The sequence below is a fragment of the Natrix helvetica genome (assembly GCF_964273705.1).
Source record: "Natrix helvetica genome assembly, chromosome: 10".
NCBI classification, from domain to species: Eukaryota; Metazoa; Chordata; class Lepidosauria; order Squamata; family Natricidae; genus Natrix; species Natrix helvetica.
Window position 1 is genome coordinate 22,398,472 of NC_138561.1, and position 113,983 is coordinate 22,512,454.

General features: G+C 52.7%; 5 protein-coding genes and 1 long non-coding RNA gene across 10 annotated transcripts; 2 read left to right on the top strand and 4 right to left on the bottom strand.

Annotated features, from left to right (window-relative positions):
• Positions 1-8,811: 8,811 nt before the first annotated feature.
• APRT (adenine phosphoribosyltransferase) lies at positions 8,812-12,102 on the bottom strand. Its single transcript, XM_081963547.1, has 5 exons — positions 11,885-12,102; positions 11,108-11,211; positions 10,524-10,657; positions 10,225-10,303; positions 8,812-9,610 (listed from the first exon to the last, which is right to left on the bottom strand). Exons 1-5 carry the CDS (start codon positions 12,085-12,087, stop codon positions 9,468-9,470), a joined length of 663 nt encoding a protein of 220 aa, XP_081819673.1. The 5' UTR covers positions 12,088-12,102; the 3' UTR covers positions 8,812-9,467.
• Positions 12,103-12,219: 117 nt separating this feature from the next.
• Positions 12,220-12,705, top strand: LOC309397493. Its single transcript, XR_014176273.1, has 2 exons — positions 12,220-12,467; positions 12,551-12,705. It is a non-coding gene; the product is annotated as an uncharacterized lncRNA (long non-coding RNA).
• Positions 12,618-35,433, bottom strand: GALNS (galactosamine (N-acetyl)-6-sulfatase). The gene is made up of 14 exons (XM_081963546.1): positions 35,138-35,433; positions 33,176-33,299; positions 32,640-32,714; positions 31,425-31,527; positions 29,644-29,787; positions 28,627-28,693; positions 28,410-28,537; positions 26,547-26,686; positions 26,209-26,312; positions 23,824-23,960; positions 22,517-22,619; positions 17,300-17,421; positions 14,779-14,896; positions 12,618-13,210 (listed from the first exon to the last, which is right to left on the bottom strand). The coding sequence occupies exons 1-14, from the start codon at positions 35,270-35,272 to the stop codon at positions 13,124-13,126; spliced, it is 1,587 nt and encodes a 528-aa protein (XP_081819672.1). The 5' UTR covers positions 35,273-35,433; the 3' UTR covers positions 12,618-13,123.
• An 88-nt stretch (positions 35,434-35,521) lies between these two features.
• Positions 35,522-37,711, top strand: TRAPPC2L (trafficking protein particle complex subunit 2L). 2 transcript variants are annotated; one of them, XM_081963549.1, is made up of 5 exons: positions 35,522-35,772; positions 35,868-36,040; positions 36,568-36,658; positions 36,747-36,826; positions 37,554-37,711. In XM_081963549.1, exons 1-5 carry the CDS (start codon positions 35,740-35,742, stop codon positions 37,597-37,599), a joined length of 423 nt encoding a protein of 140 aa, XP_081819675.1. In that variant the 5' UTR covers positions 35,522-35,739; the 3' UTR covers positions 37,600-37,711. The 2 variants fall into 2 exon arrangements, with proteins under 2 accessions (XP_081819675.1, XP_081819676.1); XM_081963550.1 differs by having other exon boundaries at positions 35,528-35,772; positions 36,571-36,658.
• An 880-nt stretch (positions 37,712-38,591) lies between these two features.
• Positions 38,592-44,529, bottom strand: PABPN1L (PABPN1 like, cytoplasmic). Its single transcript, XM_081963548.1, has 8 exons — positions 44,381-44,529; positions 42,770-42,941; positions 42,425-42,530; positions 42,117-42,184; positions 41,602-41,708; positions 41,276-41,363; positions 40,525-40,670; positions 38,592-40,069 (listed from the first exon to the last, which is right to left on the bottom strand). Exons 1-8 carry the CDS (start codon positions 44,398-44,400, stop codon positions 40,030-40,032), a joined length of 747 nt encoding a protein of 248 aa, XP_081819674.1. The 5' UTR covers positions 44,401-44,529; the 3' UTR covers positions 38,592-40,029.
• A 603-nt stretch (positions 44,530-45,132) lies between these two features.
• CBFA2T3 (CBFA2/RUNX1 partner transcriptional co-repressor 3) lies at positions 45,133-102,294 on the bottom strand. Of its 4 annotated transcripts, none has more exons than XM_081963536.1 (12): positions 101,853-102,293; positions 67,425-67,571; positions 63,101-63,178; positions 59,755-59,996; positions 58,442-58,531; positions 56,182-56,363; positions 55,120-55,370; positions 54,369-54,454; positions 53,104-53,299; positions 52,095-52,163; positions 50,925-51,115; positions 45,133-50,636 (listed from the first exon to the last, which is right to left on the bottom strand). In XM_081963536.1, the coding sequence occupies exons 1-12, from the start codon at positions 101,923-101,925 to the stop codon at positions 50,307-50,309; spliced, it is 1,935 nt and encodes a 644-aa protein (XP_081819662.1). In that variant the 5' UTR covers positions 101,926-102,293; the 3' UTR covers positions 45,133-50,306. The 4 variants fall into 4 exon arrangements, with proteins under 4 accessions (XP_081819662.1, XP_081819665.1, XP_081819664.1 ...); XM_081963539.1 differs by lacking the exon at positions 101,853-102,293 and adding an exon at positions 85,164-85,495; XM_081963538.1 differs by lacking the exon at positions 67,425-67,571 and having other exon boundaries at positions 101,853-102,294.
• Positions 102,295-113,983: the final 11,689 nt, after the last annotated feature.

Here is a 113,983-nt window from a genome sequence, read left to right on the forward strand (position 1 = left end):
GAAGTGGAGTTCAGGGCTAAATGCAAAGGACAGCGCAGCAATGGCAGAAGCATGGTGCCAGACCTCCATCGGCAGGGCTCTCCAGATCCCATCGCTCTGTCTCCTGCCTCTCCGGTGCCCGAGGCCACAGCCATCCACCGAGAAGGCAGAGGCCGATCCCTCGGCACAGGGATTGACTTGGCCTTTAATTGTCCTGCAATGCCAATTGGGCAGAAGTAAGTTTCCCTGGGGGAATTGGCCGTGATCACGTAGCAGGGAGGAAGGAAAGTTGACCAGTGGCGAGGGGACAAGGGCGAATACAGGGCCAGCTGAGAAAGAATGCCCAGGATAGCTCAGGCTAACATGGGCATGAAAATGTAACTGCAAGCAATTGTCCGTGTGGGGCCTTCTCAAGTTCCTAGAACCATCGCCATGGCCAAATTACGCCAGGCAAGGAAACTATAATATTTATTTCTCTGTCCGGTTCTAAGAACCATCGCCATGGCCAAATTACGCCAGGCAAGGAAACTATAATATTTATTTCTCTGTCCGGTTCCAAGAACCATCGCCATGGCCAAATTACGCCAGGCAAGGAAACTATAATATTTATTTCTCTGTCCGGTTCTAAGAACCATCGCCATGGCCAAATTACGCCAGGCAAGGAAACTATAATATTTATTTCTCTGTCCGGTTCTAAGAACCATCACCATGGCCAAATTACGCCAGGCAAGGAAACTATAATATCTATTTCTCTGTCCGGTTCCAAGAACCATCGCCATGGCCAAATTACGCCAGGCAAGGAAACTATAATATTTATTTCTCTGTCCGGTTCTAAGAACCATCGCCATGGCCAAATTACGCCAGGCAAGGAAACTATAATATTTATTTCTCTGTCCGGTTCTAAGAACCATGGCCATGGCCAAATTACGCCAGGCAAGGAAACTATAATATTTATTTCTCTGTCCGGTTCTAAGAACCATGGCCATGGCCAAATTACGCCAGGCAAGGAAACTATAATATCTATTTCTCTGTCCGGTTCTCTGTCGTTGTCATGGTCTCTGGAAGCCGCTGAGAAGAGGGAGAAGCTGCGGGTCAAGTCGATGAAGAAGCGGAGACAAAGGGTCAGCTGTCGCAAGCCTTGATCTAGGTTGGGCCTCAGGAGGATGTAGGAGTTGGCAGAAAGCTTGTGGAACACGAAAGCCTTCCCATCCAAACCTGAGGAAGAAAGAAGGGAAAGAAGACCATCAAAAGGTGGGCTTTCAGCTCACAAAGGTATTCAGACACACCTTGCGTGAATCCATGGTGCTGGGAAGGAGAGGTGAAAGTTCTACCATGGCATGAAGTCTTACCTGTGTTGGTCAAGGTTGCTGAGATGCAGAAGATCACAAGAAGGACTGTATGAAGCAACGGGCGCCTCTTCGTCATCGTTTCACCCAGCATCGCCACCGGTTTCTGGAGTCTGTTGCTTGAAGGGCCGCCAGAGATGTCCTTTGAGGCCGTTGAGGCTTTCTGTCTGGTTCTAAGAACCAATCGCCATGGCCAAATTATGCCAGGCAAGGAAATTATAATATCTATTTCTCTGTCCGGTTCTAAGAACCATCGCCATGGCCAAATTACGCCAGGCAAGGAAATTATAAAATCTATAATCCTTCAACAGCCACATCTAGCATTAAAATAGGCCGTTGAGGTTTTCTGTCTGGTTCTTAGAACCATTGCCATGGCCAAATTACGCCAGGCAGGAAAACTATAACCTGTGGAGAAAAGTATAAAATCTGTTATCAATCATAGCACCAACCGAATCAAACTACAATGGGAAAACTCCTTAGTTTCACCACCTGTCAAGACACTCAACCTTATGAAATTTCTAAACGCCTGGCACTCTGACAAGTTAACCGTCAGTAGCCCAAAAGGAATCAAGAGGACCCAAACACCTCCTGAACAGCAAACAACACCTATCAACAAGTAGTCCAATGAAAGAATCTCTAAAGACCATTTTTAACAACACTGAAACCGTAAGCCACTAGAAAGCAAGTTGAGAACAAACCTCACTCTCTCCTAGCACTGATATTCCCTAAACAATATAGCCTCTGCAAAAGAAACTACCAAGCTCGGAGAACACTAAGGACCTCTCAAACTGCAAGCCGCAAATCTTCTCCTTTCTATACCTATTCATCCCTTTCAGCTGTAAGAAGTCTGACTGGTACTGTGGCCTTCTTTCTCAAAATGAGAAGGTGGGAGGGGGGTGATCCAGAAGGATCCCCTTCCAGTCGGAGTACTGAGGGGGTCCTCAGGGACTGGAGGAGGCTTGCGGCTGAACGCCCGTTGACTCCTCCAGGTTGATTCGCCCTCGCTGCTCGCTGAGGACTGAAAGGGTCACCCAGTGGAAATCCCAGTATGAGTCTCTCAGTGTGGGTGTTCAGGGATTGAATGACCTCCACATGGGGGCCATCACCCCTATCCCCACACTGCATTGATATGGGGAATGCTTGGGGGGGGGGGGCTCTGGTTCTACCACAGCCAGTGACTAAAATGATCTCACATCAGAAATTGCTTATATGTTTTACTTTTGTTACATTACTTTGCATTCCCCCCCCCAAAAAAAAAAAACTAAAGCATGCCTTAGGGCGCAACCTCTGCAAAACTATGGTATGCGTGCCTAAAGTGCCATGCGGAGCCATATCACTTGAAATGTGTGGCATCGCCTGTTCCTCTACTGGTTTCCAGCAGGTGCAGGTGCATCAGCCAGCTAGACTTCCGATTACGGGTTTGAGGTCAGCTGACCAGTGTGCATGCTCACGCCGGAAAACGGAACCCCGGCTCTTCCAGTTTCCGGCAGTGCCACACGCACAAAGGCCAGTTGATTGTCATGTGTGCCTGTGCACCAGAAACCCAGGAGGAATGGCCAACACCACACATGCCAGGAGACATGGCTCCGCATGCCGCTTCGCACACGCATGCCGTAGGCTTGCCATCACAGCCTTAGGGTAAGCTTTATAGCAAGCCCCAAAGGTTTTTGCAGTAGTAAACAAACATGTTGCCGATAGTACCTGTCAGGCCTCTTGGTTAAACCCAGCACTGAAAAGTTAATAAACCTCTGACTTAGCTTTGATGTCTTCGACTGCTTGTCTGTGGTGATTCCCTTCCTGTAGAGAGCCTGTGAAATAACAAGAAATAAACATCACCAAATGACCACCTGATGTTCAGAGACTAGAAAACCAATTCACCAATTTTACAAAGCTGCTTTTATGTTCTCTATCCTAAGAGTGAAAGAAGGCAAGATACAATGAATTGGAAGGCTGTGCCCTTGAGAATACCACAAACCACTAGCTTTTACTGTTCCCAAAGACATGACCTCCAGTTCCAGGAGTTTCTCTTACTCTCCAGGAACTGGAAGGCATCCCTAAAAATTGCTTTATGCCCTGAGAGTTTACCTTCCCTGCAAGAAAGTCAAGTCAGTTGCCAGACCTGATGCAATTTTAGGTAACTTTTGCCTTGAAGTAGCTAGTCCTCTACATGTTTTAAGGATTTGAGCCTTGGCTAGAATTATCTCAAGTCTCAAGAATTGACTATTTCTAAGAACAAGGTCAGTTCCTGGACTTGAACTAATTTTAAACTTTTGCCTTTACTTGAAGTAGTCAGTCATCCACAGGCTTAGGTATACTTTATTTGGCCAAGGAATTTAAGAACTTGAGCCTTGACTTAAATTACCCCAGGTCCTAAAAATTCACTTTATTCCTGAAAGCAAGGTCAGCTCCTAAGGTAATTTTTAATTATAATTTCCCTGTGGTGGTTTGGTCCTTTTTAAAAGGACATGGTTGAGATTACCTCGGGTTCCACTAGTATTTTATTCTAAAAAATTAAACTTTTGGCTAAAAATTACCTTAGGCCACAAGATTGGACTATTTCAAGAAAGCAAGGTCAACTCCTGGACCCGAAGTAATTTTAGTTCATTTTTACACCTTTAGTTACTTGAAGTAACTAGTCCTCTGCATGTTTTCTTTTAAGGACTTGAACCTGGGCTAGAATTTCAATTCTCAGGTCCCAAGAGTTTAAATTTATTAAACAAAGTCAGGTCACCTGCAGGGACTGAAGCAATTTTGCCTTTAAGCTAATTTTAACACTTACATTCACCTGTGGTAGTTTAGCCTTTTTAACTGCACCTAGTTAAAATTGCCTCAGCTGTATTCCTCTTTTTAAAGCTACTTTTAACGGTTACTTGTCTGGGGTGAACAGGACACAGCTGAGATTATCTCAGATTCTGCCTAGTTCCACCATTTTAACTCCTAAAAACCCGAGCCTTGGTTTAAATTCTTTTGGACCCAGACGTTTGCCTTATTTCCCTGAGGGAAAGTGAGACCGAGGTAGCTCACCATAGGGGACCTGTGGCGTTGGGAGTCTTTTAAATACCCCCTTGAGGAATTACCCCAGCCACCACTGGCGTTTTACAATACAATAGTAGAGTTGGAAGGGACCTTGGAGGTCTTCTAGTCCAACCCCTTGCCTAGGCAGGGAACCCTATACCGTTACTCCTGAGGATATATACACCCTGGTTTAAATAACCTCAGGCGCTGTCCCTACTCCCTAAAAACAGGCTAAAATTGCTTCAGGCGCCGTCCTTACTCGCTCAGAAAAGGCTAAATTCAATTCAGGCGCCGTCCTTACTCCCTGAGAAGAGGCTAAATTCACCTCGGGCGCCGTCCTTACTCCCCGAGACGAGGCTAAAATTACTTCAGGCGCCGTCCTTACTCCCTGAGAAGAGGCTAAATTCACCTCGGGCGCCGTCCTTACTCCCCGAGACGAGGCTAAAATTACTTCAGGCGCCGTCCTTACTCCCTGAGAAGAGGCTAAATTCACCTCGGGCGCCGTCCTTACTCCCCGAGACGAGGCTAAAATTATTTCAGGCGCCGTCCTTACTCCCTGAGAAGAGGCTAAATTCACCTCGGGCGCCGTCCTTACTCCCCGAGACGAGGCTAAAATTACTTCAGGCGCCGTCCTTATTCCCTGAGAATGGGCTAAATTCACCTCGGGCGCCGTCCTTACTGCCCGTGAATAGGCTATTCCTTAACTCCCCCTCAGCATCCCACCACGTCTAAGAGCCTCAAGCCGGGGTTACCTCCGCGTGCAAGAGGCCACCTCACGGTCTAATCTGCGAAGCCGTAGGGAGAGTGGAGGTTTGCTCTCCCCGCGGCCCGCAGCGTCGTCTCTTTCGAGGGCGGGAAAAAAAGAGACGGGGCGGCTGCGGCACGTATGGCGTTTTCTTTGCCTCAGCCCGAGGAACCCGCCGGTTTTTTAAAGTGCCCCCGCCCCTCGGAGGAGGAGGAGGAGGCGGGGGGAAAGGAGAAAGAGAGGCCGCTCAGCCAATCCGAAGGACGGCTTTCCAAAGCGGCCAATCGCAGCCGAAGTGGACTTTTAGCGGGAAAGGCACGTGGCTCATCAGGTGTGCCACCGCCTCACAGGTGAGGGCGATTGGAGGCAATCACGTGTCTGTGCGCGTGCCTCTTTTTTGGGCCTGCCTTAAAAATGAAATTCTGTTGTCTCCTCTCAGAAGAATATCTAATCTATACATTTTAATCCATCGTGGTTTATAGTTCGATAACACTGTACAATATATATTCCTTGGTATATCTTTCTCTCTGTTTCTAATTATTTAATCTTTCATTCTTTATTTTTTAATCTCTTGCACCTATTATCCAGGCATTTATACAGGCTTGAGGAATAGTCTGTTTCTCTAAAGGATTGTATGAATAATATTGCATAAATGCCTAGATAATGGGTGCAGAGATTAAAAAAAATAATGAAAGAAGAATTAACAAATTAAGTTACATCGTTAGGCACACTCTTATTCTTTTTAATTACCATTTTCTCTGTAGGTGTCCCATCTGTTTGTATAGAGTGATAAAGGTATAGCGTGTTATGGCACAACTATATAAATAATGTACAATATCATGTATTTAAAAGGAGATCATATTATATGATTAATAACGGTTACGATTAGGGTGTATAACACGGTGTGTATATTTCAAAAGGACTTGATACAACAGTATAGCGCTGTTGCAAAATTGAAATTGTGATGTAGAATAAAGGAAAATGTACAATAAAAACATAATAAAAAAAGAATATCTGATCTGTGTAATCTATTTTATCTATTCCATCCATCCATCCATCTATCTATCATCTATTTGTCTATCATTTATCTGTCTTTTATATCATCTCTCTGTCCTGTCTATCTGTCTGTCTGTCTATCTATCTACACACCTCAGACATAAATATAAAGCACTGTCCATTTTATAATACAATAGCAGAGTTGGAAGGGACCTTGGAGGTCTTCTAGTCCAACCCCCTGCCTAGGCAGGAAACCTAGGCAGGAAACAAATGGCTATCCAACATCTTCTTCGAGACTTCCAGTGTTGGGGCATTCACAACTTCTGGAGGCAACTTCTGTTCCACTGATTAATTGTTCTAACTGTCAGGAAATTTCTCCTCAGTTCTAAGTTGCTTCTCTCCTTGATTAGTTTCCACCCATTGCTTCTTGTTCTACCCTCAGGTACCTTGGAGAATAGCTTGACTCCCTCTTCTTTGTGGCAGCCCCTGAGATATTGGAAGACTGCTATCATGTCTCCCCTGGTCCTTCGTTTCATTAAACTAAACATACCCAGTTCCTGCAACCGTTCTTCATATGTTTTAGCCTCCAGTCCCCTAATCATCTTTGTTGCTCTTCTCTGCACCAAGTGTGGCCTTACAGAGGCCTTATAAAGTGGTATTATCACATTATCACAATACATAGTATTCATAGTGTAATGCCTTCTCTAGGTTTCATCCCCTCTGGGAACCCTTTGGACTACAAATCCCATCCGCCGGCCAGCCAGTGCTCACCCCTTTTGCTTCAGAGGTACCTTTAGCTCCCCCCCCCAGCCTTACAATGGTGGCATTGAAAACCATGTTTCACTTAGCAACATAAATTTTGGGCCCAATTGTGGTCGTAGCTCAAGAACTACCTGTGCTGGGAGAAGATGGGATCAATGTGCTATTATTAATCTAAGAGAAATTTACATTGTGTTTGTTGGGAGGAGAGGGGGTACAATATGTGAACGAGTAATTTGCTTTAAGACGGGGGAGGGGAGGGGGCAAAGTATTTGGTATAATATTTGAATGTGAATTTTTGTGGGGGGGGGGTTGGGGGGCATAGCATTTGTATGAGATTTACATTGTATGGCGGGGGTGTGTGAAAAGGGGGAAAATCTGTTTGTATAAAACTCTTTTAATAATAATAAAAAAAGAACTACCTGTGCTGGGGATGCTTTGGATGACAAGTCCCATCAGCCACTTCCAGGGTGGTGGGGGTGGTGGATAGGGATCATCCCTTCTTGCAACAGGTTTCCCCCCACCCCTCAAAATACTCATTGTTTAAAGAAAAATGTGAAAATTTAATAAATAAAATAAAATTATGATTTATTTTTACACACACACACACACACACACCCCATAGGAAATAATTTGGACCAGATCCCATTAACTAGCTTTGCAGGGTGGGGGCTGAGGGGGATTAATGCCCCCACCTAAAATTCAAGCCGCTTTTTCTGTATTTTTATATTTTGCTTGCACCTTTCCCGCCTTGTTACAATCTTGCCAAGCATCCCTTTGTCTCCTGCAAATCTTTGTTATCCCCCCCCCCCCCCCAGCTTTTTAAGACAAAAATAAAATAAAATTCCAGGATTGGTTTGCTTTGCTTTGCTCTCTAAGAATTCTGCTTAAATGTTACAAATGGAGGAAGCTTGGATACATGACGCCTTAGCCTCCTGGTTTTGCCAGCCATGCCATTCACATGACTTAGAATTTGCCACCGTTGGACACCCCTGGTCCAAACCATTTAAAGTTTGAGTGGATCGGTTCCCCTAAACCTGGCACTGCATTAGATTTAGTGCAGCAGAGTTTCCAGAGATTCAGCTGGAGGTTTGATCTGCAGAAGAAATGCTGTCCTGCTGAATTGAGACTTCCTCGTGCGATGCTCCCCCCGGGAAGGGGGTCTAGACCCCCACACCCCCCAGCAATGGCTTCTCTGGTGTTCCTATGTGGCAGGCTTCTTATGTGACCCAGTTCCCCCTTTTCCCCTGCAGGGGAGATGGAGAAACACCTCCGCCTCTTCGCAGAGCTCCTGCCGGATTGGGTGCGCATCCTTGCCATTCGCCAGGAGAATTACCTGAAGCTGGACAAAGCCATGGATCTCAATATCGTAACCGAGAGGCTAACGGCCAGAAAGCAGGAAGAGGAGAAACTCTGATATGGGGGGGGGGGGAGGGAAGGGAGATGGCCAGAAAATGGACTTCCTGGGGGAAGCAGACACCTTTGTTCCAGATGGGAATAGGAGAGTAGATTTTCTCTCCAATGGAAAGCCCACAAGCTTTTTGGCAGAGACACCACAGAGGGCGGGCGGGCATCGTTACATGATTCAACAAACCACTTTTTTAAAGGCACAAAACATTTTTGTCTCTTGGCCAGTTTGGAAAATGCATGGCTGCCTTTCCAGGGAGGGAGGGGGGAGGCTGGAATCCCACATCCTGTCCATGAGTCAAAGAGGAATGCTCTATTTTTTTTTCTTTTAAAGAAAGGCTTGTTCTGTCTTGAAATGTGATTTGCATACGAAACTTGGCATTAAACTCCACTTACTTGAAGCTGGACAAACTCATCTCTATCCCCCCCCCGCCCCCCTTCCTAAGTGCAAACAGAAGCCCAAGGCTGGTTCCGGAGCACAAACGCTTCTAAATCACAGACACCCCTTGAGCAGTTCCACTGAGGCTTTTGGCCCCCTGAACAGACGACCGGTGACCCACAGGGCCAGGTAGAAGAGCAGCGTGTCTTTAATAGGAAATAGTTTTACAGAAGTGTTTCTTCTTTCTACTGATTTCTAGTGTAGCAAAATAAGGAGCCCTCTAGTCACAAAACATAACTCTCCCCTTGCAGGGCTGCCAGGAGAAAACACATCCTTGCCTAGTAAGGAATCCAAACTATGCAGACGGGCACGTTTAGCCTCTACTTCAGTAGAATTGCCAGGAACAGTCATGGGACTGAACTCGATGCCTGGGCAATTAAGAGTGAATTCAAATGGCTTTACAGTTGGGTTGCTTGAGACCCACCCAGCAAACGGGCTTTCTTGGGGCAGTGGGCCCATCTTATTTCCCTCTAGCTTCTGGAAGGGAACATGAACATCAGAGTCCACATCGTCCTTCCTGGGAACAGATCCACACATGCTCCAGCTACATAACCAGTGGGGCTGTATTGCCAAAGACCTTTGGCTGCCCCCTTGGTTCAGGTTTCTAATTGCATTTAAGGTGCTCTGCTTGCTGCTTAAGGGACCACACCAGCACTTTCTGGATTGCTCAAGGTTTGGCCAGCAGGCAGAGAAGTGTCACTCCCCCCCTTGGGAAGTTCAGGATTGGGACTATTGGATGGTGGGTGGAGCCGAGAGTTGCCGGGAAGACTAGCCCAAGGAATCAGTGGTACTGCAAGAGTGAGTAGAGGGGGAAGGGCTTCAGGGCCTCTACACCTTTGAGGAAGGACAGCTCGATGAGCACCAGGCAATCCAGGATGTTGGCCTGCAGCTTTGTCATCAGCTCACAGGCGGCTCGCATGGTACCTGAGAGGGAAGGAGAAGAGCTGTTAGGGTGGCCAAGAGGAGGATGGGAAAATATTACGATATATTTAGGTCTTGCATTTCCTTCAAGAGTGTGAGGTCTCTCCGCCACGCTACCACCCTGGATGCCAACTATGGTGGCCACGTGGCCTCTGGATGAGGTGCCATGCTTCTCTCCCAGTTGTAGGGATGGGACTCGAAGGAATGGATCCTGCCCCACTTGTGGGCTTGCAACAGGTAGAGATGATGGCCATACGGAGCAGGAGGTGTTAGCCTCCCATTTGATCCTTCACAGTTCTTAGCACCAGAAACAATATTGTGGCTTAACACGCTTTGCTAAGAGCAGCTTATTTTCTGCTATAAAAATGAACTTTTCAAAAGGAGGTTGCAATTGCCATGCCAAACCACAGTCTGAATTCATCGCCCCCACCTCTTCTTCCTTTACAATTGAGTTCACTTGTGCCCTCTTGGGAAATCCCCGAATTTCCCCAAGGCCTTCTCCCGCCCCACCACAGGGCACAGCATGTCCTACAGCAGCAGAAGTTGCAAAGTGTCTCGAAACAATTCAGAAGTTGCAAGAATTGTCCTGGTGTCGCAAGAAGCCAGCAGCCGCTTACCTCCCGTTGCCAGCAGATCGTCCACTATGATGACCTTCTGTCCTGGCTCCACTATGTCCTTCTGGACTTCCAATTCCGCCTGCAGGAAGGAGGAGAACAAACGGCCTTCGAATCCCAGAGACTGCCCTTGGCAGGTCAGCCAAAAGCCACTAACAGAGTGGGAAGGGACCTTGGAGGTCTTCTAGTCCAACCCCCTTCACAAGCAAAGGACAAATGGTTGTCTAATCTCTTCTTAAAAACCTCCAGTGTTGCAGTATCCACAACTTTGGTGCCACTTTGCTGGAGCTGCACAGACTCACCTTGCCATACTCCAGTGCGTAGGAGATGGATTCGGTGGCTCCTGGGAGCTTCCCTTTCTTGCGGATGAGCAGGAATCCAACCCCCAACCTCTGGGCCAAAACTGGGCCAAAGAGGAAGCCGCGGGAATCGAGGCCTGGCAGAAGAGAGCAAGGGAGGGTCAGCCCAGAGGGCAAGTCCATCAGGAGGGGCAGGAGGGAGTCCTGACAAGCAGCAGGTAAGGAAACACACCTGTGCTTGAGTGGAGGCGGTCAAGCAAGCCGCCATCTTTCCATTAAAAACTTGGCACAATTGGGAGAAAGCGAAGTTCAGGCTTTCTTTTGGAGCAGACAAGAAAGTTTAGGGATTGGTGAGCTTCTCCAAGGAAGACAGAAACAGGAGAAGGCAATAAAAAGAGCATTATGCCAGCAACTAAGAAGCTCTTAAGACTTTGGGGGAACTAGCTGTCACCAAATTGCAGGAAGAGGGGAGAGTTGCTGGCAGAAGTCCAGATGCTGGGCTCTTTCCAGAGGGCCCTGGACCTTTATCCATTGTGTCCCATCCAAAGCGACACAAGAGGCTACGACCGACCGCTCTCTTGTCTCACCTGCAATGTAGTCGATATCCTTGTGCGAGGCCCTGATGTAGGATTCCAGCAGGTCGATGGCCGCTTTGAACGCCACGGGGTCCTTCAACATAGGGCTGATGTCCCTGGGGGGGGAGGGGGAGAAGTAAAGGATGGGGAGGGCCGCCACAAGGCTGGAAAGGCCCCCTTCTTCAGCACACTTCAAGGGGCGGGGGGGGGGGGGGTCAGGGGGAGACTGCCCAGGAGCCTGGCTTGATCCTGCTTGCCTTTCCAATGTGGGGGGGTGGGGGGCAGAGTTCCCGTTTCTAGGAGTTCCTTTCACATCTCCCACCCCGTTTGGCCTCCCCGAAAATGGGAAGCCAGGCAGCTCTGGACGGGGCCGTGGCAAGAGGCTCGGGGTAGGGCGATCGAGAGACCCATAATCCCCTCCAACGAGCGCCTAATTCCCGCGGCGGCTCCTCAACCCGTCCTGGCTGCTGCTGGGTGCTGGCGCGCGGAAAGAGCTCGGGGCAGCGGCCAGGTAAGGAAGGCAGAGCCGCCGCCGCAGAGCCTGGGGTGGGGGTAGCAAGAGGCCCTGCGGGGGGGGGGGGGTTCCCGGGTCTCTCGGGGAGGCGGCGGGGGAGTCCCGCTTTCGGATCCCGCCCAGGGCGCCTTCCACGAGGCGCACTCTTTCTGCTTGCCTGATTCCCCTCCGGCGGGGCCGGCCGGGCAAAGGGCATTTGGAGCGCTCCGGCGGCTTCTGGGGCGCTGCCCGAAGGCCGCGCAGGAGGGCAGCGAAGGGGGCTCCCGGGCTCTTACCGGAACAAGACGCCGGGCGAGGGGAAGTCCGGGAAATCCCGGATCCGTTGGCGGATCAAGCGCCGCTTCTGCTCGTCCTCGGAGCTCATGGCGAAAAGGGCTGCTCCCTTCTCCGGAGGAGCAACTGGCATGCGCGGGGAGGAACCACTGCGCTGGAGTGGGGGAAGCCAGGGAAGAGAGGCAGGGAAGGGCTCCCGGGCCATGCAGCGGTGCCCGCCGGCTCCTCCCCCTTGCAGGACGGGGTGGGCCGTTCCGGGAAGCCGCCACGCCCCCGCCGGCTGTGCCAAGGTGCGCGCAAGGTCCCAGGTGGGCTCGGTCCTGCTTCTCGCCTTTCCCCCTCCCAGGCGGGGCACAAGAGCGGCTGTCCAAAGGGCCCTTCTGCCTGCCCGCCCTCGTTCAGTTCTTGGATGAGAAGGGAAACGTTTCCAAAGGGGGAAAAAGCATGGAAGTCCAGTTGTCTCTCCAAAGAAACCACCTTTGGGACAGCCCTGACCTGGAGGATGGAGAGCCCCCATGGACCTGCCTTTGCTCCTGTCCCCGAGGGAGCCTTATGGCATGGACATCCAAAGTCCCCGTCTCAAAGGTATAGGGTTTCCTGCCTAGGCAGGGGGTTGGACTAGAAGACCTCCAAGGTCCCTTCCAACTCTACTATTGTATTGTATAAAGGCCTCCTAGCATCCATTGCTTGATTTTGGCAAAGGACCTCCCCAAAAAGGAGACAACCACAGACCGCTCAAATATATAACCAGCCTTCATTTCTTACAAATGCCCAGCCAGCAGTATGAAAAAATTGGCCTCAACAGATATAAAACTGATTCATTTTTTTAAAAAAATCACAGTAGCAGAAGCTCCTTCATGTAAGGATTGGGCTCTTCCCGAAAAGCAGGGGGTTCCCACTGCAGAGCACCTGAGTCTTGAAAAGGCTTTGGCTGATCCCGAGATGCCCCTCCGGACCCAAGAGGGGGCAAATCTCTTCCCCTGCAGCCCCTTCCTCTGAAGGAGACCCTGCGAGAGGATCAAGCGGGGTTTTGTTTTTTCATTTCCGGAGAGGCTCATTTCGGAGAGATGAAAACCGTCCCAGTGCAAAGACAGAAGACCCCTGCGCCAAAGCGACCCCCCCGATATGATTCTTTGGATGATTTCTTCTGAATAAGCAGCAGCAGCAGCAGCCGGAGTCACCTTCTCAGAGGAGGGGGGTGCGCAACAGTTGCTGGACAGTGGATTGCCAAGGCCAGGCCCTCAGTGTGGCCAAAAGCATTTCTTTGGGTCAGGAGGGGGAGCTTTCAAACACTTCCCCAGCTTCTCACAGCCTGGAGGAGCCCAGTTCTGTAAGACAGAGAGACAGAGAGAGAGATGGATCAACCCACTGGATGAGAACAGCCATGTCGGATATCCCTCAGGCATTCAGCACAGGCCAAACTAGAGAGGGTAGAGCTCTAAGGCCTCCCCGTCCCCAGGATGTCAATGAACCAAGAAAGGAGCCCAGCTAAGCCACTGAAAATTCGAAATAGGTTGGGCAGCCATTGGATGGTGTATGACCTCCTACCTCGAGCAGGGGATTGGACTAGAAGACCTCTGAGGCCCCTGCCAGCCTTATGATCCCATGCTCCAAGTTCTGTTGTGTAGCTGGGGTCTTTTGTACAGGGCTCTTCCTTTTTGGCTCGAAGATGCAGCTTTTTGTGTAGCCTGCCCAGCACTCGAGGCCCTTGCCCAATGCTCCGCTATTGTTTTGCACAGACACGTTTGCGGAGCTTCTCCCAGGAACCCCGGAGAAAACGGCAGCCTCGGGAGGCCAGGGGTGAGGCAGATAAGAACATTTGTGCTTTAATGAGCAGTTTGATGGATTAGTCTGGCCGCTGATGGATTAGAAGGCATTTACATAGCGACACTGAAGGCGGGGACCAGCCATGGTCCCCCTGAGGCTTGCTGGAATTGGCTCAAATTGTGCAGAGGAGAGGCAACGTCAGGAGGGAGAGAAGCCTCTTCAGGCTCCCAAGGAGGGAACGTTCCTTCCTGGAGGGGGGCAGGGGGGAGAGGAGAAGGGTCGGGAGAGGGTAGCCAACCGCTGGAGTGATGGGGGTGGGATGCGTGTCCCTTGCGCAAAGGCTAAAAACCATGGAAGTCTTTCCTGCCATTCAGGAGGAGGAAGAGAAGGCTTTGCCCAAGCCAGCTGCCGACCGTGGGCACCAGGAGAAAGGGTGGCACACCATCCCAGCAAAGTCCTTCTGAGTCCTGTCTCTTCCTCTTTCTTCAGCCAAACCCTTTGTGAAGCAGCCCCTTCCCCTTAACACTCATCTGGACAAAGATGCAGAGCCAACTTCCCCCACATCAGCTAATGCAAACCAGCCCCGGACTGCCGGTAAGCCCATCGGCTGTCCCCACTTCTCTGCCAACCTGTGCCATCTTCCTCTTCTCTTTCTTGTGTGCTGGTAAAGGCTCTGAATTCTGCATGGCTGACACCAGGGGGCGATGATGGCCAACCAGAAGAGCAGGAGGCCCTGGGAAGCCTATCCGTCCGTTGTGCCCCCCACCCCGATGGCAACTTAATTTCCAGTGTTAAGGGAGGAAGTGAAGCCGTGGGGCAGAAGGCCTTCTCCTCCCATGAAGCTCAGCCCCTCAAGAGGGTCACAGGGGAGCCCCCTATGCTGCAAAAGGTGCCTCCCTGTTGTCCTAAACCATCCTGTGGTTTTGATTCAGGTTATGTAAAGCAAGCCATTGTGGCTTGTAAACTATGGCTTGTGGCTTAGACCAATGTGAGCCCAGGGAATTGTGGTTTATTTATTAAGACATCATTCCGTAAACCTTGGCTTAGGGCCCTGGCTGAACGGCTGCAAAGGCCTGGTCTCTTTCCATCTCCTAAATGTGGGGCAAGCATCCTCAAACTACAGCCTTACCATGACTGCCTTGTCACAGACGTTCAGCTGAGGTTGCCCCGGGACCAGCGTGGCCTTGTGCTCTTGGACGACAGGAGAGACTCTTTCCAAAACAAACTGGTATTCGGCGCTGGAGAAGCTGAAATGGAACCACACAGCCGTCACACAGCGCCAAAGGCAGGGGCACACCTATGCCTGGCCAGGAACATGTCCTGCTGTTACTCCCAACTGTTTCCCAAGCCATAAGTTGGTTGAGGACACACCAGCCGGTCAGCCCAGCCAACTGAAGCTTTGTAGAATCCCAGAACCGGATGGGTCCATTTGAGCCCATCCAGTCTGACCACTTGTTCAACGCAAGAATCCCAATGAAAGCAACGCCCGCAAGTGACTGTATCATCCCAAACGCATCGAGGGAAGGGGAACTTCCCTCCTCCCTGGGGATCAGGGTATGTGTCCCAGGTTTGCAAGGGTTTTAGAAGTCCAAAGTGTTTCTCATCAATTGCTTCCTGATCCTTTTCAGTTAAGGATCTCAGAGGCTGAAACCGAAGACTTCTGCCTCTAGAGCAGATCCCCTCCCACTACCCGGTCCCTAAGAGAGCAGTGGCTCTTGGGGGTGATCAACAACCCCACCCCCATAGGAGAAAGGTCCCACCACCTGAAGGGAAGGAAACTCCCATTGCAGTAACTGCTCCAGGCAGAGGGAAGAGAGTTAGTTGCTGGGGTTTTCGCCCCTACCTTAAGGAGCAGCCCCTCCCTCCTCTTGGCCCCCTTATTTTTATCAGGATTATAAACATTGGCATGCATTTGTTTGAGTGGATCAATGGCTCCTTTCCTCTGTGGTGTTCTTTCAAGCACATCTTAGGGCTTAGATTCAGCAATCTCATTGTCTGTCTGTCATATTAAAAGTCCCCTAGGGAACAAACAAGGGCAAATCACATTCGGAGACCAAATGGAAACCGTGGCCCACTCAGGCTTCCTTTTCGCTTCCGGTCCGAGCTCACCCTGGTGCCCAACTGTTGGGCTGTAGCCAGCCCACTTCCCCCTCCAAGATCAACCGCACTCACAAGCCTGGGGCGTGTTGTGGCAACCCTTTTCACAAACGCCAATCGCTACCATCCTCTTGGGCAACCCTCCAGTGCCCCAAAGGAAGTGTGTGATGTGTGTCTCATTGCATGCAATCAAGCTGGGGGGGGGGGGAGCTGGGGGGCTGGACCACAACCCTGAGCAAGGAGGAAGGAAGCTGGCAAAGGGAAGCTGCCCGGCTGGTGATCTGATCTTGCTTGCTCAGCTAGGAAGCCAAGCTTTAAGGGATCTACCGCACAGCAGAACAGATCCTGTGCTACGGAGCAGCATACCCTCTGAGGCAGTATTTTTCAATCTTGGCAACTTTCAGAGGCCTGGCCTTCAATCCCCAGAATGCAATAAATTCCCAGCAGGCTAGCTGGGGAATTCTGGGAGTTGAAGTCCAGACCTCTTAAAATCAATCACCAAGGTTGAGAAACCCTGCTGTGCAAGGATAGGCAAAAGCGTCCCAGATGGAGGCAGCTCACCCATCTTTAGGGCCCCGGAATGGCCTGCTTGACTCAGAATCCAGGTTCTCCTGTAGACAGGCCTCGGGCTCCCATCCTCCACTAAGGGGAAGGCAGCAGCACCCATCCACCAGCCCCGGCCACCCCTCTGCACCCAGAGAGATGGATGAGCTTGGCAAGGGCCAGACAAGACCAAAAGTCAAGGGAGCTCAGTTCGAATCCACAATGTTTGTGGTAGCCGTGGAGCTACGCCTGCACAGGTGTCTCGAAGGCCTCTGCCAAGGCCTTCGTGTCCACTCGCTCTGTCCACGGGACGCCCTCAATTTGTACTCCGTCTCTTCAAGCCTCCTCCAGAGCGGCTGGGAATGGCAGCGGAAGAATGAAAGGGAAGAGGGAGCCAGCGCTGGCTGAGCAGGTGGCGCGGAGAGGAGGCTGCCTGCGAGATTCCCCCTGTGCACCGGAATTATTCCAGACTCTGGATGAAGGCACGGAGTGGACTGGAGTCCAGGGTCATTACACTAATTAACACTTTGCCTCCGGGAGGCCCCCAGAGAGCCAATCAGGAATGGAAGGGGAGGCAGGTGGTCCCAGGCACAGGTGTGATGTGTGTTTAGTTCATTTAGCGTAATTGTGCCCCCGCAATCTGTCCTTTCTCCTCCCCCCACTTGCAGCGGATCCGGAGGACGGAGCTCATTGCGTGGTTAACCCTGCTGTGGCCTGCAGCAACATCAGCTCGGAATTGAGAGGAAGGGGGGGGGGCGGGTAGCACACCAGCTTCATCCCACCAGGCAGGTTTCAGGTTCTTTGCCCTCCCTCTCCAGCACGACTGCGAATCCGAGGGAGGGCAACCCTCGGGGCAAGATGGTTTGGGTCACCTGCAAAGGTGGGGTGGGGGCTTCCTCCCTCCTGCTAGAATTGCTCCCCCTGGGAGGCTGACCAAGCTGACGTCCCTGGAACCCCTTTCCCTTCCCTGGATGGGAGGCTCCCCTCGCCCAGGCACCCCTCCCCCTCACCTGATCGGATACTTTTCTCCAGGGTCCTTCCCCAAGTGGAAGATCAGGGGGAGCTTGGAATGGTCCTCTTGCTCATGGGTGGTGACTCTGGAAACATTCTGCCCCGGGCAGAAATCGATGCCCTGCAGCACCAGGAAAGGAGGAGGAAGTCAGTGGGGAGGACAAGGGAGGGGCAAGGGGGCAAAGGAGATGGAGCTGCAGCAGAGGCCCAAATGATTTCCGCCTTCATTGGCATCTCGCTCAACTGCTCCCCATCCGAGCAGAGGACACACCTGGGCCTTTGGTGCATCTAGCTAAGGTGTGGGCTGTTCCTTTGGGGACCAGCTTTCTCCCCTCCTAACTTACTCTCTGCGTTGTACCCTCCACGTGCCCATCCGCTGGCCCTGGGCATCCTCAGTCATCCGGGTCAGGGTTGTCCCAAAGGTGCTTTTCCAAAAGGCAACTGGACTTTCTTGGTTCTTTCCTTGAAGACGTTTCATTCCTCATCCAAGAAGAAGCTTCCTCAGTTCTGTTTACTGAAGAAGCTTCTTGGATGAGAAGCGAAACATTTTCAAGAAAAGAAAACCCCAGAGAAAGTCCAGTTGCCTTTGGGACATCCGTCCACAATGTTAGGAATTGCTCGCAGTCCGCCCTCTGCATTGGCTCACCAACACATGGGCACACAGGAGCATTTCCGGGGCAGCCCAGATGTTGTAGGGACAGCAGTGATTTTCAGCAACCTGCCTGGCTGAAAAAGTTTTAGTGACAGATGAAACCCTTCCCAGCCCTCATGACACCAGCCTTCGCACCCAGGACAGGCTCAGTCCAGATCTACACAGGTGGCAAAAGGAAAGAGGGCAAGCGGGTGAGTCCCAGTTCTCCCCTCTCTCTCGTTTTCTCTTTCCCTGGGCATCATTTCCTAATTCTTCATAGGAAAGTACTGATGGGTAGGAGTGCCAACCCTCTGCCTCCGATGGCATTCTCCATCCTGGCACGTCCAGACTATATTATCTCATTCTTGCCTCCACCTTGGCAGGGAAGGAACACGTGCGCCTCTTCCAGGAACTTCCTCCTCCTTGCCTATCGCTGATGGTCACAGCAGCCCCGCCCAGATTGCCCCCAGTGCCCGCCCCCAAGGCCATCTTTCCAGACGGCTGTTGCTTCCCAGAAGACCAAGGGTGCTATTAAGGGAGGGAGGGAGGGAGGTGGCACAGCTGCACTCTACTTGCACATAAAACAAGCATTCAGCCAAAGGTCTCTTTGCAGACATCGGGGAGGATGTGATTGGCAAACAATTTTCTAAAAATACCCCGTGTGTCTTTAATGGAGAGGCTGGTCAGTGGAGCAGTTAATATTCTGCTTTTCAATAAAGTAAGAAAGGTTAGAAGCTTGTGAAATCCCATTTACCTACACAGAGCTACAGATCCCCGTCTCAGTGGCAGGGAGGGAGGGAGGGAGGGAGGGAGGGAGGGAGGGAAGGAAGGAAGGAAGGAAGGAAGGAAGGAAGGAAGGAAGGAAGGAAGGAAGGAAGGAAGGAAGGGCTTTGATCATCTGCAGCAGGCAACCCTCGAATGGATTTTGAATGGCTACGGAGGCAATTGACCTTTTCACCTTTGGCTGCCTAGAGACCCAGCAAGCTTTGCTTTTCCGCAAAGCCCAAATCTCTTCCTAGAGAGGAAAATAATACAATGACAACGACAACAGCTCACGAATGGCAAAACCAGAACCATTGTCATTGGGATGCACAGCAAAAGGGCCATTTAATTAAGGGCGTGCTCATTCGTATGGGGCGCCTATAGTGCAAATGTGGTTTTTTTGCAGGAGGTAAGAATTTATTCTCTGGGGGCCTTTGCTGCCAATGCTCTTCTGTCTACAGAATCTGCTGCCTTCTCATGTTAACACCCGCTTGGAATTAGGCATTCAACTAATCACCCAGGGTGGGTGGCTTAAAGCCCGTCTGCCGGTCATTAGACACAGATCTCCTCCCTCTGGGTGGCAACGTCACAAGAGTCCACAGGGATTTCCCAGAAAGGAATGCCCAGGGGAGGATTTGTGGCTGGGTGACTGGCCCTCTCTCCAAGCAGGCCTTCCTTGGGTTATTCCCCAGAGAGCCTCAAGTGCTCCTCCTTTCCTGAAGAGGGACACTCTGCTCCCTCCACCTGTTTTCGTACCTTTGCACATCCTTATCTGGTGCCACTCAAACCCGAAGGCTCTCCTCTGTACACCTCGGGCACTGCTTAGAGCAGAATTTCTCAACCTTGGTGACTTGAAGATGTCTGGATTTCAATTTCCAGCTATGCTGGCTGAGGAATTCTGGGAGTTGAAGTCCAGACATCTTCAAGTCACCAAGGATGAGAAATACTGGCTTAGAATGCATCCTCCACCCTCCTCCCCAAAAATATGCCCTACAAACAGCACTCTGCTTTCACTCTCTTATTGATATGCTGATGATGTCCCTGAACCTTCCGGGGTCCATTTCTCAAGTATAAGGCAGAGCCAACCTTCTTCAGGGATCGTCAGGCGTGCCCTGGCCTGCCTCTGGCGCAGAATCCCAACGGTGTGATTTCCTCCCTCTAACACATACCAACCATCACGGTCACCCTGCTCTGGGGTTGCTGTGTTCCTGCATCTGTTTCCCAGCCAACAGCCACAGATGCTCAAGAAATACAAACAAGAAGCTAAGCAGCAGGCAGACACCAGTTGCTTTCCGCAAGTGCACACGTTAACATCCTTTGATTTGGCAACCCATCACCTGGGTACCATCTCCATCCTTCTGCTGTGGGTTCACTATCCGCTCAGCCAACGCTGCCTTCCTGGCAAAGGGGAGTTGAAATGTGCCTTCTGGATTCAGCAGAGAATCACGGCCCTGCTGCGATGCAGGAGGTTTAGAATAAGGTAGGATCAGAGGGGGGAGAGGGAAGAGGGGGAGGCAAGAAGCAGAGGTTGGACCCCCAAATGCTCTACTCCCCAAGGCTGCCTTCACATCTGGGCAAGGCTGCTTTGGACCTGAGAGATGTGAATGGCCAAGAGTGGTGTCTTCATCTGCCCCACTCCAGACCTGGGAAGGGAAAGGGAAGCTGGCAGAGCTCCCCTTATCCTTTAATAGTGACACCCCCCCCCCTCCTCCCCGATAATAAACCACTGAGACAAGCCTGGGGGGGGGGGGGAGTCCTAAAATCTCCAAGGCAACGTGGCATCTGTAGCAAAGCCTCTGCCTCCTTTCAAAACCTTCAAAACTCTTTGGCATCTCTAATTGATTCTCCAGTGCCTCTGAGACGGTAATCTGTCTGCCCAGATTTAAAGAGTTACCTATTATTATGTTCAGGAAAAAAAAATGTTTCCTCCAGAAGTGTTATTTTTCATACCTCAGTTATTTACACCCATCTTCCCTTCTGCTCAACACAACCCATTAATCAAGGGATGGCAACATAAAACTGTGCAAACAAGAACCACTTGTAAATCACAATGGCCCTTTTACAGCTTCTGGATGGCAGCTAAGTAAATATCCTTCCTCGGTCAGTTACAGCTGCAAAGCGACTCTGCCAGCTTCTTCTTAGCCAGGTGGATTTCCTGCTGAGTTGCTTTGAATTTCTTCTTTTAGCATGTTTAGTAAAGCAGGTGCTTTTTGTCAGAATGGCGCCCTCTCTTGAAAAGCCAAGATAAACAGAATTGGGCAAATCCTGGACCAGGTTCCACAACCAGAGCAAACGTCTTGAGCGACTAGGATGACCCAGAAGAACCACCTGTCCCTGAGGAGGAGAATTGCCTGTAGTTGCTGACTCCTATCACTTCTCACAGCAGAGAGAACGACACCCATTGGGTCCCCAGAGACATCCAGAGAAGGGTCTGGTCTACCAAAAGGAGCCCTCACCTCCTCCATTATCCCAGCCTTGAACTGAGGCAGTCCGGCCAGTTCAGGATACTGGTCAGATCCCAAGAAGCCTCTAGGTAAATTTTGCACTGTTCCCTTGGGTCCAGGAGAGCAAAACATCCAATTGAAAAGCCAATTCGTATCCACTGAGGAGGTCTCAGCCACTGCTGGTTGTTGCAATCCCTCTTCTCATGTTCAACATATGTGTTTAATATTCCCTTTTCATAAAGGAACCCACAACCTCAAGTATCTCCCAGCCTCACTATCAATAATATTGATAAAAAAACTGGAGACAGCAAAAAAGGAGATTAAACAGCAATTATACTTTGGGAGTGTTTCAAGTTTCTGCAATCGAAAATGTAATGATATTCAGCATTCTATTTTTTTTATAAAAAAAACCCGACTCTTAGTAGTGTTGTAATTAGTATCGGAGCTCCAGAAGAATAGGGCCAGTTTTAGCCCTGGCACAATCTTCATGTTGTTAATGGGGGTTCTGTCCACTAATTGGGTGCTCCAGTTGTACCCACCCCAACCGCAGACAACACAAGCAGCAGGAAAGCAATGGGTTTTTAATCACCCTATGATGTACAGCATAATTGCTGACTTTTATCAACTAGCAGTTAAACAAAGACTTAGGAAGGAATAAACACGGCTTAATTGTACGTCTGCCACCACTCACAGGAGGGACAACCTTGGAGCCAGCAGCTCCATTATCAAAGCTGTGCTCTTTCTCACAGGCACACCAGGCAGACATGCGTCCAAGGCAAAGACAGGCCTGAGGTGCTTCACTTGACCAGAGAAACAAAGCACGTCTTGAGTGCAACTGGGAAAGGGCCTCCTCCTGCTCTCCCCTATAAGGCCTTACTGAGGCCTTTTAGGACAGCAAACGTTGGGGAGAGATGCAGAAGGCACCTCTAGGGAAAGTTAAACATACCTGAAGGGTTAAGCCAAGCGTTTTTCACACTTGGGAACTTTTAAGAATTCTGGGAGTTGAAGTCCATGCATCTTAAAGTTGCTATGTTTGAAAACACTATGTTAGATTAAATCAGGGGTGTCCAAACTTGGGAACTTTAAGACTTGTGGACTTCAACTCCCAGAATTCCCCAGCCAGCAGAAGTCCACAAGTCTTAAAGTTCCCAAGTTTGGACCCCACCCCCATCTAAGTGTTTTCTTTTTAATACAATACTGATCCTTCCTAAAAGCTTTTTAACACCTTTGTAACCTTCTTAAAACTACATCTTGCACTGAAGTAGATGTTTTGATGGAGCATCACTTCTGAAAATAGCAGGGAAGGAAGGAAGGAAGGAAGGAAGGAAGGAAGGAAGGAAGGAAGGAAGGAAGGAAGGAAGGAAGGAATTTTCAATTACCTGGCTGAACTGCTCCCAGGAATTGCTCCAGGTCCAGTAATGGGCCTTATAAAGCCCAACTCGCACTGCCATCATCTCATTGCCACGGTAATAAAATATTGGTCTGGTTTGAGAGAGGATGGGGAGGGACAAAGAGAGATGTACAGTCACATGAGAAATGTAACATGTCCAAACAACTCGCTTCCCCCCACACCTCCAGGCAGCTACAGAGATAAGGGAGACAAACTCTTTAGCAAAGCCTGGCCGGCAACTCAGCTATCAGTTAGGAGCAGGCGGCCTTCTAATAGCCCTTCTGCAAGGTTTTCAATTAGCATTTTTAAAAGCATCCATCAAAAGGGAGAGCTTGCCTAGCAGAGCCAGAGTGAAGCGTTATACCAATTGTCTTGCCAGGGATCGTTCATCCTTGAACTACCAGGCTGTGAAATTTCACACGGAGGAGTCCGCTGACTTAAAATACTCAAGGGAAAAAGGCACCTGTGTGATGGAGATGCCAAAGATACAGGAGGCCAAATTACCAGCCCCAAAGCCAGGAGAAACTGAGCTTTAGGAAATTTGCTTTGAACGGGAATAGAACGACGTAGATATTTCATGCAATGATTTTTCAAAACAAGAAGATAATGCACCACATTATTTGTACAAACTCAACGTTGTGGAGTTGAGAGGCTGGGGGTAAGTTGCTATTTCCCAGAATTATGTGACTTTTAATTGACTAAATCTAATTAGGGTAAGCAAATGGTAGGTCAGTCTTGATGGTGTCCTGTATTGTATCGTGTCCGTAGCTTGACCTAAAACCTTAGCAACAGAACTGCTGGAAGGGGTGCTTTAGAAAAAGGCCACAGGCCATAACATAATCAGAGCAATTTTGGTGCAAATTAAGGACGCTGAGGTGGAAGTATCATCTATTAAATCTACACATTTAATGCAGGCATGAACAAACATGTGGTCATCCAGGGATGTTAAACTCCAACATCCTGTCATGGCTTAAGACATGGAACGTGGAAACAGCCTGATTCAAGGTCAAGCCTATGCTACCTGGTGCGCGTCTCTATAGTAATTAGGAAGACCTGTGGAACAACAGTGTAAATGCTAAGGCACAGGGAGGGACAAGGCAGACACCGATGTATGTTTCCCGCTCCAGATTCAAGATCCAGAGAAGCTTTAGGAAGCAGGTGCTTCATCCTCACGAACAAATGACAGGAGTAACCCTTCTATAATAGCCACCTATTTCTCCTGCACCTCAATAAGGCTGAGCGTGGGGAGGGGGGACTGGCAGAAAGCTGCAAGAGGAGGGGGTGCCCATAACTCACCTGTCAATTAGTTTGCCTTGCAGGAGGACGGGCAGGAGGTCGATGCCGTCAATCTGCCTGTCACTGGGAGGCTGCAGTCCTGCCAGGGAGAGGCAAGTGGTGAAGAGATCCATCACATTGGCCAGCTGGTAACTCACCTGCAAGCCACAAGACGAGAGCATGTGTGGGAAGGCTTGCCTCAGTGACGCAAGGCTAAAAAACCGATCTCTATCTGGGCCTTCTAGCCCAAACCCAGGGTTTCCAGAGACGTGTCTCGATCGGGGCTCTTCCGTGGGAAAAACGGGCTGCTGCCACTAAGCTGAGCTGCTTCTTCAAGCCGGTTGGCTTTGTTCTGTCCAAACTTAAGTACCCAGGTTCTTAAACATGCTTTTTCAAATGGCAACTGGGCTTCCTTTTCTAAAAAAATTGTTGTGCTTTATTAAAGCCAAGCAAGCCCAGTTGCCTTTTGAAAAAGCACCTTTGGGACCACTGTGACGGGATGACTGAGAATAGACTTTTACTCGGATTCTGGATCTCCCGAGTGACTGAGAGGGATGCTGAGGGCCTCCAAAGCAATCTGGGATGCTGCAGCCACAACCACCAGCAGGGTTCTCCAGAGCACCATTTCCCAACCATGGCCACTTCAAGAGGCCTGGAATTCTGGGAGTTAAAGTCCACACTTCTTCAAGTTGCTAAGGTTGAAAAATGCTTTCTGGACGACTGAAGGTTGTTGGAGGTGCAGAAAAAACAGGACTTTAACTCCACATAAAAATTTTAGGGCTGAGATTACGGGATGCAGCTACAGAGGAAATCCTGACCACCAGCAGCATATTCCCACACCAGAAATGGATTGTCATATCCCTTCGAGTGGAATGTTTGGGTTCCAAGGATCTTATTATTCTTGCCTTGCATGAAAAACTCCACCAGCCCAAGATGGGTGTATGACAATGGCACTAATATCAAACAAATGGTAGAACAAAATCATTTTAAAAAGGTCGCAAAAGGAGGGACAGAATAAAATGTGAATGACAAAAATTAAAATATTTATTTTAAATAATTAAATGGAATTGTTAAATTGTCCCATGTTGGCTGTGGCAAGTTCTCCCATTCCACCCAGGACTGCCAGCAACCTCCTCGCTCTTCCTCCCCATTACTCCACCGAGCCAGATAGCTCATTTTCAACAGCCAATTCTGTCACTAGTCTCCCACCCACTAGTCTCTTAAAAGAAGCTAAATGGCAATGTTACAGCTACTTGGATTTATCTGCAGCACCATATTGGAGAGATAAAATCTGGGGCGGGGGTGGAAACAGGAGGAGGTTACTAGGGGTGGGGGGGTGGGGGGAGGGTATGTTGCCCTCTCCTATTTTCAGAGGGTGAATGTAGCACTTCCTTCTGTGGACAATCTCTTTCCTCCCTTTGCCGCTCCCGTAACAAAATGGGGAGGAGAAGGGAAGAGAACGTTCTGAAGAGTCGTGGCTTGGTGAAAAATAAATAATGAAAGCCAGAGGAGCTAGATCAGATATTTTCCATATCAGCAAACAACAGCCCGTATTACGGTGCGCGAGAAAAGGGGTCTTATATATATTTTATGAACTCTCAGCACATACAGAGCATCTTTAAGAAAATGAAATCCTTTTTGCCGCGGGCCACATCGGGAGGAGAACTAGCCAGCTCTGGCGTTATCAGCACTTTCAAGCTCTAACTCTGAATCAAAGACGACAATTAATAAAGTTGCCCCCGCCAGGAACGGAAAGGAGGAAAGCTAAATATTTGAAACTGGGTGAACAAATGTCAGGGTGTTTTTAAATAAAATCATTTTACATTTATCACAGCAAGCAGACCTGATATCCCTGTCTAATTCAATTTCAATTTGTGCCTTGTGGGAGATAGTGAAGAAAAGGTTGCAGTGCTTTTCTTCGGCTTGATGTTCTTTTCTCCTTCAGGGAGCAGAAGTGGGGGAGGGGGGGAAGGAGGAAAGGGGGGAGGGGCTGGAACAGGCAAAGGACTGAAAGGAGCACAAAAATACAAAGTCCTGCAGCTCTGGATCCTTCGAGAAAGCAGAGGCAGCAGGTGAACTGGGCCAGAAAATTCTGCTTGCAAGCAGTCCTTGAGATACCACTCTAATGGAGCCTGCAGATTATGGTTATAAGTCGCAAATGGATCAGCCACGTGACTGCCCTGGTTTTACTAGCTTTACTGGTGGTTAAGCAAATCCAGTGTTCACTATGGTGCAGGACTGCCAAAAACTGGAAGTGACAGGATATGAAAAGAATTCAAAACCATCTATTTCCTATAACCCAGCAGTGAATGTCATTATTATACCGATAAGATCTGAAGGGTGCCATATAAAACAAAACTACTGTAAGACCTACAGAGAAGATTCCCACCCACCCCAGATTCCCACCTGTCCTGCAGGTATGTGTCCTGGCCACCAGGCGATAGCTGGTTCTCTCATGCCACCTTCAAAAGTCGTTTCCTTGCCACATAGGAAAGGCCCATTGCTGCCTCCTGCATAAAGAGAAAATAATTCCAAACTGTTTCTGGACAGAGAAAGGTAGAATTTGAATTCAGGCTACTGGGCTAACAAGTCATTCAAAAAGACACTGTCGACTTGACAGCCCCCCTCCCCACCCCCCATATAAATACTAATTTGTAGGCAATGCCTTTGGAAGAAAGCAAATTAGCTTCTAATATTCTGTCCCGACTACCAACCCTACCAAGGTCCACTCCAAGAAAACTGACCTTGTTCTGGGGCTGAAATGAGGGCGGCCCCATTGTCAGATGTAAAAAACACAAAGGTATTGTTGCTGATGCCCAGATTTTGAAGGTGCCTAAGAATTTTCCCAATGCTAAAGTCAATTTCCCGCACAGCATCGCCATACCTAAGAGACGGGGAGAAGAAATTACAAAGCAGTCGAGGTGGACATGAAGGTATCTGAGGATATTCAGTGTATATGTACATATGTGTGTACAGACATATATGTATGCGCCATGTGCCATGTGTATGGTGCACAGCATTTGCAAAGTCTTATATACAACCCTATCATTTATGAGTGAACATCCAGAGTACACTGCTCTCAGAGCAGCTTATAATACAAGAATAACACATTATAAAAACCACTATGTTTCTAAAAGGTCCAAATAAATAAAACTTGAAGGCCTAGCCTGTAATAATACGCCTTGTACAAAAAAAATGTTAATACAAATTATTCCTAATTGTATTTGCATTTATAAAACTACATTTATAGAGTGCTCATTCTAACTAGCCAAGCGGGTAGAAGATTTTTTTTGGGGGGGGGGGGGGAGATCAGTTTCCCCAGTAAAATAGCAGTGAAAAGAAGAGGGGTGAGGCTAAGCTGAGGGCATCCCATACTCCGACTGGAAGGGAATCATTTTGGATCACCTCCCTCCCACCTTCTCTTCCTTAGAAAGAATGCCAGTACCAGCCAGACCTCTTGGAACCAAAAGTAAACATATTGATGCACTGTAATATGACGCCGTATAAAAATAAAGATTTGTAGCTCATAGTGGAAAGGAAGGGCCCTTGGTGCTCTTTGAGATTGGTGGTTTTCTTGCAAATTTTTCGTTATCAAACTAGGGAATATTATAAGTGGTATGAGAGAGTTTGGTTGCTCTCAACTTTTTCTAGTGGCTTGTTTCCATGTGGATGGAAATGGTCTTAGAGGCTCTTTGGTTGATCTATTTGTCGTTGTTGCTTGACCAATTGTTGATTTAGTATTGTTCACTTCTTGACTGTTGGTCATATGTTAGCCTTGGAGTTTATGCCTTATAGGTGCTGATAGCTGGTAAGGTTGTCTTTTGGTCCTGTTCGTTTCTTTTGGGCTTCACTGTTTGTTGTGAAGAGAAGGTGGCATTGTTTATGTCTACGTCTAATGACGGCTGATTAGTTAAGAGTTGCCTGGCTTTTGGAAATATCCTAGAGTTCCTTGACTTGGATTGGTCTATGATGGTCACAGTTTCCAAATTGAAACAATGGTTAGGTTTGTCAATATGTTGTGAAATTAAAGAGTTTTCATGTATTCTCATTGCTAGCTGTGCACTGAGGATCATAGATTTTATATCTTTCTTACCAGATTAATTATACTAATGGCGATGGTTCTTAGAACCAGAAAGAAGACCTCAAGGGCCCTGTTTAATGCTAGGTGTGGCTGTTGATGGACTTTAGATTCTAGGTTTTCTAGCCTGGCGTAATTTGTCCTTCAGTGTTGACTGCATTTGTTTCCTCTCTTCTCCTTGATTTTTTCCAAGCTGGCATTGTCTTGTTTTGCAGATCCAAGCCATGGTGTATGGAAAATTAACTATAGGGTTACAGCAGAAACGCCTTTGCTCAGAGCCCAAGAGGCACTATGCTGAAGTGAGAACCGGCAGTGGAATTCTGCAAGTTGAAGTCCACACATCTTAAAGTTGTCAAGTTAGAAAAACACTGATCTCAGTGATGCCTTCCAGCCTCTACAATTCAGTGAAACACACAGTTTAAACCATGCATGGTATCTCCACTGAGTGAGGTTTTAAGGACTGATTTGGGATTCTCTCTTGGGGCAACAGGGAAGGGAAAGGAGAATATGTTGCTCAAAACCAACTTACAATCCTCTTTGGCTTGTGCCTAGGAACTCCCTGGAGGCGTACACAGGCGCATGGGTGGCATCGATGGCCCAATAGAGCAAAAATGGCTGATGGCTGGCTTGCTGGCTGCTTATGAAATCCAGGGCTTCCTGGAAGAGGGAAGCAACTTTCAATGCAATCACCCAGACTACAGAAAGGATCTTTGGGTTTGAAACAAGTGTTTCCAGAATAAAATTACCTGTAAATACATTTGAGTTAGGTTTGCTTCTCCAGACTTATGATCAATTTGTATATCTTCGTAATACCTACAATAGAAAAGACAACCAGAAAAACATTCCTTGCACTTTTAGGTATGCAATAATAAAGGAATAAGGATTTGCTCCTCCTGATGCAGGCTGTTGCTGACAGAGCAACAATGAGCTCAATAAGTCAAACTAATTTGCTCAATTTCTTCTTGTTCTAGCCTTTTCTTCATTCTGACTCATTTCCTCATCATCTTGCTACTTTATAAAGAGCTCTATGAAAAATTGTGTGTACACTTTTCCATCTGAAATGTATGTGTGTTTTTGTAAGCCACCTTCCCTAGTGTGTTTTTGTGTGTGCTTTTCAGTGCGGGTTTTAAAGGTGTGGACCGTGGTTGCATTGGTCAGCTTATGACTGACTTGAGTCTCGATTCAGATACAACTTCAGGAACTGCAAAAGCTAGGAACGTTCATAATTAAAATATGAAATTTCTCTTCCCTCCTAGTAGACAATAATGTGAAGAATGAACTGTATGTCATGTCTGAAGCTTGTTTAATGTGAGCTACCTGGAATGAGTAGAATTAGATGACCTGTAAATGTATTTAAAAAATGAAATAAAGCCTTATGGACAAGAAATAAGTGGGAGGCTAGTCTTTTTCTGATTTCTTAATGATTAATGTATAACCGGGAGTTCACACATAATTTACTACATGTAGTAGTTTCTCAGTGAATGGGTCCAGATCTCTCAATGTGCTTTCAAGGTGATGTTATCATTTTCACTGCAAGTATTTGTATTGTGGCAGAAATTCTGGAAGGTGAGGACTGCCCAGGTATTTGATCCAGAAACTTACAGCCTCAGGGTCTCGAAAGGAAAGGAATGCAACCACTACTCAAACTTGGCCAGAAGAAAAGCAAGAGAACGCAGCCCAAACTGCCCATGATAACAATGCTCAAAACCAGTTGAGCAAAACTAGGAAAGGAACAAAGAAGTGATATAAAAAAGGAAGTTTACCTGCCAATCATTTCCGCATTCCTATAAACAGGAATGTTGGGGGTGCCTTTGTTATCATACGGTCCAAAATGGCAATTGGGAGATCCAAACCAGGTGTCAAAGCCATGCCTCAAGGGATGGAACTGAGGTTGGTGGCCCAGGTGCCTAGAAAAGATTATTAGCCAAAGAGGGGGGAAATTGCATCAGAGACAGCCAACAGCTCCTACCTTCAATACCACCCCCCAAAAAAATCACAATTCAGGAAACTGGAGGATGGAAACTACACCCACAGCCAAGCAGCAAGCATTGGAAGACTTATTTACTTTATGGCACTTCTTCAATCTTTTTAGTTCATTCCTCCCACTTCTCAAACTTCTTTGCTTGGCTCCTTCCTCTCTGTCCTGCCCTGAGAAATGCTATTTATTTTTTTAATTGCTGTGCCATCTTTCAAAACCAGGATTTCCAAAGGTAATTTATAACCCAAACTATTTTCTGATGCTCAAGTACACATGAGCAATGTATTGCTCCTTGCTATTCTCAGCTGCTCAACAGTCCCTCGGGTTCTTTGGCTGGTCTTCAACGGGGCAGAGGAACAATTGCGAAGAAGGATGGAACAAAAAATAAGCTGCTCACAGTGAGGCACAGGAGAAACTGAAACTACAAAGGGCTCACTGGAACTGAACCTGCCTGCCAGGCACAAAATTGCCCTCCAGTGGAGAAAAGTGCAGGAAGAAACGTAGCCGGGTGATTTTTCCTGGGCTTGCACAAGACCTGTGTGATTCCCAGGAAATATGCATTCACTACACGGTCTATCCCTGTGTTTGCTGGAGCCACGTGGCCACTTCAGAGTCAAATAACTGCACGTCCCTCGTTAGAGCTTTGTTTCAGTCAAATCTTCCTTTGAATTTTACTTCCAGGGTTTAAACTAAGAGCCTAAGCAACTAAAACTGCCAGGAGAGCTGCAGATCTTTGGCCCTGGACTGAGCCGGCCCAGGCTGGAAAGGCAGCATTTCAAGGAGCTTCCTCTTCCAGTTAAGCCACCCCTATGCTGCTTGAATCTGTTACCCAACCCGCCTGCAGCCTCTCTGGAGAGCACCTGGCTGGGGAATAATCTGCCATATAGCAATCAGGGACATTAATGAACCAGGTGATAAATAGGGGGAACACTATCACTTCGGTGGGTCTCTCCTATTTTTTGTGGATCAAATAACACATTATTTTTTTGCAGCTGCTGCAAGCTTCTTTTTAACAACCATGATTTATGTGGGCGAATCATTTCCTGGCTGTTTCTGTTCTTAACACCTGCGCCAGCACTACAGAGGTGGGTCATCAATTTAAATGATCCAACTCTTTGCTCATTTAAAGATGCTCCCAGGATGCAGTGCAGGCAGATTGAGGTCAATATTTGCTCCCCAGCTCTCTGTTTACCCTCTGCCCATCTAGATTATGGCCCGACTCTTCAAAGGTGTGCTAACATCATCAATCCTTTTTTCCTGTGGGAATGGTACATTTAACTGGGATCAGAGAGAGGCACTTTCTCCTCTGCGAGGAAAGTGCCACATCTTCATATTCCAAGGGAGTCAAAACTGGAGGAATTGACAACCAGGTACAAGCACTGCAGCATTGTCGGTGGTGATGAAGATAAATGGAAGAAGCACATGGATAGCTCAGAAATCAATCACGGCACACGGTTATCCAGACAGCTTGCCTAGATTTCCGAAGACTCATAGACTGAAATAGAACTCTGATCAGTTCCCCTACAAAAAGCACAGAGATGTAAAGTAGCCAGAAAAAAACTTTACCATTTGCCAACTATCTTATTGGCATAGCCTGCTTTCTTCAGCAATTCTGGAAGGAGCAGCTCAGAATCCGGGATGCCCCCCGTGATGTCCTGGGGCGTGTAGGCTGCACGAAGACAAGAACACTTTAGCTAGACGAACAAGCCACAGGAGTTGGGTTTGTGAGCTGGTGCTCTCCTGAACAGGACTGAGGGTCGTTCAAGGATTAGAGACCTCTAAACCAGACTCCGGCAAACACGCCAAGAATAGATTCCAACAACACTCTCTTGGGATCCGTTCAAGGTATGCATTCACTTCCCATTAATTCTTTACATCAGGAAAAGCAAAAGGCTATGCTGGGTTTTTTAAATTCACAGAATATAAACGGAAAGGGGTAACACACTAATCCAGCAAATTTGTGCGTCTCATAGTGAGCAGCAAATCTGACCCATCTTGCTAAACTGAGAACCTTGTAACTCCCAGCACAGCCATTTAACAGGACTTTTCAATTACCCTAGCTAGCACATCTCTGTTAAGCCATCACCAAGAAAGGCAATGCAGAGGCCCTTAGCCTGTTTTAGATGCTGCACACATTCTTCCATGACTCTCTCGCCCTTGTCGTTCTATGAAAAGCCCTCCTCTTCCAGCAAAGAGAGAAACACCCACACTTGCCAGCATGCAGCATGCATCAATCTGGAGCTGTAAATGCATGCTTCAAAGCATATGGTCTCTCCGGCATCTGCCATTTTGGAACAAACAATTCTAATGCCAGCTAGATTGGCCTCCAATCAGCTCAAGCTGGCATCTCCCCATAAAAATCCTGGAGCAAAGTGCTCATTATGGGCAGCTTAGTGATGCCCTCCAGATGCCCTTGCCGAGTTTAGAGAACATATTTCTGTTAAAAGAGTAAATTTCAAGCAGATTGCTAAACTACAATAACACACAACTCCTTCAATTCCTCTTTTGTCAAATGCTCCTTAACCCATTCGGCAGAGAAGTGAGCACAGACTTAATTCAAATTCTAGAATACAAGCTGCATTAAGACTGCTTGGAAACATTTTGTTAAGACCTCAATGGAGATGCTTGTGGTGGTTTAAATTATCATGCAAAAAAATTCCGAGGTTGCCTGTTCCTCTCTCTTTGCAGGTTAGCCAAATGCACACCTCCCTTAGTCTCCCTTAACATGAAACTCTGAAGCCAGATCTTGCCCTTGGCTTTGCTTGCAGGAAGAGGACCTACCGTTTCTGGCATGGGCGTTGGTGGTATAGAAGCCATTCCTTATAGGGAGGCGGCCTGTCAGGAGTGCTGCCCTGGCTGAAGAGAAGAGAGAAAAGTGAAGACAGCGGATCCACCAAGCCTGACTTTCTTTCAAGCACCCAAAGATGACTACAGTTCTGCTGTTTCAGCATCACTACAGGGAATCCTTGACTTACAACCACATGGGCCTGGGATTACAGTTGTAAGTCACGATGGTCATTAAGTGGTTTACCACGTGACCACACCCAATTTTACCTTTTTTGCAGTGGTAGTTAAGAGAACGACCTTGGTAGTGGGTCCTTGGTGCTCTCTTTTCATTGTTTTCTTGCAGACGTTTCATTACCCAAACTAGGCAATAACATCAGTGCTACCTGCTAATTCCTCTGAGCATCGCCCCCCCCCCCTCAGGGTATAGTTTTGCCTACTGTGTAAGGAATGGTGCAGCTAAGCCTTGGATCACACCCAGCTTTTTACCCACAGGCCCATGGAATTTCGCTCAGATTCTCAAGCCTACTTACACGGTGAACAGAGAGGGTTGGCAGTGTAGAAGCTCGGGAAAAGCATCCCTTCTGCAGCCATCTGGTCTAAGTTAGGGGTTTCTTTGGAAGGATTTCCAAACACACCTAGGTCACCCCAACCCATCTGAGAAAACACCAGCAGGCAAGAAAAAGCTTTTAGATGCAGAAAGTTAGCTTTTAACCTTTATATTTTTCTCATTCAAGTATTATCTGGTTTCCTCTGGGACAATAAGGAAGCCAAGCAACCAAACTAAGAATGTGCCACAAGTGACATCCCTCTGGGGGAGCATTTATATGCCAAGTCTTTGGTCTCCATCCACAGTCACCAAGGGGCCCAGAACAGATCAAACTAGGATAATATTCCTGCTATTATTTTCTTGTGGGAGAGTGGCTGCTTTTGAGCAGAGTTTGGTTTTAAGGTAAAAGTGTGAAAGGCTACTGACTTGCCGGTGACTCTCACAACAGCTCAAGGAAAGTAATTCTGCAAGCAAATTATGTACTCCGTGTTGGCATAAGTCATTTTGTGGTCGTCGTGTGAATTTTCCATTCAGCATTATGAAACTAAAGGAAAATCCAGGGAAACGGTGCCAGGCGAGGGTTTTCTATACTGGCACCTGCAGCTCACACTCAACTTTTTTTAAATGACACACACATATTGAAAAATAATAAAAACAGGAAAAAAATGAGAACTACTTTGTTGTACAGAAAAATAGGCAAAACAACAGGAACTTTCTTTTAAGGAATACACGCGCTCAGGTACCTACCAACAATTTCCAGCAACAAAAACAGCATAAAAATAGCTTACTAAATAAAGAGGCCCATTAGGAAATTCTTTGCAAATAATACAGTCAGCAGAAAAGTGGAATAATTTCCTTAAAATGGTTGATGAATCATAATCACAGGAACAGATCAAGAGCCCAGAGCTGAATCTACGCTGTATATGCTGCTAGGCCTTTTCCTGAAACGGAGGGGGCAGCCATCACGGCAGATTTCAGCCTGTCTAGGGAAAGCCTGTGACCCCCACTTGTTGAGAGGGCCCAGTCCTCCTCCAGACAATCCAGGTGAGGTGCTCAGAAGAGCCTCAATCACACAGAGGCCATTCCATCACCCTGATCGAAACAACTGAAATACTACTCAGAATGCAGGAAATATGCAATGGGAGAAAGTCCCAATTCTCATAATATAACCATTTTTCTACAAAGAGTAACAACTTTTGGCATCCTGGTCAGCCAAAGTAGTGTAAGTGTATAAGTAGTAGAGTCACTTTGGAATGAGATGGGTGGCATATGAATTTAATAAAAACTCAATATTTCTTCAAAAATCTGGTAGTATCCATAGAGATTGACCAGTCCATAAAGACTTTCAAGCTAACAAAAACTTATCTCTGGCAGAAAGAGACAGAAACAGCAAGAAACCTGGAATGCAAGAATTTCAAGACTGCACATCAGACAAAAAAGGCAAAAAGGTTCCCAGACATGCAGTGAAATTCAGGTGTTTTAAGACCCTATAGCACAATTCACCATCCAGAGGTTGGGGGGGGGGGGGACACCTGCTGTTTACAATTCCCAAGAGCTGCATTCGGTGGAAAGTTGTGTGTTTTTTCTTCTCCCTATGAAATGAGCTGCCAATCTGCCCAGGGACTGAAGCAACACAGGAGTGATTTTCAGGCACTTCCAATTGATTTTCCATTCAATGAAATTGGATCAGAGAACTTGGTGGTTTTTGAAAAGGAGACCACCAGGAGATCCCTGGGAAATCGTATATAACCCTCCTGAGACTAGTAATAAAATGAGAGCCTTCCCGCCTGGGCGTTCATATAGGCGCCTGCCCGGCCACCCCCAGGTCCGGGGCTGCCCAGAGTCCAGCTGGACTGAATTGGGGGGGGGGGGCTTTCCCTCCACCCCCTCCAGCCAACTCCGCGCCCACCAAGCCCCTTTCCCGGAATGAGGCGCCTGCGCTCACGTCGTCCATCAGCAGCAGGACCAGGTTGGGCGCCGCCGGGGTCCCGGGGAGGCTGGCGGCCGCCCCCAGGCGCCACACGAGGGCCAGTCCCCAAAGGGCCGCCATCAGCCGCTGCCCCCAGGGCTGCGTCTCCATGGCAACGCTCAGCTTAAGTCGCCCCGCCGAGGGACCGAAAAAGCCTAGCACAAAGAGGAGGGGAGCGGCCAGGCAGCGGGGTCGCCCCTCTTCCGGCTCCCCGTCGAAGGGGAGGGCTAAAGCCAACCAGGGGGAGGAGCTCCTGCGGGGAAAGGCCGCTCCGTTGGGCACGCCTCCTCCTTGCAGGCGCCGGGCCGCTGGCGGGGTTTTAGAGCGCCCGTGAAATGAGTAAATAAAGCCTCGGGCTGCCCCAAGCCCCGCATGGAGCCTTCGAAGAGAAGCCGGAAGTGTAAAGCTGCCGGGAATCGCTTCCTGCTTCTTTCCCTGCGAGCGGGATTTAGGGGGAGGCAGGCACGAGCGGGTCACGTGCTCGAAGCCCGCAGGCGGAGCGCGACGCGGTTGGTGGGTTACAGGCCACGTGGGCGAAAGTGAGGGCAGAGGAAGCTCGCCGCCCGCCCGGAGCCAAGATGGCGGTGTGCATCGCGGTGATCGCCAAGGAGGTGGGCGCGGGAGGGGCGGGGGGAGGGGAAGGGGTCCCAGGCGCTCCGTCCCTCCGGGCTCCCTCTGACCGCCTCGCTCCCCCCCCGCCCCCCAGAACTACCCGCTCTACATCAAGAGCATCCCCACCGAGAACGAGCTGAAGTTCCACTACACGGTGCACACCTCGCTGGACGTGGTGGACGAGAAGGTGTCGGCGCTGGGGAAGGCGCTGGTGGACCAGCGGGAGCTCTACCTCGGCCTCCTCTACCCCACCGAGGACTACAAGGTGTATCCTTGCCCGGTGAGGTTGGCGGGGGGGGGGGGGCGATCCGCCAGCAGAGAGAGATCCTGGAAATGCTCCTTTGAGGCCGCGGTTTGCAAACCGGACAGCTGGCCGATGGGTGGGCTTCGCTGCTGGCTGGGGAATTCTGTGAGCTGAAGTCCACCCATCTGGTTGCCAAGTTGGAGAAACGTGCTTTAAGACGTGGCTTAAGATAGGCTGTGCAAGCAGGAGCCTCCTCTGGGTCCTCCATCTGGTTAGGCTGGGGAGACTCTGGTGGGGATGCTCAGGTTAGGGTCAGAACTGGGCTGCAAAGGCCAAGGGACCCCTGGACCTCAGCCCAGCATGAGGGTCTCCTCTGCCTTTTTTCTGGTCTGTCTAGTAATCCGCTACATATCGGCAGGTCCAGGAGAGCCTGGGTGGCAGATCAAACCCCAGTCTGACCTCAGGCACCTCTGGATAAGCGAGGAAGGGACGCAGGGGCTGGAGATCAGCCTCCCATCCCCCAAAAGCCTGTGTCCCTTAACCAGCCAAGCAGCTACGGCTACGTGACCAATTCCAAGGTCAAGTTTGTGATGGTGGTAGATTCTTCCAACACGGCCCTCCGAGACAACGAAATCCGTAGTGTAAGTCTGAGGCATCTCCCAGAATCCTCTCTGGGAATATATATAAGCCCTTTTGTGATTAAATGTAACGGAAATGCTTTCTTTGCAGATGTTCAGGAAATTGCATAATTCGTATACAGATGTCATGTGCAACCCCTTTTACAATCCTGGAGACCAAATCCAGTCTAGGTGAGTTTCTCAACCTCAACAGCTTGAAAGAGTGGACTTCAACTCCCAGAATCCCCCAGCCAGCCAATTGAATTGGTAGTGAAGCAGAAGCCTGGATAGACGCCCCAAAGGCAGCCGGAGGGTCCTAGGTGCCTGCGAGAGAACCCAAATGCTGACAGTAGGGGGAGCAGGGGAGGAGGGGATAACCCTTTCGCAAACCATGGGATTCATACATTTCACTAGCCCTAGGTTGCTTTCTTAGTAGATTACCACAATGCCTCAATGCAGCCCATGAGGCCTGGCTTGTATCCTAGAACTTACTGCCTAGTGCAAGTGGTACAATTCCACGCTTGTTGTTTCCTAAATTGCAGAGACCGAATGGGCCAGAGCAGGGGCATTAATGAGGGAAATGTTTTGCACACAGAGCTACTGGTTTTGCTTAGTTTGCTCGCAAGCACAGACGTGTTTCAGATGTTTGGGGGCTGCACCAACTGGGGCTGCTTGGCTTTGCGTATGAACCAAAAGAGAAGAATATGGAAAAAGCCAAGGAAAGACGTCAGCTGGGGAGGGAAGGGAAGCTGCTGGGTTCAGCAGGTGGGCTAGTGGGATGGCTGGTGCTGGCACAGCAGAACAGTAACTACAAGGGGAGAACTGCCCTTCTTGTACTCCTAAATTAGCTCATCGGTCCGGTTGGGTTTGGCAGGGTGATCTGGTTCCTGCTTTAAACGGTTTCTCTCTCTTTTTCAAGGGCCTTTGATAACATGGTGATGTCCATGATGGTTCAGGTTTGCTGAAGATCCTGCCTTTGCCACCAGCTCCTCAGGCTGAGAAGACCTATCCTGCACTGAGTTATTTCACGTTTTCTGTCCTTTGCTGCTATATCTTTAAAATAAACTCCTTTGCTCAGTCGGTCTGAAGTGTTTGAAGAGCTACCCGAGGGGCATAATTCCCAGAATAATAGAATGGACCTTAGAGGACTTCTAGTCCAACCCCCCTGCTCAACCTGTACCATTCCACATAAATGGCTCTCCTAGAAGAGATCAAGAAATCCCCATCATAAGACTTTGGAGGAAGCTTATAGTAATGCCTGTTTGGGTTGAACAGCCTGGCTGAGGTTCCATTCCAAGGCCAGCCAAGACATTTTGCTGCAAGAAACAAAGATAGTCTTCCTTTCTCCATTTGAGGGCCAGGATGGGATCCTGTATGCTTTCCCTGTGTTGACTGTGGCCCCTGAATGCCTTTATCTCAGAATAGCAGAGCTGGAAGGGAGCTTGGGGTCTTCTAGTCCAACCCCCTGCTCAGGCAGGAAACCTTACAGGACTATTTCAGACAAATGTCCGAGCTCTTCTTAAAAACCTCCAGTGTTGGAGTACCCACAACCTTTGGAGGCAAGTTGTTTCACTCGTTGTTCTCACTGTCAGGAAATTCCTCCTTAAAATCCTTTTCAATGCCTTTCCACATGGTAAGTTTGGATGTCAGAAAGCTAAGCTAATTCTCCCTCCAGCTTGCTTTTTGCTAAGTCTTATCTTTAATAACAGCAATAAAGGCACATGGCAAAGGCCACCCCCAATTGACACTGAGGAGTGAATGTGCAAATGCTGCTGTTTGCCCAGCTCAGCGCCGAAGATGCCAGAGAGACTCCTGTGGGCAGCCACTGCAGTTGTAAAGCTTAATTTTCACTAGCAGGACCATTTATTTTGTAAAAAAGGTAAACGTCTTACAACACGGAACTTTATCACAAACTACATATCTGTTCATTGATACATTCATTTTAATATAACTCTCCTTTTTCATTTGGCTTATTTCAACTTCTGCCATTTATTATTTATGTAGGGCACAATCCCCAGGAAATTGCCCTGTGTAAGATGCCCTGACTTGTCCACCCTGGCACTTCCAGCTCAGCTTCACAGGGTCTAACCAGGAGACCTCCCCCTTCCCCTGCCTTAAATGCTTTCAGCAGATCAGTCCCAGCTTTCCACTTGCAAAAATGAATATTTTTTTTCTACATGGTAAAACTCGCTTCCGATGTCCCTGGTGCTCAAAGAGAAAACTTTGAGGCACAATTTACAGATCCGAGAACAAATTCTTTTTTTTTCTTGTCTGATGCAAGAAGACTAAGGGGAAAGATCATTTCAATAAAATGTGAACTTGTCTATTTTGACGCAATTAACAAGTTGCTGTGCTGATCTTTCTTTATAAACTCCACAATGCGTTAAAGATAAAAGGTTTTGTTGGGCACCCGAAAGCTCCATCGGCAGCAGTAATTGATGCACCAGGTTGTGCTGGGGTAGAAGGTGTGCAAAACAAGATTGCCTCAGGTGAGCCCTACAGTAAAAATTCCTTTATACTTGTTTTGAAGAAACTTCTTAAATTAATTTAAATTAAATTTAAAATGAGGAGCAGGGCGTATTGGGATACAGTGACCTGCAATAAATCCCTGCAAACCCAAGTCTCACGCCTGTCCTCCCAGCTGCCTGCCTGTTTCTAGCAAGGCTTCACAGCCGCACAAGGGAGGGGCATTTAAAAATGCATGCAAAGACCTTCAGGATGATTGCAAAAAGGCAGGGCAGATGTGCTGTTCCACACCCCTATCGCCAGTCCCTTGTACACACACACACACACACACACACACACACACCCTAAAGGCTGCTTGTATGACTCTGCCTAATGGGATGCAGAGAGACCCCAAATTTGCAAAAGGAGAGAACTGGATGGTTTTGCATCCCCTCTCCCGCAAACCCACCCAGTTTGTAGGGATTTTTTACAAGAGGGCTTTGGAGGTGGAGGCATAGGGGGTTGGATTCTGCAACAGGACATGCTGGCTAACTAGGTTTTGTTGTGGAGTGGGCCCCCTCCCTGGCCGGCCTTCCCATAATGGCCCTAATTAAGGGCTTTAAGCATCCAGGCAAAAGAGAATGGCAGCCTCCCCTCCCCTCCTCTGATATAATAGCATGCAGTTGCTGAAGAATGAAAAGGAATCCAGGCCCTTCCAAGAGAAAATGATGCACCCACACATATACACCCAAGCCAGGCTAGCAAGATTTGGGTACCACTCCTGGCTTCTTTGCCACCTACTGCTTTGAAGGAGAGTGGCTGCTCTCTGGACAAATGGGATGGGCTCCTCACAAATGGTTGACAAGTAACAACAAACACAGATCTCTTCCTCCTCCTCTCTTCCTTCTGAATTCCTCCTGGTGTGTCACTTGAGTTGTCTCCTTCGCCAGCTAGTAAGGTGCGTACCAGGCAGGTATCCTCCCATGGCCCCTGAAGGAGAAGAGGGTGCACCAGTCATCCGTTTCACCATCCCCCCTTTAGTCCGCCTGTGTCTTCATCCCCAGTACAGAAGGATAATTCAGAAGAGGATCTCAGGTCTTCTTGCTTGTGGAGCTAATCACCCAGGGAGGTGGCCCTCCAATCCTCCCTGAGGGTCTGGGGTGGCTTAACTGCCACCCAATGTTGGCAAAAGCAGAAGTACAGTATGGATTTCTGCAAGACTGCAATGGCAACTGTGAAACTAACAAGGTAGAGAAAAGCAAACTAGAGGAGCAGAAGAAAAAATATGCTTGTAGCAGTTTAAAAACTAGAGCTACGCTATAATTTGCGGCCAGATGAGAAGTTTGGGCTTCCTTCAAACACACAGAGTTAATGGAGTCAGGATTCAGCCTCCTTCCCCTCCAGACGGATGGCTTCCCAGAAAGGGTGCCATGTTGCCCACTCACCTGACTACTCTGTCACGGGGCCTGGAACGTTGCCCTCCGCAGAAGCTGGCATGACGAGGTAGGGCTCCCCGCCCTCGGAAGCGTCCCCTGGAACCACCACGGTCTGTGGAGCTGATCCCTGGGAAGTTGGTTCTTTTGGGCATCACCTGGTGCCAAGGAAGCAGACGTGAAAATGTGGAAATAAGGAGGCGGGCAATGAAAAGCAGTCGCACCCCAGCTCATTGGAAGGGGAATTAAGGTCGGTCAGCATATCAGCATCACACGCCCGCTTTCTGTACCAAAGGAGTTTGGGTGGCAGGTGTTGTGGAAACCGAGCCATCTCTTTCACCCATCACACAATTTCTCTGCACAGGGCACACAGTCTGAATCCTGCCACTGTATCGCATCAATCTGAGCTTCTGGGTTAGTGTTACAGTGCTTAAAGTGAAGGCATCTTCTGAAGCCAGCCAATTGAGTTATCAGCCTTGAGCTTATCTGCCCAGCTGGTATTCCAAAATTTCCAGGAAGGGCACTAAGTATTTTAAATGTGTTCTGCAGAAATGCCTTCTAATGAGCCACTCGGGGGAAGAGAAACTGTGGTGATGACAGAAGCTCAACTCAAACGGCACTTGGGTTTTGAGGGGGAGCAACCAAGGTCTCCAGGGAGTTTTCAAGCAGGAATTAGGGGTCAGAGATACCTATCCTCTATCCAGCAACAACTCCTGCTAATGGTAGCCTCCTGCACCAGGACAGAACCCCCCATGGGGCTTACCTTGATGATGCGGCCTCTGAATGTGCCTTCATCCAGTTCCAGGGCTGCTTTGAGAGCGCTCTGCTCAGCGAATTCTATGTAGGCATACCTGCAAGAAGAGAGGATGTTAAATAAAAATAAATCAATAGGCCCCTTATCATATTTTATGTCATCAGCTGCCCAGAGTCATTGGATATGAGATGAGTGGCAAATAAATTTCATAGATAAGATTGATGATAGCCCACCTGCCCTAGGAAACAAAGGCCCTGGACCAACCTGGGCAGGCAGCCCCTTCCTTCCTAACCAACTCTCCCCCCACGCTTTCCCCATAGCCATCGGTCACTTGCCCTTTCGGATGGCCTGAGAACTTGTCACAAAGGATGGTCACTCGGTTGATCTGTCCGCAGCTGTTGAAGTAGGACTCCAGTTCTTCGGCTGTTCCTCCATAATCTACCTGTGAAGATCCCGCTCATGAACTCCGGTGTCCCTTGTTTGAGAGCCCTGTAGCCTTATCAGCACCCAGAACTCCACTTTGTGAAATGATTTATAGACCCATGACATCTGGGAGTAAATTCCCACAGATGCAGGATCTGAAATCTGCTTCCTATCATGGGGAGAAAGTAAAAGCCGAAAGATTTATAGGATCTGAAGAGAAGCCAGAGTGCCAGAAGGGTACACTTAACAAAGCTGGTAAACAGGCTTTGTGACTTACTACTCTGCATTAGCATTGTAGTCTCCTGGCTAATGCAACAACGCCGGACTCTAAATAAAAGTCAGAAGGAAAGGGAGCACCTCTCAGACAGAAGCTCACTCTTCACGACAGATTCTTGCACATACAATTTCACCCCTCGTTCTTTCTTACATTTCCCACATAGATCGAGCGCTGGTCAGCCTCTACTTTCTTCTCGTTTATTCTAGGTAACAGAAGATCTGCACAAGAAAGACAACACTAGTAGTTAGGGAAGGGGGGGGGGGGCTTTGCCAGCCTTTCAGCCCAATGCCCTCCTTTGCCAGCCTTTGAACATGGGGCCTATTGGAGGAGTTGTAATCCCCCTGCTGTTATTTCCGATAGTTTTATTCCTTGAGACTCGGATCTGAGCAGCAGCCCCCACTTGAGGAAGGGCCCAGGGGCAATCCCCTTTGGGCAGCCCTGCTTGACACAAGACATACCTGGGTCTGAGCTCACAAGGAGGGAGGTGGCTTCATTCTGCAGCTCCTGCAACCATTCATCATCCTTCTCCATTGCACGGACTTTTGCTTTGATGGCCTCCAGCTCCTTCACCCCAAGGGAAGCCAAAGTAGAGGTGGAACACGAGAAGCACCCCACTTCCCCAGGCACAGAACTGTCCCTGGAAATGGCCCTTCCCAGCCCTCCCATGGGGTTGGTTTTTCCAATGTTTTTGTCTGGGCAAGAAGTGTAGACCTGCCCCACCCACCCCAATGTAGGCAGAGGAGGTCTAAGCCTTGAGGAGACCTTCCCCTACAAGAGGGTACATGTCTCAAGGTAAGACTCACAGGATCTTCTGCCTGCTGACCCTCTTTGTTGGCCCCTTCCACAGGAATCAAGGGCGAATCTTCTTCCATGTTTTTCTGCCAAGTAGAAATTTCAGCTGCATCCCAGGGAGAGTGGTTGATGTCGGGAGCAGGAGGATCACACCACAAGGACCCAGAATCAAGGAAGGGATGGCTTGGAGAAAGTCACATCACCAAGATTAGGTCCTTTGACTACCTAGGAGGCGTCCTAGTGTATTTCCTCCCTTTCCCTAGCCTTGACAGAGCAGAGTTCTTCCTCTCCCCACCCAGAGACCTTTCTTTGGCTTCTTCCCTCAGTTCCCCACCTTCTCTAGGTGCCCCTCATCTCATGTCCACTTGGGGGTCTGGCATCAGTCACCAAGAGCTGAAGGGAAGCGTCTTGCCCGTTCCCAGACAAAGCCTAGTTCCTATGAAGGACAAGCCTTCCAAAGACGTGTGTGTGTGTGTGTGTTGAGAAGGCTTTATCAGAGGCAACAGATCACAGCTTTTTGCTTTTCCATAACAGTATGAACAAGTAATTTCTCTAAAGGTCTATCAATCTAATCTGTAAAACCCAAAATCAAAGTTTCATTATTTTTCACATCCAGCCTTAGCCTACTGTAACAGAGGGAGTCGGAAGTCATTGCTTCTTTTTCTTTCCCTATCTTTTCCCCCTTCCCCCTCATTGTCCTCTTATTTACTTTTGTACTTGGTATTTTACAATACTTTATAACTTAATAAAACGTGATTACAGAGAAGGCTTTATCAGAGGCCACTCTTCACAAAGCGTGTGGAATCCACACCATCACAACAGCAAATACTACGCAGGGGCTAAATCGGAACTTCCTTTCAAGCCGGCCTGCAGATGAGCCAAGAGACCGTGGGAGACTCTCTCCTTTCCCTGTGACCACTCCTAACCTTGCCTCCCAAAATAGCTTCATGGCTCCCTGCCTGCACATTGCTGGGGAATGGAGTAAGAAGGCCCAGCTTGCCATGTGAGTGGGCCAAAGAGAAAAGCTGGGCTTAAGGACTGTTTGTTTTTGAATGCACGACAACAATGGCTTTGTTGCTAGTTCAGGTGTGGCTTTGGAAGCCTAACGGCCGCGAGGGCCACACTTCATGCTCTCCAGGAAGGTCGGGCTGTGGAGCCTTAACATCCCGTTGAGATGAGCAGGACTCGCTCAGGCAAATACTGAGCTTCATTTTAGAAGCAAACTCAAAACATTTTGCTATTTAAGCCTTACACACAAACACACATCGGTGCAAGATATTCAAGCAGGACCCCTCCTAAGCAGTTCTGTCTGTCTCCAAGAGCAAAAGTCGTTAACTGTGCAATCCATTATTGTTACTCTTTCAGGATATTCCAAGTTGGGAGACATTGGATGAATTCATGATTAGACTAAGCCATGGCTTGTAACCCCTAAACCTTACTTTAGGCCCCAACAGTTACCAAAAGCAACAAGCCGCTATGCTTTCAAAGTGAGCCAACATCCAAACTTCTGGGATTCTACCATGAAGGATCCTCAAAAGACCCCCTTAATTACAAAAATGAAGGCCTTGGAGGGAAGTAATGTTCTTGCAAACAAGGAAGCCAACCCTACAGTCATATCTTACCTTGCCCCAAGTCCAAACATGATAACACACACCCTTTTGGCAGCAAACCCTTGCCCGCTCCCCCGCCTCTCAAGGCCAGGCAAATTTGGAGGAAGCAACAGCTGAGGCAGAACCTCTGGAGCTCCGTTTCATCTCTTTAACAGCCAATCACGCGCAGCATTTCATCCGGGGGGGGGGGGGCGCTAGGCTAGCAGGGGAGGAAGAGCAAACAAACACCCTCCATCTCAACCTGGACACAAGGGCTGCTATTCCTATCCATTCATTGATTTATACCCCGTCTTTCCTTTGAGGAGCGTGGGAGTCTGTGCAAACTGGATTGAAGGGCAGGTGTCCCATAGAACCCGGGAGGGCTGCTGTGAGTCAGTGGAGTCACTCCTGAACTAAGGGGGCAGAGGCCTGGCCCAAAGGCTGCCTCTGCACCTGCCCAACCGTCTCTGAAAGGTGGGTTGAATGGGGGGCAACTGGGGCGTTCCTGCATCTCAGTCAGCCAAATGCAACCAAAGCCTTGATCTCGCACATCCAGGATCTCCTGTCTCCTGTTGGGCTCCAGCGACGAGACTTGTACGGCTGAGCCCTAAGGCGGCTACTTTGGGTTTGGCTTAGCATGCTGGACATGCCTCCCCCCTCCCCGCCTCCTATGCTGGCTCCTTGAAGCCTGTTGGCACTTTCTCAGCCTCTGAGGTTCTTCCGTTTCTTCTGCTGCGGTGTGCAAATGGGCTTTTGTGGACACAGGAGAAACGGCCACAGTTGCGTGATATTAAACCATCTTTATTACACAGATACAGAGTTAAGAACAGACATAACCTGAATCATCATAAAGTTTACATCTTTCACGGGTCAAACATACAGTACATTTAGAGAAAGCAGGAAACCAACAAGGGAAAAGGGGGAAGGAGAGCATGCCAAGAGAAGGGCTCCCCAAACTCAACCCTTCTACCACTTAGTCATTTCTCTGGAATGGCCACAGAAACCCCTAAACACCGGGGGGGGGGCGGGGGGAGAGGGGACCTGGGTTCTCTTTTGCTTTTCATTGGATTTGCTTAGATTTCTATGATTTTCTTCTCTTGACACATTTTTACAAGCATTCACACAAGCTCCCATCTTGCTCGGTACAAGCGATCTGCCTCCTCGTCCCAAAACCCTTTGCTTCAAGTATTGCACGGTTCTATGCGCGATTTGCTTGCTGGGCACCCTGAGAACAGTGCTTCTCCTCCACCTGGGGGAGGACGGGGCTTCGTTTCTGCCCTATAACTGGCAGCTTCTGAGTCTTTTGGCATGGATGCTCAAGGCCTGGGAGAAGACCCAGGAATGGGCCACCTCTGACCCGAATCCAGCCGTGCTTTCCTGCCAGGAAGAGAGACGGCTTTGAAGGGCCAGCCGGCTTGAAACTCAAATGAAGGAGTGCTTTGGTTTCCCAGAATGGCTGGGCTCAGCTCCCCATCCAGAAGGTCTATGAGGAAGTGAGTGGAGCCACAGAGGAGGATTTGGATCACGTTCTCCACCCCTGATCCTGAACTAGAGCTCCGGGGAGGGGGGGACGGAAGACTATGTGAGGATGGGCGATGGATTGGTTTCCAGCTGATGAGGTTCAGCAAAGTCTGTAAAGCTAGGTTGGAGCTGGGATTATTTTTCCACCAGCTGCTCTGTGCTTCTTTTTTCCTGGTGTTCTGCTCTCTGAGCAAAGGTTCTATCCTGAGAGACAGAAGGGCCCATCTGGTCCCAATGACACAGCCGTGCTGGCCGTCTGCAGGGCTTCACATAGGAAGAGCATCTGTTTCCAAGAAAATGTGTGTGTGTGTGTGTGTAACCTCAGTCCGCTCCCACAGGCCTCTGGAAAAGCTCCTTCTTTCAGGACAAACCAGCATTCTCTTCCCACATCATGTTCTCACACAAGGAAGCCATTGTGCTGGTGGCATCCCCATGGTCCCTTTGGCCCTGGAGACCCAACTGATGAGCCCCAGCTGATCCTTTTCCTCCCTATTTGTTCTGCGGGCAAAGGGAGCCGATCATCACTCAGGATCAGCAGGGGAGAAGAATGCCTGCCTCACCTGATTTTCTCCTTCCTGCCATTGTACCAACCTGCAAATTGAGCCCACAAATCACAGTGGCCCTATTGGATCACACCACTAGTTTCCCCCAGGGAGGAGAAGGCCCACCTTCTGCAGTCAGGCCAGGCTCTTCCCAGGACAAAAGATAATATTCCTAGCAGAGAAGGATTAAGAGACGGAGAGCTGCCAAGAAGGGAATTCAAGGGCATCGTAAACTGAGTGAGCATGGAAAGACGAGATATCTGTCTCGAAGTTGGGAACTTCCATTATGTGGAGGCATTCCCTGCTGCAGGAAGAAGGAAGGAAAGAAGGACGGGGCAAGAATCCTCAACCAGCTAAAGAAGCAATGCTTCGTCCTTTGATCTACAGGAAAACCATGAAATTATTGCTCGAGAAGATAAGAGCAACCTATATTTGCATCAAACTTGTTTTTTTCACGTAGCACATTCAGAACCAGCGACTTCCCATGGATCCTCACAAATAACCGCAATCAAAATTGCAATATGAGCAAAGGATTCCCTTGCCTAGTTTGGCTTGTTTTTTCAGAGATTCTCAGGAACGACGCAGAGAGCAGCTCACAGATGGATTCAACAGCCTGTCAAAATCCCTGGGAAAAGTCAAGTTGGAAATAGCTGCGTGAAGTTGATCTGAGCCAGCTCAAAAGGATGTACTATTTCCCACATTTGCAAAGTGGCCTTTTCCTTGTAAAAAGGTGGCCCTGCTTTGAAGTTTGCAACTGGCTTTGTTCACAAGGAAGAGTTTGCCGATGGGGTTAAAGGCTTTCCTAGGCTGCAGCCCCCCCCCCCCCCCGGCTCAGATTAGATCCCTCCTAATTCATTGACACTTAATTCAACTGCCACCGCTACATCGCTCGCTAATTCAGGCCATGGAGTAAAATCTAGGCCATAACTCTAAGAATTGGGAGACTTATTTGAAACTCTGCCAGAGACATTCCCTTCTCTTTCCCATTTGCTTTTGATTTGCACAAAAACTTATTTATCTCTTGGTATACTGTAAGTTCCCAAGGATCCCTGCCTGTCTTTGGGTTCCAGTGAGTCCGAAAGAGAATGAAAGACAACAACACAGCCACTGCCCAGCAAAAAGACTGCTGGCATGCCAAGCAAGAGACTGATCAGCTAGTCCAGGATGCCCATAACCTCCTCCCTCCTTTACCCATCGCTTGGTGGAACATCAAGATCTCAGCCAGCACAGGACCAGGACTCCAGGGCTTCAGAAGTGCAAGCCATGGCAATTCAAAGCGAACCCATAATCCACACTATGCAACTCCATCCAACTGAGAGAGATGAGCCCCTTGCAATAATAACCGTTCTGGTAAAAGAAATGCCTCCATATGAGGCGAGAGGGGAAGAAGAGGGGTGGAGATGCTTGAATTTGGAGAGAACAGAATGATCTGGAAGGAATGCTCTGAACTGGGGATATGACAGAGAAAACCCTGTGATGCTCTGGAGACCTCGGTCTCTTTCCTGCCTAACTCTTTCCCAGGCTGGAGAGGACCCGGGGTTGATGTGAGGGGCCAGTCAGAAGTGAGGAGGGACATAAGGTGAAGGCAAGAAGGATCATGGAGGGACACCAGCTCCACAGGCAGTGACTGGAGTCATGTAGCACCATCCCATTTTGATGACCTCTGGAGGTGTCGGACTACAACCCCGATGCTCCCCAGCCAGAAAGGCCTCCAAGAGCCCTGCAGGCCAAGCAACTGGAAGGGGAGGAAGTTGGACGAGGCTGTTTAAGGGGGGAATCAAAAGGGTTCCTTGAGAAAACTCCGAGTTCTGCACTTCTAGACAACCTCATGAGCACAGCAGGGGGTCTTTCATGGAAAATCCAATTTCCCCACCTGCCACATCCTTTAGTGGTTGTCCGTTTCCATTATTTGGCAAAACGTCTCTCCTCCCCCTCCTCCCCATCATCACCGGTTATTAGCAATATTTTTGGAACTTTTTGCAAAGACTATTTACATTCACATTAAAAGTACATTTCTGCCCTGAACTCCTGGCTGGGCCATCTGTAAGGGGCTCCCTGCAGCCATGCCCTTCCCCCCTCCCCCCTATTGCACTCCCGTCCTCTGTACTTGGTACAGTGATCCAAAGAATATGACCATGGAGACCACGGTTTCCTCCCCCCCTCCCCGGACAAACATCTGTTGGTTTCCTCCAGAAAAAAGCAGGATGAACTCAGAATGACAAGACCAAATCCAGAATGGAAGACCAAAGGCTGCAGGAGCTGCAGGAGGGAGGGAGGGAGGGAGGGAGGGAGGGAGGGAGGGAGAGAGGGGAAGGGCCAATGAAGAGAGTCCCAGGGCAGGGGGACTCTTGGCCCACTTGGTCTTCAGAAGAGGAGAAGAAAAGATAAAAACGCCTGTCTGTTCTTCGGGCAGAAGTCAAGAAGGAAACTGCCAAAAACCTACCTGGGAAGATGGGTGGATTATGGAGAGCAGAGAGGTGGGGGGAGGTGATAGAGGTGAAAAGGTCCAGGTGAAAGGCAGAGACTTTCTGCCCAGGAACCAAGCTAGCCCAGGCCAGGCAGGCAGGCAGGCAGGCAGGGAGGAATTGCACATGTCTCTCTGGAACGGGCTGTGTGGTGGCTCTTTCACACAACAGGTTTTGATATATACTGTATATATATATATAAAAAAGCAGAAGGAGTTTTTATAATCCACCAAGCGAGGGAGTTTATGGGATTATTTCCACCTCACACTTTCTCTCTTCTCTCTCTGTCACACATATACACACAAGCACACCTTCTCACACACACAAAAGGGGTGGATACTTGGTTTTGTTTTTTGCTTTATTCTACCAAAATTTCTCTGAATGCCACAGTTGCACGTCTGTCCTCCTCCAGGGTGACATCAGAACAGGCCAAGGTCCACGTGCGGTGAGGTCCCCCCCCCCCACAAGGAACACAAAGGAGCAGAGAGGGCACCAGCCGCGCCAGCCGCAGCCTCTGCCAGCCGGTGGGTAGAAAGTTGCAGAAAGATGGGGGACTCCTCTGTTCACAAAAACCTAATAAATAACGCCTCCTCCGGACTGAGGAAGAAGAGGAAGAAGTCAATCGAAGGAAGAAAAGGGGGTGGGGGAGGAAGAAAGAAACTTTGGCAGTGGAAAAAAGTTTGGATTCTTTCTTTCTTTTCTGTTTTTGGATTTCCTTTGGAGCAGAGGTGAAAATGGCATTTCTTGGCTAACTAGCAAGGTAGTTTACAGGTAAGCTTCCTTTACTTGGTTTTGTGGGTACTTTTTGGATTTTTTTCTTTCTTTCTGTTTTACTTAAAGCCAAAGTGTTTGATGTTTTTATTGTCTATTTTTATTTTTTTACAAAAAGGAAAAAAAAGGCTTGCTTTTTGTAACTGAAATCCATTTTTCCCTGCCTTCTTCTGCCCCTTTTCTCTTTCAGAAAGGAGGGGCCTTCATTCTTTTTATTTCCATGAACCTCCTGCAGGAGGCGGAGGGAGCCTCGTCCCGTTTCCCTTCCCTGTCCCCAACTCAAGAGGTGGGGAGACTTGCCGATGCCTCATCTGAGGAGGAGGAGGAGGAGGAGAAGAAAAAGAAAAGAAAAACCACCACCACCACCTTCAATTCCCCCACCTCCTACGGGTTGGACATTGAGTCTCCCATCGTCATCACCGTCTTGGAAGAACGGACGAGGCTCGGCGCTTGCCTTAACTCCATTTCAAGCTAGGTCTGAGGATTCGTGAGGATTCTGTCGTAGGGTTAGAGGTTGCTCTGGAGGTCAAACACGTGTCAGGTAGCTGAGGATTTGCATTGAATGCAGTTTTCTGTTTTTGTTTTTTTCCCATTGGGAGAGCAGTGGTAGCAGCAGCAGCAGCAGCAGCAGTGATGGTTCCCTTCCCTTTGGTCTCTCGCCTAGCGGGACGTGGTGTCCAACGGGGCTGGGGTTGCCGGTGTGCCAGAACGCGAGACGGTGGCGGAGCCCGGATCGCTGGAGCTGCTTCCCAGGGCCACGCTGGGGATGGAACTGGTCACAGCCACCCCGTCTGGCTGGGCGGGAGGTCCGGGCAGCCCAACCGGGCCGGAAGAGCCCGCCCCGACAGAAGACTGGAGGCCCTGGAGGGTCTGTCCACAGACGTGGTGATGCTTCTCCCAATCTTTGTGCTGGCAGAAGGAGCCGCAGTAACGCGCAGTGTTGCACCCGCTGCAGGTCTCGCTGGCCTTGCGCCCGCAGTTCCAGCAGCTCTGCAGGAGAAGGCGAAAGCACAGAGATCAGCGCGGAGCGAAAGACAAGCGTGGGGGACAAGAGGCGCTCTACTCTTCACCAGGCACCAGGCACACGGTCCGTCTCTCCCGTGGCGGATTCACAAAGGCTGCACTCCAGGCTGTGCTCAACTCCTACAGTTTAGGACAAGGCCAAACTACAGGGGGGGGGAGCCACGAGACCAACACACGCCTGGCTCCGAGTCATGGCTGCTTGCAGCCGGCTACTCTGGCCCCCGGCTCCAGGTCAGGACTAGAGAGAGTCACTACCTCACTGGAGTCCTCTTGTTGGTTAATGACGGTCAAAGCATCCTCGGAGGCTTGGCGCTTGGCTTCGGCCAGGGCCCTCTCCATCTTGGCCCGCTCCGTCGTGATCAGCTCGTGCGCCTTCCTCTCCGCGTCCGAGACGGCCTTCTGCAGCTCCGACATGGCCTGGCGCTTCACCTCGTTCACGGCTTCTTCTGAAAGGCAGAGCGCAGGGCAGAAATCATAGAGGGGGCTCAGTCAGGGCAGGCAACACCAAGGCAAGCAAAGAACTGATGCTCTGAAGGAGCTCTTGAGATCTTCCAGAAAAAGGAGGGTCTGTCTGCGGCCCCAGGGCCACCTGCACTGACCAGGGTCCCCTTCTGTGGCCCTTTCAGGCCACACTGGCCAGCATTGCTAAAACTGGCAGCTAGTTTCAGGCGAGAAGTGGAAGAACGGGAGTTTAAACTCTAAAATAAGCACCACACTGTCCCAAAAACGGACCCCTCTGTTTCTACCCAAACAGCTTCACCCTCTTTGCAATTCACTCTTACTCACCCTCCCCAGGGAGACTGTGACAAGCAAAGCCACCCAAGTGGCATCCACACAGCAGCCCTCACCAGATGACTGACGAAGCCCTTTTCAGGCTTCACCCAACCCCCACTCGATCGTAGCTTGGATTTGCCCAAGATGCTGGCTTACGAGAAAAAGCTAACTGAGGCTAGTGCTCAACTGGTACATTTGTTGTATGAAAGGAGCCACTAGCTAGCTTCTTAACTGGCTTAAGCAGAGATTGCACTGCACCCCCCAAAGGGACCAAACCCCACTTCACCCCACTTTTAGTGGTGGGAAAGCAAGGCTGGAGGCCCACCCATCCTTAAGTCGCTAAGGCTCAGGAAACGGCTTCACACTCAGCGCAAGGACAGTTTCATCTGGGGAAGCAGGAGGGAAGTGACCAACACAAGGGATGCTGCTGTCCTGGGCTTGGTCAGCAAGGGGAGGTCTGCAGCTGGACCACCCACCAGAATGAGAGCAACTGTAGCCGGCCCAACCCTTGACTGGGCTAAAGAGCCAGGGCGGTTCCAGCGATTGGCCGGTCCATGGATTTGGGGGGGGGGGAGGGCTGGGGGCTTTTGCTTGGTGATACAAGAGCCAATTTTCTATGAGAAGTGTTTCCTCACTTCCCCCAAAACTCACCAGCTTTTCTCCAGATTTCTTCCGGCATGTAGCCAGACAGGGGCCTGGATACAAATTCACGATGAGCATCTGGGGAAATGGCAGAATGAGAAAAATCTGTTAAGAAGCATTGAACTAACTGACTTGTTATTTTATGGCTTTGAAAAACTTGAGTGTGGCCAAACTTGCATCATCGGCACCCCTGACTGGACCCTGGAGAGTTGGGGGGGGGAGATTGTGGCTGCCTCTGGGGAAGCATCTGCTTTCTGACTAACAGCCAAGAGGGGGATGGGCATAGAAAGGCACCTGCAAAGAGGAGTGGGGGGGGGGCAGGGACCACATGAGGATCTGGGCAGCAAGGATCAGGTCCCAGCTCTGTTGAGCTCAGAGGCTGCAGTTCCCAGAAGCCAAGTGGCTGCCAGGGAGGAAGATCAGGACACCCTGGTGGGCAGAAGAGTGGTGCCAGGAGGGGGATCCCTCCTAACAGCCACACAAAGACCCTTGCCCAGGCGGTGACCCCCTTGAAGTCATCTCAGTTGGTGGGAGACATCCAGGAGTTGTGGCCAGGACTTCTAAGAGTTCATTCTAGACTGACCAGGTTAGATCTGATGGGCAGAATGTGTGGGAAGGCTTGGCTTGTTCTGCAAAGCCAGCTGATGGTGGCTTACTCCTTAAACCACAATTCAGACCACACAAGGTGGACTTTGTTTTCATCAGCAGATGTTGAGGCCAGGAGAATGCGAGGACGGTTCCTCTCCACTCACTCCCGGTTTTTAACGCACTCATGACAGACGCAGTGGGATGGCAGCCTAGCTGTCCTCTGCCTCCCCATTCTCTTGCCTTCCCCTGCCCTCGTTCTTCTGAGGCGCCCTGGAAGAGAGGGCTGTGGGAAAGGGCCACCTCCAGAGGGCCTCTGGCAGGCGGAGGAGACAAGAGCCTGTTCAGAGGGGCTGGAAGGGCACTCTCTGTGCCTGGAGTCCAGGGCCTCCATCCGAGGGGGCTGAGCCCGCCTCCTCCCTTGCTGGCGTACCTAGCAGTGGCGCCTCCAGGTTGGCAGTGCTGTTGAGGGGGCGGCTGGCGGGGCTTGTCCCCTTCTTCATGTCTTCCGCGTCGCTGTAGCGGCGGATCCAGTGGTTGAGCTCTTCGCGGTCAGCCTCCTGGCAGCGACGCAGGACGGTGAGGGAGCGGCGTGTCTTCTCCACCATGTCCATGATGCAGTTCAGGAGCTGCAGGGAGGAAGCCCACATGTGACAGCCTGCCCTCCTTCTCCAGCCCCTCGTGCAGATGACAAAGAAAGTGGGGGGAGGTGAGCATCGCGCTCCATCTGCCCTGTCCCTCCCTGCTTCCCCTCCTCCTTCGCCAGGTAGCTCAGGAAGGAGCTTCCCGTCCACCTAGCCAGCCGGGGGGTCAGCTGCCATTGGCCAAAGGCAGCCTTGGGCCGTTATCAGACGCGGTCTGTCCTGTCCGCTTCTGATGGTCCCTCCTAAACTTTGTGGCTTATTTTTCGTGCCGGGAGGGGTTGCAATTCGCATCTGCGGAATGAACCAGGGCAGAAGTGATTGAAAATAAGGGGACCCCCCCCCCCGCTCTTGTTTGCTATCCTGAGGATGCTTCATTCAGAAAAGGGGGAGGCCAAGGAAGCAGAAAAGCCGACTGAGTCATGCATGTGTCAGGGTGAGAGCAGGGGAGGGGCAGGCTTGGGATTCGGAAGACACAAAAGGGAAGGGCCGCAGCCGCTCCCAGGGACCAATGGCCAACTCGTGAAGCTTCGTTTTCTCCAGAGGTGTCTGACTTCCATACAGATAATCCTCTACCAGCAGGGCCTGATGATTTCCCCAGGTCTTGTAACCCTTTTGCAAGCCTCTGCCGGTTTGATCGGAAGCCAGAGCACAAGGCCTGGCATTCCTCAAGTCGCTTCCTACCCAGCGCCCGGGATGGCCAAACCCACAGAGTCCATTCACGGTGCCCACCCTTGAAACATTGCCCAGGATGGGCTCCTGTCTGCTGGCCTTTAGGAAGGGCACGGACTTGCCTGGGACTCTGTTGCTGTGGGGCCAAGAGTGGTGGTGAGCCTTGGCAAGGCTTGTATTCAGGGGATGTGAGGTTTGGTACTCAGCTACTGATTAGGTTTTACGTTTCCTTGAGTGTTTAGTAATGGTTTTTGTATAGTCGTTGTGTTTATTCATACTTTTGATGGTTTCTGATGTTTTTAATTGTCATGAGCCTCCCACAGAGTCACACTTATGAGATGTACAAATTCAAAAAAATAACAAAATGTAAAACCGTTGTGTGTACATTGTTGAGGTGTTTCCACTCTTCGGCCCATTCTCGCTCGGTCAGCCGATGGTCAATCACCTCCTCTTGCCGGGAACTGTGGATGGCTGCAGGGAGGAAGCTGCATGAGTGGGGGTGGAAGGACGGGACCTCAATCCCTCCTAGAAGCCACCGGTCCCCGGGGAACCTGGGGCCATTCACCACCATTCCTGTGAGCAGGCACAACTTTGGGGACACCCTGCAGCTGGCCTCCCCAAATTAGGCAAGTGCTGAATTCCATCGGAACGCCATTTTAAACCAAATCTTGTTGATGAAATAGAGCCAGGACGACTAACTTCCTGGTTGTTTGGCCCTATTTAAACCTCTTTGCTTTGAGGGCTTGCAGGGGGCTCCGGGACCCCCGCTCTGCAGGGGCATCATCGGAGGGGTTCTTTGCTTCTGCCATCTCCTAAAGAGGGGAGCCTTGTTTGCAGAAGTGAAAGCAAAGACCCCTTTCGTCTGCTTGGCAAGAGTTGTTCTCCACCCCTGCTTAAACCTGGATGGTGCAGGGAGGGGGGACTGGGGGGGGTGGCGACCCCCAACTCAGCTCTTTTGCACATTACCCTTGTCACTTCTTCCCAGCTCTTCCAAGGCTCCTCCATTGCCTGGGTCTAATTCTGCAGTGCTCAAGCTTCCTCTCTTTTGGGGGACCTGCCCATCAAGCCCACTTTTCCCTGCTGGGCCCCTGCCCACCTTTGCTGCCCCACACTGCTGCTCCCGAGTGCCCTCTCACCTGCTGGCCGGGGATGCTCCCGAAGGTCTCGAGGATCCGGAGGGCGGTAGGTGTCCCGGTAGCGATGGGCCACAGCCATGTCCTCGAGGCGGTAGTGCTGGGGGGGAGGCGGGGTGGGGTGGGGCAGCCCATTGGGCTGGTGGCTGAGGCCATTGTTAGGGCTGTACCGCTGGGCAGGGCTTAGGGTGCAAGGCCTCTTGCTGAGGTGCTCAGGATGCAGGGAGTCGCGGTCCAAGCCATTCTCTTTGGTCCTGTGCCACAAAGACATTCCCCACCATCAGGGCACTACATCCAATTTGCCAGGCTGCCCAACAGAGGGCAAGCAGTGCCCAAGACAGCCCCTGCCAGCTTCCCAGAATGACCAGGTTCACACAGCCTCTATGGCAACTGACTGAATCACAAACACACACACACACACACACACACACACACACACGCCCCCCAGAAGGGAGTTTTATGCTTCTTCCTGGACATCTCCAACTGGCTGGTCCTTTAGAAGCAATCCCTGGGCTCTTCTCCGGAGGGACGTTTGCAGTTCAGCCATTTCCCTTTGGGTCACCTCCCAACTGGAGTTTGAGAGTGACCGGCTCAGGGTCAAGGCCGACCTAAAGCTTGGTGAATTCCCCAATATATCTTTGGAGCTGTGTGGTCCCCTAACCTCCATCACTCTGCTAATGGGAGCCACGGGGAGACTGGTGCTCCCTGCTTCCCAGTTGGGGCAGGCAACCCCTCCCGGAAGAGCTTGGATCCTCACTCTATGACGGTCACCCTGAGGGGCAAAGATGTCTGCATAGGAGTTTCCCGCAAATGAAGGGAGCCAAAGGACCCAGAATGGCTTCGCCTCTTTGTCAGTAGGGTCACCAGCTGCCTTGGAGGGGCTCCTTTCTCCACCTATCCGCCCCCTTGGCTGTTTCGGACCCTCCCGGATGAGGTGCCAGCCTCTACAAAGCCCCATGCGGGTGAAAGGTCCTTCTCAAGAAGAATGCCTGGCAAGGCTGCCCCCAGACTGGGACACCGCCCCCCTGCCCTCCCCCTTCTCCCAGGTGCTCGAGGCTGGCATACCTGTCTGGCGTCCGCCTTTTGACCCCTTCGTTGACCTCCAGCAGCAGCTCCGAGGAGTCGATGGGCGAGGCGGCGTTGGCATCCAGCAGGAGCTGCTCGTGCTGCGCCAGGTACTGGGCCGGGCTCTGCTTGGCCATGCGGGCACAGTGGAGAAGCTCCCGCTGCAGCAGGGGCAGGTTGGCCTAAGCGGGCAAGAGAAACCATGAAGAGAGCGCGAGGGGGCACCCAAGCCTGCCACGGGTCCCTCCTCTCCGTGGGTTTTCCAAAGGAATCTTACTGGATAGGAGTTCCTGCTGTAAGCAGGAAGCTCTTTGGAGTCTCCTCTTAGGATCTTTCCTCCTCCGATGGTTCTCGGGATCTGCAGGGTCCTTATTCCCATCTCCCATGCTTTTAGCGGAAAGTGTGTGGCCCCCTGCTTCATTCCCCACCCAGTGAGGTTCTCCCGGAGCTTGGTCCCAGGGAGGAGCCTCTGCCGAAGTGATTGAGCAGGCGAGCAAAGTCCTGCCACGAGCCAGCCCTGGTTTCCTACTTAAGCGGACGATGGCCGGCCAAACCGCCATCTGTTGAACACATTTGAGCTGATAAAATGCCCCACTGTGGATTCCAGGACAGCAAACCTCCTCCTCCTCCTCCTCCTCCACCACCTTCTCCCTCTCTCTGCCTCGGCTCCACGTTCCAAGAAAGAAAAATAATAAAAAGGAATAAATAACATCTCTGGGAAAGGCAGGCTGGGGGCTGCCTGCTTTGAGTTAGCCTAATGAGAAGCATCTGGAGCCCTGGGTGGAGGACAGCTGGGAGAGAGTGCTGGAGAGCAGAGCAGGCCGGGAAAAGGCTTTCGGGGGGTGGGGAGGCTCCCTCGGAGGCAGCTCCGGCAGAAAGGCACCAGGGCTGGCAGGCGGCCCCAATCCTCTGCCAAAGGGGGGGGGCAGTTTCCCCCAACAGCTGAAGAGACCAAGCACCAGTCGAGACACGTTGTTGTTTCACCCAAGTGAGCTCCAAATGGCCCAAAGGAACTAGGATCGCTGGGGGGGGGGGGGGGATTTCATCCTCACTCAAAGGTGGTCAAGCTGGAAGGCTGTGACCTCAGGGCTGCCAGCCTCCTTTTGATGCTCTCTTGGGCAAGGAAGAGGGGAAGAGAACACCAGGGCTTCTCCCTCTTAGACCTCTAAGGAACAAGGCCAGCTGGTATTTCTAGGAGCAAATTCTCCCGAAGGACAACTTGCTTCTCCAGAAACCTTCAACCAATGTAGAATCCGAACTCTCCATTAAAGCTACGATGCTTTTAGAAAACAAGATTTCCAAATAAAGCATTTCCTTACTGCACAATGGAGGTTTGCCCTGGCAACCCTTCTGAAGTCATGCAATTCTTCCAAGCAAAAATATTTGAAGAGGGCTGGGCTGGAGAAATCAATGCAAGAGGAGAGAATGACCCTCAGTGGGGGGCGGGGGGGAGGAGGAAAGAAGCTAGGCAGCCTGCTACCCATGTGAGGATCTTGGTTGCCCTTTGCTCCTTCACTGCCTGTTCTGAGGGGCAGGAATTCTCTACTGCAGGGGTCTCCAACCGTGGCAACTTTACCACTTGTGGAATTCAACTCCCAGAATTCCTCAGCCAGCCAGCTTGAAGTCCACAAGTCATCAAGCTGCCAAGGATGGAGCCCCTTGCTCTGTAGAGATTTGTCCAGTCAAAGTGTTTGTCCATTGAACCAGAATGGTCCCTTTGGACTGGCCGCAGCTCCTCAGGCTCAGAGCTTGTGCTGGGAATTTCCACAGACCCTCCTCGTCATCTTGGAGTAATTTCCTTTACGGCCTTGCAAGCGTCCTTGGGAACGCCAGTCTGTTTCTGTGGGAGAAGACAGTTCCTCTCTGACTCATCCTCATTCTTTCCTTGGTCCTGCTATTAGGAAACCAATGGAGATCTGCCAGGGAGGATCACCTACTGATGGCTGTGCTGACCACCCAGGAGGGTTTTCCAGAAGAAAAGTTTTCCATGCGTTTATTGGATGCTCTCAAATGCATTATATCAGGGGTCTTCAAACTTGGCAACTTTGAGACTTGTGGACTTCAACTCCCGGCTGGAGAATTCTGGGAGCTGAAGTCCACAAGTCTTAAAGTTGCCAAGTTTGAAGACGTCTGCATTACATGAATGAAATTGTGGGTTTTTGAGAAGGCTGGCTCACAGGGATCCATTCCTGTTGTTTAAATAGCAAAGGGGCTGCTGGGATAGGGGCTCCTTGGGAGAGGAATCGGGGGGAAGTCTTACCTTCAGGAACGGGATGACGAAAGGGCGCAGGGGGAAGTTTGTGGCCTCCTGGAGCTTCGCATGGAATTCCTCAATGGTCAGCGTGGAATTCTACAAGGTGAACATCAAAAGAGGTCAGCGGACGAACTGACCAGGAGGCCACAGGTGACTTTATTCAGGCTGTCTCCTTCCAGGTCAGTTTTGCTGACCAACCTGACCTGTTTCCATGCCTTTCAGATAGTCACACACAGAATCCCCAAACAACTGGCTGGAAATTCTGGGCAGTGTAATCCCATCACACCTGGTTGGGTTGGGTAAGGCGGGTTAACAAGGCCCAGGAATGTTGCACACCAACGGATTCCAGAATGGTAGCCGGGTTGATGTGCTGCCATAAAAACAAGCCTGTGCCTTCAAAATCCGATTGCTTCTCTAGAGTGGGGGTCTCCAACCTGATGCTCCCCCTGTGATATATAATTCTTATTTTATTCTTATTTTACTCAAAGAGTAAACTCTACTCAACACGGAGGAAGCTTAAAAGGCCACTAACGTGGTTTAAACAAGGCTCAAATTGCCCCCATTAAAAATCAAATTGCCCCCGGGGTGGGTTGGTGCTGGCATTACTGCCGGTTCGGTGTGTGCAAAACTTTTGCACGCCAGACACATACCAGGCCGCCAAGTTGCTACCTATTTGGCCAAACTGGTCCAAACCGGTAGGAACCCCCCTCTGATTGCCCCCCTGTGGGGCGTGGGCCCTCTGTTGCATCAGGGGTGTGATGAATATAAACTTTGGCTTCCCCAAAGGGAGGATGGTTGGGTTTTTGGGTAGGTTAAGGTTCTGCACTGCAGGAGCTCAGTTGTACTAAGTGGCACCAACAGCACCGTTGTTTCTACAGAAGCATCTGACGAAGGATGGCAGTCGCAAGTAGGATAGTTTGTTTAGTGACCATTCAAAGTTACGACAGCCCTGAAAAAAAGGGACTTATGGCTTATAACCATTGCAGCATTCCCATGGTTACAAGGTCAAATTTCAGATGCTTGGCCAATTGACTCGTATTTATGACGGTTTGCAGTGTCCCCCAGTCACCTGATCCCCTTTTGCGACCTTCTGACAAGCAAAGTCAGTGGGGGGGGGGGGGAGCCAGATTCACTTAACAACCAGGTTACCAACTTAATAGCTGCAGGGATTTGCTTAACAGCCGTGGCAAGAAAGAAAGTAAAATGGGGCAGAACTCACTTTACAACTGTCTCACTAAGCAACTGCGGTCGTAAGCCTAGGGACTGCCCGTACTCCAGAGCCTTTGACCCCCCACCCCCCAAAGGGGCCTCGAACTCACCACGAGGCCCAGCACCAGCGTGCGCACCCGCTCCCCGATCTCCGGAGAGATGTCGTTGCCGAACTGCTGCAGGGTGGTGAGGAAACGCTTCAGCTTGCTGAGCTGGCGAGCCCCGCAGGCTGGTGGGAGCTGGTGGGTGGACAGCGAAGCAGTGGAGGAGGTGGCCGGCCCGTTGCTGAAGCCGTTGGGCGTGGAGGGCGCTCCGTTGATGGCCGTCGGGGAATGACTGCTCCCATTCATTACTGCCAGGGAAGAAGGAGCCGTTGAGGGAGTGGCAGGACCCGGGAGAAAGTCAGAATTCTCTGGAAGTAGAACTTCCAAGGACACGTCCATCTTTTCCTTCCTGCCCTCTTACTCCCAGGAGAGCATGCAGAGACCCCCCAGTACTTGCTGCTATCTTAGTCGGACCCCTCATTTTCCCTTCCCGGTAGAATGCCTTTCACTCTTCGGGGGCTTTGACCAGGCCCCCCTGGAGCCTCCTCCAGCAGCTCAATCCCTGCTTGGACCAAGTGAGCCTTTTTAAGCTCCCGGAATCCTATACTAACGAGTAATGACTTAAACTAATTAAGTAATAAACTAACTGGAAAGGACCAAGAAGGTTTTAAGGAACTGAGTGAGCCTCACTTGGAGAAAGGAGTAAGAGCCAATCAGGGGAACTACGAGAGGTTAAGGTGGACCATCTGAAATACGCTTGGACTGAAGTCGAGAGGGAGATGAAAACGTTGACCAGGATCAGGCAGGGAAGCTCTTCTAAAGATCCAGGGCGAGGAATCCTGGTGTGGCAAGTGAGCGTCTCTTCCAGGAGAAGGCAGGGCTGCCCTCTTCTAAGAGACAGGCTGCTAAGGAAACGCATCCTGCCTTGCAGTCTAGGGGATGCCTAGAATTCTAGATTTGTGCAGAATGACAACAAAGGAAGGCAAATAAGCCAGCAAACCACCAAGATGATGAAAGCATATTAAAAGTATGTCGTAGAAGAGAAGAACAACATACTTTTCATGGGGGGGTTTCCTGCTTCCCAAAATGGATCTGGCCCCCGCTGCCTTCAGAAAGGAACGCGTGAGATGGGAAGAGGAGGGGAGGGATTCCATGAAATACCAAGTGGGAAGGTTAACCTCCAGGCCTCCCTACAGAAGGAGGGGCCGAGGGCTATTCGGCCCCCTGGATTCTCTCCTGTGCAGCCTTGCAAGGAGGTGTTGCCGTGTCTCAAGAGATGCTCCAGGTCGCCAACACAAGAGGAACAACCACAGAAGGGCAAAGCAAAAGGTGGTGAGTCCTGGGGGGAAGCAGGGAGAGGAATCCGGTTCTTGGTACCTCCTAGAAGGCAGCCCCACTGGAGAGAGGGAGCGTCCCTTCCGTGTGGGGACATGCGGGCTGGGGCTGCCTTCATGGAGGGATTTCCTCCCAGCGGTCAGCGTGCATTTCAAACAGCCTCCGAGATGGCTTCTCCTCTGCTCCTTCCAGCCCTTGTCACACAAAATGCTTTTGTTCGCAAGGACTGCCGAGGGGGTGTGTGTGCCTGCCCACGGCCCCAGCTATTTCCAGACCCAACAATAGGACGGGTCCTTAGGCCAGAACAATAAACCCGAGTCAAGCCACTCCTGCCTTGCCTCTTTGCAAGCCTCCATGGACTGAAGGCGGAGGGAGGGGGTTTAAGGGCTGCCTTCATGCAGGTGGAGCCCTTGCAGCTGTGGCGTCTTTTTGCCCCCCCCCCCCCCGCTATTACACAACTGGCAGGTGTGGCATGCTTGCACAACCATGTGGTTGCCCTTGAAAGACTGACCGAGTTGCCCCTTTGCACCCCCACATGCAAAGGAGAAGGGGCCGTCAGCCTCCACCGCTTGGGAGAGACGCAAGGCCAGCCTCAAATGCCCCAACCTTTGAAAACCATCCCTCCCAAGAAGGCCAGGGAAGAGGCTGCCTTCGCCGGGACTCATCACACACCACTAACCGTTGCCGTTGTCACCACGGCGCTGTGGAAAGCTGCAGCCGTCCAGAGCTTTGTTGCTTTCCTCGGGCTCTGACTGCCTCTCCGGCAGGGCGAGAGCGGCCGCTTGCTAAAGAGGTGCCGAAAATAACCGCCCGGCCACAACTGCTTTTATTCCAGTGACAGGTGCGTTACTAAGTTAAACTTCACACATGTCTCTGGGGCTGGGGCTTCGTGGATGGAGGCAGCACGGGGGCTTCCCCTCGGCTAAAGGTGGCGAGTCTTTGGAAAAGTCAGGGTGCCCGCTTGCCTGGCGGGCATCTGGAGAGCCAGGAGGAACATCCTGGGGCTTGATTCTTGGAGGGGGCTGGAGGACGAGGGCAGCCTTGCTTGGGGGCCCTGAGTGAACACCTGAGGGTCCAGAGGGGATCCCAAAGGGGCGGCTCCTGCGTCCTTCCCCCATTACCTGATGCCTATTTGTTCTGTTTTTCTTTTACTTGATGTCCAGGCTCCCCAACTGTAGTCTGGGCAGCTTACAGCTAAATACCAACCATTTCAAGAACAGACAACCGGCCAGGAGGGCAGAGAACCCGGAAGGAAAACAGCGTGAAGCGAAAGAAGGATCTTTATGCTCCGCTTCTCCTCAAAGCCTGGGAGGGAGAGAAGCCACTTCCGGAGGGACCCACAAGTTCAGTTGTGAGAGAATAGTCCTGGGGGCTTCCTTGGTCTGCCTCAGCGGGAGGGTTTGTGGTCCAGCTTCCTTGGAGACGCCTTAGAGGTTCACGTCAGGCCAGGAAGCAGAGACTCAAATCCCCCAGTGGTGCCCTTTCGCATCTCCCAGGGAAGGAACACAAAGAGTCTTCCATTGCTCTGCTGATCTGAGGCAAATAAATGTCGCGGAGGATTTCCAAAGGGTTTTTCTATCCTGACTCAAACCAATTGGGAGGAAGGGAGAAACTCTGAAGTGCGGCTGCATCGGGGCCTCTCCCGCAACCAACCCCTGGCTCCTCACAGACAGACACGGGCGGAAACGAAGGCAGATGCAAAACGGCCTGTTGCAGGGGGAGAGCTGGGGATAAACTCAAATCCTACATACAATCCTCCGGGTTGAACTCCTTCTTATGCCGGTTCAGTGATCGGCAGGTCTTGACGCTGTATCTGAAGATGCTGGGGCTGCCCCAGAGTCAGCCAAGCGCCACCTCTTTTTAATGTGCTTTGTGCACATGGACAGGGCCCTACCCTGCTAACTAGGGACCTGCACGGAGCAAATGGGGAGTGGTCCCAACCAACCCAGGAGGGATCTGCACCTGCTTTCCCAGCTCCAGTCCCTGAGTGCTGCTGCCTGGCAGTTCCCCCCTCCCTCCTGCCAAGCGGGGCTCAGCCTCTGGGTCTCTACGGGAGGGCTTGTTTCATCTTACTTACAGAGACACACCATGGACCATTTCAGGCAACCATGAAATCGGCCCCGAGGGAGAAACATCGGCGGCCCAGCATCACGATCTGCAAGTAAAATAAAACAAACGCTATCAGGAGAGACCCGAGGTGTGGAGGGGCCTTTTCATCACACTAAGCTGGGGACAGTCAGGCTTTATGGCAGGGTCCCCAAACTTGGCAACTTTAAGACATGTGGACTTCAACTTCCAGAATTCTTCAGCCAGCAGAGCTGAGACCTCTGATCTAAGTGGAGAGATTGCAGAGGAAGGGATTACAAGAGAGTAAGTTATGCTGGCTGGAGAATTCTGGGAGTTGAAGTCCACGAGTCTTAAAGTTGCCACGTTTGGGGACCCCTGCTTTATGGTCTCTGTGAGGAGGTCCAGTTGGGTACAGAAATTTTACTTCCAGGCCGAAACCCTTAGAAATTCTCAGAAGCAGCCGGGCTGGGCAGAGCAAAGCCAACCCAAGGAGCATCTACCTTGCCAGATGACTAATCTACAAGCAGGCTCGGGGGTTTACCGTTCCTCGGTGAATGTCCTGCTGATGGCCACACTGAGGTGCTTGCCAGTTATCCTAACGTTACAGAGCTAGAGGTAAGCAACTGGCAGCCTTCATGCCAAATCAGCCTCGGCTCTGCCCTTTGGCCCATGGATGGAGAAGAAGAAGAAGTTTCTTCTCTTCCTTGCCACGTCAATCCTGCATTTATCAAGCTGCATGTCACGAGGATATTGCTTCAATACAAGCCAAGATATTTTGCACAAAGGGAAGCCATACAGAACTGTCCCCCAAAGGAATCAGACACCTCCGTGTGCTTCTATCCCCCTTCCCACGTTCTGTCTACCAAGAGCTTCATCTAAGAGTGCAGGCTCCTGAACAGTTACCCAACCCATAAGGCTTGGCTGAAAGTGTGGAGAGGGCAGGGCAGGCTGAGAAACAGGTAGACTTGCATTCTGAAAAACACACTTTACTGTCATGGCTATTTTTAGAATTTCCCCAAAGATTCAAAATATAACAGGAGACGCTAAAATAGGTTGGCAGCTGAGAGCCAGGGTGGACGGGGCACCTCTTGCTTGCAGGTGTCCCTCCCCAGAACAAGATTGAGCTGCCTCCCCTTCCTCTAGATTAAGAAAGTGAAGAATTGGGTCAGCTCCTGCTGCCAAAGAAGGAAGGAAACCGTGCCCCATTTAGTGGGTGCTTTTTGTGGGGCAAAGGTCTGGCAAGCAGGGCCTGGTCCAGGCGGCCCCCAAAGAGAGTGGGGCTGACTTGCTGCTTTAGCAACTCTAGGAACGCTTTGAACTGAAGCGTCTTCACTTCCACCAAAGCGGGACTCGCTGTCTGAGGAAGGGGGCCGAGAACCGTTGAGCCTCTCTTCAGGTCTGCAGGCATCCATGAGAAAGGGATATTCAGGTTCCAGACTAAGCGGGCTTTGAGGCTAGCACCAACCTTTTACACACTGGGGCGTAACGTTGCCCTCCCCTTGCTGGCAGAGGGTCCTCCTCTGATGCTGCCCTTGTGCTCAGAAGATGCTCCTTAACTGAGCCAGAGGCCGGACTTTCCTGGGAAGTTTGCAGAAGCACCAGATGGAAAAGTGACCCAGCCTTCCCTTTGCACAAGGTGGGTTCCAATCCTGGGCCTGCTTGGGAGCTCAGGCGGGGCTCAGGAATCCTCTCCTTTGGCTGTGGGGTCCCACGGAAAGCAACGCCCTGACCTGGGGGAGCGGGGATTCACCCTCAACCAAAGAGTTGGAGTTAGCACAGGTTTTAGGCCCTGCCAAGCACCAGTTGCCTGCCAAGTCCCTTTCAAATCGGACTGAAATGCCTCCCTTCCCATCCTTCCCTACTTCGAACCCTAGAAATGCACCTGCCCTTTACTTGTGGAGGAAGCAGCTGTGCTGGTATGGCTGGGATGCATGAAAGGAGCTTCCTGTACGGGACTCCCGACTCTTCATCTCCTGCTGAGGACAACGCAAGGCACCCCTGGGCAGAGGCTCCCGGGGGAAGGTTTGCTTCAAAGGGGAAGCCTCAGGTTGGCTTGGAGCCATCATTCAGGGCATGGGGAGGGGTGAGGAGGGGAGTGAAAAACAGGCCCTCCATACAAAGGCCGGGGGCTGTTCTTGGGGCTCAGCCGTGCAGCCTTCCCGCCTTCAGGAGAGGGGAGGAGGAGGAGGAGGAGGAGGAGGAGGAGGAGGAGGAGGAGGAGGAGGAGGAGGAGGAGGAATTCTCCTTCAGTTCCGAAGTTGCTAATTTTGAGCCGGGCGCTGCAGCTTGAAGCTGAACAGGGAAGCGATCTGGCGCCTCGAGTGTTCTCGCAGCAACTATTTTGGGGCTTCGGCACGGAGCCCTGTGCCTGCGGAGACAGCAACCCATCTGCCGTTGGAGCCTTCACCTGCGAGCGGAGGAAAATGCCCATCTGCCACGCAGCCTCTGCCCACTGGCCAAGGGGATGCCGCTCCCAATCCCCTGGACTGGGGGTGGTGCCAGAAGGCGGGGGCACCGGGGGCAACTGGGCTGCTGGATGGGGATCTGCTGGCTGAGGCGTGGCTGCCAGCCAGCCAGAGCTCCCCACTAGCCAAGTCAAAGGCCGAAATCCAGGTTCAGGCAACAATCAGGCAACCCTGGTGGGCGAATCTTAATGGTGCTTGAAAATGGCCAACCAGCTTAGGGAGTGGAGGAAAATTCATCCCTGCCTGGTGCCCTGCCTGACTCTCCTCCAGGCTGGCTGCCTTAAGCAAAGGGAATACGACCTGAGAACCTCTGAACTAGGAAGACCAAGAATGGAATCCTCCCCTTCTGTGGTGTGCAAAGAGCAGAGGACATTCTGGACGGCACCCAGGGCTTGACCCCTGGACCACGCAGGAAGCTCCACCGGCCTCGCTCCACGTCCATCTGAGGCTGCCAGACAGAACAGGAGCAGCTGCTAAGAGTCCATGCAAGGCTGGGCAGACCCCCTCACTAGGCAGGACTCTGTTCGAGCAAGGGGGCACCTTCCACCTGCTCAAAGGATGGCTCCCACTGCCCACTGCCCACCTCCCACGGGGGAACAAGAGACAGACAGGAAAGCAACAAGTGAAGAAGTGCCAAATGGCTCCATGGCTTCCCAGCCCCTCTTTGGTGGACTCCTTTCCCTTTCTCCCCCCCCCCTCCCCGGCTTCTCCACACCCCAAAGTTCCTGCCTCCGATGGGGTGAAGTGGGCCTTGGCAGCAGATGGAGCTGTCTATCACCAGGGCCCAAGGTTAAAAACCATCCAATTCATTCTAAAGACCGTTTGGGGCAAAACAGCCTGGCATGAGCCACGCGGACAATGGGTCTCGGGCAAAGACCAGCAACGCCTTTTATTTCCGGGGCACAATAACGGTGTCAATTCCACCCCGCTTTGAGCGGGTCCAAGCCTCCCCTTGAAGAGCATCTGCAGAGTAGGCTCCTAACTCTTACTCTTACTGTCGAAGGCCCGGGACCGGCGCCCCTCCCCGTCTGGACGCTGCCCCTGCTCTTCCTGGGCTGCCCCTTCGGCCCCAGTTGGGTGGGCGCAGGAGCTCCTCTGCTTTTGCAAATCCCGTCTTCCTTCGAAACTGCCTGAGCAGAACGGCAGCCGGCTGGCATCCGCCGAAGCCAGCGCTTCCCACGGGGTGGGGCGAGGGACCGTTTTCTTGGCACTCCAAATCCAGTGCCATATGGCAGCATTTGAAAGAGGCCCAGAGAGAGAAGGTGGGGGTGGACAGTATCCAAGCCCACCCGCCTGGCACCCGAAGTCGCTCTGGATGCAAGGAGAAGCCCAGAACCCTTCCACAAAAGGGGGCTGCCGATTATCTGACTGCTGGGTTTGGTGGGGCAGGAGAAGCACCTGCCTGCCTCTCTTCTGCCTTTGGGGGCTTCCTTCAGCATTTCCCCCCTTCCCAAAGGAAACATAAGCCCAGGGCATTGCAGGGAAGGGAGGGTCCTTGCAGGAGGGGAAGGGGAGAGAAGAAGCAGCCTTCCCATTTAGCTTTCCTTTGCACTCCTGATTCCCCCTCAAAGGCATTTTCCTGCATGAAGGTCAGGATGCCCAAATCCAGAGCCCTGTCAGCAGAGATCACCTCAAGGTATCCTTTCCTTCTGTCAAAGCAGTGCAGCAGAATTCAGGGTGGGGAGAACTCCCCCCCCAGTCAAAGCATTCCATTCTACTTTAAGGATGTCGCTTTAATTCTGTCAAACTCAAACAATAAGCAGCAGAACCCCAGAAAAATTGGGAGGGAGCACCCCCACGCCTCCTTCAGCAGACCTCTCTCCCCCACCTCCCCATTACTCAGCCCCGAGGGATGAAGGGGGTACTCACTGGGGTTTGAGGTGAAGGTGGGGTGCCGCGTGGCTCCCTGGGAGGCCGCTGGTGATGGTGGGGGCATGTTCGGGGGTGTGGAGCGGGACTGCGTCTTCACGTCAGCTGGCGAGTCGGGCATCCTGGCTGCCTGAGTCTCTGTGCTGCCTGCAAGGGGGAAGCGAGAAGGGGAGGGAAGGTGTCAGCAACCAGGCCTGAAGGTGCGGCCAGAGACGGACGGACAGCTGGGCAGCTGAGAGACTGGGCTGATGCCACCTGCTGAGAGCCCCCCCCCAAAAGGCTTGGGAATCAGAGTGGAGACAGGTGTGGTTGTCGAGACCAACGTCCTGAGAGACAAACTGGTAGAGGCACCTGGGGAAGCACAAGGGACAGGATGGTTGCATAGCACCTTCACCCTCATGCAAATATGGCAATTTTTAAAATAGCCACGATGGCATCATGATGCCCAGAGGAAGACTAGCTGAGCTAAGGCACAATTCCCCAGCTTTCGCCACTCCTGATTTGGACTCCTGCAGCTCAGTGGCTGAGTTCTCACAAACCACCACAAAACATGGCTTACCAGGATTGAATAAACCATAACGGCGGCTTCATTGCCGTCTACAGAACATAACCCACCCTGCCAGGAGGAGGGGGCCTGTGATGCCAGTGTTGGCTCCCCAATCCAGCCTAAAGGTCACATGTCACCCCACCCCCACCCCACCCCCTCCACCCCTCCCTGCAGAAAAATTAGGCCTTGGGTGGCAACAACACAGGTTCACTTCCATCTCTATTGTTCCCATATCCAGCAATGCCAACTCTTCTGTATGGCCAGATCGCTTCAATAACTCCAAAGGGATTCCCCTCTTGAGCTCAGTCCTGGATTGCTCAACAAGCCACGGGGACCCGTGTCACACATAACGCTAAGCCATGTTTCATGGCCTCCAGGCTCGCTCATTGTTCTATGCCCTAACCACACGGACAGCTCCAGGCTTAACCGCCACACGGAATCCGCTGAGATAATCTCCGCCTTTTCATTCCAAAACCTGCCTGTGGATTCTGGGCTGGCTGCGTGTTGCGCTGCGAATTTATGTCGGGCTGGATGTCGCAGTTTTATGAGCTGTTTAGTCTTAAATGTGTGCAGTGAGGAACTTTGAAAATGCACGGCATTTAATGCCACAAATAACGCATGAGGCCAACAACACTGGAGCCCCTGCGCACTTCTCCAGCCAGCTGCTTCCAGCTGCTCTGAGAAAGTCTGCTCTCTGGTTGCTCTGGCCAAAGGGGGCGCCCTCTCTGCCCGTAGTGGCCCTCCCAGATTGCTTGGGGTTGACCTAGCTGGGCCAGAGCAGGAGGAAGGTGGGGTGACTTTGGGGAGAGAAAGCGGGAGCAGCTGCCACATCTAAACGGAGGCACCTGCCACCAGCCGCCCGGGCTGCCAAGTTCATCTCTTTCCCTGCTCCATTAAAGAGGATGCACTTGAGGTTGACGGCTCCGCGCAAGTGTGCCAGCAGCTGCGGCAATCTGTCACGGCGTCTCCCGGCCGGGACCAGCCAGGGCTCGGAGGAGAACCAAAGAAGGAGAGCCTCCCCTTTGCCGCCCTGCCCGGGGTCAGCCAGAGGCTCCTGGAGGGGACGGAGCGGCCAGCTTTCAGGGGGCAATGGATCATCCCTAATCCATGGCAACTGTGGCACCATGAAGTGAGAGAGAGAGAGAGACAGCGCGGGAAAGGACACCGCCTGGGCTAAATAAAGCCGGGCGCAGATGTACCTGGAGGGCGCGGAACAGCAACCTAAGCCCAGCCAAAGTCCCCGAGGGATGGGCTGTCCGTGCAGGGAGCCGAGCTTTCTTTAAGGCAGGGAAGCCTCTTTTCCCAGAGTGGGCGAGCATCGCTGAGTGGTGCCCAGTCCTGGACACATTCCTGGGAAAGGTGCAGGGAACTTCCTCGGGGATACACTATAGCTTCAACACAACAAACAACCTCCCCTCGGCTGTAGATGGGGTTGCAGCAGGGGTGAAATTCAGCAGATTGTGGAGAACTGGTATTGGAAATTTTGAGTACTTTGGAGAACCGGTAAATGCCACCTCTGGCTGGCCCCCGAGTGAAGAGGGAAGGGGGAGTTTGCAGTATCCTTCCCCTGCCACGCCCACCAAGCCGGCAGCAAAATAAATTGAATTTCACCACTGGGCTGCAGCCTTCCTGGGGCTGAGAGAGGACAAACTCTCAGAGATTCCTGGGCTGGGGGAGGGCGGCGGCCTCCTTGGCATGCAGCAGAAGGGATTGGATGAGAGTAGCCAGGCCAGCCACTCAGTGGCAGCCCTTGCCCCTTCTTTCATTCTTGGGGCATTCAGGGTCTCCTATGAAGGACGGATGGAAGTCTTCAAGGCGTGCAGTTCTTTAACCCGATTGCCAAAAGGCTCCTCCTGGCCTCCTGGTGTGATTATGGCACATGCCCTGATGCAGAGGTGATGCAGGGACATCGGCCCTTTTACCCAGGAGCCCAGCTGTGCCAAGCGCAGCAAGGGCAGAGGTGGGCCCTTCAGCTCTGAAAAGGGGCAGCCACCCCCCTTCCGGATTCCCCAGAATTCCCAGGAAGCTCAGCAGGACCCCCGTGGTGGGCAGTTTCCCCAGCCGTCCCTTCCCTGCACAGAGGGTCTCTCTGGGAGGAAGGCTTCTGCAGGGGAGACAAGGAGCCACCTCCTTCCCCCTTCTCAGCACGCAGCTGAGTCCGGGCCAACAAACACCGAGTTTGCTGGTTGTAAATCAGCTCAGCAGAGGCCAAGGAGAGGGAAGGGCAACCTCTCCCAGACGCCGGAGCCCCTCCCAGGCTCCCAGCGCATTCCCCACCCTGTCCGTCCGTCTGTCTCCCTTCTCCACTGCCGGGAAAGTCTGGAAAGGACGTGGCTTACGAGGAGGCTCAGCACGGAAGCCCCTGGCATCCACAAAAGATTTTCCGTCTTCACCTGCAGCCTTCCACCGTCAGCCCAGGTGCTGCGAATGTCGGACTCTGGTGCAAAGAGGCTGATGCTCACCCACAAAACCATGGGTGCCAGGCCTGGGGGCATGCCCCGTGGAAGGAGGGCTTGGGCTCAGCCACTGCGTTGCTGTAAACCATGTTGCAACTGAATGTGCTGCAACAACCCAGGGATTGTGGTTTGTCACCCAGCGTTATGGTTCCTGGGGCAGCTGGAGCCTCTGGGGGATCTCCAGGAAGAAACTCTTCCTCCCTTCACCCATCCCTCACCCTCTCTGCAGTACAGGGAGTCCTTGTTTTATGACCACAATTGGAACAGATTCCCCACTGCTAAGCAAAGTGGCTGTTAAGAGAGTCACACACAAAACCAGACAAGGGGCCAGACTACCTGCCCCCCCCCTCGCCCTCTTCCACTGTGACCTTCCCACTTTGAGACAGCCAGGATGGAGCCCAGGCTCTGCGGCGTCAAAGGCCCTGGCGGCAACGGGGTGGCCATCCCTGAGAGATCACCCAACCTAGGGGCTGCCTAGAACCCCCCGTCTTTAGCTAGAGGACGGAGGACAGGCCGGGTGCTTTGCAAGAGGAGACTCCTGAAGCAGCTGGCAGGAGAGGAGCAGAATCCCAGCTCTCCACGATTGTCTCTCTTGCCTCCGTCTGAAATCCGAACCTTCTCCCAAGGGGAGAGCAAATCGCCTTCAATTCTGCAGCCAGCCAGCCTTGCCTGCTCAGATTGGCAGCCATCTGAGAGTCTCAGCAGAGAGCAATTTTCTTCATCTTATTCCTCCTCCTCATCATCGTCATCATCATCATCACAGAGATGCTCCTTTCTATGGGCAGAACCTGGTCCCCGTTTCCAATTTGCTTCAGGAAAGTTAAGATGCAAACAGGCCTTTTTGCCCTCAGAGGAGAGCAGATGCCCTCTGCACATGCTTACCCATCACTGTTTAAAATACCCCAAAGAACTGATTTGGGACTGCTGCACCGTCTTTTCCCAGATCCTTTTGGTTTCCAGACAGACTCCCTTTCTCCCCCTCTTCCTCTGATCGATTTTCCACTCCTCTCCACTCTCCCAGGCTGTTTTTGGAAGTGTTGAGGGGTAAGAAGCCTCATGTGAAGTCCTGAGCATCGTTTCGACCGATGACAGCATTCCTGCAGCCATGGATGCCTCCACACGGAGCCTGGCATGGTGGGGGACCGCCAACTCCCCACCCCCTTCGACTTCCTGCTGTATTTATAAATACGCCCTGAGTGACAGCCGAGAGCCAAACAGCAGCTGAGAACTTTCTGCAGCAGATGGAAGCCGGCAGAAGCCCTGGCATGTCCCAAGTGCTGTCATCCAGGGGACTGCGGAGCGGGAAGGTGGCACGATGGGTGGATGCCTCCCTGAGCCTGCCCGGGAAAGATGCCACCCAGAGCGAAGGCTGGCCCAGTGCTCAGGGCATGGGAGGGCATCGTGGGGGCTCTGAACCAGAGTGTTAGGAAGCCACTTGGGGCTATGGACAGCGATTGTCTTCCCTGGCACAGATACAATTGCATGCCAACCTGCTCACTGGTGTCATTTTGCATCCTCCTCATTTCCTGCAGATGAAGAAGATTCCATTCTGGGGGCCAAGGGAGCTTCTTTCAGAGGAGGGAGGGCATGTGGCAGAGGGGAGGGGTGGAGTGCCCCCCAGACCGAGGGCCAAATGAGCCCCCCATGAGGAAGAAGGGGCTCGGGGGAGCACAGAGGTGTGGGGTGGACCCCATCCAAAATAACAAAACAAGAGAAAAAGAGCAGCTCGCCTCTTCAAACCTCTTCAGGCAAGGAAGTGGCTTGAACTGGCCATCCAGAGACAAACACCTGCGCTGGTCAGTTGCCTCCCTTGGACTCCGCAGTGCTGGGAGGAGAAGCCTTGCGAGGAAGGAAACTCCTGGTCACCAAAGTGGAAACTAATCTCCCGTTTCTCTCTTGTATATTTTTCTCCCCAGTGGCTCAGAGCCGAAAGGGACCCCCCGTCTCCCCCGTCTCCTTCTCACATGAATCCGGCCCAGCTGAGATGCCTCCTGGGGAAGGTCAAGGCTGAGGCCGGGAGGATCCTTTGCCCCATCCAGTCCCGTGGCATTAATGGGGCAGGGACGAGACCCTCGGAGCCCCTGGGAGACGGGAGGGTGGAGGGCAGCCGTTTTGGCCTCTCATTTTCAGAGCTTCCCTTCTCCAGAGTGAAGTGGCTTCTCCGGAGCAACAAGTAATAGGAAACAAATGTTGGAAAGCAGACAAAACTTACTGCAGTTGGGACCGATTATTTCCTTCTCCCCCCACCCCAATTCCCTCCCCCCCAGCAACGTTCCTGCCCCCCCCCCCATCCTCTGAGTCATCCCCAGGATGAACCATCCAGGGACAACTGCAGTTTTGCCTGAATGGAGGAGAAGTGGCAGCTCAGCTCCTCTTGGGCTTCTTAATGTGGGGAGGGGCCTTCTTTAATTGCAGACCCCCTTCCACACATCGAGAGCTCCAGAACACCCCATGGCAACAACCCTGTGAGGTGGGTTGGGCTGAGGGAGTGTGGCTGGCTCAAAGTCATCCAGCCGGCTTTCATGCCTGAGGCAGGACTAGAACTCACCATCTCCTGGAGTCTAGCCCGGCAGAAGAAAACATCCTTGCAGCCCTTTGGGCAGCCCCTTCCTCCTCCTGACCCGGGAGGGGGGGAGAGGGAGGGAGGGGGGAGGGAGGAGGAAAGAGTTAAAGAGGTGATGGCATGAGATCTCGGCATCCTTTCCTGCTCTCCAAATGCAATCCAGATGCTGAGGATGAAGCGGGGGGGACGGGACTCGGTGCCTCCTTCCAAGGAAGGCTCTGCATTCCAGCCGTTCAGCCGCAGCTGCCAAGAACAACTCCCCAGAAAGTCACCAGGGATGGATGGAGGGGCTCCATCTGGATCGTGTTAGGCAGCCCTCGGCACTGGCAGCCAACTGGATAGGAACTTCAGACCGCTCGCATGTGGGAAAAGGCAGGGAGGGGTCAAGGCCGTCTCCTTGGTTTTTCCCAGACAAGGCCTTCCTCTGCAGAACAAGGGGGCAGGGGGACCCCGCTCTTCCTCCCAGCTCTCCTCCCCACAGGCTCAGAAGGGCCTGCGGACGTCCTGCAACAACGAGGAGCAGGCTCCTCCATGGCTGCAGCTGGCCCTGTGCAGAGGCAAACTCAGCAATGGGGGAGGGGATGCAAGAATGGGGGGGGGAGGCATGTTCCTCTCCTCTGAATGTACATTTCACTAGCGGCAAGTCCATAACAGGGTAACAGGGTTGGAAGGGACCTTGGAGGTCTTCTAGTCCAGCTCCCTGCTCAAGTAGCCAACCTTGGAACTTTAAGACTTGCAGACCTCAACTTGAAGTCCATAAGTCTTGAAGCTCCAACGCTTGGACATCTCTACCCTCTGGCATTCCAGGCAAATGGCTGGCCAATCGCTTCTTCAAGACCTCCGGCGTTGGAGCAGCCACAACTTCCCAATTTGAACTTTATTGAATGTTATTCCTCCTCCTCCTCCTCCTCCTCCTCCTCCTCGCCATCTCCGAAAAAAGAGAATTGTGTGGGAAAACATCCGGCTTTGAGAAGCAAAGTGCACGGGAGTTTTCTGTGGCTCCAAAACACACGGCAGGAACACGGGATGAAGCAAGGAGTCACGAAAGCTTCTGCCCTTTAATCAAATCCATCCCTTCGAAAAAGGTCCCTGCCGACTTTTGGCTCCCCACAACCAGCCCGGCTCTCCTCCTCCAGGCTCCTCCAGGTGAAGGAGAGAGACGCAGGCCGCTTCCTTGCAGAAGGGGAGGGGGGGAATCCCTTCCAGCCAGCGGCCTCCTCCTGCATGGACCTGCACTAAGCCGTCCGAGTGGGAGTAGCCAGAAGGAGCATTGCCCTTATTCCTTGCCACCGGAGGGAATGCAAAACTCCGAGGGCTAGTAAGAAATTGGCCCACGGCCTGACAGGAGTGATTCCCTACCTGCTGAGATGGGAAATCAGGGCGTCCATCTCGCCCCCTCCTCAATATTCAGCAGGATGCCGAGTCTTCCCAGGGCCCGTTCAAGGACTCACGCAGCACACCTGAGACCAGCTAGCCTTCCCCTCGGCTGGGCTGCCGGCCATCTGCTCGGTGCCGGCAGCCTGCCAAGCTCGCCTAGCAGCCTCCGTTGCTCCATCTTGCTTGTCCTCCAAGGTTGCCAGGATGCCAAGAAGGCTGAAGGATCAGGATTGGTGCCCTTCTGCCACCCGAAGGAGAAGCAGCATTTGCTGGCCAAGGAAGCTGCTGATGTCACCGTGGTTGCTCCTCATCTGCACACACACAGAGACACCCCCCCCCCCCATGCCTGTCTCCGAGGGTTGCAGCAGTCAGGAAAATGCATTGCAAAATGTAGCCCTTTTTGGATTCTGGGAGGGCAGGACACCTCACACCACACCGAGCTGGTAGAGATGGCCCAAGACCAGGCCCCAGAGAGGAGGCATTATAAGCAGGGCTCACTTGCTTAATCTGGTAATGAGAAATTCTTCTTTTCCCCTTGTGATTTCTCCGTCTCGAAAACAAAACTCCTTCCAATTTTAAGTGCCGTCTTGGCATCCAGCTTGCTCTTGAAGGAGCCCGTTTCCCTTCCCTAGGACCTCAGTGGGGGGAGGGGGAGAGAAACCCACCATCACTACCAAGGCTGGTGTGGTCCTAATCATTGCCGTCCCCTCCCCATCCAGAAATGTCCTTTGGATTGTTAAATCCTCCCACTAAAGGGCAAAGACCTCTTTGCATGCCTAATTTTAGTCTGGTTTCCCTACAACCGGCCCAGTGCAGGCTGACCACTTGAAGAGAAGATGACCTCAACTTTAGATGACTTCATGAATGCCAGGAAGAAAAAGGAGGCCAAGCAGTCTGAAAGGCTGCCCTCTTAAGGAACGTAAAGCGACCGGTTTGAAGTGAATTACACTGCAGAAATCCTAATTTTCCTTCCAGACAAACTATCCATTTCTCCAGCTCTCCATCTATCAGAAAACATCTTCTGAGCCGCCAAGGAAGACTTACTACACCACCACACTACTAAAGCAAGTGACCATGGACAGGTACCCCATCCCTGGAGTTTTTCAAGAAGCAGGTGGACAACCATTTGTCTGAAATGGTACAGGATTTCCTGCCTGAGCAGCGGGTTGGACTAGAAGACCTCCAAGATCCCTCCCAACTCTGTTATTCTGCTATTCAAGTTCAACCCATCAGTCTGCACAAAGTTGGGAGGATCCACTTCAATTTTCCAAGTGTGTTTTCCCACAAAGGGCCACATTGTGAGTAGCTCCTCAAATACTCCAACTTCATTGGACGTCTCTACCCAGCCTCCCAACCCCATTCTTGTTTGTACAGAGGTTCTCACAAAAATGTATTTGTGACTGATGGAAAACCTGTATCCCATCCCATCTCTCTCTCTCTCTCTCTCTCTCTCTCTCTCTCTCTCTCTCTCTCTCTCTCCCACTCTCTCTCTCCCTCCTCTGCTGGTCAGTGGAGTTAAGCAACTGCCTGTCTTGCAAGGCTCTCTCTAATGTGCTTGTCTTGGTGCAAATGGCGAAACCCCCCAAGTTTCAAGGAGGTTCTCAGGGCTGCCCTTGTGCAGGACAGGCCCCTCCACATGGTAGAGGAAGAGCTGAGACCATTTGGAAAGCCACCGGCTGTGTTCACACACACACAATATCCTGACCCATCTCCTGGCTCATAGCAGATCCTGAAGCTGAAATGAGCCAAGCAAGAGAGGCTCAGAAAACACCCATTGCTACAGAAAACTAGCCAAGCATTAACCGGCTCTCATACCTGGTGCAAAAGTAGCCGACTGATAAGCCTTGAAAGAATCTAGTTAAGGCTGGGGACTCCTTGATGCTCACTGAGCTTGCTGGTTCATTCACAGATGTTTAGTTACCCAACTAGGGAACATCATCAGTGCCACCTGAGTTAAGACATGCCCTAGTTGGGCAATGAAATGTCTGTAAGCAAACAAGCAACCCAGATCAGAGACACTCCACAATTCAACCTGGAGCTACAGGTGTGCTCAGATGCCTTCCTGGCAAATCTTCTCCACCCCTGGCCGAAGGGAACCCACCAGCTTCTGCCTCTTGCCCAGATGTATCAAGAGTTCCAGCAGAGGCAAAGGAACGGGGGGAAAGAGCTCGGATACACAGAACTGGCTGAGGGCTCAGCCTGGCCCCCATGGCCCCCAGGGACTTCTCCCCGAACCCCCTTTGGACTTGGGGAGGGGAGCTGGGGGTTCATGCTGATTCTGCTGGACCTGGAAGCTGGGGGGAGAGGAAGCCCTCTGTTTTACAAGCTTTCGTTCACTATTGTTTATATAAACAGGTAAATTGTTTCGTATCTCAATTAAAAACATCTGCCACATAAATGAATACCAATTAACTCATCCTGTTTTTAATTACTCTGTTAATTACATACAGGCAGCAGCAAGGATGGCATGGGAATAAGGGAAGTAGGCACGCAAAAGAAGCCTGCCCCCCCACCTCTTGGCATGCCCAGGGAAACTAGTTTGCTCTTGGCTCTGGTCTAGAAGGTGCCCAGACCCTGATGGGTTGAGTGGGGGGGCTCCCTGCCACCCTCAGGCCCTGCAGGGAGAGAGCGCTTTGCAGATGCTTAGAAAACTCTGCTTCCACTGAACAGGGCTTGACCTGATGGCCCATGGGAGGTCCCTGCTTCCCAGCTCAAATGACCCAAGATCTCAACTGGGGTACAGGAAGCCCTCGACTTACAACAAGGGTGTAGCAACCATTCGAAGCTATGACGGCAGTGAAAAAAAGTCGCTTAAGACCAGTCCTCGCATTTACAACCATTACAGCATCCTCATGGTTACCTGATCAAAATTTGGGCACTTGGTAACCAGCGCAGCTGTTGCAGCCTCCTGAGGGTCCTTTGTGACCTTCTGGGTCATCCTCCCCACAAGCAAAGTCCATGGAAAGCTGGATTCACTTAATAACACGATTTACTGAACAACCGCCATGATTCGCTTAACAGCCGAGGCCAAAATGAGTGTGGAATCAGGAGCAACTCACTTAGCTTTGCTTAGCAGTGGACATTCCTCTCCCAATTGTGCCTGTAAGTCAAGGGCTACTTGCATTGCCCAGGTGCTGAGCACGTAAGAGGCAGGCCAACCAGGAAGGGAGCAGCACAGGTGGGACGTTCGTAGGCCACCTGGAGGTTCAGAAGCTGCTGCAGAACGGCAGCATCTCCTCCAGTTGAACTTGAGGCCTGGGGATCTCATGGACACATGTCATGGCCATGGAAAGGGCATCCCAGGCGGGCACTTCCCAGAGTCCCCCATCCACAGAATATCCAGGGCTCAACCCTGCTTAATTCCTGCAGATCAACCTCAGTCATTCGGACTCATTTCCAGGCATTTTCCTGCACGGCTGATCTGTCCGCCTGCTTCTGGGAGGTGCTGGGAGGTGGATGCCCACCGATTGGCAATGCCAGGCAGTGCCAGGCAATAGCAATCAGTTACTCCCGGGCTCTGCCAGACCACGAGACCCTCATCGCCTGCCCAAAACCCTTGGCAGCTCTTCCTCTTTGCCTTCCTAGGAATGTCTGTCTGTCTGTGCTCACCTAAGGCACATCACCCATCATCCAGAGCCTCTCCCCATAATCCACCAGCCACACAGCCAGAATTTCTTCATGCCAACCACCATTAACTCCACCGTTAACCACTCCCGTTTCCCTTATCTGGGCAATGCAGCTCCTGGGACTTTCCCAGACCTCTTAACTGTGCTTGTTTCTGCAAAGGAAATGGGGAATAGCAAAGAGAGAAAATGGACTCAGACCCCCCCCCCCTATTTATGTACATCTTTGGATGCTCGTTTGTTTCATCAATGTATTGGCTTGCCCAGTTGGCAGTGGCAACCTTGAGTGCCCCACAAGCAGAGAAAATAGGAGAAGAAATAATGTTTCTCCCCGTCTCTCTCTTTTTGGCAATGGTAGAGCGTGGAGACCAACTGAGGAAGAGGAGGGAAAGGGAACCTATAAAGGAGCAAGGGAGCCTACAAACTCCAAGGCAGTCTACCTTGCAGCTGCTTGTGGGTGTGTTGAGGGGGGGGATTTCCCAGGTCCACTCAGAGGGGGCCATTGTAGCCCTCGTCTGGAGCACATACACAGACTCCCCGTTTTCAGCGCTGGAGGGCTGGGCTCCCCTCTCTCCTCTTCCTGCCTGCTTCCTGGCGGTGGGAACGATTCCAAGCGAGCAGATGGAGCAAGCTGGGCTGAGTGTAAGAAGCAGGGCTGGGGGAGGCAGAGAAAGCAAGACGAGGACATTGCCATAGCAATTCCTAGCTGGGGTAAGAAGGACCTTTGTGCCGCCTGCTTGGAAAGTCAAGCTTTGCCCACCTCTTTGCACTTTCCTGCACCCAGAAATTCCACCTCGGGGGTGTCACGAAGAGCACCAGGAAGAGGAGGCTGTCTTTGGCTGGCGAGGGGGCATAAAAGGCACCTCTGTACATGCAAACGTGGAGAGACTCACTTCCATGCACCTAGAGCAGGGGGAGGAGGGGGCTCAACCTTAGCAACTTTAAGACCTGTGGACGTCAACTCCCAGAATTCCCCAACCAGCCATGCGTAGGACATACATAGGAAGCAAATCTCTCTCGCGCCACTTCCCAGCTCTTCCCCCCACCCTCTCTCAGAGGAACAAACTTCCAGATGCTCTTGGTGATTTGGACATCTGCAAGCAGCTCCATCCCGAAGGCCCAGCTTGGACCCCGGAGTGGGTTTTACTCATCTCCCCCCCGTCCTCCGTCCCCTCAAGAGAGGCTCCAAATCAGCCAAGGGCTAAAACAGACAGTTGTGGGGAGAAGCACCATCTGTGGCTCTGAGAGGAGAAATAGTTTTTCAGGGAACTGGGAGGAGGGGGCTTCTCGGTCCTGATGGCTGGCCTCTCCCCGGACCTCCCTCTCTCCCGCTCCTGCAACAACCAGAAGAAGGGGAGAAGCCAGAGCATGCTGCCTCCCATTGCACACCCAGCCCTGATCTAAGTAGGAGGGGCTGCGGCAGCAACAGGACCCCCAACAGGCTGCCCCCCTCCCGCTTCTCTCAACTGACTGTGGCAGCTAACAAAGCCAGGGCCTCATTCTGTGTGCCACTTGCTCTCCAGCCCACTAAGAGGTGCTCATGTTGTGCAAATCGCGCATCTCGGCTTTCGGCAGCAGAGAGCCTGGCTGGATGGACCGAGGGTGAGCAGCTGGACCTTTCTATCTCCAGGAGACGCAGCGACTCTGCCATCTTGTCGGTCGTGCCCAGGCAAAGAGAGCCCGGGAGCTGGGCGCCTCCTTTCAGAACCAATGGGCAGCCATGGCGACTTTGGCCCCGATGAGGAGACAGCTTCACGCCTTCCTCTTTAAGGCTGCTGGGCACTTGGGCACACAAGCACCCTCCTTGGCTGCCAAGAGCGATGTCCTGCCTGGCCCTTGGAGATGCTGCAGGGCCCCAAACAGCCCCCCCCAATAGCCATCAAGGAGGCTGTGGGGGGGGGAGGGACTCCTGGGGCAGACCATCTCCCCCATGAAACAGCAAAGTCCACAGGGAGGGAAGTGTCGGCCATTGGGTTCTGTCTAGGAAGATGCCAGCTGCTAGTCCTCATGGAGCCAGGGACCCATGGAGGAACATAATGTAGGTGCCCAATCCGGGCATGAGGATCCTGTAAGCACCTTGTCTCAGCCCTGGTCCGCAGAGGACGCCACCCTAGAAGGGGATCGCAAAGCTCAACCACACGGCGGACTTTACAAAGCAGCGCTGGCAGAGTTCTCCTCAGCACACATTCAGAGAGGCTCCATTCAAGCAGTGCCTTTCCCTGGGCAGGAGCCACGGGGACCCCTCCTTTGGGAATGAATGGGCTGACCACTTCCTACACCAGGCTGCCTGATGATGGAACAAAGGAAAGGAACAAGGCACCCAGCTCAGGCAGCCCTCCCAAGTCCCCCCGTCCAGGTCCTGAAAGAGCTTCTCAGCCGGGAGTTGCCAGGTGAGTCTGGAGAATGTCCACAGGCGGAAGGCACTTCGTTCCAAGTCAAGCAGGGCTCTGCCTCCCGTTGTGTCTCCAAAATGCCCCCACCCACCCACTCCTGGCTGCAGCTGGGGCTTCTCCACTCTGTAGTCCTTTCCCTGCTCCCAGGCCAGCCAGGTCAGCGAGCCAAAGCAAAGTTCTCCTTCCAAGCAGGCTCTGAGCAACAGGTCAGTTTGTCCGTTTCTCCAGCAACTCCGCCTTGGCTTTGCCACGGCCCAAACCGCAGCTGGTTCCCTGATTGGCCAGGGAAACGGACAGGAGAAAGGCCAGGCTGTGTGCAGGAGGTGGGGGTGGGGACGAGGCCGAAGGCAGGACCAGGACGTGGCTTCTCAGATACAACCACGTTGGTCCTTGGTTTGGCCACAATCCAGATAAGCTTAGCTAATCTCTCGACCTCTCCCCCCCCCACTCTGATTTCACCCACGTCCTAAGCAGTAAAGTGAGTTTTGACTTAGCATGTAGTGCATATGGATTGTGCTTTATTCAGCAATTCCACAGTTGCTTGCCACCTTCGGGATACCGCTACGTTGGGGAATGGCGTTCTGGCTGGCCGGAGGGGGGAGTTGCTGGGCGGCTGCTCCCTCGCGAACTGGCTCCCGAAGAGCCGGGCACAGCCTCAGGGGTGAAGTAACCATGAGGTGACCACCCTCACGAGCAGCCGCCCAGCAACCCCCCTCTCCAGCCGGGCAGAGCTCCATGCACTGACCTAGGCGGTATCCCTAAGGCGCCAAGCCACGTGGCGCTCTGCCCGCCCCCAGCTCCCGCGGCTTGGCACATTTGGGGTACCCCCTAGGTCAGTGCATGGAGCTCTGCCCGGCTGGAGAGCGGGGCTGCACGAGCGCCTGTTCCGACCCCAGCGAGCATGCCTCCCAGCCTCACCATGCCCTGGGCCAGCTCTCCCTGTAGGGCCAGGGTGCCGCTAGTGCCGCGCGCCGAGCATAACTTCTTCTTCAGCTTCCAAACTCCAAAACCCGGCTGCCGAGTCTAGGAGTGCGCTCTATGGTTGTGGGCTGACTGCTGGAAGACTCTCTGTCCGGAAGCCCTCCCTCTATAATAAGCCCAAGGCCATATTTCGTGGTGCAAAAGAAAATAAGGCCCTGTCTTATTTTCGGGAAAACACGGTAGCTGATTGGGCAGAAAACTATAAAAGATCATAAGCCTTTGCCCAGGAATTCCATCCAAAGCTTTAAGCAAAGTTTCCCCCTGCCCTTCCTCTCTTATTTTTACTTCTTCACTTCTGCTCATGTGAATAAATTGTGAGTAAAGAAAGTGAGTAAAGTATACGTGAGTATACAACCAATTTTGTTGTACAATGACAACAAAGGCTTTGAATGGAATTGAATTAAATATCTTTTCTGAAACTCTCTCATTTGCAAATGGTTGCTATTAGGAAAGCTATCTCCAGTGCTATCAACCTACGGCCAAGCTTTAAAGTTTAAAATGGGTGTCCAATGGGTGGCAATTTTAAGACTTGGGGACTTCAACTCTGGCTGGGGAATTCTGGGAGCCGAAATCCACAGGTCTTAAAGATTGGACATCCCTGGTTTAAACCTTGCATTGAAAAGCAAAATCCACACTCCCTTTAGAGGAACTGCACACGACAGGAGGGCGCAGATTCCCAGGCAAATCCTGTTTCACCCACCAGCCCCCCCTCCGTCTCTTGCTTCCTCCCCCGGCAAAAAGTGCTCCACTCCGCTAGATTGCAGCTCCACCTTCTCCATCTGCTTGGGAAGCCAAGATGCTGTCAAAATGCCAGGATGAGCCTCAGCGCCCCATAAGAGACCGAGGCCTGGAGAAGAACCAGAGCCCTGGGTGCTCACAGTCCCACCCTCACCTCCAAAAGAAATCCGGGGGGGGGGGAGATGCACTGGGTGAGCATCGCTGGCTGAAAAACCGCGGAGACTTGAGAACACCCTGCATTTAAAAGAGCCGGTTTGTTCTTAGTGAGGAAGGCACCAGGCAAGAAATGGGCTGCCCCCTCAGCCATGAAAGACCGCTGGGTGACTTTGGGCCAGCCCCTCCCCCCCAGTTTAGGCTGAATCCCTTCTGTCCATTCCTGCCACTGACAGCCATGGGTTCACTTTGGGACCTGCGTGGGCCTGTCAGCATAGCATCTGGGCCACGTGGTCCCTCCCAACTAAGCCAAATGTTTTGCAAATGTGGTTGGAATTCCTGGGATGGACGCAGCACGACATCCCATAAAAGCCCAGGGATTGCAATTCAGGTGCATGGAGACACCACAAACTTCCTGTTGGAATTTATTAACACTATTTGCATCCTTCCTAATTAAACAACCTTCACTATTTATTTATTTGTATCTCGCCTTTATTATTTTTACAAATAACCCAAGACGGCAAACATGTACATCACAAATTTCTCCTCCTATTTTTCCTCACAACAACAACCCTGTGAGGTAGGCTGAGCTGAGAGCCAGTGATTGGCCCAAACTCAATCAGCTGGCTTTCATACCTAAGGCGAGACTAGAACTCACTGCCCCCTGGTTTCTAGCCTGGTGTCTTCACCCTGAGGTCAGACTGGCTCTAAGGGGGTCTGAGGTTGCACGTGGGTGCCCTCCACAAACTCACAACCATTCCCTCACAAACACACCCATGGCCAGATCTGAACCTCCCTGGTTCATTCCCCCCCCCCCCATCGACACAAGGCCACTTTCAGTCAAAGCTGTTCTGTGGGTCTCCCAGCTGCTGTCCCAACAGAAAGATTCAGCTGAGTTGCACCCAAAGGGAGAATAATAAAGAAAAAGGCCCCTCTGAGCATGGGCAAAGGGAATTTGTCTCCCCCCCCCCCGCCCACCTGCCTCTGTTAGGAGCCCTGCCCAATCGCTCCCCCTGGGATTTGGGGGTCGGAGAGCGGCCATTCCACCAGGCAGGAGCCCTGAGCTGCCCTCTCTGGGAAGGGAAGGCAAGGAAGTGTGGGACCCACCAGCCCCTCCCCACCCGTAGCGAATTGATTTATGGCTCCTGCCAAGCCTTAATCGCAAAGGTCTATCTTGCTCACGCTCAATAGATTCTTTTCATTGACGCTGCTCACCCAGCTCGTGCCTGGCTTCTGAAATGAGGGGTGGTCCGGCGCTATAGAGGAAGACCACGAGAAGTCGCCTGGGAAGGCAAGGCGCTTGCACCCAGGTGTCCCCAGGTGAATCAGGCGCCAACAGGAGGAAGCGAAGGCACATCACGTCAGCTGTTGCAACCCCCCTCAGAGCCTGGCTTGGCACCCTGGAAGCCTCAGCACCCCTTGGCCGGCCAGCCTCCCTGGAGCAGCTGCTCCTCCTGCTGCTGAAACTCAGGCTCCGGACTTGACTGGGATCAGCAGCTCCCAAAAGAGCAGGACGCCAGCCAGATAAACCGACATCCTCGGAAAGTTGCTAGCAGGACCCGCAAAGAGGCTAAGGGGAGACATAGCAGAGCTTCCCCCTTCAGAGGAGACGAGTGCCTGGCTATCAGCAAGGCCAGTCAAGGTTTCAGTCAAGGGCCGAATTCACACACAAAAGCCAAAAGCATTTGATCTCTTGGTTGGGACTTAACCTGTTTTAGAAGCCCAGAAATTCTAGCTTGCTAACGCCCGGTCTGTAGCTGCACGCAGGCTCAAGCGCCCCCTGAAATAAGCCGAGTTGGAGCAGGAGCCTAAGGCTGCCCAGTGACTCAGTGGGACAACCACTATTTGTTAGGGGGAGCAAAGCTGTGGGGCAGGAAGGGGTGGCTGCCTGACTTGTCAGCTAAGACCAAGAGAGCAGCCAAGGCTTCCTTGGGGGAGGGGGGAATTTCAACCCAACAGCATCAACCTCTGTCGATTTCTGGATGCCTCTGGCTTCCTTCCCTTCAGCAAAAAAGCCACAGTGCCCTCCGCCTCCTCGCAGGACCCTTCCCCAAAGAAAGCTGACTTCAGAAGAGGCTCAGTGGAGGAAGGAAGCAGTTTTGCTTTGGAGTTAAGCTGGCTGGTGGGACCCCCTCCCTCAGACCCTGGCCCTGCAGGCTTTGCTCAGGGAGAAGCAGAACAGCCTCAAGAGCCCCCTCCCAGCAGGAGGTCCACCCTAACTTCTCATCCCCCAACCAGACCCCCGAAGGTCCCCAGAAAACCTCCCCGGATCTCCCTGGGCTGGGGGCAGAGGGAACCATGAACAAGTCTTCTATCCGGCCCCTCCGGGTGGGAGGCGGCGTTGCAGAAGGGCAGACAAAGGCGGTCCATCGGCGGGATCTTTCCCGGACAGGTGGCCGCCCTCCAGGTTCCTGGCTACTCTTCGGTCGCAGCCGGCCCCTGGCAGCGTTCCCCGCGCTCCGCTCAGGATGCGCGCTTGGAGGCAGCTTTGCGCGGCAATCCCCCGCTGGACGGCGCCGCCTTGCCGGGAGCCCGGAGACCGCAAAGAAAGGGCGGGTGTGGGGCGGGCAGGCAGGGTCTTCTACCACGCCACAAGCCTCGAGAAAGGCGTTTTGGGAAGTGAAGCGAGCAGCCCGTCGGGGCTCCGGCCGTCCTCGGCACAACGGCCATCCGGGAGCGGGAGGGGGGAGGATAACCCGCCACCGGCTCTGCCTGCCTCGCTCCGGGGCTCTTCCGTGGTCTGAAGCCCTCCGGGCGGAGGGCGCGGGGAGCTCCCGCCTTTGTTCGGAAGTGCTCGACCGCCCGCGGATGCTTCGGGGAGGGGGACGACCCTGGCGCTGCTGCTGGGGCGCCGGACCTCTCCAGCCCGGAGGGAGGGGGGAGGGAGGGAGGCGACCGGGACACTTACCGTCCGGGGACCGCTGGTCAGGCGAGGGAACTCTCCAAGAAGCGGCGGCGGGTAATCCACAAGCGGCGCCCGAGTGGAACGTTCCAAGTCCCGGCGAGAGCGGGGGTCCGGTTCGTCGGCTGGCTGCCTCGGCGGCTCCCCGGGCCAGCAGCCTTCCTCCCTGGCCCGACAGCGGAGCGCAGCAACGGCCAAGCGCCGCTTCCCTCGCCGCTCTTTGGTTTGTGGCGCTGCCCAGCGCGCGCTGCTCCTTCACCGGCCGCTGCCCTCGCGCCCTCCGCCGCCACCCGCCCGCCCCGCCAGGAGCCCCGCTGCGGCGGGACGGGGCATCTGCGCGGCCGCTTCAGGCGCTGCCTCTCAGTCGCGGCGGCGGCGGCGACCTTCCTCGACGGCTGCGGCAGCGCTGACTGCTGGGCTCCCCGGTGCTCGCGGCTACTGCAGCCGCCGCCGCCTCCTCCTCCTCCGCTCGGCCCTCCGGCGGGCCATCTGGCGAGGGCAGCCCCCGCGCCCTCCGCGCCTCGCTCGGCCCTGCGAGGCTGGCGCCGAAAGGGGGTCCCGCGCCGGTGGTGGAGCTGCCTCCGGACCGGCCCCCGCCGCCCTGGGCTGCCTCCCTGGCTCTGGCAGGCGGCGCTGGCTCCGGGGATCGGGCGGCTGCTCGGAGAGGCGGCGGCGGCGGCCCCCAGCTCGCCCGCCCGCCCGCCCGCCTGCCTCGCTTGGCGGCTGCCGGCGCTGTGCGGAGCTGAGCCTGCTCGGATGCAGCCCTGGCGGCGGCGGCACCGACAGCTGGCTTGGCGGGACGGGCGGCGCGCGGCGGTTCTCTCGCCCGGCAGGGGGCGCTCCACCCCCGCCGCAACGGCCGCCCGCCCGCCCCGCCGCCGCCCCCCCCCCCCCCGGCTCCAGGGACCCGGTGGCAGCTCCGCGCCGCTCGGCCTCTTTCCTGGCGGCGGGCCGGGGGCTCGGACGAAGGCAGCGGTTCCACTCTTCCCCCGCCGCCGCTCGGCTGCCTAGCTGGGGGCGCCCACTCTCTGCCCGCTTTCCCGCTCGGACTAAGTCACTTCTCCGGAGGCTGCGAGGTCAACTCCGGCCCTACGCCCGCCTGTGCTGGGCCGGGGTCCCTTTAGCCACCGTTAGCTAAGCAAGCTTCGAGTTGGCTGCATTTATCTCAGGCCACTCAAAAAACACTCGGTGTAGGCTCAGAAACCCCTGGCCCAGGCAGAAGGAAGGCACCCACGGGCATTTCCAACGGAGAGAGCCATTCTCCAGTTGGTCCTGTCCGGAGGAGGAAGGGCATTGGGGGGGGGGGGGTCCTGTATTGTCTAATCTAGCTGGGGTGTGACCAGGCAGGAGGACGGTGTGCCCCTGTGAAAACCGGTAGTGGGGCTCAGAAGCTTTGCTCTCTCAAAGATCCAGGACTCTGCATGGGTGGGTGGGTGGATGAAGGATTTCTTTAAACAATTCAGAGCTAACCCAAATTTGATGCCATCAATAGCTTGGATACCTTGAAAGGGACTGAGCAAACTTGAAGCAAATCAGCCCCTCCCCTCTTCCCCCAACTTGTAGCCTTGAAGGCCGCCTGCTTCTTCCTGAATCCCAGCTAGCAGATCCCTGGGGAGGAGACCCTCCCTCTCCATGTGGGTGAGCCTCCAGATGTCTCCCATTGGCCACAGAAGGCTGGCTGAGCCGCCCTTGGCCCAGATAAGGACAGAGCACCAAGGACATCTTGGCCCCGTGGACAAGTGACCTCTGAGGGCGGGAGAGATGGCCAACTCCCTGAGCCAGATGGGCCGTTGGATATGTAAAGAAAAGAAGCACAATTTCCTCATGGCTCTCCTCCTTAGAGGGCCTTGGCTGCAGCCTTGTCCGTCAGGATCACTGCTGGGGTTCACATCCTGACCCTCCCCTCCTGCTCCCTGCAAAGGTGAGATTTCTTCTGTCAGTCAAACTGCTTCCCAACTCAAATTGACCACTAGCTCCATTTCTAGGTAGAATCAGATAGTCATCACGTTCTATAGTTTCACACAATCTCCCTCCTTCCCTCCCTCCATACAAAATATCCCTCCAGCCATCGCTGGGGTATAGCAAGGTGTGAAACGCTGCCTCAGTTTCCCTTTGAGACCTGCCCAACAGCAGATCAAGCAGCAGCTGGTGGGCAAGCCCCTCCTGCCAGAAGCCTCGGTGCACGGCTCCCCATTGGGCCTGGCGAGGCTGGGCAAGGAGGGCTGTGGCAGGCGAGGCCCAGGGCTCAAATGACAAGCATTTTATCGCTGGCCGCTGCCGGTCATTGGAAAGCGGTTGTGATGCTGCTCGGCAGCAGATAAAACCGGGCGGACCGTCTCATTTCCCCAAGCGCTGCTGCCGCCCAGGAATCCCCCTCCAGGGCTTGCATAGCTCCGATCGGTCTGCGTCTGATTGCACCAAGGAAAGAGGGGGGGGAGGGAAAGGACACCCTGTATTATGGTGCGAAGGAGCAAGTGGCTTGTCTCTCAATTGATACCTCTGGATACAGAGCTCTCCTGCCACACTGTCAGCTGCATCGAGCGGGGGGGGGGGGGCGGGCAAAGGATGACAAAAGAGCTTTGTCAAGGGCAGAAAAGCAGCCCCTCCTGTCGTGATGTTAGCCAGGAAGATTCGGGCCTGTCTTTCCCAGGCTCCCCAGCGTCACCTGCCCCGCCACACGGCATCACCTGGGGTGGGAGTCCCTGGCTGTGTCCCAGATGAGACCTCCACAAAACGGGCATTGTTCCACCGTCCTGCTTAAGGATCGGTTTGCAGCCTCCCTTTCTCTGCCCCCAGAATGTCAGTGTGGAGAGCCCAGGTCTTTCTTCCCCCTGATTTCTGCACGCAGGGTGTAATTTCAGCCTATTGAAATCGTAATTTGCCACCGGGAGAAATGAGGGTCTGTTGTCGCTGGTTTTGTGCGGCGAGCTGCATAGGAATGTTAAATGCAAGACACACCACTTCAGTGCAATTGCAATCTAACCGCAGCTTTTAGCCGGGGGGGGGGGGGGGGGCTCACAGGCCTTTTTGCTTGCCAAGCAGTTACATTGTGCAAGAGGACGACCAGCCTTCTTCCCAGGAGCCCCTGCAGTGGCGCTCAGGAGGGGAGGGGGGAAGCCGGGCAGGCCTGGTGCCTGGATGATTGGCAGCTGTGCCTCATCCAAGAGCATGCCAACCTTCCAACATGAGAGCAGCCTTCTCAACCTGGGCCATTGGAAGCGGTGGGGATTTCCGGAGCCAACAGCGATGCCACTTGGGGGCCCGTGCAAGATCCCACATAGGGCAATGTTTTCCAGCCTTGGCCACTTGAAGATGGGTGGACTCCAACTCCCAGAACTCCCAGCCAGCCAAATCCGCCCGTCTTCAAGTAGGCCAGGCTGAGAAATGTTGGCTTAGACCAGGGGTGTCCAAACTTGGCAACTTTAAGACTTGTGGACTTCAACTCCCAGAATTCCCCAGCCAGCTGGCTGGGGAATTCTGGGAGTTGAAGTCCACAAGTCTTAAAGTTGCCAAGTTTGGACACCCCTGGCTTAGACCCTGCCAGCAACACCCTCTCACTGGAGCTTCGGATCCCTGCAGTGCACCAGAAGCATAAAAGTAGTCCTTGACTTACGACCACAGCCAAACCCAAGTTTTCTGTCGCTAAGCAAGGCAGTTGTTAAATGAAATTTGTCCCATTTTATGACTTCCCTTGCCAGAGTTGTTAATGTATCCCTGCCGTTGTTAAGTTGGTAACAGGGTTGTTAAGTGAATCTGGCTTCCCCATGGACTTTGCTTGTCCGAAGGTTGCAAAAGGGGATCACGTGAACAGCCCCCCTCCCCCCCTTAAACAGGAGCCTGTTGCCAAGGGACTGAACTTTGACCCGTGGCCACAGGGATGCTGCAGTGGTCACCTTTTCTCAGGGCTGCTGCCGTCACTTCAAACACTGACAAACGATCTGTTGTAAGTTGAGGACTAACCTGCATTGCTTTGTGCTCTTTCTACGAACCCAGCGTGCTGAGGGCCAATTAGGGCAAAGCTGCAAAGCTAGCAGAACGAGATGCTTTCCTCCTCCTCCTCCTCCTCCTCCTCCTGCGTGGCATCTTCCCAGCACCCGGGTGGAGAGAAAGCTTTTAGTGACAACACTTTCCCTGCATCCTCACCGAACCCTCCGGGGCCTTCTTGGCAGTGGCCCCCGCTTGGGGAAAGCTGCCTCTCGCTGGGGAAGAGGCAGGACCACTAAGAACCTCCAGCTCTGAGTTGCTGCTTCTGCCTCCTGAAGAGCCGAAGGGTCCCCAATTTCACAAGCTCCCTGCTGTTTTCTGCAGCTACAAGCTGGTGAAACTGGAGACGCTTTTTAAAAAGCAGGGACCCTTCTCCCTCCCTCCCTCCCTGCCTGCCAGTGTGAGCCTTTCTCAGCCTTGGTAGAAGCATTGGTTCCCAGGGGGCTAGAGAGGAGTCGATCCACCCGGGGGAGAAATGTTCTCTGTGGGGCCCTAATGCATTCTTGGACGCTCTTCCATTACTCTGGAAAGAAAATAAGAACAATCGCAATCTCTCCGGCTGGGTTGGATGGCCAGCAACTGATGGCGTGGGGTGGGGTAATATTTGTGAGTCCCCGCTGCCTGCACTAAGATCGCCTCCTACTTGCAGCTGGACCCAGGGGTGAAATCCAGCAGGTTCTGACAGGTTCTGGAGGACCGGTAGCGGAAATTTTGAGTAGTTCGGAGAACCGGCAAATGCCACTTCTGATTGGCCCCAGAGTGGGGAGGGAAGGGGGATTTTGCAGTATCCGTCCCCTGCCACTCCCACCAAGCCACGCCCACAGAAACAGCAGTAGAAAAAATTGAATTTCACCACCGGCTGGACCAGACCCCCCGAGACAGCCCCCTGGAGCAGAGGCTCGCTGGAATTGAGTTGTGAAGTCCAGGCAAGCAATGTTTGATCTCATAAATGAGCTCTCCTCATTTATGGGCTGGGGGTTAGCCGTAGACCCAGTGCACAAGGATAGGCTAGAGCAGGGGTGTGAAAACCTGGGAACTTTAAGACTTGTGGACTTCGACTCCCAGAATTCCCCAGCCAGCTAAAGTTCCCAAGCTTGCAACCCCTGGGCTAGAGTGAAGATGTGTTCATTTTGGTTTTTATTTGTTTCATCTCTTCCACCCACCTCAACCCAGCGTCTCTGGGGCAAAGAACCAGAGAGAGAGAGAGACCAATACCGGGTTGATGCTTTGGGCTTCTGCTTCCCAGCATCCATCCTTGCTCCCACCAGCTAAGCTTTCCTCCTCAGTTTCCCCCAACATTCGAGGGGGCTGAGTTCACACTTTGTGAGGAACCTCAGTGCTGCCCCAGCTGCCCCTCTCACAGATTGGGGGGGTCTCCAAACTTGGCAACATTTGGAGGATTTCAACTCACAAGATTCTTCAGCTGAGGAAGCTGAAGTTGAAGTTCACAAGGCTTAAAAGTCGGATTCTTGGAAACTTTTCATCTTAAAGATTCAAAGCATCTGGAAGTAGATGGAGTCCGGCCTTGAAGGCCTAGCAGAGGCCCAGGGGTGCCCCTATGGAAACACATCTGGCCTTGCAGCAGCCCCCACGATCTCTGGAAAATTGCCCCAAAGGTTGGGAAGGGATGCATGGAGCCGAGGAGGGTGCAGTTTTTGACTCCTCTGCTTATAACCCCCCAACCCAATTGGCATGCAAATTCTTGGAGGGGAAAGATGGTCAGATCAGGGTATCCACGGGGGAGAATCCAAAGGGAGCTTCCTCTGGAGCTCTGGTCCTGCCCCAAGTGGGAGATGGCTGAAGGAGCAGCTCTGGTGGGCAGGTGGGCTTGGACAGCTTCAGGTTAAGCCATGACGTGGCTTGTTGAATTAGTGCCTTAAGATGCCATGTTTAACCCTAACCCATTTCATTGTATACACGATGTACCAGGACAATAAAGGCTATCCTATGTTTAGGGAAACATCTGCAGAAGCGTCTAGATCTGGAAGGGATCTGGGAAAGTGGCCTCCAGGACTGTGAGTCCTTGGCACCAAATCACACCAGCCTCTCCGTCACATCCTTCGGTGGTCTTTGATGACAAGAGAGGGCCTAACCCTGCGGGAAGGAAGCTGGGTGGGACCTGGGGCATCCTCTCTTTCTCCTCCACCTGCAAGGCCCCGATATGGACAATCTGTCTGGGGCAGGTTCAGAGGAAGCCCTCAGCTGCTCCCTCGGCTGCGCTCAAACGGACGTGTGGAGTGAAACCCACCTGCCAGACTCCACTGCTGACTCGACGTCCTTCTCCTCCCCTACTACACGCATGCGCACCCCCTCCTGCTCCCCTGCCCTAGGTGAGCAATTGGCATTCAGGCGGCAATGCGCTTCCCCCACTGAGGCCTGGATGTGTTTGTCTTAATCTCGGCGTCTAAATCCCAGCTAATCCCAGGAGCCGGGCTGCAGAGGGCATGTTGCAGCCTTTTAATTTCATTTGAGGCAGAAGAGCTCTCCCTTCCCAAGGCTTTTAATTCGGGCTGGAATGTGCGGAGGAGATAAGGGCTTCGGAGGCAGCCAGTGGTCGAAGGAAGGAGGCAGCTCCCTTCTGCTCGGAGTTATCGCCACTTGCAGCTGCATCCGGCTGGGTGACATCTGCAGGCAGGCAGGAAGTCTGCTTTGCTGGTTCTTGAGAAACGTGTGTGTGGGAGGGGGAGGGGAGGAAGGGCGGCCTTGTTTCGGGGGCGTACTGGTCTCCCGAAGCTCCCCTCCGGGGCTCTTGTGCCGGGCTTCTACAGGGAGAAGGCAGAGGGCATGCTGGGCCTTCATGTAGGTTCTTTCTTTGCGGCTTCAGGGGTTGGGCCAAGTGTTCAGTTGTGGTTTCTTCCACAAACCATGGTTAAACCAACTCGATCAGTTTGATGTGTGGACACATCCCCCAAATGGGCAGGTCTGAGAGGAGGCCTTCTGCAGAGACAGCCAACACCTTGGTTGATTCTTAACAACACCTGGATTGACCTAACAGTCTAAGCCACCATGTGATGGTTTGGTTCTGGCTTAGTGTGCCGTGTGAACTGAACCAGGGAGGCTTGAAAATGGCACGGCAGAGCTTCAAAAGCCGCCCTTGGAGAGGAGGAGGCCCTTCGACCATCTGAAGGAGCATCAAGCAGGACGAGGTCAAGGCTGACCTTCTCTTGTCGGGAGCCCAGAGCCCCAGGGAGCGGCCTTTACTTACAGGGAAACGGGTTCCCTCTCAACCTTAGGAATACCTTGCCAATGCTAAGAGCAACGGGCTGCAGAGCCCGCGTACAGAGGGCGGGTGGGGCTCCCTCGACGGGTTGCGTGTGTGTTCAGGCAAAGAGAAGACTGCTGGGCAGGGGTTGGCTCCATGGCCTTAAGGGGCCCTGGCGGCATAGGATTCAATGGTATCTTGGTCACGCAATCATGCTTGAAGCAAATCAGGGTTTAGAATCCATTCACTGCGGTTTGCAAACTATTTTTTACAGCTTGGCCTAACGTGTGAACCCAGGCAGAGTTTGCTTGGCACAGGAAGGAGAATCAAGTAGGCATCAGCCCTGCTGCCCAGTGGCTGTGATACGGGAGCAGAAGCCTCTTTTTGTCGACGTTGTGAATATCTTGACAAATCTCAAGCCTTAGCCAGGGTGTTTTTTGGGGGGGGGAGGGGGATGTCCTTGAAATGTTAATCTGAAGTCCGAGGTCCACACGGACGGCCCTGACCATTGTCCCTCCCAAGCCTCCACTTTTGTGAATGGAACAGAAGAGGCGCCTTGTGGGCAGGCTGCCAACAGCTCGACCCGGCCTTGGCCACCTGCCTCCTTTCCAAGTTCCCAAGCTAAAAACGGGGCTTTGTTATCAGAGGCACGGGGGGGGGGGGGTGCCCTGCCCTGCCAGAATCCTCTTCCCTTTCCCAGTCCCACCCTGCCTGCCCCAGTGCTCAGGCAGATAACAGGCTCCCTGCCCCACGGCAAAGGGAGGGGACAAGAAGGGAGGAGGACACTCAACGGAGGACCCCAGCAGAATTCTCCAGCGAATTGCACCTTTTCCCCGCCAGGCCTCCCTTGCCCTGCTTAGGGTCTTCAGGGCTTCCAGGTGTTCCCTCCTTTGGGCTGCCTGGTCCAGTTCACGCATCATGTCGATCTGTTTCACAACGGCTTTGACACACCTGGGCTCGATTCCAAGTCTAAACCTCAGGAGAGGTCAGACCTGGTGCAGAGGGTGATTGGCCTTCCCTTAGACTGGGGTCACCAGCCTGAGGTTTTGAAACAAGTGGGGGGGGGTTCCAAAGGCCAGCCGCCTTCCAGCTGTGGTCTGCCAGGGCTCTGAGGATGCCAACTTGCAGAGAGGATGGGAACCCTTCCCCACCTCTCTTACTAAGTGCATCGCTGAAGCATCGGCCATTCAGCTGCACATCCCCTCCTGGATCTCACTTTAGGATGCCAAGAGGTGGCTGAGTTCCACACCTCATCCTAAACGCTTGGCCCGTGGTGCCTGGCACGACTGCTTCTACCCCATAGAGAGAGTCGCAGTGGTGCTGAGGGAGCGGGCAGTTGGGCGCTGCTCTCCCCCACCCCCGGAAGCACCTGTGCCAGTGACCCAGCTCAGCTCCAGTTGCCCTTCCTGGCCAATTTCCTTTGTCCTTCCCCAAACATGGAAGCCGGGCCTGCACCTGGGAGGTGGCATCTTCTGCTCTCAGGAGGGCATGGAGGAGGACTTGACGGGCATTGGTGCAAAAGCTATTCTTCCTTCCCTCTGAAGAGCTGAGCTCCTTGCAAAGCCTTGCCTTTCTCCCTCCCTCCACTTCTGCCTCTTCTGCAAGGGCCAAAGGCTGCCCTTAGCAGACTGGCTGCCTTCCTACAAAAATGCCTCCTTGGCAGGGATTGGGAGGGGTGAAGGGGGACAGAGAGAGAGAGAGAAGCGAAAAGTGGTGGCATTGCTTTGTGGTTCAACGTGACTGCTCCTCCCTTCCTTGCGTTTGCACCCCAGACTGGGGTGGCAGAACTGAGCATGGGAGCTGCCTTGCAAAACTTTGGGGGAGCTGACGGAAGGGCAGGGCAGAAAGCCCCTTCTGGGCAATGCTGCTTCTGACCCCTGGAAGCCGAGACAAAGGGTGCCCCTGAGCATATGCAGCACTGAGCCCTGGCACTCTAACTGGAATGGCTTTATGGCAGCTCCCAGCCTTCCCCCCCCCACCCCCCCACCCCGTCATTTAGCTTCTGATGGAAACCAGCAGCCGGGGTGCAGGGCTTCTTCTGCCACCCTCACCCTGGTAACCCCCAGGCCAATCCAGCCCTCCCCCCCGAGATGTGCCAAGGGTGGGCAGGCAGGCAGGCAGGCAGGATCCTCAAGGAGGAAATGAAGACCAGGCAGCTGGAAGCCCCATAGCAGAACTGCTCCTCCCCACACCTGCGGCCTTGATCTGCATGTCAAGGGGGGAGGCCCAGCACCTGCTTTTTGCATGCCCCAGTGAGTCCACTGCACGGGGAACCTCATCGCACGGCATCCACAGCGTATGCCCAGCCTGTTCCTTTGGGTTGGGGATTCCCCCCTCCAGCAGCCCCTCTGGTTTCACTCTGCACAAGAAGAAGGGAGCCCCTTCAGTTGCACGTAGAGTAACGGAAAACCCCATTGTGGGTTCAGAGAAACTGCCCCGGCCGGTTCTCACATCCTCTTCCACCACATCTCAGGCCCAATGGCGCAGGGGGCTCTTCTCCTGCCTTCGGAAGCAGGCTTCAGGGGGGATCTGAGTTGGAGGGGAAGCTGATGAAGGAGAGGAACAATCTGCAGGTAAGGAAAAAATTCCTGACAGTGAGAACAATTGGATCAGTGGAACGACTGGCCTCCAGAGGTGGTGGGTTGGACTAGAAGACCCTCAAGGTCCCTTCTAACTCTGCTATTCTGTTGTCTAGGCCTGAAGAGGCAATGGGGGTCTCCATGAACCTCCAGAGATTTCTCTTTCAAAAACTCCTCGCTTTCCACCAAGAATCTATTTTTTCTGGCTACTTTAAGCTACTCAATTTGGGGAGTTTTGTCAGATCTAAGGGTTGGAGAACCGGGGCCTTTTGGTTCCCCTTCGACTCCTCTGGGGGAAATCCTGGTTTGCACTGGCTGCAGGGCAAGGAGTTCGATTCCCATCACAGGCTAAGCGACAGAGTGCGGTTTAAAAGCCACCAGGACAGAGTCAACACAAGGCTTAAGTTGAAGCCCAGAAAATTCCTTTGGCACTGAAGAGGCTCTGCCCACAGGAGGTCACCTTGGCATGGTTGGGCCCTGCTTTGTGCAAGCCCATACACAGCCATGACGGTCATGTGGGCAGAGATGCCCTAAATCTGGAGTCCTTCTCGGCTTGTGTGTACAAAGGACCTACTTGGCCCCTTCTGTTTCTCTGGCAGCCACCCCTGAAATCTGGAGGGATAGTCCCTTCCCATCCTTTGCTTATTGAAGTGCTGCAGGTGGCCCCGATTGGCACCATGGACACGCAAAGCACAGGTGTTCTTGGGCAACCCCCACCTGCCCTGCTGAAACAGGTGCCAATTTGGGTGACCAAGGGTGGGGCCAAGAGAAAGCCCACAGGGGTGGTAGCATTGCATCCCAGCATCCATCTCAAGGCAACAGCTGTGATTCTTCTGTCATTCTCCTCCCGGCTGAGATCAGGAGGAGAACAAGTTGCTTCTAAGCTCTCCAGATGTTCCAGCAGAGAGACATTCCAAGGATGTGGGAAAGAGAGCGAGGGTCTCTTGGGGTCTGCCAGAAAGCTTCAAGGTGGACAGAGTCTCATTGCCAGAGTCTCTGCTTGTCCTGGGAAGTGGTCTCCTCCAGAGGGGTTCAGCGGAGTCTGGTCGGCCCCAGCCTGGCATCCCAAACAGCCCCCCAGTGGGCAGTTGCGTAAAGGCAAGTGTGAATGTGACATTTCTCATCCTTCTGGCTTGATGCCTTTATGCAGCCTTATTTACCAGACCGAGCCTTCTGGCACCCCCAGATAAAACTCTTTCGCCACTCCTTCAATCACTGCTCCAGCCGGGGGCCTGCTTGAAACCTCAGCCGGCTTGGTTGGGGCGATAAGGCCTGCCTGCCTGCCGTTCTTGGCCAGGGTAGCCTTCCTGAGATCCAGCTGCGTCCTGGAGAGGACAGGGTGGAACCGGAGATCCTTCGTATGGCCAAGGAGCCAGCCCACGCCCCACCAAACCTTCCCACCAAGGACGAGAGTTGGTCAGGGCCTCCCTTTGCCCAGAAAACTGCACAGCTGCATCAGGACAGCAACTCACGAGTGCTTTTTTCCTCCCTGGGGGAAATTCAAGAAAAAGCCAGACAGACACGAGGGGCTTTTGGGAAATGAGGGGAAGCATGCAAACTTTTGCCTCAGGCCTGCAGGCCACAAGGCCACCCAGCTGGAGTTTCCCCCCAAAGGGGAGTCTGTTGCCCATGGTCTACTTAGCCATGAAGCTGGTTGACTGAGATACAGTTGGCCACTTGGTGCAGCAAGCAAACTTGGCTTCATACAGCTCCCTAAGCTCAAGGCTAAGAAACCTTCTGGGTAACTGGGATTTGTGGATTCAAACCCTCTTCTTGGCTTTCTGGGGGAAAGTGGGGGGGAACCATGCACAGAAACGGGGCCCGTCTCTGCAAAAGGCCAGGGGGAGCCTGCTGATCCCCTGCCCTGCCATCTGCCATCATCCTATCATGCCAAGGAGCAGCAAACATCCCCTTGAAACAGGGGCGGGGGGAGGGGAGCCGACAGAAAGAAAAAAAGAGGCGTTCAAATAAATTATTCCTTCTGGAGGAGGGAAAGCAATCAAAGGAAGGCATGGAGTAGGAGATAAGGCAGGAGACAGAAGGAGCAAGTGTGGGAGAGGAGGAGATAGGAGAGGGAGGGAGGAAAATAAAAGCTGGAGTAGTGAGCAAGCAACACGGAGGTGCGGAGGAGCCCTCCCTACGCTCCTCACCCCCCTTCCATCGCCTATCGCCCTCGCCATCACCAGAGCCCAACCTCAAGTAGTTTTTCACCAGGATGGCAGTCATCTGCTCCCGAGTGAGCACCTGCTTATCTCCCCCAACGGCTGTGAACAGCTCCAGATTGCCCGGGCGATGCAATTTCCATATCAGCCCCCAGCAGCCGCTCCAACGAATCTACCACGCACAAGAGGCACGTGGGGGCCAAAGTGGAGGATCAATTGACAGGGCGGGGGGTGGGGGCGCTGGGAAAGGGAGCCAGGCAGTCCCTGGCCGGTGGGAGATGGGGGTGGTCTCCCTTCCAATGGGATGGGGGGGCACTGCCCTGGGACAGACCAGCCGGGCAGCCTTGGCAAAGATGCAGAAAGTTTTGGATGCCAGTTGTGGGAAAAGAGGAGGAGGAGGAGGAGGAGGCTCAGGGGCACCTGGGCAGCCTCAGAATATCTTCAGGGTATGGTCAAAAAAGTCAAGATGGCAGCCATGACAATGGCAAGGGCTCCATCTCATTGGTGGCCACTATCTTGACTCTCTGACCATTATCCTGTGGACTTGAAGGTCAGGGGAAGACGCTTTGGCTCAAGAGTCCTGGGATGTCCAGATAGCCCAAGCAGGGTCTGGAGGAGGGCAGGGCAGAGGCGGCCTTCCAGGGGGACTCCAGAGAAACTCAAGAGGGGCCTGCCTTGACTCTCCTTGGCCTCGGGGGGGAACAGAGAAGGAGCAATGGGGAGGGGGGTCCCCGCCTGCTCTCCTTTCCCTCCCCCGCCAGGGATGCCCAGATGGTCCTCCCGCTGCTGCTGCTGCTGGATTTATGCCGGGCGGGGCGAGGGGACAGGCAAGGCTTAACGGAGAGGCGGGAGGGGAGGGCTGGCAGGCTCGCCCGCCAAAGCCCCGGGAGCCCTGCGAGCCGGCGGGGCAGTTTGCAGCCGGAGCTTAGACCTCTCCGAGGGCGCCGCTTGGCCCAGCCTTAATCCGACGGGTCGCGAAGCCCAAAGCCGCGTCTGCCACCAGTAGGAGGAGGGAGGAGGCTCGGTGGGGCCGGGGGTCCAGCTGGCTGTGCCACCACCTGCAGACTTGGGGCAGAGGGCTTGCAGGGACCCCCTGCATTTGCTGGGCTGTTCCTCAACAGGCCGCCTGGCTGGCGAACGGGACAGAGGAGGAAGAACCAGGCGCCACAAGCACCTAGATGCTGTGAAAAGGGGGCCGGGGTCTCTTCGCGGGATTTGGGGCCGACATGGTTGACGTTTCTGACGCCCCCCCCCCAACTGAGCCCTTCGGCCGGATCTCTTTCGCCTGCAGCCCTCTGGACGCCCCTTCTCCCCCCAGAAAGTCTCCTGCACCTCGCAAAACCCTTTCCCCTGCTCTTCTCCTTACCCCAATTCTCTCACGACCCCCCCCCCCGCAGCTGGTACTCTGGCATTTTGGCCAGGGGCTACCACGATGGCGCTCCCCCCCCCCTTCGCCCATCCCTGGCTGTAGACACTGCAACAACGAACTAAAAATAATCCGAAACCCGAGTCGCGTGTGAAAAAGGCTGGAGCCGCCGGTTTCCTCTTGCCTGCCCTCCCCTTCCCCATTTCCCAGAGGCGAACAAGGGGTCCTCGCCCAGCCTTGCCAAGGCCTGACCCACACTTCCTGCCTGCAAAGCAGCTTGTGTTTTCCACACCTGCGCTCTGCAATCAGTTCACATCAGCTCCTAAATCTAACCGAATCCAAAAATATTAAAAGCAGGGCCCATCTGTTGTCCAACTGATGGGAGCAGATGTGTGGAGGATTTCGGAGGGCTGGCTGGCAACTATTCAAAACTGTCAGAATCTGCACCTGTCCAGGCACCACCGTTCCCCTTCCCGAATTAATCCCCCTCCCCCCTCGTGTTTTTGCAAAGGAAGGGGGAGAAATCCCCAGTTCGCTTGAGGAGCTGTGTGCCCCTCAAACAGATCACACACACACACACACACACACAGAGCCACGGAAGCTCTTGGCAAGCCTTCGCATAAACACAACTGCACGGGCATTAAAGCCCCCCTGTGGAGGAGAGGAGGGGAAGAAGGGCAGGAAATGGGGCGACCTCTCCTGCACCTCACCCAAGTCTGCCAGCTGCTGGGAAGGAGAATTGAGGTCTCCCGCCTGGGCCAGGATGGCGTCTCCTGGGTGAAGCTCCTGAGGGCTGGTCCTCAGCCATTCAGCTGCTTTGCCAACCTCCCCCCCCTGCTCCTTCCAAGGCAGCCCCAAAGCTGTGGTTGGTCCAAACAGCCGCCTCAGAGGAGCAGGATTGTGCCTGGCCTGGGATCACCCTTTTCCCAAGCCTCTGACCCGCATGGGCTCCCTTTCATTCTGCAACCAGGGCAGCTAAGTGGCAAGTCCTTATGTTGGGCTTTATATATCTCCCCGTGGCCTCCAAGCACCTGTCTGGCTCTGGGCATCACGGAGGGTCCTTGGTGCTCTCTGAGCCTGGTTGTTTTCTTGCAGACGCTTCATTGCCCAAACTAAGCAACACACTGATGGTGTAACCTAGTTTGGGCAATGAAACGCCTGCAGGAAAACAGCCAGGCTCAGAGAGCACCAAGGACCCTTCATCTCAACTCTGGGCATCAGGCTAAGCCATGGTTTACAGCAACAATGGCTGGGGGGGTCACAAGGCAAGAGCCTCTGCAAACTCCCCCCCCCCCGGCGCCATGTGATGCTTCCCCGTCCAAAGAGCCTATGGCTGACCCGGCCTGCTAGTCCTTGTGCCCACGAGCAGCTTCCCATAGGAAGCCAACTGCAAAGCCAGGCCTGGTGGCCACACTGTGGAGGAAGCAGATGGACACCCAGGGGCCAGGCTGTGCCTCTCCACAGTTCCCACCCAGCTGCTCTGCTGTGCTGGGGAACAGCCACCCTCTTGGGCTGCTGGCGAACGAGGCCAGGCAGGGCGCAGTGCCAAGGCAGCGGGCCAAATTCTCCGCCTGTGAACAATGGGCTGGAAAGGCAAGTGGAGTGAGGGGGGGGGGAGGTGATGCAGAAGGGGAAGGGCTGGCTGCTTTCCACCAGAGAGGATGTCACTTGACCGTCCCTTGGGTCACAGCCTGGGAAAGGGCCACCCTGGTAGGTCAAGGAGAGAGGGCCAGGGCTGCCCAGAGGAAGGCCGCCACGGAGATCCTGTTTCCAGGCAGGGTCAGGCTACACTGCCAGCCTCACCCAGCCAGGCTGCCCCAGAGGCCTCGCCCGGGGACAGAGGAAGAAAGCGGCCAACTTAAGCTTGTTAAAGCAGCTCGCAGCTGGGTATTTGCTCTCTGCCTGTTTTTCCCTGGAGTGGTACCTGCAGCCTCTGCTCCAACAGGTAGCATTGTCCCTGGGGCAGCAGAAGGTCCAAAGCACACAGCTGCCCCTCCCTTCCATTTTTCCTGCAACCTTTATTATGCTTTGGATAACCAACTTCCCAGGAGTTCTCCAGAGGGGAGGCAACCCACTTTAGAATTCAAATACAGCAAACATCCTGGTTTCAGTGCAGTCCCTGGCCCACTTTCTCCCTGACTCGACCTACAGAGACCAAGGATAAGTCCAATTGACGCTTAAGGGGGGGGGAAGGGCTCCCATCCATCCAAAGAGATCAGGGAATTGGATGGATGGGATTAAACATCTTAGAACAGGGATGTCCAGCCTTGTGGACTTGGACTTCCAGAATTCTGTTTTAGAGGGAAAGGCAGCCCATCCATTGAATAATCAGAAATAACCCCATGTTCCAACTTCTTTCAACCAAGTAGTATGGTTGTATGCGTAATCCACATATGGACCAGCCCTCTTGATGCTCCCTAGGTAAGAGATCCCAGAATTTCCCTATCAGTTATTTAATGCACAACCTTCTGCCTTTCTGACTCAAAAGGAAAGCCGCCCGAAACCGAGGACCAGCTCAGAAGAAGAGAGAGAGAGAGAGAAAAACCACGCACACTAATTCTGTAAATAAACTCTCCAGAAGTTAACATATTTCACTGATATTACAGAGGCCAGTTTCACCCAACTCTAGCAGCCAAGGAAATTGGAGTGGATCTTAACTCCTAGAGATTCGGTAGCCGCATCAGATACCCTCCTCGGTAGCAGTGTTGAGGGGGGGGGGGGTCAACAACAGCCTCCTTCTGAGATTCCCCCCACCCCCAACAGATTCAGTATTTATCCTGTAATCCTCTCCAGTTCCTAACCACCATAACCTCGCTTTGCTTTTTCGAGGTAAACCAAGATTGACCAAGAGCCACTGCTTGGCTGTGAGCGCACAGTTCATACGACAAAACAAACAGCCGACAAAGACACAACCAACAGAACTAGGAGCTGGCCTGGCAAAGCAGCCTACTCTGCAGAGCGGCCAAGGACCGTGGTCTGCCTCCAAGGACATAACACCCTTCATGGACATAAGTAAAAGATGTTCACAGAATCCCGTTTGGGTTCTGAATTAACCACTTTTCAGAGTTTCCCCCATGCCTTGTCACAAAGTCCCCAAAGGGTTGGATTCATACAGCACATCCAGAAAGAGAAGCCGAGGTTCAAAACCAACCTAGTTTTAGATCAGGTGTGAGAATGCAGCCGGTCATTCACTTTCTCCTGGTTAAGTCTTTCCTACAAAGTAAACCCAACGATCGTCTCCTGGGCTGCCTGCCTGCCTGCCTGCCTGTGGATAACAATATGGGCTTCCTTGGAGGAAAGGAGAGGAAGTGGCTTTTGAAACGGTTTTTAAATGATTAGAACCTTCGAGCAATCCCTAATCTTTGAAAGCCAGATCTGAATTGAGGGAGGCTGCTCTCTTACCTTTGCAGGCGAAGCCTTGAGCCCCGAATGGTTTTCCAGAAACCGCCATCTCTTCTTCTCGGGGACAGGTCATCTCACCTGGGGCTTCCTCACAGAGCAGGGAGGGGGCTGGTCATCCTGTTCAGCCTCTCCCCCATTGGCCAAAGAGACCGAGGAGCAGGAGCAGCCCTGGGCTGGCCAGAGGAGCCAAGGAAGGACTGCATTTGGGGGGGTGTCTTCCAGGTTGAAGGGTTAGATACGGACTCTCCGTCCTCAAGGCAAGGTAACTAGGTTTGCCTTCCTAGGAGCCTCTTTCTCCAGTCTATCTGAGAAGCAGAAAAGTCACTCTGGTGGGAGCCCAGCAGCGACATCCTGAAGAGGCTGCAACCCTCTTTCTCCGCCAGCTGAGCAGAAGGCCTTCGCAAGGGAGAACAACAGGAAGGAGAGGAACTGGCCTTGGACTCGGAAAGGTTCCTGCAGCACCTTGGAGGCAGCTGAAGCCGCCAGGCCCTTCCAGGGAGCCCTATTTACACTTCACTTGGAGGGGGGAAAAGTTCGAAAGGGAAAAGAGCGATTTTGCTCCTAAGGAAAAGGTGCAGAAATATTTCAAGAAGGAAGGAAAGCTTTAAAAAGAGCTCCTAGAGGAGCAGAGGTCTGGCACCTCCACCCCTGCCAGGCTCTATCTGAGTTCCAGCAGTTGATCTGGGAGTGAGAGGAGCACTCACTCCCAGCTGCCTTCCTCTGGCTTCCCCCGGGGCTGAGAGAAAGGGGCTCCAACCACACAAAGCTCCCTTCTCCACCAGGTCTGTTAAGAAGAGCCCTCGGCCTGGTGCCCATCGTGCCAGGGGGCGTTGGGATTGCTCCAGGGCCCTACAAGGAGGCTGCCACCAGAGTGATAGTTTTCAAGCTTGGCAACTTTAAGATGTATGGACTGCAACTCCCAAAATTCCTCAGGCAGGCTAGGGAATCCTGGGAGTTGAAGTCCACGCGTCTTAAAGTTCCCAAGGTTGTGAAGCCTGCTTTAGTCAATTGAGTGGAAAAGGGGAAGGCGTTTTCTTTATTGGTGTTTCAAGGATAGAACTCCCCGCTGGTTGAAACACGCACCAATTTCATGAATGTCATTCATGGTTTCATTTGATTGTCACGCAGCTCCTTTACAGTGGAAAATTATAGGCACTTTTACTAAATGGGCAATACAATAACCTGTTTTCTGTCGCTTGTTTTTGTTTAACGTTTGGTGCTTTCTTAAGAGCCTTCATGCACATGTAAATATAACCACATTGGTTGAAGGAGAAGTGAAGTGCTTAAGAATAGGTTTCAAGGGGAATGCCTTCTGCGTTGATGCCTGTTTTCAATCCAAATCCTTGCCAGGAACAATAGGCAGTGAAATTGTGGCTGTGTGTTCTAGAAGTCTCCCATTCCTCATTTCGGAACCTGAGAAGGGCTGAGGAGTCCACGTTCCCTATCAGAGAAAGGCAGCCCCCTTGTGCTCAATGTAGGGCAGTCCGAGTCACTGATGGAAGTCAGGAGACTCTCTGCAAGAGGGCAGCTGCCCACCCCCTGGGACAAGGGAGCAGGGAGGGTTAAGCAGCAGCCTAGAATTGGCTTGAGCTCCATCCCCTGCCTCACCAAACACCTTGGCTGACCTTCTCTTTGAGGGAGGCGTAGGTTGCATTGCTTGGTAAAAGTCCAAGAAGAACAGCTCTGGGCCTCATGGAGGGGGCTTGGACAACGGCAGAGGTTGGTCAAAGAAGGAGGCAACATCTGCCCAACTAAGTTGGATGGCTTGGGCATACAGGATAAGGGCACCCCTAGCAACTGTTCAGGGTGGCTCTTCCATCGGTTCAGGATCACAGACCTTCGACCTCTCCATGCCAGTTGCTGGAGACCCCCAGGGTGGGAGGGAATGACCAGCCACGAGAGGCAGGCCCAGCCTTGCGTAGCGTTCTGGAGTTCAGCCCAGGTTGGCTAGAAGTCGCTACCTTCTTTGACTCCCTTTAATCCTGGCTCACTAGGCGATTCTGGGAGTGGAAGTCCACCCATCTTAAAGTGGCTGAAGTTGAGAAACACCTATGGGCTGGGAGATGAAAGCGGAGGGGAAAAGGAAACGGGTGCTTTATACCGGAGGACATGTAGCCATCCAAACTTACAAGTATTACTTTTTTTAAAGAATGTGATGCTGGATATTTCAAATACCATCTTCAAAAATCCCAAAAAGGTCAACGGCCCCTCACTCCATCCGTGTCTCATGTTACAATCAACTCTGATTATTCTTTTTCTTTTCAATCCCGGTCTGTCCCTGGCTTGCACCCGTCCCTTCGGAATAAGAGACCCGAAACTCTCTCTCTCTCCTGAGTCAGCCGGGTTCCTCTTATCTACTCCCCTTCAACAGCAACTGGACCATCCCTTGAATTGCATCGGGAGGGCTTTAATTCTCGTGATGTAACTGAACCGAACGGCTGTTTCTAAGCCAATCAACTTTTGCTTTGAAGTTCTTTGTTGTGTAAGTTGCGGCAGAATTTAGAGCCAGATTTGTCCATCAACAGTTGATGAAGAATCCCTCTACCGCTAATCTTGCCCGGTTTCCCAACTTTCTCTACCGTCGCTCCCGCGCTCTTTTCAGGGAGAGGCAGTGAGGCCCAATGGGTGTCTGTGAGAGCACGGAAGAGAGCTCCTGGGTGGGTTTTGCAGAGCAACGGGGAAGGGAACTGGGGAGGCAGAGGTGGTCTTGCCCAGTGTGCCACTCCTCCCCTTTCCCTAAGCAGACTCGGGTGGCGAAAGGTTGTGCACCACACGTACGTTTGTGGCTGCGAGAGAATCCGGCTTCGTGGGAAGGTTGGCAGGAATGATGGGCACCTGGTTGGCGAAAGCGGCGGAGCAGTGGATGGAGTTTGCAAAAGCTTTAACTGAAGCGCTGGCGGCTGTTAAGGATATTACAGAATGCAAGAGTGAGCAATGGGCTTTTCATTAGCTAATGAGGATTTCCATTTTGGGCTCTTTGATGTTTGAAAAGCTAATGGCTGCTAAATTAAACCCCTTTGGTTTCTCTTCTCTTCCCATTCTTGCTCTCTTGGTTAAGGGCTGGGGAAGGAGGGGGGCTCCTCTGGCTTATGGGGAAGGGGAGGCTGAGGTGTGGGGAGCGGTAAACACGGAAGCCAAGAGCTGACTTGGACAAGGAAGCAATTTTGGCCTCTCTGGCATGCGCAGCCCCTCCGCTCCTCCTCCCGCCCAGAGTTTGCTGGCCTCCGTGTTGTGCGTTAAGGAAATGGGCAGCAACTGCACCATTAAAGTCATTATTCTGCTGAAAAGGCCCCCTCGGCTCTTCCCGGGACAGAGGCTCTCATTGGGGCAAGGGATTAGGCCCCGAGCCCCAGAGGATTCTCCGGCCTTGCCAAGTCCCGGAAGAGACCCACACTGGACTCCGGGGCTTTCTCTTGAAATACAAGGCACTCGGGGGTGAATGAAGAGGAGGGGTGGGGGGGAGGACCCCCCTCACAATTTTGCAATAGGAAGGCAGTTTGGGGAAGGGGCTTGGAGAAAACCCAGCAGGCAAAGTCCCCCCACCGCTTCCGGCTGCAGCATAAAAGGCGTTTCCCGGGGTCCCTCTGAGCTGCCCTGTAGATGTGGGGCAGGGAGCAGCCCCAGAAGCCCCTAGCCTGGACTGAGCCCCCTGCCTGCCTTGCAAGGCTCCCCAGCCCCCACTCTCTCTCACCAGACCCCCCCCCCAACAGGTGGGCTGCTGTGAGGGCAGAAGAGAGCCCACCTTCCCAGCTTTGCCCAAGTGTGAAGAGAAACCGAGCTGGGCAAAATGGGGTGGGGGGGCTGGCAGGATCGCCCCCTCCCCTGCCCCCTCCCCTGCTCATGCTTTTCTCTCCCTCTGCAAAGGCGATGGGGGCCCTGCCTGGATGGGAATAAAATATGCAGTGAAAGACATTAAAACGGAGTAAATAAAAGAGATAAAAATGGAACAATCAAGCTGGGAACTTCTCCTCCTCTGATTAAAAAGAGCGGGGAGGGGGCCCTGAGGAGGGGGGGGCTCCCGCCCTTGAAGAGGCAGCTGTGCAGGAGCCGAAGATTGATAAAGTCGCTGCGGCTGCCTGTTTGCCGGAGATAAAGCCTCGCCCGCTCTGCCGTCCTCAATCCAAGCCTCAGCATCAGTGTTAATGCAGCCTGACAAACTGGCATTTAAGACAGAATAAATAGGGGCTGTTGGCACCACTATTACCTGGACCTTATTAATCTGCTTGCAGGCATTTAAATGGCGTTAAAAATATGGAGTTTACTACTCAGGGCTTCAATAGCTGTGCAATTCATCACGTTTCCACCCCCTTCCCCTCCCCCCCCACCAGCAATTGTCTCCGAGTCCGAAATGACCTGCCACTCACTCGAAAGGGGCTTTCCAAGCAGCTGGGGGGAGGGCACAGCCAAGGCCAGTTGGGCTGGTGGGGGGACATGGTGCCTCCCCCGAGGGGCTCCGGATGGCAGGAAGCCTCTGCCAGCCCTTCCAGGTAGGCCAGTCCAGAGAATCAACTCCGTAAGAAGACTAGAAGTTTCCTTCTTTGAGACGGGCTCCAATATCCGGATCTGAACAGAATAACGGAGTTGGAAGGGACCTTAGAGGTCGTCTAGTCCAACCTCCTGCTCAGGCAGGAGACCCTACAGCATTTCAGACAAATGGCTGTCCAACCTCTTCTTAAAAACCTCCAGTGATGGAGCATTTGCAACTTCTGGTGGCAAGCTGTTCCACTGGTTAATCATACTCACTGTCAGGAAGTTTCTCCTTAGTTCCAGGTTGCTTCTCTCCTTGGTTAGTTTCCATCCGTTGCTTCTTGTCCTGCCTTCAGGTGCCTTGCGGAATCACTTGATCTTCTTTGCGGCAGCCCCTCAAATCCTGGAAGGCGGCCGTCATGCCACCCTCCGTCCTTCTTGCCAGTCTGAAGGGCTGCATCTCCTCTTCCTGGTTTTGCCCCATTGCATCAGAGAGCAACCCCCTTAAGCCACTTCTGAATATCTCCTCGCTTCCTAGGACTTAGCAAATGCTTCAGGTCCCTTTGCTCAGGGAAGGCTCTTGCCTCATTCCTGCCAGGACCATTTCCTTGGGCTCTGCCAGGCAGGTGGGTCTCTGCTTCCCAAAGATCCTCCAAACGCGCCTTCTTCATCCAGCGGGCGAACGTCCCTAGTTTGAAGCAGTGGAGCCTTTCCCAGGCCCTCCGGCCGGTTGCCTCCTTGCTCTGCTGTTTCCCCCAGGGCCATTAACCACCCTAATGATTTTCCTCCCCGAACTGAGTGGCTTAAATAGCGTCTTTAATTGGCCCCATTGATGTATCTCTCCCATCCAGGCTGTACTTTATAAGAAAGACACGCAGTCATTAAAGGAAGCTCTTAGCAGAATCAACTATTAATGACACAGCCAGGCCAAGGTCTGACAACAAGGAGAGTCCTCGGGGTCCTTCACTTGCTGGAAGAGCAGGGGCTCCCCTAGGGGCAGGACGGGCCAAGGGGGAGGTAGGTGGCTCCTGTTGCCCTTCAGGGTGGCAGCAGAATGGCCAGGTTTGCATGGGGCACAAACAAACGCCTGCTTGGGTGAACCAGAGGAGGTGAAATCCTTCTCTGCAACAAAGCTCCTTCCCCGGTGACTCCATGCAGGGACTCTTAACTCTAAGATCGATGGGGAATTCTGGAAGTTGCCACGGTTGAGAAACACCCTGGCTTAATGTGATGCATGGACCCAGCCAGCGCTGTGACCTGGCATGCCATCAGCAGAGTTGTGGGCACGAGCGATACCGGCCCACGTGGGCACATGGCAGAGACCGAAGGCTGCCTCTGTTGTGATTTCCGAGGGGAATGTCGGGTCCTGCTGGAACAAATCAGGGTCAGCCTATCTGAAGCAGCATCTGCTTCCTTGCCAAGGCTTGCCAACGGCTTCTGAGAAGCAGAGGTGGGGTCTGGCGTCCAATGGGAAAGATAGCAGCTGGAATCCAGAGGTAGACAGCTACTGAATCTGGAGGCTCTGGTTGTCCTCTGTTAGCTGATGGTGGACTCATCTTAACACAATCGAACGCAGAACCGGAAGCATTCCTTTGGGCAGGAAAAGCCACTTATTTATGTGGTATGTGCATGTCCAAAAGTTGTCTGTGTGTGTGGGGGGCGGGGATCACAGCTGCATTCCTAGCAGTGGAATCCTCAAAAGGCCTCAAGAGCAACGGGGGTGTTTAGAGCTTGCAAAGACAAGGCCCTGGATCCCTTGTCTGATCTCTGAAGAGCAGTGCTGGGGGTTTCATCCCACCTGGAATCTCCCCTCTGGCCAGGAAGCTTCACTTCAGGTAGCTTCACCTTGTTCCTGCTGGAGAAGGAACAATCTCCCGTAGCCTCTTCTGCCTGCACTCCCAATCTGCTGCACCAACACCATTCTTGGGTTTCCCCTGAAAAACATGCAGGAGCCCGATTGCTTGGGTGGGAGAGGGAGAAGGAAAATCCCAGCGTGCCCAAAAGTTCTCGGAATGAGCAAAGAAAGAGGAGGAACTTCCCAGCAGATCCAGCCAGATCTTTCTTTGTGGAAACCAAGGAGGTTGGGCTGGATCCCCCTTCAGCTTCTTCCTTACTCCCAGGTACAGTGCAGGGAAGGGCGGGAGGTCAACCTGTCCGTCTGTCCTCCTTTCCACCATGCCAGGGGCTTCCCTTCCCCAGCAGCTTCTGATCCTAATGGAAAATCCCACCCGATGATGTTTCAGGGACCCTGGAAATTAAACAGCTGCATCTCTGCTGGAAAGTGTGAATACATATTTGAAGGAGCCGCGGGGCTTTCGCCAAACAAGCAGGAATCCACCCCCGAGATCTCCCCCCTCGAAGCTGCGGCCAGAGCCCTTCCCTCTGACCTGGAGGAAGGCCTCTCTTGGCAGGAAGGGCAGATTTGATGGTCTCAGTCTAGTCCCTAGTGGAGAGTTAGTCAAATGACAGATGGGCACATTTTGCAACCTGGCCAGGCGGAAGCCACGGACGAGAACGGGGGGGGGGGGGGGGGAGATACCAGGGGTGGGGCAGGCAGTGGCTGCCTAGTAATTCTGTGGCCAGTTTGGGCCGGAGGATGGCTTTGTACACCTCCCCCCCCCATTTACGTATTCATTTGAAAAGGGGATTTCAACCACAGGGACCAGCAAAGTTTCCAGTTGGAGCTTGCAAGGCATGCTCAGGTTAGGTTTGACCAGGTAGGCTGACTTAGCCCCAGTGGGTTGGATTCAGACAATTTCCCAACCCCACCTAAGCAAACAACCATAGCAGGGATTGAGTGAACTTGCTAAAAGGGGTTAAATAACCCGAGAAGATTGATTGGGGTCACAAAACCCACTGAATCCAAAGTGGCTTTACAGAACACCCAGGAATGGATGGCTTTTTTCAGGAGATGTAAAGCTGAATTATTATTCTCAGTCCTGATGAGATTATGTGGGATGTGATGTTGTGTGAAGTCAGTAGGTGAAGCCAAAACATGGGTTGCTGCTTAGGGAGCCCATCCCATTTCAGCTTGCAGATGAGGGGTGGCTCACCCAGCACCACCACAACCAGACTGAGATGGGGCAACCCAGTGGCCTCCGCCCTTCCGCAGCCTTGAGCCGGGAAGGGAGGCGAGCGCTTGGATGCACCACTTGGGAGCGTGCACCCCCTCAGCCAGCCAGTTGTAGAAATGATAGCTTAAATAAACTGGGGCTTAGCTGTTGTGTGAATGCAGCTGTTCCTCTCTCCTTCCTCTACGGGCAGAGTCAGCTTTAGTCCTTTGGGTGTTCCTGCCTGTCTTTCCCTCCCCCCCCCCCCCCCGTTCTTTGCCTCTCTTCTCCTGGTGATAATTATTGGAAAGTTCAGAGCAGAGGCAGAGCGAGAGAGAACCCTGGGAAAGCAAGCTATTAAAATCCAGGCACACAGCTTGCCTTTGCAGCAGATGTTGGCATAATTAGAGAGGAAAAAATTATGAAATTAATTTGTGGTTCAATGTAAATTTCAGCAATGGGGGGGGGAGAAGCATGGCTCCAATCACCCCTTGCGCATACATAGCAGCATGTGCCCATACTCACACGCGCACACACCAAACAGCACACGCCAGCTGCTGGGGAAGTGGTAATTGTCAGAAGGTATCCGAGGGGAGAGACTGGCATGAAAAACAAGGAGAGCAGAGGAAATGGGGGGCATCCTTCACCCTCTTAAAGGAACAGCCGCTCTCTCCCGAAGAGAGATCGGAATTGCAAGCATCTCCCAGGAAAAGGGGAGGAGAAACAATATAAAATGCTGGCTGGGGAAGGGGGACCACTGGGGGCCACAAACTGGAGAAGCTCCTGGACTTCAAAGGAGCACAGATGGGCTTTGGAAAGGTATCCCAGAAGCCAAACTGCATCCCGATGCTCCCCATGAAATCACAGTGTGTCTCTGTCACTGATTCCCTTGTGGCTCCCTCCATTATTTATGAAATAAATATTCCATTTTTCAGCCAGGGAATGTGCTTAAGTTGCATACAGCATCAGGGGGCTAACTGCGAATTCAGAGTCCTCCTCAGGCTTGGGCTTCAGATGTTTATTCCAGACAAAGTCCGTGCCTTTAGCACATTGCCAGCCTCTGATGGTGTCCTGCTCGCCCCTCCTTCCTTCGCACTCTCACACCCGGATTCCTCCTAGCAAACGGGAACCAGGTAATGGCTGCCATGATAAAAGGCGCAGCCTCTTCAACGCACCTCTGCTTTAACATGCAAATGCCAGAGTGGCATGAAGGGCTCCCACGGAGCTCAGCCTGGGAGAAAGTCATAGCTTCACAGAGGGAGAAACAGCACCATGGAACATTTCTGCCAGCGGCCACCCTGGGCCCTTCAGGATTTTACACACACACACACACGCACGCACGCACGCCAGGGTGGGGAGCTGGAAAAGGGTTCAAACTTGCTGCTTCCCCCTCTTAAGGCAACGGACTTTCAGGCTGAAGGGCTGTGGGTAGGTTCCCTGGTGTTGGCTGCATGGGGAGATCCATCTACCACCTGTGGAGGTTTATTAAGTCACATCTAAAATAATTAGAGCTTAGACATCTGGGGCCACTGGCTGGCAGCAAAATGCAAAGACTTCAGGAGAGCCCAGATATTCCATGAAGGCCATTCTGACTTTCCTTGCTGTTAGAAATGAGGAAGCTCCTGCAGTGGTGAATTTTTGGCAGGATTAGAAAAGCAAACCTTGTGCAATCTGGAGGTGTGATTGTCCTGGATCCACAGGGGGGAGGGCAACTATGGCTCCCAGAATTCCTGAGCCCAGATGGCAGAATTTTCAGGATCACTGCTGGGAGAACAGCCTGGCTGCTAAGTTTGGACAGGGAGAAGGTAGCCATCCAGTCCTGAGGAGAAGGAAGGCTCCAGAAACGCTCTGGGCAGCCAGGCAGATGGGATGATCCAGGCAGAGAAGAGTGGAGGGGGCTCTGGATAAGTAGCAGGGTAGCAAAGCTCTACACGAAAGCTGTGTGGCTTCAGGTGCAAGGACCACAGCATCTCCCTTCCTCGTATCCCTGGAATCGCCTCCAGATTGCAGGCTGGAAATTCCTCAAGGAGGTTTTCCATGCGCCCGAAGACTCTTTGCAGCAATTTTCACTTCCTAATTAACAAAGGGGAGGATATGTACAGTTTTATTACTGGATGGCACAACCTTGTGAGTATTTAACAGTGTTGTTGAAAGCCAAGTGCTTCACTGCCCTGAAGGCTTCCCACAGCCCTTCCGAGCCTCCTTTGGGGAGCAGCCACAGGAGGATGGGGGGCTCCCAATTCCCTTTAACCACCACAAGAAAGCCTTGGGTGCTGAGGTTTCACAAAATTGGGGGTGGGGGGGATTCTGCAGCAACAGTTCCTAGATCTGCCTTGTATCCTTCAGTGTCTGTCTGGGCTTCCTCCCTTCTTTTCCCCATGGGAGGAAATGGCTCCCCCTTGTCGTCCCCCCCAATCCCTGTCCTGCTCACAGAAGGAGGGCCAGAAGGATTGCGGGTGTCCTGGATCCCCGTCTGGATCCCCATCTGCCCCCCCCCAGGCTCCTCTTTGGCCTCTGAACGGCCACCTTCTCTGCAGGGCAGGATTATCCGGCTGCTCCGGGGGTGGCTCAGAGACCCTGGTGGTGTGGAAAGGGTCCCTTCCAGGCGATTAGGGAAAATGCATCTGGAGTGCCATTTGCTCATCTTCCTTGGAGACGGATCTGGAAATCAAATTCCAGTAATCTCTTCTGCCATCTGGTGTCCTGTCTACAAAGCCGGGGCTGCGATGGGAAGGGGAAGGGTGGTGGGAAAAGGGACGGTTCCTGGGAGCCCCCTTAAAATAGGCGTCCGTTCACGGGGGACGGAGGAGCTTTGGACAAAGAGGCTGCTCAGGTTCACACAGGCAGCTCTTGTTTACGGCCCTGTTTCTCCTGGGCGCTCAAGAGAATCCGTGCCACACGGATGAAGCATTCCCACAACTAAGCTGGAGGAAAGGAGGCACCACTGAGAGGCAGCAAACAAGGAGCTTCTTGGAAAAGAGACCTGGATTTGGGTTCTCCCAGTTTAAGGTACTTATTGCTGTGGTGGCCATTACACACAGTCAGCAATCATGCATCCCAGATGCCTTCTGGGTTAAACTGCCATCAGCGATGCCTTCAGGGTAGGGATCTAAATGGTGGTTTGCAAAGCTGAGTGGCCAAGCTCAGAGAGCAAGTGAGACCAACATTCTACCATTCCATTATTCCTTCACGGGTTATCCAACTAGAGCAGGATGTAGGTTCTAAAAGTCACACAGAATCAATGTGCCCTTCCTTCCTTCCTTCCTTCCTTCCTTCCTTCCTTCCTTCCTTCCTTCCTTCCTTCCTTCCTTCCTTCCTTCCCTCCCTCCCAATCCCTCCCTCTTTTCCTTCCTTCCCTCCCTCCATCCCTCCCTATCAAGCTCTTCCTTCCTTCCTTCCTCACTCCTCCCTCCCTCCCTCCCAAGTCCTCCCTCCATCTCTTCCTTCCTTCCTTCCTTCCCTCCATCCCTCCCTATCAAGCTCTTCCTTCCTTCGTTCCTCCCTCCCTCCCTCCCTCTCTTCCTCCCCTCCCTCCCGTCCTCCTCCCTCCCTCCATCCCAGGAGCATTTTCTGTGAGTGAGCAGAGAGAAATGCAGTCCCATTAGGATTGGGGGATAAATTCCTACAGGAGGCAGCACATCTGTTCCTCTAAGGATGCTTTCCCCCTTCCAGTGTCCTGTAGAGTCTTCGGATCAGATCCTGCCCAGACCAAACGAGAGGTGTTCTCTCCCCTCAGCTGGTTTCAGCTCCTGGCACTCAGCTGTTCCTACCTTTGGATGCCCAATTTTACACGGTGGGATTTACTTCAAGGGGGAGGTGAGATTACCCCTCCCTGCGAAGCAGCCTGTGCCTCTGTTTCGTTCTGCTTCCCAAGCTCATCAAGGCACTGCCGTTATTCTGACATTTGTGTACATCACGTACCGGGAAGAAGTAATTTACTTAGAAGAAATTAAAAGTTCATTTTAATTGAGCGCACACTGCAGTATGCAAATGAGCAGTGCATTATGTACACTGATGCAGAAACAAAGGCAGCAATCACAGTTTAACCCTTGGCGGGCTGAGTTCCTCTGAGGAGGCAGCTCTCCCTCGCTTGCTTGTGGGGTGGAGGAGATTGAGGGCGAGGCTCTGCAGGGGGCAGCGGGAGAGGGCAAAGCTGGGGGTGAGAGGCTGAGATGGCATAGCCTGGAAGGGCTGCTCTCTGTAAGCTGCCATGGGAGCCATGTGCCACTGAAACAAGACCATTTCCCCTCTTCCCTCCCCCAGCCTCCTTTCATTTGCTCGTGGCCTTCAGCGGGAGAAACCAGAGAATCCAGGTGGTGTCACCTTGCGAGGTGTGTCAAAAACAAGGCTAGGTACCCCCATGCCTGTGGGCCAGTTTCCATAAGCCAGGCTTGCCAATGTGCCTCCATGGAAGAGAGCTGCTCTCTGCGTGGTGTGCCAATTATCTCCAGGGATGATGGTGTGTCTCCACCCACTGCTTTCCACCTTCCAGATTCCCACATCTGTCTGGGACCCACATCAACATCCAGCCTGGACACTCCGAAAGCAGAGCAGTGCTTGGCCAGTTTGTGGCCCTTTGTACCATCTACAACTCATGAAGAAAAGCGAGTGGTG

Coding starts and splice junctions, on each gene's coding strand:
- TRAPPC2L (XM_081963549.1), top strand. CDS start 35,740: ATGGCGGTGTGCATCGCGGTGATCGCCAAGGAG. Junction 36,041..36,567: donor CCCACCGAGGACTACAAGGT/GTATCCTTGCCC, acceptor TAACCAGCCAAG/CAGCTACGGCTACGTGACCA. Junction 36,659..36,746: donor GAGACAACGAAATCCGTAGT/GTAAGTCTGAGG, acceptor CTTTCTTTGCAG/ATGTTCAGGAAATTGCATAA.
- APRT (XM_081963547.1), bottom strand. CDS start 12,087: ATGGCCCGGGAGCCCTTCCCTGCCTCTCTTCCCTGGCTTCCCCCACTC. Junction 11,212..11,884: donor TCGCCCGGCGTCTTGTTCCG/GTAAGAGCCCGG, acceptor CTCCCCCCCCAG/GGACATCAGCCCTATGTTGA. Junction 9,611..10,224: donor CGATCTGCTGGCAACGGGAG/GTAAGCGGCTGC, acceptor CTTCCCTCTCAG/GTACCATGCGAGCCGCCTGT.
- PABPN1L (XM_081963548.1), bottom strand. CDS start 44,400: ATGTTTGGACTTGGGGCAAG. Junction 42,531..42,769: donor GTCAGCAGGCAGAAGATCCT/GTGAGTCTTACC, acceptor CTTGGGGTGAAG/GAGCTGGAGGCCATCAAAGC. Junction 42,185..42,424: donor CCTTGTGAGCTCAGACCCAG/GTATGTCTTGTG, acceptor TTTCTTGTGCAG/ATCTTCTGTTACCTAGAATA.
- GALNS (XM_081963546.1), bottom strand. CDS start 35,272: ATGGAGACGCAGCCCTGGGGGCAGCGGCTGATGGCGGCCCTTTGGGGA. Junction 33,300..35,137: donor TCCTGCTGCTGATGGACGAC/GTGAGCGCAGGC, acceptor GTGTTTTCTCAG/ATGGGTTGGGGTGACCTAGG. Junction 17,422..22,516: donor CCTGGGAGCAGTTCAGCCAG/GTAATTGAAAAT, acceptor CTGGTGCTGCAG/GGCATCGATTTCTGCCCGGG.
- CBFA2T3 (XM_081963536.1), bottom strand. CDS start 101,925: ATGACCTGTCCCCGAGAAGAAGAGATGGCGGTTTCTGGAAAACCATTC. Junction 59,997..63,100: donor ATGGTCCATGGTGTGTCTCT/GTAAGTAAGATG, acceptor CTTCCCTGGCAG/TAATGAATGGGAGCAGTCAT. Junction 51,116..52,094: donor AGAAATCTGGAGAAAAGCTG/GTGAGTTTTGGG, acceptor TCTGCCTTTCAG/AAGAAGCCGTGAACGAGGTG.